A 123,214-nucleotide genomic window follows, 5' to 3' on the forward strand; every position below is an offset into this window, starting at 1 on the left:
ATAAATAAATGGGCACGCAAACAGCCGCTCCAGGTCAGGCCCGCAGTTACTTTGGCACATCAATCAGCCTAGAGTTGCTGGCTGCTTATCCCACTGCTTCTATCTGAGGCTTATCCCCACTGATCCAAGCAAGCGCACGCCCTGATCCATTTAGACAGCACTGCAACGGCGTAGTGTACATATAAACCGCCAAGCCTGTGTATGCTCGCCACAGCACAACCTCACCCGCCATCTCCTCCTTTGATTCAGCACTCCACTGAGGTCGCTAAGACGCCACTCATATCTCGGTAGCCCTCAACACCTACAGCCGGCATGTTGTCGACAGGCTTGGCCGACGGGAGTGGAGTCTCCACCCCCAGGTGGTTCAGCTGATCTGGGACCTGCTATGGCAGCAAAGCACAGACCTGTTCGCTTCCCAAGATAACTTCCATTGCCCGCCTGGTATTCCCCTCAGGTTGGAGGCAAGTCCCCTATGATAGTCGTGACTGGCACACAGCTGGCCCCCGGGCTGTGAAGCACGATTTTCCCCTGTGAGCCAGCTTTTCTGCTTATAAAAATATATTTCCATATTAAATAACGGTATTTGCTGTAAATTGTCTTTTCCATCTATGATCTAGGTGGTTACATGCTTGCTAAATAAAACTAATAACTTTATACGCATGTGTGTAAAGGCCTTAAAGCGCTTGAACCCGGTCAATTGCTGTTAGCAGCTATATTTATTATTATTATTATTCCTTCATAAAATGATCGGGCAGAGCAAACCGTAAGTCCTAGAGACTTGAAACTTGGTCAGATGGTAGTAGTGTCACTCGCTACTCAGAAACACAGACTTGGCCAAATCGGTCAACAGGAGGCGTAACAGCAATCAAAAATGCGTAACTGCTCATAACTACTAGTTCGTTTGCCGTAGACTAAAGTGCTTTATATTATTGGACTCCTTGGCTCAAACCAAACAAAACGTATATCCGATTTCATTTCCATCTATAAAAAGTTTCCGGCATCTTAAATTTTTCATAAAACCTACTTTTGTGAACTAGTCCTAGGTTTTTCATCTGATTGGGACCAAACTAGTGCCAAACAATTCTTTGGAGTCTCATTATCAAAAGGTACTGAAAAAAGTTTGAACTTTCGACTCGAGATGGCTGTGGCATGCAAAAACATGGGAACAGGGGCCAATTTTATTTAAATGGCTATAACTCTTGAAGGAAATGAGATATATTCACCAAACTTGGCATGTTTATGTAAAGGGCAATCTTTGGTCACCCAGAAATGTTGGTGCGGTTTCACCACATGGTGGCACTATAATACCAAACAAATTTAAATAAATGTTAGTTGAGAGATTTTATAAATATTGCAGTCAGAGTTATAGGCTATCAGGACGTGGTGGTTCTGTCCCGTCTTTCATCAGAACGCATTCTGTATTTTCAAATCAGCTGATCACAGCACCAGCTGGCCCTTTAAATCACATTTGAAAACCATCATTTTGTAGTACATAACAAAATAACCGCACCTGGCATCTGGTTATCTGTTGTATTTGGGGCAGGAACAGGGCATATCTGCACAGTTAAAGATTTTCCCGTAAAAAAACAGTAAAGAAGTGGCTGCAGGGTTGCCAGCAGTTTACTGTAAAATTAAGAGTGTGTTGTTGAAATAAACAGCTAAGTTCCCAGCATGCATTGCGGCATGAAGAAATTACTTAGATTTTTTACTATTTACTGGTTTATTTTGACGTTTTTTGTTGCATTCTAAGTTACTTGTATTTTAATGTTCTGCTTTTACTTTTTACGTAAAAGTGTGTTAATTGTAACCATTGTTGCATTTTGTATGCCGAGAGTTCATTTCTGTGTGTGTCTTGTCAAATTATGTCATGCTTTAAGTTAATCAAAAACATCAAAAACTAATTTTGCTTACATCATTTTGCTGAAATATCCTTTACTGTTTCTGGTTTTCTGCTTTTATATGTAATGCATTACTATTGTCACACATATTGCCATTTGCAAGGTAGAATTAGACATTCAGTATGACCTTTTTTATCATGTGTTCTTTTCGGTTTATTATAATTCTGTTAGCTTTCTTGTTTATTTTAGTTATTTTCAAAAGGAGACTTTTTTAAACATACTTCTATTTAAGGTGCAGTATGTAAGATACAGAAACTCTTGTTATTAATGACACATGTGGCCATAGGGACGCTGAGTGAGCATCGACCGAAACAATGACATAACGTTCAAAGAGGCTGAACGTGATTCACCGAGATCATGCCGACAGATGAGGTAGCATAATTACAATTACACATTTATGATTGTTTTACTACAAACTTTGAGACAAAACTAAAACTTCTGATCAGCTAATATAGCATACTGATACACACATATGGCTACATACTACCGAACTATACCATACAGTTTACTGTTGCACTGCACTGTTATGTTGCACTATTGTAAGTTTTGTACATCCTTTCAGGGAAGGTTTTGATCTCTAAAACCAAACAAAGGTTCTTCCTGGAATCAAATGCCCTGCCAATGTTCTATCTAGTTTTTGCTCAACCAAGATCAGGTTCCTGCTTAGATAAATATTTATTTATTTTTTTGGCTTACTCCGAGTTTGTGTAGGAGTCGGTGTTGAGCTGGGAGCCAGACATATTCTGGATTCCATCTCTAAGATACCGTTACCTAGTGTTGCAGTCAGTTGTCGCTGTTGAATATCAGAAGAGAAGCACTGAGGCATGGCTCTCAGGAGTGTGCATAAACGTCACATCCTTTGAATTTTCCCGGCAAATGTGACACGCATAAAAATCAGTCTACATGCTTTAATAGACAACCTAAGAGGTCCACGAAGGGTTAATTTTTAAGTTGCATACAAGCTGTTAACACAAAAAAATAAGTGTTTGATCAACCAAAAATAAAAAAAACCCTTCTGTTTTCACTACTCATTGTAACTGATAATAATAATTATGTAATACTGTATACCATGAAACCATGATATTTTCTGAGACAGCTATCGTACTGTGAAAATCGCATAATTTTTTTTTACAATTTGTAGCCCCTGTGCATTGACTCCCTGATTTTCTATTTGTTCCCTGAACAAATAGAGCCATATAAAATATTGTGACAGTGAGTTGGGTGAAATTAATTTTATGCCATGCTACCTGAATGGGTGACATATTTCTTGTTCATAAAACTATAATTTTGCATCAAGAGTGTTGATTTTAAGAATGCAGCCTCAAAATATGTTATCGTTACCAATTCTTGTTATCAAGAAGTAGAATTGTTAATGCATTATTAATGCAATTAATTTGTTAGCATAGGCCAATTCATTGAAGATTTACTGTATTTAATTGTTTGTTCAATTTGTCATTCATTATAATGGTGTAATGATCCATTAATCCTGATATCCTGTTATGCACGATCTGAAATAAACGTTTCTTTTATAAAGGGGCTAGTCCCCATGTTTCAGGGTCATTTAACTTAATGGGGCATATAACCCACTTACATTCTTTATTTTATTTACTTCATTATATATATTGGGGAGAAAACTTTGTCTCATAAATTAAAACGTAAACTACAGTTGGAAGTAGTTTTGAAAAAAAACTTTAGCTACATTTAAATTGAAATAGTTATGAAAACTTAATATTATTTAGATACACTTATATTGAATTAGTTATGAAATCTTCACATTATTTTGCTGAGGGCTTCAAGACATGCAGCAGCTGTAAAGCTGCTTTTATAAACACATATTTGATGTCACTTTATTTGATATGACAATTATTTGACAAATTCACAATCAGACGGTTATTAATAAAATCAACATTAGCTTAAATGCAAAAGTTATATTAAATAAATGCGCTGTTAGAATGTATATTTACAGTAGTTCTACAATCGTACAGCTTTTTAAGATTTCTTTATCAAAACCGTGCTAGAATTTTGCACAATAAATAACACTCCTTTGATGCAAATACAAAATTATGACAGCTGTTAGAGTAACTGCAGTTACACATAGAAAGTCCTATGATAACATATAAAACATATGGACTCATTTTAAACATGGGGGAATGTTTTTTCTCTTAGCTTCATGTCTTATCCTGGGTCAAAGGTATAAGTTCAACATGACCTGTCAGAGCAGCTCAGGGTTCTGTATGTCTTATCACTCCTCCTACGATACCACACTTCAAAGGGCACAAGCCTATGTAATACTTCGGATAACATAACAAAACATGTAGGTGTTGATTCCCAGGCTTGTGACTGAACTTTATTCATAAAAACTAAATTGATAAGAAAACCTCTGCTCAGTGAGTTTTACCTGCTGTTATGTAACATCGCCATGTAGGTACACCTGTCCTAACAGAGGATTCATAATGATTTCAGTTAATTATTAATAAATTGTGTTTGTCATAGTGGACTCCTTACTTGAAGTATGTCAACATTTTATTTTACATATGCATATATATATATATATATATATATATATATATATATATATATATATATATATATATATATATATATATATATATATATATAATTGTATAGTCATATATTATCATTTTACACAATGTAATAAGTGGGAGTATCTAAATGAACATTTGTTTTTTTTTACAGATTCACCTGTGCACCCTGACCGGCTGAGTCAGCTTGATGTTATGCCATGATAAAATTATCATAAAATTAGAAAACTTTTTAATTTAGACAACTAGTCTCAATAATCTGAAAAATAAAAATAGGCTTTAAGAAAATAAACAATTAAGCTACTTATGTTAATTAAAATGATGTTATAGTTAATAAGCTTCAGGAGTTGTTGATAACTGCATGCTGTTTTTAACTTGTTGCACTATATGGCAGCAATTTACACATGTTGGATGTAAAGCATTCACATAGTGAGAGTCCCCAGCCACTGGGGGTTGCGTCAGGAAGGGCATTGGTGTAAAACCTGTGCCAAGTCAAATATGCGGACCACGGATGATCCACTGTGGCAACCCCTAATGGGAGCAGACAAAAGAAGAGGGATGTACAGCAATCACATAGCAAATAGAAAAAATTGCAAAGCTATATAAAGCAAATGAACTCTTAAACAACCACCTTGACATTTTGTGGGGCAAGATTAACTGGTCTAAAATACTAATAAAGTGCTCATATTTGTTTAAGTTTAGGATATATTTTCAGTTCTTAAATGCTTAACAGAGAGTGAAAGAGTAGTGTTGCAGTCCAAAGTTGCAAAGCATCTGTTGTGCTGTATAAACTAAAAGTATTGAAAATAAATATAGATTTATTCACAAAAGCCAAATTTACAGAGCCTTCACCCAGACACTGTAGTTTACTTTCAAAAACTGCCCTTTGGAAGGGTAAACTTCTGTTTGTTTCACACTATGCAAACATGTCTTGTCTGATTCTTAGTCCTTGGGGCAGTAGAGTCATTTGCCTTTGTAGATTTAAACTGCATATTAAAGACTTATTTTACTGTTTTACATATGCAAATGTGCACTCATGGGTCATTTATAAGGGATGCATAGGCGTTATGGGTCATTTAGAAGAGTTGCATTACAAAATTGTGAAGCCTTGCTGGAGTTTAGTGAGGTATAGGTCAACAAGTGCATGAGATAGTGATGTACAAGGCATTATGTCTGAAAATTATATAGAAATTATTTATGTGTTTGAGTACTTTTAGAAAAGGGGTCAGGGACTTCAGAATATCTCCAAAGATTTGTAAACTGTTTAAAATTATATTTCATGACCGGTAATTTTTGACGTTCGCTTTTTTCTGAGCAAAATAAAGTTGACATAAAGAAAACCTGTGGTTTTTATTTAGGTCCATCATAAGACATAAAAATAAAGTGCCTTGGATTTGCATTCTTTCAGTCACTAAATATTTCATATACATGGAAAAGTAACCTACAATGTGCATTATGAGGCAACATCTGAATTAACTGTTTTTAATTCAAGAAAAAAGTATTTGCTGTGGACTGCACAGTGTTGCCTTGGTTCAGACTGTGACCTTGTCATCTGATAGTCCATGCAATCGCAACAGCCAAGATGTGAGCCCCGATTGGTCACCATCACTTCCGTAAAACTTTTGGCATCACCTCGCCACCTCGTGTCATTCTCCAACGCTCTATCGGTCGGACGCGCGCTCATTCATTTACAGAGGAGCTAGCAGCTGAGCATACGACTGCTGCTGGTGCTTCGGGAGAAGGTCCCTCGATCGATCAAGAGTTTTCCTGCTGTCCTGCGTTGTTTGTCGAAATCAGTAGATATGGTAAGCACCCACATGATTATTTGAACTAGATGTTTTATCTATGGAATTTTCTGAGTGCTAGAGAAAGTGAATACGGAGAATACCGTTGATTGATCGCCTCTTTATCTCAGTTCATTATATTTTGCGTTATGGTGATCGGATATTTAAATTGAAAAGTAAAGTAAATTGAAACATTACAAAACAGTTGATGGAGACAAGCACCACATTTATTGTGCATTTTAACAAATGTTATAAACTATTTATTAATTTTGGCTGAACTTAATTTAAAGGTTTCATTGCTAAAAAAAAATGTCAACGGTGATATATTGAACACATTTTCTTTCTTACATTTTCTTGATATGGTTTAGTTACAAATGCAAAAACAAGCTCTCTGCTAATCTGGTTGTTACCTGTGTTGGGTGTAATCTGATTACATAATATTTTCTTGGCAATTTTTTAAAATTATTATTATTGCATTGCAATTAAAATTATTTTAATCAGATTACAGTTATTGACTTTAAATAGTTACTTTTCAGTATATTACTTTTTTTTATTTTTTTATAATATTATTTATTTAGAATATTTAAAAAACATGAATTATGTTCACATGTGTGTCTGCACTGAAGAACATTTTTTATTTTTATTTAATTTAATTGTGGACATGGTTCCACACAATGAAAATGAGTTTCCTTAATATAAAATTAATATGTAGGCTCCACTCAAATGTTTTGTTTAGTGAAAACCTAAATTAATTGAGTTAACCTCACTTAAATCTGACCTGTCCAAAAATCTCCATAGAACCTTGCTAAGTGCTGTTAGCTGGCAACAATATACCTTGTCATACTGAACAAAAAGTAATGTATATTATGCTAAGTGTGGTGCATTTGAGGATTTACTGATCTCAGATCAGTTGTTATACTAATGATCTCTCAGTATTTGCTTCATGATTAAAGCATTACACTCTGATTTTGTTCTCCTATCCTCGAGCTAACCATTATTATCTCTTGTCTTTACAAAACCTCCAAAAAAACATAATGACAGAAACTCCTCTAAATCCCAATATATCAGAACATTAAACACTAATGAGTATTCTGCTTGTTTTTTTTTAGCATAGAAATACAATAACACATAATTAAAAAATGTACCCCCTCAAATCAGTCTCATGCAAAGCATGCTGGGATTGTTTTGTACCAACATGATGGATTGTGCACAATTAAATTAAGTTGAGACAAAATCATAAAGAATTGTGTTAGCTAATTTCGCAAGCAGTTAAAATCACATTGAGTGAACACCATCCATTAGATATCTGATTTGAGCGGTTCATAGTAATGTGATCAAATCACTTTTTGATGACTTTATTGAATTTCACTTGGACTTAATGCAGTATAATTATGTTCTCATCTCAAATATTTGTTATTGTTATTAATGTTATATAAAGTTATTATCAAACATTTGATTTTAAGTGTAGTTTAGTATTTTTTAAAAGAGCTGCTTTTCGCTTTTTCAGTGTGTTTCTGTGATTGCTGAATTGGATAATGAAAATGCAACAAGGAGGAACAATACATTATTCAGAATTATTTTGTGGGGAAAAAACAAAAAGTTCTGTGAAAATTGTTTTAGAAAGTAAGAAATTAGTAATGTGATTGCTTATAGAAAACAATCAGTAAATTAATATGATTAGAATTTTTAGAGAAGTAATAAGTAATGTGTAGTTGATTACTATTTAAGCATCACTTACTCAACACTGGTTGTTACATGGTTGTTACCTTAATTTGCTACATTATGTCTACTTGATCTGACCCTTAAAAATGAATTTTGTTGGTTTGAACGAATGTATTCTCTCTCTCTCTCTCTCTCTCTCTCTCTCTCTCTATATATATATATATATATATATATATATATATATATACTGTATAAACACATACACACACAGAGTATATATATACACTACCAGTCAAAACTTTTGAAACACATGACTGAAATGTTTCACGTGATCTTAAAAATCTTTTGATCTGAAGGCATATGCTTAAATGTTTAAAATGAGTTTTGTAGACAAAAATATATTTGTGCCACCACATAAATTTTTTTCATTATAAAACCATCCATCCATCCATCCATCCATCCATCCATCCATCCATCGTCAACCGCTTATCCTGTGTACAGGGTCGCGGGGGGCTGGAGCCTATCCCAGCTAACATTGGGCGAAAGGCGTGGGACACCCTGGACAGGTCGCCAGTTCATTATAAAACAAAATTTGTAAATTAAATTGATGACTTGGACCAAATAATAAAGAAAAGCAGCCAATAAGTGCCTAAATAGATGACAACCACTTCACTACTGTTTAAAAAGCATCACAGGGTGATTCCTCAAGAAGTTGGTTGAGAAAATGTCAAGAGTACATGTCTGCAAATTCTAGGCAAAGGGTAACTACTTTGAAGATGCTAAAATATAACAGTTACTCTAACAGCTGTTTTTATTTATTTAGGATTTTGTTTAATCACAACATAATTCCCATAGTTCCATTTATGTTATTCCATAGGTTTGATGACTTTACAATTATTCTAATTTGTGAAAAAAATATATAATAAAGAATGAGTAAGTGTTTCAAAACTTTTGACCAGTAGTGTAGAGACACTGAACATTATTAGGACCCCCATAGTGTTCCTAATAAAGTGCTTGGTGAATACCAAGCACTTTATTAGGAACACTATGGGGGTCCTAATAATGTGTCCGATGTGGTCTTCTGCTGTTGTAGCTTATCCGACTCAAGCTTCAATGCATTGTGCATTCTGAGATGCTATTCTGCTCACTATAATTGTACAAAGGGGTTATCTGAGTTACCATAGCCTTTTCTGTCAGCTCGAACCTGGCTCATCTAGCCATTCTCCCTTGTGCTCTACAAGGCATTCAAATATTTGTATTTGTAATATTATATTCAACATTCTCAGATAAAAAATGTTTCTTCTGCAGTATAGATGCTTAAAAAATGTACGTTGTTTTAAGAGTTTTAGATATTTATATTGGAAAACAAGCCAACACAAAAACAAATCAAAAACATATTTTGTTGCAGTGTATAATGGGGTGAAGACTACACCTCTCTCACCTTTCTGTTCACTTCAATCCATCTTTAACTCACACAAAAAAAAACTCTCTCATATTAATTGTATTAACAGGCGGCTGTGGCTCAGTTGGTAGAGCGGGTCGGCCAATAATCGCAGGGTTGGTGAATCCCGGCCCACATGAATCCACATGCTGAAGTGTCCTTGGGCAAGACACTGAACCCCAAGTTGCTCCCAATGGCAGGCTAGCACCTTGCATGGTAGCTCTGCTGCCATTGGTGTATGAATGAGTCACAGTGTAAAGCATTTTGAATACAGTTAAGGTTAAAAAGACTCTATATAAGTGCAGACCCGTTACCATTTAAAGCTGTGTTTTTAAATTTTTTTTCAGGATAAAAAATGCACAGTGACATATATTATGATTCAATAAGTCGCAAGCCAATATATTATAATCTAGCTGCAGCAAGCGTGCACGCTCAAGGGACAAGCATCCTCGCGACGGAGTGCAGCCGGATGCAGTTTCAGTCTCTCCCCCTCAGATCGGGACATTCACGCAACTCATAGGCCATGCTTGGCAATTAAGCTAAACAGTTCCAAAAAATTGCCCTTATTTAAGGCCTCTTCATTTCCCTGTGGCCACATAAAGCAATGCCTTGGTTTGCACAGAACATAACAATGTAAATGACCACTTTCACGCATTCACCACAAACGTGCGGCCATCCCGAAAGAGCTGGTTTAAAACAGTACCCTGGGTTTTACGGGTTGCTTTATATGTATCATATTTACAAATGGAAAGGGAATGAAATTTGCTGGCTTGGTGTCTGATGCATGACCTGCGGAGGTGTTTCCAGTCTGTGAATCCATCGCAGATGAACGCTTTTTCTGCGCATTGATCGGGAAAATGCCGACATGCTTTGCAAAACACAGCATTATTTGTTGAACTATATTCAAGCCATATGAATTCACTGTACCATTTTGGGGAAAAGCAACAATTCTTTCCGGCAAACTCAGTGTAAGGAAATGTGGTCATCACTGGTTGTGAAGGTGGTTCATCAATTGTCAAAGTCATTGGGTATTGTGCCGATCTGTGTGGAAGTCTCACCGCTACACTCCTGTGATGAAATAGGCTGTTGTGTTTCTGTGTTCTGAGAAACCTCAGGTGCCGCTTCACTCGCTGTCGCCTCATAGTAAGCTGAAGCAGACTCCGATGTAGATGGCACATTTTCTCCTTCTCGCTCATCTTTCCGTGCTTTTTTAAAAAACCGTAATAAATGTACTTTGCGCACCTGCCATTGTCACTGCATATTAATGAACTCTCACGCGAAGATGAAAGCGTACGTTGCACAACACATGACATAAACAAATCAAGTTTGAAAACAGCCGCATTTTACTGCGCAGCATTTTGATTGGTCAATTTATCAATCCTAACAAATCAACAATTTTTTTTTTTTTAGCAATCAGAAATCTGATGTAAATGAGGGGGCATAGGCCCACCCAGGTCCCCTCGTGGCTACGCCACTGCTAGGAGGAGTTCGAAAAAGTAGGTTAATTCAATTCTATTGATAAAATGGCAATTCTGTCAGGGGGTAGAACTCTTCAGCATGGCGCAGGGAATCAGAGGGAAAAAAATTTTTGGTCTTGTCCTTACGGTTCAAGATTTATGGCCCAAAATGTTTTGGTTTTGTTTTGTTCACAATAGCTCCACCTAGTCTCTGAAGGATGTGTGTCTGTATGCCTGAGTAGTGGGGGAGATTTGGAACCATCCTATCAAGTTTGGAATCTCTATGATGGTCTCTGATGCCCAGACACTTTTAGGGCAGAAAAAAATAATAATAAGAATAATAAGAAAATCAGAACAAATACAGTAGGGTTCCTGCACCTTCAGTGCTTGTACCCCTAAAAATCCTGACAATTACAATAGGGTTTCAGCGCTAAGTGCTTGAACCCTATTGGCTTGACTTGACTTGACTTGAACCCCTAAATATCAACTGAAATGTAAAAATACTAGAAAACACAAGCTATGTCTAACCCAGTGTGTTGTAATTGCCACTTTTACAAGAAATGTCCAATAGAGTGCATCCAAGCTCCATTGTTGAATGATTCCCAAAATAACACTTTGAGAAGATTTTTTGTGTCTTGTCTAGAAGGGATCCCACTTTCGTCCGTTATGAATATGAAGTATGTGTAACTATGTTCTTCAGTTATCTATATTTCTCATTTCATGTGTTAAACATCTCCAGTTCTTGAGTTGTAGTTTCTGTTTCATCTGATCTGTGTATGTTCCCTATCGAGAGGTCTCTCCTATTGCGTAAGTAGCTTACGCTATGGGAAAACTCCGTTTCTCGAGAAATATTGAAGTCTTTATGTAAAACGCATTGCAGCTGCACAGCAGACAGTGGTGAGCGAGGCAGCTCGGTCATTGGCTGTGCTGCGGCAACTGCTCGAACCAGTGACGGGGCGACTTAGAACGCGCGACCAATGGGGGCGCGTCCCGCATTCGCGCGCTCAGAGCCTGCTGAAATTAGCATATGAGGGCTATATAATGAACATCCCGTCATGCCAGTTCTTTTAGATTTAATCTCCTTCAGCGAAGACCTTCTCTTCGCTGGATCCTCCGGATTTTTGTCTTTCGCCGCCGTGGACAAGCTTACAGCGGGACTGCTGAGAGGACGCCGGCATCTTCAGCCGCCTTCGAAGCCTTCTGCTACGCCATCCGGCGCGCATCGCATATCCTTTACTGAACAAGTGTTCGCCCCCGCGACACTTTTAAGATTAAAAGAGTTATTTTCCAGGCGTTGTTTCAAATGCCTTCAGCCTGCGCCTCGTGCAGAGGCCCTCTTTCCGACGGAGATGGGCACACCATCTGCACTCACTGCCTGGGTCTGGACCACGCAGAAGCTGCACTCATTCAGGGCGGATCCTTGGGCCTCGCCGAGCTGCGCACTCGCTTTGCCGTTTTCACCGCAAGCGAGCCGGCTGCCCCCGTGCTTCCACCTCTGTTCAAGCCGCGCAAGAAAAAGCGCCGCTCACGGAGGCTGCCAGAGCACCCCGACTCCGGTGATGTCACGCCGGCTCAGTCCCCGCGGGCATCACTGCTACCAGATGTCTCCCCGCCGCCGGTCCATTTCGCGAGAGCGGACCTGCACCCCTCCAACAAAGCGGTGGGTCTCGTCTCGTTCGGCACATCAGGGGATGACGACGGAAAGGATGACAGCCTCTCTCTTGACGCTGCATCCGACGACTGGCCGGGCTCGTTCGACCCCGCGCCGTCGAGCGCGGGCACCAGCATGGACTCGGAGATCGTCCGTATCCTGTCTAAGGCCGTGGAAGACCTCGGGCTTGACTGGTCTTCTCCGGAAGAACCCGCCCGCAGCCGGCTGGATGAGTGGTTCCTGCAGGGGCGCCGGCAGGCCCCCCAACAGAGACCCTCTCCTTTCTTCCCTGAGGTACACGACGAGCTCACAAAGTCATGGAAAGCCCCGCACTCGGCTCGCCTAAAGCCTTCTTTCTCTTCTTCGCTCTCCTCAGTGGACGGCGCGAGAGAAAGAGGCTATGAGGCAACTCCGCCCCTAGAGGAGACTGTGGCCAACCATCTATGCCCACCCTCCACCGCTGGATGGAAGGCCAGAGCTTCTCACCCATCAAAGCCGTGCAGAACCACATCAGCTCTCACCAGTCGCGCATACGCCGCCGCCGGTCAAGCTGCGTCAGCGCTGCATTCGATGGCGGTTCTACAAGTGTTTCAGGCCAAATTTCTCCGCTCTATGGACGAGTCTGGACCTGAACCCGACGCTTTTAAGGACCTGCGCAGTGCTACGGACGTAGCTCTGCAAGCCACAAAGGCCACCGCCCAATCCATTGGCCGGGCCATGGCTAATTTGATCGTCCTTGAGCGCCATCTGTGGCTAACGCTAACGGAGATGAAGGATGCGGATAAGGCACCCTTCCTTGACGCACCTGTCACTTTGAGCGGCCTGTTCGGACCTACGGTGAGAGATTTCACGGAGCGCTTCACTGAGGGGCGGAAGGAGTCGCAAGCTATGCATCACTTCCTGCCTAAGCTCTCCAGCTCATCTCAAAAACCGCCCCAGCAGCAGCAGCGAGCCAGGGCAGAGCCGCCCGTCTCCCAGCCGAAGGGCAGACCTGAAAAGGACGCTCGACGCCGCTCGCGTTCCGCTGGCCGAAGAAAGCCGCAGGAGCAACGAGGCCCTCGACTCAGAATCACCCTGAACACAGAGCCTCGTAAGTCTTCCTAGCAGCAGGAAGAAAGAGAGGGAGTACGCGTCTCGCAAATGCTGGACCGCTCCCTCGCAAACATTTAAAACTTTACCCAGTCCCCTTACAGGCGGCTGGAAATGTCTATACAGCAGTCAATGGGCCAGTCATAAAACTCGCTCACCTGCAATCAAACGCCGTTTTCACGGCGACACACAGAAATCACTAAAAGAGTTATTTTCTGCCTGTGTCACTAAGGGTTCACATGTCCACACTAAAGTGCGCATTCCCACATATCAATACTGTCCAAACAGTGCCAAACACCTCCCCAGCTCAGGCTGGATGTCTCAAAAATGTAGATCGTGTGCCTATTGTCATGTATGCACCACTACACACAGGCACTCCCACAGTTTCCCACAGTTATAAACACTTCCCCAGTAAAAACAGGAAGTGCTATAAGTGTAGCGCGTTTGCCTGCCATATTGCACGCAGCCCTACACACAGCTACCCACACAGTTTCAAACAGCTATGCCGCAAACATCACAGATGCAATGCATGAGCTAAGAAACTCCCCGCTAAATGCTTGAAGCTTTATGAATGTGGCGCGCGTGCCCATAATGATGAATGCACCCCCACTTCAAAACACTGTTCATACAGTTTCAAGCACCTCTCCGACTCATGCTGTGAGCATTTCGGAAATAGCGCATGTGCCTGTACTCTCACACGCACCTCTGCACTCGGCACTCAATACGGCTGCTCAGCGCGCACCTGCGCCTCTGAGAGCCGTAGATTCTGTGTTAGCACAAAGCGATTTGCCGGCGGGGCCCATACGTCACTGCGACACGCCCCCAGCCGGCATTCAGCCCATATCTGTGCGAGCAGAAGCCTGGGAAAAAATCCCGACAGGCCGAAATGGGTTTTGAACATAATAAAACACGGATACTCACTTCAATTCGCTCGCAGACCACCCCGCTTTTCAGCGGTGGTCGAGACGAAAGTGAGGAAAGATGTGTCACATGTTCTACGCACCGAGGTGCTCAAACTGATAGAGAAGGGCGCTATAGAAACTGTTCCTCCCTCATTGAGGGAGGCGGGTTTTTACAGCCGCTATTTTCTCGTCCCGAAAAAGGACGGTGGCCTTCGCCCCATCCTGGATCTCAGACATCTGAACAAAGCGTTAATGATTCGCTCGTTCAGAATGTTAACAACCAAACATATCCTCACGCAAGTTCGTCCCGGGGATTGGTTTCTATCAGTGGATTTGAAAGATGCTTACTTTCACATCCCGATAGCGCCTCACCACAGGCCCTTTCTGAGATTCACTTTCGAGGGACAGTCATACCAGTACACAGTACTACCATTCGGCCTATCATTGGCCCCCCGTACATTCACGAAATGTATGGACGCGGCACTTTCCCCCCTGAGACAGCGGGGAGTGCGGATACTGAATTACCTCGACGATTGGCTAATCATAGCACAATCAGAGGTTCAGTTAATGACACACAGATCTTGGACTATCAGCCATTTACAATGCCTGGGTCTGAGAATACATTTTGCAAAGAGCGTGCTATCCCCCAGCCAGAATATTTCTTTTCTGGGAATAGTGCTAGACTCAGTGCAGATGACAGCGCGCCTCTCATCAGAGCGTGTGCTCTCTATTCGACGCCTTGCAACATCGTTCAGAACGGGCGCGCACGTCCCCGTCAAACGATTTCAGAGAATGCTCGGTCTCATGGCCTCGGCATCAGCTGTACTCCAGCTAGGATTGTTGCACATGCGTCCTCTCCAGCGCTGGCTCAAGAGCCGTGTCCCCACTCATGCGTGGCGCTCGGGCCACTTTTTGATCAGAGCAAATCACGGCTGTATAAAAGCCCTGATGCCCTGGAAAGCCATAAACTGGTATCAAACCGGCGTGAGTCTGGGCGTGAATACGCGGAGAAAAATTATCACGACAGATGCCTCCAAAATAGGATGGGGGGCCCTTTACGAGGGCAGGCCTGTTTCCGGCTTTTGGTCAAACCCGGAAAAGCGCCTACACATAAACTGTCTGGAAATGAAAGCGGTCGCCTTGGCTCTCAGAGCCCTGCTTCCGTACCTGCAAAACGAACACGTCCTGGTCCGAACGGACAACATGACGGTAGTTTCGCATATAAATCGCCAAGGTGGACTCAGGTCGAGCTCCCTGCACTCTATGGCCAGGGAGCTCATCCTATGGTCACAACACCACCTGCGCTCGCTAAGGGCAGCGCACGTGCCAGGCGTCCTGAACCAAGGAGCGGACATGCTATCCAGAGACAAAGTTCTCCCAGGAGAATGGTCTCTCCACCCTCTGACGGTTCAGTGGTTATGGCGAACCTTTGGCGAGGCAGAGGTCGACCTCTTCGCCTCCAAGGAAAACGCGCACTGCCCTCTCTTCTTCTCAAAAAGCACGGATGTGCTCGCCCAAGTTTGGCCGAGCCGCCCCTTGTATGCTTTTCCCCCGATCGCGATGCTGCCTCAGGTCATCAGTCGGATCAGGGAGGTGAAATGTGCAGTGCTCCTGGTTGCCCCACTCTGGAAAAACCAGACGTGGATTCCAGAGCTGGTACAGATGATGCAATCTGCCCCATGGCCGATTCCGCTGAGGCAAGACCTCCTAGGACAGGCCAGCGGGATGATTCTTCATCCCCGCCCCGATCTGTGGGCCCTCCATGCACGGCCCCTCAACGGGTTCCCAAGAACCTCCCCAGTGGAGTTCTGAAAACCATTACTGAGGCGCGAGCCCCCTCTACGAGGCGCTTGTATGCCCAAAAGTGGAAAGTGTTCAGTGACTGGTGTGATACCAAGAGCTTGAACCCCAAAACGTGCGAGATACCAAGTGTACTCGCCTTTTTGCAGGAGCTGCTGGAGGCGGGCCGCACACCCTCCATGCTCAAAGTCTATGTGGCTGCCATAGCGGCGTCACACAATCCTGATAAAAGGACATTCATTAGGAAAAAACGATCTGATCGTTCGTTTCCTAAGAGGCGCTAGAAGGATGAACCCTCCTCGCCCACCTTCGGTGCCGATCTGGGACCTGGCCACGGTCCTGGACGCACTCAAAGGTGCCCCGTTCGAACCTCTCTGAACCGTGCACCTCAAGCAGCTCTCGCTCAAAACCATGCTCTTGCTGGCACTCGCTTCAGTTAAAAGAGTGGGTGACCTGCACGCGCTGTCATCAAGCGCTGATTGCCTGGAATTTGGACCTAACGACTGCCTTAGGCCAAAGCACGGGTATATTCCTAAGGTGCTCTCTACACCCTTCAGAGCACAGGTAATATCTCTGGCAGCGCTATCGTCCTCAGCAGACGAAGGTGATGCAAATTTACTCTGCACGGTCAGGGCGCTCAGAGTATATTTGGAACGTTCTGCTCTGTTCAGACAGACGGAACAATTATTCGTATGCTTTGGCGGCCGAACTAAGGGTCTCGCTGTCTCAAAGCAATGAATATCGCGCTGGATAGTGGATGCTATAGCGCTAGCTTATGGAGCCAAGGGCCTTCAATGCCCCTTAGGCGTCAGAGCTCACTCTACGAGGAGCATGGCCTCCTCGTGGGCATGGTCGAGTGGGATACCCATTGAAGATATTTGTGCGGCGGCAGGCTGGGCCTCGCCTTCGACATTTATCAGGTTTTATAACCTACAGGTCCCCTCACTGCATTCCAACATTCTGTCAGTCTGACTGTGGAATGAACTGGAGTATGTATATGCTGGGCATCACCTCCTCCCTTATAAGGTCCGTCTCTGACCGACTTAGAGGGTTTATTTGCGTACCAGTACACAAAAGCTCAGTACATGAGATATGTGCTTGTGTTTGTACAAAGAGCGCCCCACCTTGAAGGCAAGGGCGCCCTGTCATACCCCACTATATAGCTCGCCGCTGGCCGGCTCGTGGAATATCACTTTGCTTTAAGGCTCAGGCACCTGCCTCTGGCTTTATAGAGCGAAGTCAGCACGCCCGTTTTACATGGTGTTCCCATAGCGTAAGCTACTTACGCAGTAGGAGAGACCTCTCGATAGTTCGCTTCAGTCGATTGAACCTAAAAGAACTGGCATGACGGGATGTTCATTATATAGCCCTCATATGCTAATTTCAGCAGGCTCTGAGCGCGCGAATGCGGGACGCGCCCCCATTGGTCGCGCATTCTAAGTCGCCCCGTCACTGGTTCGAGCAGTTGCCGCAGCACAGCCAATGACCGAGCTGCCTCGCTCATCACTGTCTGCTGTGCAGCTGCAATGCGTTTTACATAAAGACTTCAATATTTCTCGAGAAACGGAGTTTTCCCATAGCGTAAGCTACTTACGCAATAGTCGTTCCCTCCTCTCAGGGAACCGAGGTTACGTTAGTAACCGAGTCGTTTTCATTGCTGTCAAATGTCATTTAGTGTCAGCAGTTTTTTTTCTGCAGCTCGCGCTACTTTCCAGGAAACAGAAAAGTGAAATATGTCCCCATTGTGATTGCGTTCTCGGCCATATTGTTTGTGTTTATTTAGAGCATATATTTTGTCTTTATCTCTCTCTCTCTGTCAGGTGTGGGGTAACCAGGTGATCTGATTGGCAGGCAGTGTGTTTCTTTTCTATATAAACTGAGTTTTTCATGGCTGGATGGTACCATGGGTGTTCTTTTATTTTTATAAATTTTTCATTCTTCATTTTTTTCATCTATACAGTGTTGATATGGCAACAAGTAAACAAATTAAAAGTAGTCTTACCAGTGTGTGTTGAAACATTTAATGTGTGTGACAAATAACCAATGTGTGTGACAAATAACCCCTCGTTAGTTTGTGCCCCATGCTCCTCTAGGCTACGGATCTGAAAATGGCAATATATGCTGAACACTTGTATGCTGAAAGTAAGTGTTAATAAATATTTTTACTGATATAAATAATTCTATTTTTCTAGTTTTTTTGCAAGTAAACAGCCACAGTAGGCTATTCAGTTCTGAATAAATTTATTCATTTTAATTCTGCTTGAAGCTGGCGTGACTTGTGTTGATGGTGTTTGTGTAATTGCATTGTCCTATATATTAGCGAATATTCAAAATATTTATTTGAAATTTCAACGCAATGTTTGAAATCATGCTTGAATGCATTCGTTTTGACATAAAAATGACATGCATCGGCAAAAAAGTGAAAAACGTATGTGTCTCAACTCGAGAAGTTTAACTGTTTAAGTTCTTTTTAATTTGACATGGTGTCTAAAAACACAAACAAGCCATCAAAAGACGTCTATCTAGCACACGTTTACATTAAAATGATTTATAAAACAGTGCAGACGGACACATAAACATGCTCAATGTGAATGGCCACTCAGTGTAAGACTAGAACTCTCATGTCTATTCTTTATTATGTGTGACTGCACATCTTCGCCCTGTGTGCTGAAAATGAGACACAAAACCCACATTAATACAAAGAATTCCTAACATTCACTTAAAATTCCCATTAGTTGTGAAAATGGCAATATATGCTGAACAAAATGACACATCATATATGTAACATATTTTTTAAACTTTTGTGGAATTTCTACATAAATGCTCAAATATATTAAATCTGATTGTATATATTCGATTTCTCAGGGCCAGCAAAGCTTCTCTGTTGGCCTAACTAATATGCCTAATAAATTAATATTTTTTCATCCTTTCATTCTCAATCACCTGTTTGCAAATGTATTTTCAATCAATTTCCACTCAACGTATTCAAAAAACGTATCCAATTCCTCAATGCTTATAAGCAAAGTGTGACAACTGTTTCACAAATCGCATGCCTGAAGCCATGCTCGTTAGGCGAAGCAGCACATGAGGAGGCCCTAAAACTGATCCCTGTTGCACTCCATATTTTACTTTTGTTTTGTTTGACAATTCCTCATTTACATAGACAAAGTGGTAGCGGTCTGCTAAATAGGACCTATTTAGTTGCTAATGCAACTCCACAAATGCCAACATAATTCCCTAGCCTATTCAAGAGAATGTCGGGATCTATCATGTCAAATGCAGCACTAAGATCTAAAAGCACTAGAAGAGAAATGCAGCCGCGATCAGATGATAAGAGCAAATCGTTTTTTAACTCTGATAAGTGCAGTGTCTGTACTGTGATGAGGCCTAAATCCTGACTGAAATTCTTTGTATATACTATTTCTCTGTAGAAATGAACATATTTGGGAGGATACTACCTTTTCTAGTATTTTCGACATAAATTGAGATTTGAAATCGGTCTATAACTAGCCAGTTCTCCAGGATCAAGTTGTGGCTTCTTAATAAGCGGTTCGATAACTGCCATTTTAAAGTTTCTGTCCTGAGCATAGAAGAGGTTCTGAAATGACAGGATATACCTCTTTTAAGAGCTTAGTTGGTTTTGGATCTAACAAACATGTTGTGGCTTTTGATGTTTATGACCTCTTCATAACCTATGAAAGCAAAGGATTGAAGTTGCACGTGAGGAAGATTATTAGACAAAGTTTTCTGAGGTGCGATAACAGATGATTGCATAATTCCAAATTTATTTCTGATTATTAAAATTTTATTTAAAAAAAGTCATTACTCTTGTGCTGCGATGGAATATCTGGTTCAGTTGAGGCTTTATTCCTATCTAATTTAGCCACAGTACTGTATAAACACCTAGGATTGTTGTGGTTATTTTCTATGAATTTGCTAAAATATGCTGACCTGGCAGCTTTTAGTGCCTGTCTGTAGCTTCAGACACTAACCTTCCATGCACCACAAAATACTTCTAATTTTGTATACTTCCACATGCACTCCATTTTCCGAGCTGCTCTCTTGAGAGCATGAGTGTGATCATTGTATCTGACATAGTGTCTGACATAGTTTTTGCACCTCTTTAACCCTCTGGGTTCTGAGGGTGTTTCGGGCCCTGGAGAAGTTTTGACATGCCTAGACATTTGTGCTTTTTTCAGTTGCTTAAAACTTATAAACAATATTAATGGCTAAAGTCTGATAACACTGTATTCAGCACAAACTGGGCTACAATAATATGTGAGCAACATGTGTGTACATGTTTGAATTTTTGAGAAAATAACGTTTATGCATGGTTTTTGAAAAAACAAACATTTTAAGTAATTGAAGTAAGGCCATATAACACATACTAAACATTTGTCCAGAAGATTTTGAGAACTGGCTCTTTTAGCCTAGAGTTTTTGCTACATAATTATGTGGAAAAACATCCTGATTATTCATTCATAAAAAAACAATATAGTCATGTAACTTTTGTAAGACATTTTTAGTGTTAGAAAGGTCATATGTGAGGAGGCGTGAACAATAATGAATAATGATTTGATTCACACCTGAGGAGACAAAGACCCCTCCCCTGGGCCTATCACTGAGGAATGTGACCGAAAGAGAATTAATGTGAGGAGACTTAATGATCAAAATCAAGTTTTAATTTAAAAGAAGTAATCTGACTATACATTTTCTTTATGTAAAGACTTTACTTAATTTTAGACCTACACTACCATTTAATAGAAGTCTGCATTTATTTGATCCAAAATACAGTAATAACATTGATATTCTGAACTTAAAAAAACAGTTTTCTATTTGAATACATTGTAAAATGCAGCTTGTTATCAAAGCTGAATTTTCAGCATTATTACTGCAGTCTTCAGTGTCACATGATCCTTCAGAAAGCATTATAATATGCTGATTTTCTAATATGGGTATATTTACATCACATTTGACACATTTACACCTGAACACATATTTGCAAGCACAAGCTTTGTTGATGATAATGAGGTAGCGTAAACACTAGTTAAAATATATTCTAAACATTCATATTATTTTTATATTTTATATATATATATATATATATATATATATATATCTATCTATCTATCTATCTATACAGCATACAATTTAAAATCCTGCTTTAGCCGGAACAGCATTTAAATGTAACTAAAACATGCCTATTAGGACATATTTAAAATTTCAATACCCTGAATTCTGGCTGGCAAGTCTGGAAACAATCCCACTAGTAAAATATGTACATGTTTATATAAAATAGCATGTCAACTAATATGTAAGTAGAACAAAATGACTTAATAATCTGAAATTGTATCCTTGGCTGGATCAAGTCTCTCTTCAAAATGCATGTTCATCAGAGTCCCGCTCTTCTTCTGAGGAAAATGTTAACTCTTCATCACAATCCAGGAGTTTCCTCTCCTGTAAATCTTCCAAACGCGCAGAAAAGTGAATGAACTAGATGCTTTTTAAAGCACAGTTGGAGGCATTTACCATTTGCATTGATCGCCTCAGCACATTACCGTATGAATAGCACCCTCTGCCTGTGGGTGTGATCACATTAGGGATAATTAGCTGACCCAGGAGAAACTGTACATCCCTTTGTTTCATACAGATTACATTGCAGCAGAATATTTGTTTTAAATTTTAATAGTTTTATTGAAAAGTAGACATTTGAAGCTTTCATTAGACATACAGTCAGGTCCATAAATATTGGGACATCGACACAATTCTAATCTTTTTGGCTCTATACACCACCACAATGGATTTGAAATGAAACGAACAAGATGTGCTTTAACTGCAGACTTTCAGCTTTAATTTGAGGGTATTTACATCCAAATCAGGTGAACAGTGTGATTACAACAGTTTGTATATGTGTCTCCCACTTTTTAAGGGACCAAAAGTAATGGGACAGATTAACAATCATAAATCAAACTTTCACTTTTTAATACTTGGTTGCAAATCCTTTGCAGTCAATTACAGCCTGAAGTCTGGAATGCATCGACATCACCAGACGCTGGGTTTCATCCCTGGTGATGCTCTGCCAGGCCTCTACTGCAACTGTCTTCAGTTCCTGCTTGTTCTTGGGGCATTTTCCCTTCAGTTTTGTCTTCAGCAAGTGAAATGCATGCTCAATCGGATTCAGGTCAGGTGATTGACTTGGCCATTGCATAACATTCCACTTCTTTCCCTTAAAAAACTCTTTGGTTGCTTTCACAGTATGCTTCGGGTCATTGTCCATCTGTACTGTGAAGTGCCGTCCAATGAGTTCTGAAGCATTTGGCTGAATATGAGCAGATAATATTGCCCGAAACACTTCAGAATTCATCCTGCTGCTTTTGTCAGCAGTCACATCATCAATAAATACAAGAGAACCAGTTCCATTGGCAGCCATACATGCCCACGCCATGACACTACCACCACCATGCTTCACTGATGAGGTGGTATGCTTTGGATCATGAGCAGTTCCTTTCCTTCTCCATACTCTTCTCTTCCCATCACTCTGGTACAAGTTGATCTTTGTCTCATCTGTCCATAAGATGTTGTTCCAGAACTGTGAAGGCTTTTTTATATGTTGTTTGGCAAACTCTAATCTGGCCTTCCTGTTTTTGAGGCTCACCAATGGTTTACATCTTGTGGTGAACCCTCTGTATTCACTCTGGTTAAGTCTTCTCTTGATTGTTGACTTTAACACACATACACCTACCACCTGGAGAGTGTTCTTGATCTGGCCAACTGTTGTGAAGGGTGTTTTCTTCACCAGGGAAAGAATTCTTCGGTCATCCACCACAGTTGTTTTCCGTGGTCTTCCGGGTCTTTTGGTGTTGCTGAGCTCACCGGTGCGTTCTTTCTTTTTAAGAATGTTCCAAACAGTTGATTTGGCCACATCTAATGTTTTTGCTATCTCTCTGATGGGTTTGTTTTGATTTTTCAGCCTAATGATGGCTTGCTTCACTGATAGTGACAGCTCTTTGGATCTCATATTGAGAGTTGACAGCAACAGATTCCAAATGCAAATAGCACACTTGAAATGAACTCTGGACCTTTTATCTGCTCCTTGTAAATGTTATAATTAGGGAATAACACACACATGGCCATGGAACAGCTGAGCAGCCAATTGTCCCATTACTTTTGGTCCCTTAAAAATTGGGAGGCACATATACAAACTGTTGTAATTCCTACACCGTTCACCTGATTTGGATGTAAATACCCTCAAATTAAAGCTGAAAGTCAAAAGGCAGTTAAAGCACATCTTGTTCGTTTCATTTCAAATCCATTGTGGTGGTGTATAGAGCCAAAAATATTAGAATTGTGTTGATGTCCCAATATTTATGGACCTGACTGTATGTTTCATGTTTGTGTGATAAGTATTTGCGGAGGTTCAGTTCATTTTTGTGATGTTTAAGATATATGCTTGCAAAAACAGAGACTGCTGAAAGCTCACCCTTTTTATTTTCTTTATTTTACAAAAGCACAAGGTTTTGTTGTTATTGTGAGTGTACACAAATAAAAGTAGACCCTTTATAGTCTCTCATGATGTCTTACACTTATCTGTATGCCCCAAAATGACAGAGAATTTTAAGTTGTTTCCGCTGTAATGACAAAAAAAAAAACAGCAGAACGCGCCGGTGCGGCTGTCGATCCCAGAGGGTTAACATTATCTTTAGTGATCTCCAACTGGTGAAGCCGGACATCGTTAGTGCTGATATGGATAACAATTTTAGAAAATCTATGTTTAGCATTAGCCAGCACTTGTAAATTTGCAATTAACCCGAAATGCAATTAACAATATTGGCTTGAGTCTGTATTTCCACGTTCCTTACAATAGAATCGCCAATAACAAGGGCTCTTTCAACATGATTCCCAGTGGGTGCATCACTGAGTGAGAATCGATTGGAAACCCCAACAGGAATGGAAGAGTGGTGTCTCTTTGCTGAGCGAGTATGCTGCCGAGACACCACCCAAATGCCCTGCTGCAGGGGCTCTACAGCCAGAACCAAAGTGTGTGTGTTGCTCTCTGTACTGTCCGCATCCGAAACCGTAGCTACCGGCCTCTCTTTCTCACTGAACTCCACTTGCGTTCGGATGCATGTCTCTAACTCATTAACCTTCTCTGTGACCCTTACTAATTCCTTACATTTATCACATGGTTATCCCTCACTGCTGAAGGAGGAGGCTATTGTAAACATGTGACATGCAATGCAGGAAGAAATAACATGAGCGGATGCCATGACTTAACGTAAATTGTTTGTTGTTGTTTGTTGTTCCTGAGCAGTAAAGGTTTGAGATTGAAGTGAATCCCTCACCCAATTGTTTTTTGTTGTTGTTAGTTGATAAGCAGTGCTTTGAGATCGATACAATAATCTGTGTAACACAGAGAAAAAACGGGTGCATGCTGAAAAATGCACGCAGTTTAATCGCGATAAACATAGAACGTGGTTGGAGGTGGATTATGCGCGCAGTTGAATAGCAATAAGAGAATAATGCGAGGGAAAACCCGATGTGCACTTAAAAACGGCAGATGTTAAGGATTAAAGGCTGAAAACATATATATAAGCGATGCAAAAAAAAAACTAGCAGGCTACAAACACAGACTTTAGCCAAGCGCCAGCAGCAACAGGTAAAATACACGCAGATGAAAGAGTAGAAAAGAAGAAAACCTGAAATGTGGTAAAATGACAAAGGATATAACGATGAACGTATGATATAAGAATAAGCAATGCTAAGCAGCCTAAGCAGGCTAAAAACAAACACGTTTTGCAGCCGTCACTAACAGGAAGTCAAGTGATGTCAGATACCAGTCAATCACACTTCGTACTTCGTGCAGTACACTATCAGAGCAAAAGCTTCGTATTTAGCCCAATTAACAGAAATAATAATTCTGTGGAGGTAAGAAAAATATTTCAGAAAATAATCTGAAATCCATTTGTTTGTACTGCCACTACTGGGTGTCTATAAAGTATCTCAATCCAAACAATAAAAGTATTCTTGAACCCGTACATTTCCAAAATCTTAAAAAGATAATCCCATTCTACCATATCAAACGCCTTTTAGGCATCAAGTGAGATGGCAGCGACTGGAGTATGATCATTCGCCACTGACAACATGATATTTATTAAACGCTTAATGTTATCAGAAGAGCTATGGCCCGAATTAACCCCACCGGATCTATATGTATAAGAGATGTCATAACTTTACTTAATCGGTTATTACAATAATTTAACTCCTAGCTGGATCAAGGAAATTGGACGGTAACACTTACACTCACTTGGATATTTGTCCTTTAAGAATCACACTGATCCGGGCTTGCATTATGGTTGGCGGAAGTTTTCCATTCTTTAATGATTCCATATAAACTAATAGCAAACGTGGAGCCAATTCTGTAGAATAAGATCTAAAAAACTCAGCAGCAAAGCCATTTGGCCCCAGAGACTTGCCAGTAGGCAAGGCCTTAATTATCTCACCAAGTTCCTCCAAGATTTAGAAAGTTCTAATTATTCCACAAACTTTCTAATATCCTCATCAGTAGACGAAGACATGGAACTATAGAGATCAAGATATAATTCTTTAAAAGCATTATTAATATCAATGGCTGAGGTAAATATTTCACCACCAGCAGATTTAACTGAGGGAATGGTAGAAAAAGACTCTCTCTGTTTTATATATCTAGCAGCAGATTTCCTTTCTCGTCCCCCGACTCAAGTATGACTGTCTTGCCCTGAATAGCCAAAACTCCACCTTCTGCGACAAAATAGTATTATATCTGTATATCAATCAGGGCAATTCAATTTGGTGCTTCAGCTCTACCTCAGCTATTTTAATATTCCCTTCCAACTCCACAAGTTCTCATGCTTTGGATTTTTTGGTGAATGAGGCATACTGTATGATCTGGCCCCTAAGAACTGCCTTAAGTGGCCAGAACTGCCATTAGTATTCCACGTCGCTTGTGGAGAGAGACAATCCCCTCATATTAACATTTAAAGTTTTGACATGAGAAAAAATAGATTGTGTGTCAAAAACAACTGGCCAACTGGCGTCCATCCCTCTAAACTCAAACAGTCCATGCACGCCTATGAGAGCCCCCAGGACAACTTTGCCATCGGATTTGCTCAAGTCTGGGGTTTCTTTTCAAATGTTGTGAGACAAAGTTACACAACAACAGATAATCTATAAAACAAACTCCAGCCAATAGGCTAAATAAACACATAGAATGTGTAGATTCATCCACATAAATGTTATTCCACAAAATAAACTCCACCCTCTAGGCGTAACCAGTTTCCTCATACAATCAAACGAATGTTCAGTGAGTCGGTCCATTTGGCTACAATGTGAATACCACAAAAAATTACTTGACTTTATGAAGGACATCACTTGCTGGGGACATGTAAATATTTTACGGCCATCCTTAGCATCTATTCTACATTTTGCTGGGAACATCAGTGCAAAAGCGACCTTGATGTAAGAGTTTCTTGCACTCCTTGAATTAATCACATTTCTCTCTTGTCGAATTTGCAATGTCTGGGAACAAGAAAATGCTGTTCTTCCAAAAAAAGCCTTCCTTTACTCCTCGCACAACACAAGAACTTTATCAGATGATCTCAGAAATTTGGCCAGAATTGATCGGGGTCTGTCCCCCTCAGTGGATCACGAGCTGGAACTCTGTGAGCTCGCTCAATTTCCAGCTCATGGACTATTATGTCAAGCAGATTCGGAAAGAGCCCATCCAGGAATTTCACCATATCTTGACCCTCTTCAGTTTCAGGAATTTCGACGATTCGGACGTTATTCCACCGGTTACATTTCTCCATCTCCTCCAATTTCTCGTTTGGGTTTTTTTTAGCATAATCTGAATAAAGAAGCACAATTTATGACACCAGTATTGTCAGATTTTACTGCTGATTTGAAATATGTTCTTTGATCATAATCTTGACCAACCGTTTTTAAGATTTAAGTGTTCACCAATTCAAGTAGATTGGATCTGCACTGGCATGATTGGAAGTAGTCTCCTGGGAGTGTTCGAAAGATGGCTACAAGTGGAATGACTTGCTAGAAAGACTTTGGCTAGATCCGCACAAGTGAGTGCATCTTCAAAGTAAAAGCACTCATGTGTGCTATAAGTAAATGTCTTATTCACTATGTGCAATTGGTTTGATTTGCTATTTTTTGAGAAACTGCCATTGCTAACATGGACATGCCATCCATGGTTGCTGGACTACTGTGTGTATTGTTATTTCTTTCTTCCAAACATATTAACAATTTCTTTATGTGCAAATAAATTACTAAACTGTAATGCCTAAACAGAAATCAGAAGAAACTGCTATCTACCATTTAAAATACAGTATATTTTGTTTTGATTATTTTTTACAAAGTTACAATTTTGTGTGAAATTGAGTAAATATAGTGCTAAATAAGAGTATGTACATTTTTTTTAGCATTTTTATGTTTATGTTATTTACTGTATTAAATTGTGTGATTATATAGGCATTGAATCGGCCTATCTGCCACCCTGCTCTCTGCATATCAGTATCAGCCATTAAAAAACCCATATTGTTAGACCACTACTTAACTACTGCAGTAACTCCAGTTCTTAAAAAACCTAACTTCGATCCAGAAGATCTCTCAAATAACTTTAATTTCTAAACTCCTGGAAAGAGTTGTTGTCTCCCAGATACAATCTTTCCTCACTCATAATAATCTCTTTGATTTATTTAAATCTGGCTTTTGTTCATATCATAGTACTGAAACTGCCCTCTTTAGGGTTGTCCGTGTCCTACTATTCTCTGGCGAATCTGGCTTTCTCGCCATTTTTCTATTACTTGACCTAAGTTCTGCCTTTGACACTGTCTGTCACGACTTTCTTCTCTCATGCCCCTCTGATGTAGTTGTCAAGGGTGAAGCTCTCTCCTGGCTCGCCCTTACAGACTGGCTGTACTATATATCAATTCAGAATTACAAATCACCCACTGTGCCCCTCAAACAAGGGGTCCCACAGGGATCAGTTCTCGGTCCACTACTCTTTATTATATTTACATTGCCTCTTGGTCAGATTATTCGCTGGTACAGTTTCAGCTACCAGTGTTGTGCAGATGACATACAAATGTATACAGCTTGTAGACCTGCTACTGCTCTATAGGCTAGCCAGTTATCTGAAAGTGTAAAATAAATAAAATACCTCAAATTGAACATGGATAAAACATAGATCATCATTATTGGATCGCCAACACTCACAAAAAACACAACATATGATTTCAGCTGTGACATTTATGTCACGCTTAGTAAACCATCTAGACCTGTGACTTTATACTTAGACTTCCGAAGTTCATCACTTCCTGTTAGCTTTTTTAGCATCGCTTATCTACCTGTTTTCAGATTTAATCTTTAATATCTGCCATTTTTCAGCGCACATCAGGTTTTCCTCCACATTATTCTCATATCGCGATTCAACTGCATGCATTTTACAGTGCATAACCATTTTCTTCTCTGTGCTACATGGATTATTGCATCGATCTCAAACCCTCGCCTCTCAGGAACAACCAATAACAAAAAAAATTGCAGTACAGAGCATACACTCATATTATTGCTTCCTGCTGTAATGCTGGGAAGAAGTCAAGAGAGCTGGATCTAGGTGCAGCTAAGGATTTTAATAAAAATATACAAATACAAATAACTGGTAGACACAGGAACAAATAAAACATCCAAGATGGGAAACAAGAACATGAACAGGAGCAAACATTTACGAAGGGCACAGGTTAAACACGGGAGGTCAAACACATACAACAACTGACAACGAATGATCAAACAACAGGGCTTAAATACACAAAGGATAATGACTAAATGAAACACAGGTGAGGACAATAAAGGACAGCTGGCAGAGATGAGAGCAGGGAATTATGGGAAGTGTAGTCTGGGAACAGATGACGGGAGAAACACAGGCCAGACAACAGTGAATCGTGACACCTGCATTACATGCCACATGTTTACTATAGCTTCTTCCGTCAGCAGTGAGGGATTCACATGTGATAAATGTAAGGAATTAGTCATGTTAATGAGTTAGACACACATCCAAATACTAGTGGAGATCTGTGAGAAAGAGAAGCCTGTAGATTCGGTTTCGAAAACAGGTAGTACAGCAAACAACACACACACTTTGATTCCGGCTGAAGAGCCCCCGCAGCAGGGCATTTGGGTGAAATCTTGGCGGCATACTCGCTCAGCAAAGTGACACCACTCTCCCATTCCTATTAGGGTTTCCAATCGATTCTCTCCACTAAGTGATGCACTCACTGAGAATCATGTTGAGAGAACCTTGGTCATAGGTGATTCTATTGAAAGAAATGGGGAAATAGAGACTCCAGCCACCATCGCTAAATGCATTTCTGATGCCAAAGCATCTGACATCAGATCAAATGTACAAGTGCTAGCTAATGCCAAACGTAGATGTTCTAAAATTGTTATTCATGTTGGCATTAATGATGTCCGGCTTCGCCAGACAGAGATCACTAGAGATAATGTTAAAGAGGTTTGAGAACTTGAAAAAACTATGTCAGACACTGTAATATGCTCTGGCCCCTCCCTGCTCATCGTGGTGATGAGATTTATATTAGATTAGTGTCACTGAATGGCTGGATGAGTGGTGATCGGAGAATAGCTTAGGATTTAAAGACAATTGGAAGAGTTTTTGGGGTAGACCTGACCTGCTAAAGAGAGACAGACTCCATCCCTCCAGGGAGGGTGCCACTCTCCTCTCTAGTAATTTGGCTCATAATCTTAATAGTGATAGTATTTCACTAACTGCGGCCCAGGTCAGGAAGTAGACAAACTGGCTAATCAGAACGTCTGCTAGCTGCCTTGAGTTGTCACATGGGTCATATAAACTACAACACATAGAGACTGTATCACCTAGATATCACACAGAGACTGGGTCTGCTTCCTGAACTACCAAACAGAAACTCCTCACTAAATCATTTAGAAAAAAATGTGATTAAAGGAGACCTATTATGCCCCTTTTTACAAGATGTAATATAAGTCTCAGGTGTCCCCAGAATGTGTCTGTGAACTTTCAGCTCATAATACCCAATGGATCATTTATTAAATCATGTTATAAATGTCTCTTTTTGGGTGGAATAAAAAACACGCTGAGTTTGTGTGTCTCTTTAAATGCAAATGAGCTGCTGCTCCCCGCTCCCTTTCAGGAAGAGGGCTGTGTCTTTACAGCTTGTCTTCAGATATTACAGCAACAACAAATCAGAACTAATATGACTGACAGCGTAAATGCCGGAGTTCAGCCATATATGTATGAACCAGAGTCGGACAATGGTGAAGGAGAGACTCCGGCAGAAGTCACAACTTTGAGAATGAACCAGGATGTTTCTGAATGGTTAATTGAAACTACACAGCTGTTGTGAGTCAGTCTGGCCACAAACATCCCTCATGGTACTGATATGTTGTGCAGATTTGCAGGCCTTTGCAAGTAAACATTCCACTTTTAGTACTCTTATGTTCAAAGAAAATGTACATAGTTTTCAAAAAGACAATCACCTTACTGTATTGTGCATAATAAAGGTGCGGTTATGAATTATACAGACAGAGCTGTGGTGTCCATGAATACAATTAGAGACAATGGTAACTTTAGCTTTAGCTGGAACATGAACAGTTGTTACAGTTGGTACTGATCCATGCTTGAGAATCACATTTTTTGAAAATTCTGCTTTGTATTGTCACTCATTCACAAGCAGTCTGATGTAAAATGATTTGCACAAACATACACAAATTTGGTATGTTTTGGGGCACATTTCCTTCAAAAACAAAACCTGTCTACTGCGTCTTCATTACAATGCAGGAGTACATTATGACTCTTTATGTTCACTTTTACTGCCAACAACAAAACACCTATGATGCTTATGAAGCTGAGACATTCTTCTTCTCACTGCATCTGCTCCAGCGCAGAAAAAAATGACATACTGCGTGTAGATCACTCAGGGGAGGATCTATGTAATAGGGTGGAGTCCATCACCAGTCGTGGGTGACACTTTAGAGCAGAAACGGAAAACATTCATTTTGTCACACTGTTTTTGATTAATAGAAATATAAGAAAGAGGAGTGGGTGGACTTTTAACATTGTAGGGTGGTTGTATACACACACTGCCGACTCACATTTATGTACAAACACCATGTAAAAGTGAATTTTGCATAATAGGTCCCATTTAAGGTCAAACTTGAAAAAAACAAAAATGTTTAAGATAAACATCATATAAAGATTGGGCTACTAAACATTAGATCTCTTTCAGCCAAAGCACTACTTGTAAATTAAATTATTACAGATCATATTTTGGATGGTTTGACTGAAACCTGGCTTAAATCGGATGAACATATTAGTTTAAATGAATCTACTCCCCCAGATTATTGTTATAAAAATTTGCCTCATTTGAAAGGACAAGGAGGAGGTGTTCCTACAATTTACAGTGACGTTTTTGGTGTTACTCAGAGGACAGGATATAAGTTTAAGTCATTTGAACTAATAATACTTAATGTAAAACCGTCAGATATAAATAAGAAATCTGTCGCCTTTTGCCCATGCTACAGTATATAGATCACCCGGGCCTTATTCTGATTTCCTTAGTGAATTTGCAAATGTTCTATCAGATCTAGTAGTTACTGTAGATAGAGTTTTAATTGTTGGTGACTTCAACATTCACATAGATAATGAAAATGACACATTTTGATTAGACAAATTTAGAAGTATTTCACAGTGTATTAAAGGATAGTGCCTGTAGCTACAGACAGGCACTAAAAGCTGCCAAGTCAGCAAACTTATAGAAAATAACCACAACAATTCTAAGTGTTTATTCAGTACTGTGGCTAAATTGGTTTGGAATAAAGCCTCAACTGAACCAGATATTCCATCGCAGCACAGTAGTAATTAATTTCTTTACAGATAAAATTGAAATAATCAGAAATTAAATTGGAATGAGGGGATGTAGGGGCCTCTCAAAATGTAAAATGTGTGAGATGTGTCCTGAGCAGGAGTCAGAGCACTTGGAATGTCAACAAGAAATTAGAAATTCATCAAAAGAACTTGATAAGCATGTTGATATTATTCCTGATCTATCGATTCAAAATGAAAGAACCAATCAAATCTAATTTAAATGTTTTGTGTAGATCAGGTGTTCTCAATCTACTTAGGTCTCTGAACTCCAAACAAAAAAATTTTTTTTAACAAACCAAAATGGCCAACTTCCTTCCTTGCTAATACAAGCCAATGGGAACTATGTCGGTCATGGTGAGAACAATGTCCCCACCAAAACTTGTGAATGTCAGACAAACTCTATGACAACCACAGCAATAAACTCATTCAAATGTTAGGGGGCGCTATGAAGTCCACTGGCCACACCAAAGACAAATGACAAAATAATGATCAAATCTTGCCAAACTTTGAAGGATGTGCCAAGTTTCAAATGTTTTGAAACATGAAATATGCATTTATGAAGTAGGGGGTGGTGTGGAACCGATGAGGCACGTCTATGCTGAATTGCAATATCAAATAAAAAGATGTCCTAAGATATATGATTGTGTAGACATATTCAGCCATCGTAAGCCCCTCAAAACACCATGGGAAAATGTGAAAATCCCACATTCCATCAAACATGGCTGACTTCCTGTTGGGCGGAGTCAAATACAATCAAGTAAACTACACTCACCTAAAGGATTATTAGGAACACATGTTCAATTTCTCATTAATGCAATTATCTAATCAACCAATCACATGGCAGTTGCTTCAATGCATTTAGGGGTGTGGTCCTGGTCAAGACAATCTCCTGAACTCCAAACTGAATGTCAGAATGGGAAAGAAAGGTGATTTAAGCAATTTTGAGCGTGGCATGGTTGTTGGTGCCAGACGGGTCGGTCTGAGTATTTCACAATCTGCTCAGTTACTGGGATTTTCACGCACAACCATTTCTAGGGTTTACAAAGAATGGTGTGAAAAGGGAAAAACATCCAGTATGCGGCAGTCCTGTGGGCTGAAAATGCCTTGTTGATGCTAGAGGTCAGAGGAGAATGGGCCGACTGGTTCAAGCTGATAGAAGAGCAACTTTGCCTGAAATAACCACTCGTTACAACCGAGGTATGCAGCAAAGCATTTGTGAAGCCACAACACGCACAACCTTGAGGCGGATGGGCTACAACAGCAGAAGACCCCACCGGGTACCACTCATCTCCACTACAAATAGGAAAAAGAGGCTACAATTTGCAAGAGCTCACCAAAATTGGACAGTTGAAGACTGGAAAAATGTTGCCTGGTCTGATGAGTCTCGATTTCTGTTGAGACATTCAGATGGTAGAGTCAGAATTTGGTGTATACAGAATGACAACATGGATCCATCATGCCTTGTTACCACTGTGCAGGCTGGTGGTGGTGGTGTAATGGTGTGGGGGATGTTTTTTGGCACACTTTAGCCCCCTTAGTGCCAATTGGGCATCGTTTAAATGCCACGGCCTACCTGAGCATTGTTTCTGACCATGTCCATCCCTTTATGGCCACCATGTACCCATCCTCTGATGGCTACTTCCAGCAGGATAATGCACCATGTCACAAAGCTTGAATTATTTCAAATTGGTTTCTTGAACATGACAATGAGTTCACTGTACTAAAATGGCCCCCACAGTCACCAGATCTCAACCCAATAGAGCATCTTTGGGATGTGGTGGATCGGGAGCTTCGTGCCCTGGATGTGCATCCCACAAATCTCCATCAACTGCAAGATGCTATCCTATCAATATGGGCCAACATTTCTAAAGAATGCTTTCAGCACCTTGTTGAATCAATGCACGTAGAATTAAGGCAGTTCTAAAGGCGAAAGGGGGTCAAACACAGTATTAGTATGGTGTTCCTAATAATCCTTTAGGTGAGTGTATATACAACATGATGAGAGCAGTAACCATACCAAATCTTGTGCACATCTGAGCAACCTCATCCCAAACATTGCCTGCATTTGGAGGCAGTGTAGACCTACACCCAAGCCTAAACACTACATAACATTTTGATTTTATGCATGTCTGATGTGTGTGCCAAATTTGTTGAGTTTTATGCATGATGAATGCCATATAAATTCCTTATGGTTATGTGTTCAAAATAAAAATAATAATATTAATTGTGAAAAAAAATCCAAAAACAATAGGGCTTTAGCACCTCCGGTCCTTGGGCCCTAATTATGCAATCATCTGTCACAGTACCTCAGAAAAGAGTGTCTCATAATTGTCAAATTGTCAAAAGTCATGAAGAGCTAACAAAACTTATCGAAACATCAAAAGCCACAACATGTATGTTAGATCCAATACCAGCTAAGCTAGTAAAAAACGTATTTCCTGTAATCTCAGAACCTCTTCTAATATTATTAACTCCTTAATACATGAACATGTCACACTTTAAAATGTTTAAATTGCTGTTATCAAACTGCTTATTAAGAAGCCACAACATGGTCCCTTTATATCACTCTCCTCAATGCTTACTGCAATTAGAAACAGGTGTTAGACATAAGGTTCAGGTGTGTGCACCCTTAACGCTTTCTCTCCAGACAAACGCTCAACCATGCCCCAGCCGCCACGTATCCCCACTGCCGACTCATGCCAGGGAGTCATCCGGTCTGTCTACCACTTCCTTCCATTCTAGAAAAGATGCCTGCACCTGCCATCTGCGCTGCTGGTCTATGCACCACCTCAAACTTAATAGGCACAAATAATTAGAATAAGTCAGAATAATTAGGCACAAACCTTCTATAAAAGCCAGCCAGCCCCAGGAACTGTCTCGCCTCCTATTTGGTCTTGGGTTGGGCATGTCTCAATTGCTGCAGTTTTGTCAATTTGGGGACGCACCTGCCTGTGGCCCAAGTGGAACCCCAGATACCATACCTCCACCCATCCAATTACACACTTCTTGGGGTTTGCTGTAAGTCCCGCCCATCGCAGTGACCTCAGAACCACCCTCAGATGATGCATGTGCTGCTGCCAATCATTAATGTATATAATGTCATCCAGACATCGGCGTAAGCCAAGTACGGTCTGATGATTCTGTCCATGATGCTCTGAAACGTAGCCGGGGCCCCGAACAAACCAAATGGAAGCTTCACAAATTGGTGTAAGCCAAACAGTGTGGAGAAGGCAGTTTTTTCATGGGATATTGCCATTAAGGGGATCTGCAAATAACCCTTTGTCAAATCCAGTATTGAATAAAAGCGAGCGGTTTCCAACCAATCAAGCAACTCATCAATACGAGGTATTGGTTATGTGTCAAATTTAGACACCACGGGGGCCTGATAGCTCATGGAGTATTGACTACCACCCCTGGAGTCACGAATTCGAATCCAGGGTGTACTGAGTGACTCCAGCCAGGTCTCCTAAGCAACCAAATTGGCCCAGTTGATAGGGAGGATAGAGTCACATGGGGTAAACTCCTCTTGGCCATGATAAGAGATTCTTGCTCTCAATGGGGTGCGTAGTAAATTTTGCGTGGATCGCAGAATGTAGCATTAGCCTTCACATGTTGTGAGTCTCCGTGGTGTCATCACCGAGCCACGTGATAAGATCCGTGGATTGACTGTCTCAGAAGCAGAGGCAACTGAGGCTAGTCCTCAGCCACCTGGATTGAGGTGAGGAACCACACCATCACAAGGACCTACTAAGTAGTGGGAATTGTGAAGTCCAAAGGGGGAGAAAAAAAACACATATATAATCCACACAGGACTGCACAGACCCTGTGTTCCCCTCCGGTCTGAGCGCCACCCTTTCCGGAACTACCAGAGCCAACGTCACAAGGACCACCTCCCTCCATAATTTTGGGAGATTGAGATGTGCACCATTTCTATCGGTTTGTTTCACGTCTTAATCGAGATCCCCCACTCGTCGTGTGACCTCAAAAGGCCCTTGCCACTTGGCGAGTAATTTGGAGAGCAATGTGGGAATTGCTACAGATTGCGTGTGTTGTTCCAGCCCGCCCCGCCCTCCTCCGCGCTACAGTGTTATATTTGTACCAATTTTTCTTTTGAAAATCAAATTTACAATGATTGAAAAACCGCATTCTTCCACCTAAGAAATATTGCTAAGTTACAACACATGCTCTCTGTTGCTGATGCCGAAAAACTAATTGTCCAGCAAGTTCAATAAATAAACTTCAATTGGTTCAAAATGCAGCAGCCAGAGTGCTGACTAGAACCAAGAAATATGATCATATTAACTCCCTTTTATAGTTGTTATATTTCTACCTGTTAAATTTCGTATTCATTTAAAAATTCTGTTAACTAGATAAGAAGCTTTGAATGGTGTAGCTCCACAGTACTTAAGTGACCTTCTGACATGCTATATTCCATCACATTCATTAAGATCACAAAATTCAGGCCTATTAATAGTTCCTAGAATATCCAAATCTACAAAAGGAGGTAGATCCTTTTCCTATTTAGCTTCTAAACTATGGAAAAAGTCTCCCAAACACTGTTCAGGAGTCTAGACTAAAGACTCATCTATTTGGAGTGGTATATACCTAATTTATTCTTCACCACACAATTAGGCTGCCTTAGTTAGGTCTGCCGGGACCTGAAACATTGGACATGATCTATAACTCTGCAGAAAATGTTATGGCATCTACGCTAATATTATTCTACTTGTTTCCCTGTCTCAACCTCGAAACTCCTATCCCAAGGTCACCCGGATCCAGCTCCATTCCTGCTTGGTATCAGGCTCCACTGCTATGTGTCTCTGAGTGATGATGACTAAATGTATTACGATGAACTGATGCCAACTCCAACCATAAAACATGGCATACTTCATATGCCATTGCCTGAACCTTGGATTTAGGAAAGACCTCACAAAAATGACTGGCCAGTTGAACTGTGAAGCACCTCACAGATCTCGGCCTGCATCACCTTGGTCTAATGATGGACTACACTCTTAAAATGGAATACATAGTCTATCAATAAATTGCCAACAAAAGCCTTCATCAGCCAACTAACAAAGGACAATTGCATCTATGTGAACTTCTGCAGTTAATACAGGATGAACTTCAAAGACATTAGTCATTTATCTTACAGTTCTTACAAAATCTTTGTTTAAACTTTGGCCCTTAACACTATCTTAGTTTAATCATTTTAAACCATGACTTGCACTGCACATAAATAAGTAATATTGGCATTATATTCATTCTGTTAACTCGAGGGGAACTGGCCCACCACAGTGAGTCTGGTTTCTCCCAAGGTTATTTTTCTCCATTAACCAACATCCTATGGAGTTTTGTGTTCCTTGCTACAGTCACCTTCGGATTGCTCACTGGGTTTCTAAATACAATTATTATTTAATTACTTATTTGTATACACACTTCATAATCTTATTTAAACAAACTACACAATGATGACTCTTAAGACTTTATAGATATTATGGTTTCATTTTCTGTTAATGCATGATTTTCTGTAAAGCTGCTTTGAAACAGGGTTTCAATTTCCAAAACCCATTCATTAGCCCTAAAAATGCTGAAACCTTGGTTTATGCATTTATATCCTCATGTTTTGATTACTGTAATGCCCTCTTCATTGACTTACATGCTTACTCCATCGCTTGGCTGCAATATATAAATCTCTGCTATAATCCTTACAAATACCAAGCGTTCAGCTCACATTACACCAATCCTGTTTGAAGTTCATTGGCTACCTGTTTCATGTCAAATTAAATTTAAAATAATCCTACTTTTATTTAAAATCACTCCATGGTCTGGTACCCCACTAGCTCTGTGAACTACTTCTCCTTTATACACCAGCTCGCTCTCTTCAGTCTTCTGGATTATTACTCCTATCTGTCCCCAAATCTCGATTCTCTTCTATGGGTAGCATGTCAATCAGTCAAGCGGTACCCAAAATGTGGAACTTACTCCCAATGAGTCTTTGCTCATTACTTCCATCACAGTGTTCAGATTGCAACTTAAAATATATTTGTTTTCTTAGTATCATCTGTCTTAATAACTACAATGGTCTATGTTTCTCTATGAATGTATAATGTCTAAGTGTTATTGTATCATGTCTCTGTTATGTCATTAAGGCCCTATTGTTCTAAGGATTATTATTATTAGAACCCAAGCACTGAAAGGGGGGGGGCTCTGTAGCACCCCCATTTTCACCTACAGTCAACAAAATTGGTGCAGGGGGCTCTGTAGTACAAAAGCCCTACATGTATCTGTGTATGCAGCGGCAAATGCTGTTGACTAACAAAGGTTTACTAAAGTAATCCCAAACCCATGTTCATGAAATTTATTACAGATGAAAGATGTTTTTTGAGAGAGTGATGTCAGAGGGATCAGAGATCACAGTCATTCAGAAGTGATTTGCGTCTTGCCCTTTACGCACAGAGATTTTACCAGATTCCTTGAATCTTTTAACTATTGTGCACTGTAGAGGGTGAAATGTTTGAAATCCTTCCAATTTGTCTTTGGGGAACATTGTTATCAAAGTGCTGGATTATTTGTTGAAGCATCTGTTGGCAAATTGACAAATCTTGAGTGATCCTTGCTGCTGAAGGACTAGGCTGCTTTTGGAGTCTCCTTATATACTATGACATGATTGCCCCACCTGTTTAACATCTCCTGTTTCACATTGCCTTGTTATTTTAACTCATCAGATTGTTATTAGTCTTAAATTGCCCCTGTCTCAACTTTTAAATTGCTTACATTTTTTTTAAATAATGTCAAATGCCAAATGCATGTGTCCACCTTGCATTGTTTTCCGAAAGCCACAGGGTGGAAATGGACCCATGGTGCTTGGGCCCATCATCACTGCTTGCAGCAGCTATATTTATTATTCTTCTTTTAACCGTTTGAAAAATTTTCATAAACCTTTCCCTCCAATTAAGAAAAACAATGTGTTTAATAGGGGCTGTAGCCCCTGCAACATGGGGGCATTTTACCCCAAATTATATCTATTAATTTATTGGACAGTTGTTGAAAAATGTATGATAGAAATACCTTGACCAAAATTGAAAATTACAAATAAGTATTTTGTTTCAAAATAAATGTGATAATTTCCAGAACATAAATTAAACACATGTCTGGGTTGGTTCTGAAGCAGCTGAAAGAGGACTTGGATACCAGGCAAATACAAGTTCTGCTGTTACCAATGTACATTGTATCATCACCTGATGCTGCCGCTAAAGATGTTTGAGATCACTGTAGTGGCAGTGGTAAGGATGCACACCAAGGCCGATGGTTACAGGTTATCAGGAAGTGACTGGGCTTGCCGCGTTGTGTTTCAGACATAGAATTGTTTGGAAGAAATGCCTTACAAATGCCATTAAAGTCCATAACCCTGGGTTACAAGCAGAAGACCAGGCTGTTCTTAGAACTAAGGGAATCAACGGACCAGTCAGTGAGGGCTTGTCATGCCCAGGTACGAACAGGCAATGCCTGGAAGGCAGGGGAGTCTGTAATCAGGGTGGTTTCAAGACCCAAGCAACAAGAAATGGTTGGAAGAGCTATATCAGGAAGAGCAGGTCTTGGATAGGGGTTGGCTCTCAAACTGTGGTCAGCAGCCTATAAGAACAGCGATGGTATTGACAGAAGTAACTAAAATAGAAGAGGAAGGGTATATGATTTCAGCAGTTAGCCTGCAGCAGCTCTGGACAGTATGGGAAGGTACATCAATAGAATTTAGGATGGGCTGACCTGTGGAAGATAACTCAGGCCAGGCTAATTTTCTAATTAAACCACCTATGGTACTTTTCCAAGCCCTGGAAATTTGCCTCAGTGGTATGGAAAAGAAGAGAGTTATCCCTGCTGCAAGGCACCAAGAGCAAATCTGCAGCATACGTTGACTTGGTGGCACAAGGACAGTACAGGTGGTGGCATGATCAGGTTCTGTGAAAGCTGTCATAGATCCTTGAGATGTTTAGAATAAGACCAACAAAGTCCATCATGCTCCTCAGAGGAGGTACATTAGGTTTGTTAAAAAAGGGAGGCACGGAGAGTGGATAGGTCAGTCCTGACACATGAAAGTGATTGGTTAATGGTGGTCAACATTTGCCAGCAGCTAAAATTTCCTTTTGAGATCAGCCTTCCCTCCTTGAGGCCGGCATGGTGTTATGGTCTGCATCAGCTAGGAAAGTCAAAATTATTTAACTTACTGTCCCATGGGAAGAGGGACTGGAGGCAGCCTATGAGAGGAAGAAGCTTAAATATGCTGATCTGTCTGCCGAGTGTAGGGAATGGAGTGAGGGCTGTCACTTAACCTGTGGAGGTTGGGTGCCGAGGGTTTATGGAAACATCAGTGCAGCACCCGTTGAAACACTGGTATCTTTGGATCAGCTTTGAAGAAATCTCTGAAATAAATGGTAGAGGAAGTAGTAAAAGGGAGCTTCTGGCTATGGTTAAGAAGGAAGGATAAAAAGTAGGGATGCACCGAAATTAAAATTCTGGGCCGAAACTGAAACCGAAAATCCAGGATGCACCTGGCCGAAAACCGAAACCGAAATTTACTTTTTTTTATTTTTTATTATTACCTATTTAAGAATTTAAATTGAAAATGAATTTAATGAAACTGAATTGAAAAACTACAAACCAATAAAATAAATCACACTTTTATTGAAAGTAACACACCAGTATTGGACAAAAAATATTTTAAAACATTATTAAATATTATTCTTCATTCAGTTCTGTAAAAATCAAATTTTACAGATTTTATTAACAATTATCCAAATAATGTAAAGTTTTAGAAAACTATTATATGCAAAACAACAGTCAAGTAATGAACTTAGCTAGCATCTTTCAAAAAGTTTAAATATGCAACAGTAATTTTAATTAAAACAACAGGCAGAACACAGAATGGCAGAGGGCCTCTATTCCACTGATCTATATATATAACTATAATATATAATTATATATATAGATCAGTGCTCTATTCTGTTTATGTAAACGTATGTACACTTTTAAGTGAAAATTATTGTGCAAAACAGCAGTAATTGAACTAAATCCAACCTCAACTGTAAACGACTGATGTATCCTCAAGTGAAGAACAAGTGTAATGTAATTGCTATACACATCAAATTGTACCGTTTCTATTTAAGTACAGTGAAAGGTTTCTCTTCAAGAACAAAAGTTGCTAAACTTTCTGACAGTCTCTCACTCTCTGTGCTGGTGCTTGGGCAGATAAATACCTGTGCGCAATCCGCGCAAGCAAAGGAAAGCGGTCTTTGTTTATGCGACCGTAGTCAAGGGGATTGTCGCTTCTGGCGTAGTTCAGCTAGATACGCCTCAAGTTGTGTTGTAGCTGCGCTAGTTGTGGCACTGCTGTGGATCGGGGCACTTTCCTGTAGAATCTCTTGCTGTACTCTGTATATATGTATCTTGAAAGTTCTGCTGAACAAACACTGCAGATCGCAAATTTGATGTCCTTATCAGAAACTTTGAAGAATTTCCACACCGCTGACATGATCGGCCTTTGTTTGGTAGCACCGTGATAAGGGCTAGATCGATCCAGAGTGAAATCAGAGCACTGAGGGGCGGGGAGAGGAGGTATATATTTTCGGTCTTTTTTCTGTTTCGGCCGAATTGGGTAAAATTGCGATTTGTGGTGAGGTAAAATGTAGAAAAGGAAAGGGGTGGGAAGGAATTATTTCTGCTGAACCACTCTGCCCTTATCCGGAGGTTTCTGGAAAGGGATTGAGTGGGGTAGCGAAACCAGGCCAAGCTAGGCATTTGAGGAGTGGCTGACAGTCTCATGGCTCACCTTTTTTGAATTTGTTGTCTTTAAGCCATTTTGCTACAGCTTTGGAGGTATGTTTGTGATCATTTTCCATTTGGAAGACCTATTTGCAAACTTTAACTTCAAGGCTGAAGTCTTGAGATGTTGCTTCAATATATCCACAAAATTTTCCTTCCTTATGATGCCATCCATTTTGTGAAGTGCACCAGTCCCTTCTGCAGCAAAGCACCCCCACCACATGATGCTGTTACCCCCATACTTCACAGTTGGGATGGTGTTCTTTGGCTTGCAAGCCTCACCCTTTTTCCTCCAAACATAACAATGGTCATCATGGCAAAACAGTTACATTTTTGTTTAATTAGACCAGAGGATATTTCTCCAAAAACTAAGATCTTTGTCCCCATATGCACTTGTGAACTGTAGTCTGGCTTTTTGATTTGCATTTTTTGCTCCAAACTACATTATCTCTAGGAGACAGAATGGGTCTCCTTCCTGAGCAGTATGATGGCTGCATGGTCCAATGGTGTTTATACTTGCGTACTATTGTTTATACAGATGAATGTGGTACCTTCAGGCATTTGAAAATTGCTCTCAAGGATGAACCAGACTTGTGGAGATCCTCAATTTGTTTCTGAGGTCTTGGCTGATTTATTTTAATTGTACAATGATGTCAAGCAAAGAGGCTCTGAGTTTGAAGGTAGGCCTTAAAATATATCCACAGGTACACTTTTAATTCAGTACACCTACTTTCAGACACTAATTGTCTAAAGGCTTGACATTGACAATTTTCCAGGCTGCTTAAAGGCACAGTTAAACATCTGACCCACTGGAATTGTCAATTAAAAGTGAAACAGTCTGTCTGTAAACTATTGTTGGAAAATTACTCGTGCCATTCACAATTTAGATGTCCTAAACAACTTGCCAAAAATATAGTTTTCCAATATGTGAAGTGGTTAAAAAATTTGTTTTAATGACTTCAACCTAAGTGTATCTAAACTTCTGACTAATATATATATATATATATATATATATATATATATATATATATATATATATAAACTCTGCAAAAAGAAATGTCCTCTCACTTTTAACTGCTTTTTTCAGCAAATTAAAATGTGTAAATATTTGTATGAACATAAAAATATTCAACAAATAAGACATAAACTGAACAAGATTCACAGATATGTGACTAACAGAAATGGAATAATGTGTCCCTGAACAAAGGGGGGTGGGTCAAAATTAGCAAAAGTAACAGTCAGTATTTGGTGTGGACACCAGCTGCATTAAGTACTGCAGTGCATCTCCTCCTAATGGACTGACCAGATTTGCCAGTTCTTGCTGTGAGATGTTACCCCACTCTTCCACCAAGGCACTTGCAAGTTCCCAGACATTTCTGGGGATAATGGCCCTAGCCCTCACCCAACAGGTCCCAGACGTACTCAATGGGATTGAGATCCGGGCTCTTCGCTGACCATGGTAGAACACTGACTTTCCTGTCTTGCTGGAAATCAAGCACAGAACAAGCAGTATGGCTGGTGGCAGTGTCATGCTGGAGGATCACGTCAGGATGAGCCTGCAGGAAGGGTACCACATGAGGGAGGAGGATGTCTTCCGTGTAATGCACAGCTTTGAGATTGCTTGTATTGACAACAAGCCAAGTCCAATGATGCTGTGACAAACCGCCCCAGACCATGACAGACTACCTCCAAATCAATCCCACTCCAGAGTACAGGCCTCTGTGTAACGCTCATTCCTTCAACAATAAACACGAGCCTGACCATCACCCCTGGCGAGACAAAACCACGACTCATCAGTGAAGAGCACTTTTTGCCAGTCCTGTCTGGTACAGCAAAGGTGGGTTTGTGCCATAGGTGATGTTGTTGCCAGTGTTGTCTGGTTAGGACCTGCCTTACAACAGGCCTACAAGCCCTCAGTCCAGCTTATCTCAGCCTATTGCAGACAGTCTGAGTACTGATGGAGGGATTGTGTGTTCCTGGTGTTACTCGGCCAGTTGTTGTTGCCATCCTGTACCTGTCCCACAGGTGTGATATTAAGATGAACCAATCCAGTGCAGGTGTTGTTACACGTGGTCTGCCACTGCGATGATGATCAGCTGTCCTTCCTGTCTCCCTGCAGTGCTGTCTTAGGCGTCTTACAGTATGTGCGTTGCAATTTATTGCCCTGGCCTCATCTGCAGTCCTCGATATTGTCCTCAATATAGTCTGATATTGTGAACACTTTTAAAGAACAGTTTCTATTTTAATATATTGTAAAATGCTATTTGTGTTCAAAGATGAATCTTTAACATCATTACTTCAGTCTTCAGTGTCACATGATCCTTCAGAAATCATTATAATATGATGATTTTCTATTTATTTTTCTCTATTTTTTATTTTTCTCTTAAAAACCCACTGGCAACTGACAATCAACCAACAGCCTGAATGTCAATACACCACAATACAACCTACTTTATATTTTAATATACTTTTTTTATTGTATACTGTGCATTCTATATTGTATGTAAGTGTATTATATATTGTGTGTATTGTATACTGAACATTACATTGTATTATTTGTAACTATTTGTAACTATTATTTTAACACAATAGTGTTGTGTGTGATTATAGGTATATTAGATATGTAAATTGTGATGTGTAAATGTGATGTTTATTGTATATTGGTATATGTCTCATCACTGTCATGACTGTTATGTTGCTCGGAGCTGCAACCAAGACTTTTACCCACTGTTGCACTTGTGTATATGATTGAGTGGCAATAAAGTGATTAGATTTTTTATTTGAATTGTGAAATTTCGCTGGGTTTCGAAGAAATATAAAGTTGGGTATCGTCTGCATAATAGTTTCCACGATTCCTGATATCTCCTAGGGGAAGCATATATAAGGAGGAAAGAGGCCCTGAAACTGATCCCTGTGGTACACCATACTTTAATTTGATATGACAATTCCTCGTTTATACAGACAAATTGGTAGCGGTCTGATAAATAGGACCTAAACCATGCTAATACCTGTCCACAAATACCAACATAATTCTCAAGCCTGTCCAAGAGAATGTTATAATCTATGGTGTCGAAGGCCGCACTATGATCTAAAAGCACTAGAAGAGAAATGCAGCCATGATCAGATGATAAGAGCAAGCAATTTGTAACTCTGATAAGTGCAGTCTCTGTACTGTGATGTACTTTTCTAGTATTTTCTATATAAATGGGGGATTTGAGATAAGTCTATAATCAGCCAACTCTCAAAGATCAAGCTGTGGCTTCATATTAAGTGGTGTGATAACTGCCAGCTTATTGTTTCTTGGGACATGCCCTAAGGATAGAGAGGTTGTGAGATTACTGGAAACACCTCTTTTAAGATCTTAGTTGGTAATTGGATCTAACTAAATACATGTGGTTGCTTTTGCAAACTTTGTAGATTAAAATTTTATCAGTAGATAAATTCATGAAGGCATTACTATTGTGCTGCAATGGGGTATCTGGTTCAGTCGAGGCTTAATTCCCAACCAATATAGCTAATATACAGTACTGAATATATATATATTTGGACTTGGCTATACCAACAATGTAGCAATACGATATGCATCACAATACAGAGGCCATGATACAATCCATATGTCAATACTGGATCCACCCAGCTCCAGTCTAGCTGGACACCAGCTACCTGACCATGGCCTAGTTCAGCAAGTTACTTTTTCCTACCCAAGGATGATTCTTCTATTGAAGAATATTAATAATATTATGGTTATATACCCATATTATCTGTGTGGAGGCTACAAGGCTGTGTTTGGGTGAGATGGCCATCAGCTTTGTTTTTAAATAATGGGCTCAAAAACCCTTCCACTGGAGCTGGGAAGCATCCTCCACTGGACCTATGCTGAGATAACCGGGACACTTGTGGAGGTGCTGCTTGGGAGATTGTCATACACCGATGGTCTCCTCTCCCAACCCTTACTCAACCTCACCCAAACCTCTACAGGGACTGAATTAGAGAAGAATAAGAAGATTTTCCACAGCCCCCATTCCAGAGGTTCCTATTTTGGTGGTCCCTGAGGTTACCGGTACAAAGGCTCCTGCTTCAGTAATCCCAAAGTTTCCTAGTCTTTAACAAACAACATAATTGTTTTAGCTTGGGTTGTCTCTTATGGTCTTTTTGGTGGTCCGCCCATCAAGACGCAAGAGGAAGAGGTGGTTCCTGGTTACCTCTCATGAGACGGTGCCCAAGTCCAATTCATAATTTTTCTTGAAGCAAGCATACTTTGTATTCTGATTTTGTGCGTATGTTGCATGGGGCACATAGATGTTAGGGCACAGAGTTCAGTGGGGAATGAAAGGTAATTTTGACCCATAGCAGACACAAAAAATAATAATTTTGTTATTCTTGTGTTTCAGGACCACTTTGAAACCATCGACAGGCTGTTGAACTCAATAGTGGATAGCCTGTTTGGAGAAAGAGGTTTGAACATTTTACCCTTTTTCTATGTTTAATTGTCAATTGTTCAATTATGAATAGTATGATACCATGTAAGTGTAACCTTTTGTGTTTTTATTTATTGAAAAATACACAATCTGCTCTCAACATTTTGAGACACAGTGTGAATCAGGCTCCATGATTAAAAGGGAAGAAATTTTTAATATTTGTTACAACTTGGAACCTACCAAATAAATCTATTTTAAACATGAATTTGCTAATTCTTATTAGTAAAGTTTACACATAATTAGGTATTTCTTCACCTTCAGGCACTTTCATTTTTAGAAAGTAAAGTTTTGTTAAAACATTTTTCACACCCTCACTAAATAACAAATTGTATACTGATAATGTCATTGTCAAACAATCATTGGACAATCATTGTAATTAAAAAGAAAGTAATGAAAATTTCCACCACAGTGTAATTTCTAGCAGATCACAAATTCTGTGATGTGTTTAATAGAATTCTGTTCTGGAAATTATTCTGATGGAAATTACGTTTTTTGACAAAAGTTTTTGAAATAAAATTGTATGTATCCTAAATACACAATATACTAATATTTTCACTTTTTTGTTTAATTTGGCATAACTACATCTTGATTCGAAAGGATGTCCAATAGGTTTGAGTGATATACCGGTAGACATGATAAACCGATAGAAATTTGGCAACTGGAATACATTTTGGATTATTGTCTGTATCGTGGTTACGCAAAACCCCCAATGCATGACAAGAAATGTGACCCTCATTTTATTCACATAACACGTATATGATACACTTTCTGTTGGAGAAATGGAGGAGGAAGGCAGAGCAGCTTTATGTGAGACTGAGAGAATTGAAGAAACAGGGTTTTCAGATTGGGCTCCACAGACACTTGCGCTACTCAACCCGGTTTCTTTCTATCATGACACAAACTTCAAAACTTACGTGACCCATTTAAATTCTACAGATTTTTTTGTTTTTTACCTTAAAGTTCTATGGGGGAAATCAAACATCTCAAATGGCAAGAGAGCCTGACATTCTAACCAACATTAATGAGGAAAACAGCTAACACAATGTGTCATGTGCAAACAATTATGTGTAATGTGCCAACAATTATGTGTCATAACCCTTAATAAAATTCAGTTTGAATGAGGTTAGATATTAGAAAACAAACCAGCTTTACTTTCAGGTATTCAAATATTGTCTACAGAGATGATTTAAACTTAAGAGCCTAATTAAGTGTTTTATAATAATAATGCTAGTCAACAACAGCAGAGTAAAATGTGATATTTAGCATTGTGGTACAGTTAATTACCTCTTATTGAATACCACCAATTGTTTATTTAAAATTTTTTACCCTGACTACAGTGTTTCCACTAGGATTTTTGCATGTCTACAAGCCCACAACACGGGACCTGTATTAACGTGTGTTGGTAGAAGAACAGATTAAAACTATTTCAAACCTCACCTGCTTTGGTAGCACCCGTGCAAATACCAATATTACATATTATGTGCTTTGGAATGCACATTTGACAGTACAGCATTGATTTTGAGGTAGCGATGCAGATTAAAACTTTGATATTAACAACAGTAACGTCTATGGACATTTTTTTAAATATATTTTTATATGCCTAAATTGAAATATTCTGACAGTGTGAATAAGTGTCTCCTTTACAGATTCCTTTCATAAGGCTCTTACTGATTAATCTACAGTCATCTCTTGGAATTTCTGAAGACAAACAAAACAACTGACATTATCCAAAAATCAGAGAGCGTTACACAAGAACCCCTGTTCCCTGATAAAAGCGGAACGAGATGCTGCGCTGATTTATTGCTTTGGGAACAACTTTAGGTGTAACCAGCTGTGTCACAGGTGCATCGTCAGGTATTTTGTCTGAAGATCAGTCCTGGGGCATCCCAGTGCGGCAATGAAGCACAGCATCTCCCTGTCCTCCCCACAGCCTTGGCGGTTTGACGACTGGTACCTCGGTGCCCAGCGCTGCTCACAGCCATGCCACCCCCCGGTACCATTCTTCCTGGAAGTGCATGACGAGCTGACGTGGTCGTGTAGGGCACCTTTCACTGCCCGTAACCGATCCCCTCACTCGTCCGCTCTCACTACCCTGGATGGCGGAGCTGCCCGCGGGCACATGGAAGTCCCCCAGGTGGATAGGGCGGTTGCGATCCATCTGTGCACAGAGAACGCCGCCACCTGGTGGGACCGCCCAGTACTCCCCTCTAGAGCCTGTATCACTGACCTCCAAAGCCTACTGCGCCACCGGGCAGGCCGCCTCCGCCCTGCATGCCATGGCTCTCCTGCAGGTCCATCAAGCCAAGGCACTTAAAGATCTGCACCTGGGTAGTCCCGATCCTGATGTGCTGCAGGAACTGCGCTCTGCCACCGACCTTGCTCTCAGAGCCACGAAAGTCACAGCGCTGGCACTCGGGCCACCCTCGTGGTCCAGGAGCACCACCTTTGGCTGAACATGGTCCAGATGCACGACGTTGACAAAGCTACATTTCTCAATGCCCCCGTCTCCCAGCTTTGCCTCTTCGGCGACACCGTAGATGACTTCGCCCAGTATGAGGTACCAAGACCACTCCATCCACCGGTGGAGGGCTGGGAGGAGAATCCTTGTTTTCCTTATTTTCATTTGCCGCACCCTCTCCGGGTTGCGGTATCTACACATTCAATAAAAGAGTGATTTCCCCACTCCCTGGGTCATCCAGCCGGTGTGCACAGTTCTCACGGTACCCCGGCCTTAGAACCCTCACCTCCGGCCCCGTGAATACTCAGCCCCGGCAGGCCAGTGCTGACGAGTACTGAAGACGCCTCCTTAGGACCTATTCCTCAGTCTCTAACCCGCCCCCTACCGGGTGCGCGGAGCAAGGTTAGTGCTTTGAGTCTTTTCTCAGCACCCAAGCCTCGAGACGCTCTTTTGCTTCCCAACGCATTATTACCTACTCCCCCCCGCTGCGAAGCCCTGCCCGGTACATCAAAAACGATCGTCCTTTTAGTGCTTCTCGCACGGAGTTTGGCTGCGTGGCTCTCACTTCCCAATCTGGCTCGGCTGGCTCCCGCCTCGTTTCAGTGGTATTCGTTCCACTCTTGTGCACGGCCAACAAGTCAGTGCCTTACGAGCAGAGATCTCCACCCTGCTCCTCCCTCCAGCCGAGATGCAGAAGGGTTTCTACAGCCCTTACTTCATTGTACCCACGAAAAGCATCGGTTGCGACCAATCTTGGATCTGAGAGTTCTCAACCGGGCTTTGCACAGACTCCCGTTCAAAATCCTCACGCAGATTCAGATTCTTACCTGCGTTCGACAGCTAGATTGGTTCGTGGTGGTAGACCTGAAGGATGCGTACTTCCATGTCTCCATTCTGCCATGACACCGACCCTTCTTAAGGTTCGCGTTTGACGGCCAGGCGTATCAGTACAAGGTCCTCCCCTTTGGCCTGTCCCTGTCCCCTCGCATCTTCAAGAAGGTCGCAGAGGCCGGCTTGCCCCCCTAAGGGAAGTAGGCATCCGCATACTCAACTACCTCGATGACTGGCTCATCCTGGCCCACTCTCGAGAGTTACTATGCACCCACAGGAACCAGATTCTCAGGCACCTCAGCCGTCTAGGGCTTCAGGTCAACTGGGAAAAGAGCAAGCTCGACCCGGTTCAGAGCATCTCTTTTCTCGGCATGGAGTTTGCACTCCGTCTCAATGACAGCACGGCTCACCAACGAGCATGCTCAGTCAGTGCTCAGGTGCCTCGCTCACTTCTAGCCTGGCACAGCGGTTCCCCTAAAACAATTCCAGAGGCTCCTGGGGCATATGGCATCCTCAGCCGTGGTCGTGCCTCTTGGGTTGATGCATATGAGACCGCTACAGCACTGGCAACAGACTCGAGTCCCGAGATGGGCATGGCGCCACGGCACACACCATGTGACAATCACCCCTTCCTGCTGTCAGACTTTCAACTCTTGGACAGAGTCCCCATGCAGCAGGTGTCCAGATGTGTCATGGTAACCACAGTCGTCTCTTGACAGGGTTGGGGTGCAACGGGTGCGCTGCCGCAGGCTGCTGGAAAGGACCCCGGCAGTGTTGACACATCAATTGCCTAGAGTTGATGGCTGTAATTCTTGCCCTACGGAAGTTTCTCCCACAAATCTGAGGCAAGCATGCCTTGGTTCCTTCAGACAGCACCGCGGTAGCGTACATAAATCGCCAGGGCGGCGTGCGCTCTCGTCAAATGTCACAACTCGCCTGTCATCTCCTCCTTTGGAGCCAGCTGCGACTCAAGTCCCTGCTTGCCACTCACATCCCTGGCAACCGCAACACGACAGGTTTAGCCCAGCGGAGAGTGGAGGCTCCATCCCCAGGTGGTCCAGCTCATATGGGACCGATTTGTCAAGGCACAGATAGATCTCTTTGCCTCCCAATACAACTCCCACTGCCCGCTCTGGTACTCCCTGACAGGAGCCCCTTTCGGGACAGACGCACTGGAACACAGCTGGCCCCGTGGGCTGCGCAAGTACGCATTTCCCCCAGTGAGCCTTCTTGCAATGGTGCTGTGCAAGATCAGGGAGGATGATCTCACACTCCTCGCGACTGCCCCTCCCTGGAAAATTCCCCTGAGGAAGGACCTTCTATCTCAGGGACAGGGCACCCTCTGGCATCTGCACCCAGACCTCTGGAACCTCCACGTCTGGCCCCTGGACGAGATGCAGAAGATCTAATGTGTCTACCACCTGCTGTCATAGACATGATCAACCAAGCCAGAGCTCCCTCCACCAGGCAACTCTATGCTCTAAAGTGACGCTTGTTCATGAATTGGTGTTCTTCCTGAGCCGAAGACCCGCAGAGATGCGCAGTTTGATCAGTGCTTCTATTCCTGCAGGAGAAGCTGGAGTTGAGGCTGTCCCCCTCCACCTTGAAGGTGTATGTAGCTGCTATCGCAGCCCACCACGACGCAGTAGATGGCAAGTCCCTTGGTAAGCACGACTTGATTATCAGGTTCCTGAAAGGCGCCCGGAGACTGAATCCTCCCCGGCCTAGCCTGTTCCCCTTTTGGGATCTCATCAGAGACCCCCTTCGAGCCACTTGATTCAGTCAATTCAAGGCCCTCTCCTTGAAGACGGCCCTCCTTCGCGTTAGCCTCCATCAAGAGGGTTGGAGACCTGCAAGCGTTCTCTGTCAGCGACACCTGCCTGGAGTTCGGTCCGGCGCTTTCTCGCATTATCCTGAGACCCCGACCGGGCTACGTGCCCAAGGTTCCTATGACCCCTATCAGGGACCAGGTCGTGTACCTGCAAGCACTGCCTCGGGAGGAGGCAAACCCAGCCCTTTCATTGCTGTGTCCAGTGCGTGCTGTGCGTACCTATTTGGACCGCACGCAGAGCTTTAGATGTTCTGAGCAGCTCTTTGTCTGCTTTGGCGGATGGCGGAAAGGGAACGCTGTCTCCAAACAGAGGTTAGCCCACTGGGTCATTGATGCTATTGCCTTACCCTATCACACCCAGGCCATGCCCGCCCCCTTGCGGGTTCGCGCACACTCTACTAGAAGTGTAGCGTCCTCGTGGGCACTGAGCCATGGCACCTCCCTAGCAGACATCTGCAGAGCAGTGGGCTGGGCAACACCCAATACCTTTGCCAGGTTTTACAATCTGAGGGTTGAGTCAGTCTTGTCCTGTGTTTTGTCAGGTCCGAGCCGGTAGAACTCGTATCGCGGCACAACCAACCGGGAGTTCCACTTGCACCTTGCGCCCTTCACCAAGTTGATCCAGTGCATCTTCTGTCCCAGGTCAGCCACTGTGCATCGCTGCCTGGATGTTTCTCATCCCTAGCCCTTTGGCCTGCGAATTCAGTGGAGGAATTCGCGGCCAGACCCACTATGAGTCTCAATGCTCTGTACTGGGGTAGGGCTCCACGGGCATAGTTCCCTCTTCAGGCTAACTCCCCATGATGTATTTTCTGCGGTACGGTCCCCCTTGTCAGTGGACCCACGTTTCCCCCAGGCAGTCCCGCTGCCCTGGCCGCCGTGCTTGTATAGTCCCCCCTCATTAGGCTGGACCTACCACCGTGCCATATCCCACGTCTGGCTTCACAACCGTCGTGGTGTATTTGCCACACAGTACCTCCCCCTAAAACTGGCCAGAGCGTGGCCTTCGCAGGGTCTTTCCCTCCTGAGAGAATAGGAAATTTGCTACTAGCTATTTGCTACCTTGCCTCCGGCCTCGCCTACAGCCCCGGCACGCCAGCGCTGATGAGTTCTGAAGACGCCCCCTTAGGCCTCTTCCTCAGTCTCTAAATCTGCCCCCTGCCGGGTGCCAGGAGCAGGGTAAGGGCTTCGAGTCTTTTCTCAGCACCCTAGACTTGGGACATCCTAAAAGATCCCGACATGCTATCTCCTGCTCCCCCCTGGGAAAGACCGCCTTCCCCGACTTAAGACTTTACGTCCTATGTAAGAGACATAGTGAGAGCTAGGCATGTAACACCTTTTTTCCCCCTCTGGGGTGTGGGAAACCTAAGGTTTGTATGCAAAAAAAAAGAAAAAAGAAAGAGTTGGGGGTATTGGGGAGGGCTACATGCAGCCGGCACAGGCGCCTCTAGCACACAATAGCTTGCTGTGCACCTGTTTCGACAGTCACATAACACGGTCGGTGCGTGGCGCTTCTTTATGGACCCCTTGTGTCACTTCATTCGACACAACATCAAGTGAGTGATAGAAGGGGAACGTCGTGGTTACTGTCGTAACCTCCATTCCCCGAGGGAGGGAATGAGACATTGTGTCCCTCCTGCCACAGCACTAGACCTAGCACTGTAAATGGTCGTTCTTCATTTTCGGATCCTCAGTGCAAAATCCTGACTGGCATTCGCTGCCTCGCTTCCCTTTATACCCGTATGTCCGGGACGGGGCATGCAAATTCTGTCTGCCGACTTGAAATTGGCCTTTTCTCAGGTTCAGAGATACGGTTCGGCATCCAAGGAAGACCCCTTGTGTCACTTCATTGGACACACAGTCTCGTTCCCTCCCTCGGGGAACGGAGGTTACGACAGTAACCATGACGTTCAGTGAAATGTTGTAATCCCCTGCCATACTACGTTTCATAAATGAGCTTGTGGGCCACTTGAAATGAAGCGAGTTTTACACCTGTGTGTTATGCGTTGACGTCACTGTGAGTATGTGCATGTATTTGTGTGTGCGTGTGTGTGTGTGTGTGTGTGTGTGTGGGTGTAGGTGGGTGGTGTCTCCTGTGCAGTGTACAAAGCGCACAGCTGACTGGGGCTGGCAAGCATAATGTTGCATCAAGAATATTAAATGAACCATGTGAAATCCCAACAGTGGCGCACATAAGTCAACATTGGTGCAGCACCGTTGCAAAATTCATATAGGGGAAAAACTGGACTATATTTGTCAAGTTTCAAATAAAGAGAAATTTATATAAGAGGAAGTCATTTTTATTTATAAAGTATTTCATTCAATGACTGATAAACATTATTGAACTGATGCAGAGATGTCTGATGGGAGATGGCGCTTGCCAGTAAATTTGCATAATTGGGTTACTGTCAGGGTAACATGCTGACTTCCCATGTTATCCAGTTGTTTTAGTACATTGCATTTAGCTTTGATGCAGATGTATGATTGTTATCCTAAAAGCTGTCAAAAATAACATAAAATAAATTTATTTAAAATGTAACATTCTTTCCAAAGTATTGATGACTCATCTTGCACTCATTTTGTCAAAATAATGCTATCTAGAAAGATAATGTCCCTCCCCCTAACACCACCTGCTTCTGACTAGCAATTGCAAGTAGCAAATCATGGTGCATGGCTATGATGTAAACTAAATGCTATTGGCTATTTAAGAATAAAGGAAAAGCTGTACCCAACTAAATCAGACATACTGTGTCAACACAGGAATGAAAACTGCCCACATCAATCCATTTTATGGGGTCTTTACTTCCTGCTACTGTACATGATAGATCTACACTACTTTGTACAAATTTGTTTGTCACAATGCAGGAACATTTAAAATGAACTAGTTGACAAAGACAAAAATTGTTTTTGTATGTAAGCAAATTCAATCTGAACCAGGTCAGAGTATTTAATCTACTTAGCCATATAAGTAATATATACTCTCAGAGGCCCATCAGCTATTCTTTGAGGAACCCACAAAGTGTTATGTATTTCCATATACTGAAGTTTGTTCCTGCGTTCCATTACACATCTCAAAAATTGAGAAGATTGTAAACTAAATGTAAAGCTGCTGTTTATGCAGAGTTGTGATAGCAACGTATATAGGTTCATTAACTTTAAAAAGGGAGGTGCAAATGATTTCCATTATCTTGTGTCTTGGGTCAGTGTATATTTTTGCTTTATTGAAACACGAAAAACTTAAAAGACATTTCTAATTTCAAACTGCACTTTAAATGGAAAGAGAAAAGAAATTGAAATAAAGAAGTGATTAAAAAGTCTTATATATAACCACCTCTCCAAACCCAAACATTTACCGTCTCCATTGCGATCACGCAAGCATCCGTCAATGACACCAGATGAAAAATTACTAATAGGCAGCAATTAAGAACTAAAGACAATTGGGGCCTGAGTAGCTAAGCAATAATTGATGCCGACTACCACCCCTGAAGTCACGAGTTCGAATCCAGCATGTGCTGAGTGACTCCAGCCAGGTCCCCTAAGCAACCAAATTGGCCCGGTTGCTAGGAAGAGTAGAGTCACATGGGGTAATCTTCTTGTTGTCGCAATAATGTGTGGTTCTCGCTCTCGGTGTGGCGCATGGTGATGCCGCTTGTGTGTGGATGCCGCTGAGAATAACAAAGCCAGGAGCCATCGGTTCCTGACCCCTGTGGTAGAAGATTAGACAGAATCCAACATGACAGTTTGCATGACATGCCCCCGTCCTCAAAAAGCCTGAACAAAACCATGTCCAGGACAATTAAAGACAATAATTACCCAGACTACAATAAATGTGGGTTGACAGGTAATCACACTTCTGCTGTTGTTTATGCAATTACAAAATGTAGTCAAATGTATATACCACGGATAAAAGTCTGTTAGTGGTTAAGATGATTATACTGTTTCCCTGTTTCTGTCTGTTTGTCCTGCTATGGTGATAGGTTCCGATGTTTACTTACCGCGATACTTCAGTTACGTGCAATCACGTGATGATGAATCCATGAATGTGGAAGTAAATGGGGTCATAAAAGAAGCCGATAAAGTGGCGTGAAGGGAAGAGGTGTTTGACATTCACTAGTGGGATTTACTATAAATCGTTCTAGGGATTACTCATTTGGCGCTTGGATAATGGAGGATAGAGAACTATTTGTCTCTTTGAGGAGTCTTCATACAAGTTGGATTACTTACCAAGGAGTAACTTTCCAATGCAGCGCTGGTTGGATTTTGTACTCCCAAAATTTGAAATGTGTTTGACGTAAATTGTAAAATATTTGTCAATTTCATGCTTTAAAAAGATCTCCAACAAATATATATATATATCTCACAGGCTACAATACTACTGGAATATAATGAAGTATTTACGACATATGTTGCTTTTTAAAAAAATATTTTCCCCCAGAATACACATCTATTTTGCCCCATATAGCAGAAACTAAGCGGTCAAACACTAAGAGTCAAACATTGACCATAGAGTGATTTTTTTTCTATGCTTCATGATGTTCATTTGAATGATCTCAATATTTATTCTTAAATCCCAAGACCGATCTTTCACTTTATGAAGCAACCCTCTACTATTTGAGTAAATTGGGTTCTGGCTGGTAAATTTCCTGATTTCACTCACCAGTGTTTGAGTAGTATGGTGGCGAAGAAGTTCAGCAGCAAGATCCTTGCACTGCGTGTTGAGAGAAAAAGTTTGGTTTGACTCATTCCATGTAATGTCCTAATACTAGATCCACACAATCCATTTGTCATTAATGAACACCTCTTTTAATTTTCTGTTATTTACAGTCAGTTATTGATCAAAACCAACAAAAATTAAACATTAACAATCACACATAGCACAGATGCAGTAAAGAAGCTGTGCAACTCCACTCTCGTTAATATGTGCTCAACCAAAACATTTTGTGAGAAGCTCGCAATTCTGCCACTAAGAGACAGTACCTTGAACTCTATGAACACAGTCATCACCAGGTTCCAGGAAGCGCAGAGTCAGGAGGAAGCCTTCGAGCAATTCCTTCCTCGCCGCACTCAGGGGGAGGGGCCGCCTGCCACCCCGCCACGGTCCTTCTAGAAGGGAGGGTCAAAAACAGAGCATGGCGAATCGTGCTCCCCCTCATAAAGACTGGGGACCGGCTTGTCGCCCTCAGCAGCCCTCAAAGCAAGACCTCAGGACCTTTATCTCCAGGAAGAGAAAGTCCTGATGGTTTAGCGCCCAGCCTTGTGTGGGTAGCCCCCCTTGGAACGGGGCGCATGAAACATCCACCTGTACCTTCCCGATACCCCACAAAACCTCTCCATTCCAGCCGCCTCTGGTGTTTCGGGAGTTAGCAGTTTCCAGCGAAATGTTGGTTCCACAACCATGAAACCGGACCAAGCATGACTACTGTGGAAAGAACTGCAAAATCTCTTCATAAAAGGGGCCATAGAACATGTTCCCCTTCCAGAGAGAGAGTCAGGTTACTACAGCATATACTTCCAGTTTCCCAAGAAGGATGGGGGGTTGCATCCGATTTTAAGGACTTAAAGGCTTGAATCGCTCAGTCAAGGCATTCAAGTTCGCGATTGGTTGGTCAAGATCGATCTCATGGATGCTTACTTTCATATAGAAATTCTGCCACAACACAGGAAGTTCCTGAGGTTCGCTTTCGGGGGCGAAGATTTCCGATATCGTGTTCTTCCATTCAGCCTAGCCTTATCACCCCGCACATTCACGAAGTGCATGGATGCAGCACTGGCTCCTTTGCGACTCCGGAGCATCCGCATTCTGAATTATATAGATGACTGGCTGATACTAGCACAGTCACAAGAACTGGCATTACAGCACAGGGATATCGTCTTAGCTCATCTGGTTTCTCTGGGTTTGAGACTCAACGTCAAGAAAAGAATTCTCTCTCCCACTCAGAAAACTATCTGGGGATCGTATGGAATTCGATCATGATGCGATCACAATTGTCTCCCGCTCGAATCGAGAACATTCAGAACACCCTGAGCAAACTCAGGCTAGGCCAAGGTTGCACTGTTTGTCAGGATCAACGAATACTAGGTCTCATGGCATCTGCATCCTCGGTGATCCCTTTGTGCCTTTAGCACATGAGACCATTTCAGATGTGGCTCAAAGCAAGAGGATTTCATCCAAGGGCCAGTCCCCTAAGGCAGATAAGGGTTACGTGCTACGTACCCTTTCTATGTGGTTAAGACCCTGGTTCCTCACCTTGGGTCCCACTCTAGGTGCATCTTGCCGTTCAAGCTGCTAACGACAGACGCCTCCCTGACGGGCTGGGGAGCGGTCTTAAGTGGTCGTCCAGCTCAAGGGGAATGGGAAGGTTGTCAGCTTGATTGGCACATCAACTGTCTCAAGTTGATGACTATATTTTGGCCCTGAATACTTTCTCCAGTATCTGAGAGGCTGCCATGTCCTGGTGTGGGTGGACAACACAGCAGTAGTCCACCCACAAGGAGGTAGTAAACCATCAAGTAGTAAACCATCAAGGAGGTCTACGCTCATGCCAGCTGAACAGACTGGCACGGCAGATTCTCCTTTGGGCCCAGGGCAAGCTCCTGTCAATCAGAGCAGTTTATATCCCTGGATGCCTGAATGTGGGAGCAGATTTACTGTCCAGACAGAAAATACAGACTGGGAATGGAAACTCCACCCTGAGGTATTGAAACAAATCAGTTTGAGATTTTACATAGCAGAAGTGGACCTCTTCGCCTTCCAACAGACAGTGCAATGTCCCCTCTACTTCTCTCTACTTCTCTTTGAGTCACCCAGCCCACGCTATGGCGCATACATGGCCCAGAATGCGCCTGTATGCGTTTCCTCTGGTTTCTCTGCTCCCGGGAGTCCTGGCCAGAGTTCGCCAGCAAGGATCCTGCCTCTTACTGATAGTGCCGCTTTGGCCGAACAGGGTATGGTTCTCGGAGATAATGTCTCTCCTCGATGGCTCACCTTGGGTGATTCCGGACAGGAGGGACCTTCTGACTCAGGCGCAGGGGACGATACTTCATCCCCGGCCCGAACTGTGGAACCTTCATGTTTGGCACCTGAAGGGAACCAACTGAGGGACACCGGGCTTTCACCTGGAGTCATCGAGACCATTCTGAGCACTAGGGCTCCCTCTACTAGAAGAGGTTGTGCCAATAAATTGTGTATCTTTTAAAGATGGTGCACTGCACATAATGCAGATCAAGTTAACTGCCAGATTGCTTCAGTTCTGGACTTTCTGTAGGAAAAATTATCAGCAGACAAATGCCTGCCACTCTCAGGGTTTATGTGGCCACTGACGGCTTGCCACCCATGATTGATGGGATGCCATTGGGGAAACTTGCTCGCTTCGTTCGTGGAGCCATGCAATTGAGAATCCCTGCTTGGACCAGGATCCCTTCATGGGACTTAGCAATAGTCCTTGAGGGTCTGGTTGAGACCTCCTTTGAACCTCTAGAGTCAGTGTCTGATAAAACGGTCAGAAATCTAGGGGTAACCATTGATGATGAGCTAAATTTCACAGACCACATCTCAAAGACTGCAAGATCATGTAGATTTACACTCTACAATATCAGGAAGATAAGACCCTTCCTCTCTGTACATGCCATACAACTGTTCGTTCAGTCACTTGTCATAACTAGACTGGACTACTGTAACGCTCTCATTGCAGGCCTTCCTGCATGTGCTATTAGACCTCTCCAAATGATCCAGAATGCAGGAGCATGTCTGGTCTTTAATGAACCTAAGAGAGCACATGTTACACCACTCTTTGTCTCTCTCCACTGGCTGCCAGTTCATGCACGTACTAAATTCAAGGCCCTGATGCTGGCATACAAAACAGTCACTGGGTCTGCTCCAGCATACCTAAAAAGATTTATGCAGAGCTACGTTCCCACCAGAAGCCTGCGGTCGGCTAAGCAACGTTGCCTTGTCATACCAAAACAAAGCGGCACCAAAACACTTTCCCGGACTTTCAGTTTCATCATACCACGGTGGTGGAATGACCTTCCCAACTCAATCCGGGAAGCTAACTCACTCTCTATCTTCAAAAAACGGCTAAAAACACATCTTTTCCAAAAGCACTTAACCGGTCACTAAAAAAAATAAAAAAAATAAAAAATAATTTACATTTCTTGTTGCACTTAAATCTGTTTTGTATACTATTCTGATGATAGTGAAACTTTGTTTGTATGGCACTTTTCGTACCATTGTCTCCTTAAGATGATTCGCTTATGTTTTCCTCTTTTGTAAGTCGCTTTGTGTAAAAGCGTCTGCCAAATGAATAAATCTAAATGTAAATGTTATGGCGATTACTTCTCTAAAAAGAATTGGGGATTTGCAGGCTCTTGTCTGTCTTGCCATCCTGCTTAGATTTTGCCCCAGGAATGGCTAAATCAGTATTGCACCCTCATCCTGACTACCTGCCTATGGTTCCTTTCTCGGCCGTACATCCGGTCACTCTTGAAGCCTTCTGTTCCCTGCCGTTTACAACGCCGGATCAGGAGAGACTTCACGGACTGTGTCCAGTCTGTTCCCTTCAGGCTTACATCCACCGCACTAGCCAGTGGCGTAAGTCAGGGCAATTATTTGTTTTTCATGGGGGCCATAACAAGGGGGCGGCCGCCACCAAGCAAACAATGTCACATTGGGTGAGGGATGCTATTGCCTTGTCTACGAGGTGCATGGTCAAGCTTCGCCAGTAGGTATCATGGCTCACTCTACCAGGGGGGTCACCTCCTCTAAAGCTTTGGCTAGAGGTGTCCCTGTGCAGCATGTTTGTAATGCGGCAGGCTTGTCCTCTCCGCACACATTCATAAGACTTTATAGTTTGGATGTTCATGCCACTCCGGGCTCTTATGTCCTTGAGTCAACATCACAAAGTCATGTCTGAGACCTCTTGCACTCTTATGAGCACAACTACACAACCGTAAGGGGTCCAGACATCCGCAGTGTTGAGGCGTGGGTATTCTCTTTCCCAAAGTGCTAAATCAGCACAGCATCAAAGTGTAGCTTTTGATAGGGAATGTCTCTGGTTACTTAACTGTAACCCCTGTTCCCTGAAAAAGCAGAACGAGATGCTGCGCTTCATTGCCGCACTGAAGATGCCCCAGGACTACTCTTCAGACAAAATACCTGATGATGCACCTGTGGCGCATCTATTTATAGCCCCTGGTACCGGCGCATCCTGATGATGTCACCGACAGAGGCTATAAATTCTAGTCAATTTAATTGACGTGTTGCACACATGTTCACAGCTGGTCACTCCTAAAGATGTTCCCAAAGCGCTAAATCAGCACAGAATCTCGTTCCTCTTTTTCAGGGAACAGGTGTTACAGTTAAGTAACCCGAGACGTCATAGCAGAACAGACCGAGGAGAAATGCTGATTAAATGCTTGAGCCATTAAGAGTGGATCATGCAGTATAACATTGTTAACTCTTATCTGATTAGGTGAAGTTTTATCAGATACATTAATTATAGTTTTGGATTTTTAAAGTCATAAGTAAGAGATTCTTTATAATAATTGGATTTGGTATTTCTAGTCATGGTTTTGCTCATATTTCTCAACTGTCTGTACCTTTCCCAGTCAGCAGGATCCTTTGACTTAGCCCATTCATTATCTCTCTGCCTGAAAAAATAAACGTATAAGCTCAGAAGTTATCCAGGGAAGATGCCTTCCCTTGACTTTGGTAGTTTTGAAGGGAGTATGTTTATCTATAACTTCAGTTTATTCAGAATATAAAAAGTCCCAAGCATCATGGACATTTGAAATTAAATCATTAATAAATTGATCTATATTCATTTTCTTATATTGCCTGATTCTAATGAATTTGGGTGGCAGTATGGGAAGTTTAATTTTCCAAAAATGTACTGTGCAAAAATACAAATGCATGATCACTAAGGCAGTCAGACATAACCCCTGCTTTTAAAAATCTATTTGGGTGTGAAACAAGTATCCAGTAAAGCAGAGATTGACATGCAGGTGTAACACGAGTGGGCTCACTAATTAACTGCGTTAGATTCAGATTTCCAAACATGTTTTTCTTTACTAGAAGATTTAGCAATCAAATTCTTATTAAAGCACCTAATATAATAAATTCATTTCTGCTAGTAATAGAATTTATAGTAGAGATCATACAATTAAAGGATTCAGCAGGTGCAAAAGGAGTTCTATAAATGTTTCCAATAGTTATGTACTTATTCTCATGCAGAGTTACCTTTACAAAAATACATTCAAAATGTAAAGGCATGACATCAGGGATAATGAACTCCGAAACCAAATTAGAAGACACATATTTGGCTACACCACCGCCCCTAGTACCTCTGTCGACTGTACAAAACATAGTTTGCCAGTTTAATTTCATTGTTAGATATTCTGTTGGTGAGCCAAGTTTCTGATAAGGTAAAAACATTAGGTTTGTACCGTTCAACCCATACTCGAAATAAATACATTTTTAGTAGAGGGCTTCTAATATTCAAATTAATTATTTTCAGTCCTTTAACACCTTCCAGTTTGACGCTTAAGGTTTAAAAGGATACAGTCACTGACCAAACATAGCAAAGCAAAGCAGATCCATAGAAATAATTGTAAGGCACAAATATACTAAATACACAATAATATACAGCCAAACACGCAGACAGGATGAACAGACAAAACATATAACTAACACACACACACACACACACACACACACACACACACACACACACAAAAGGAACCCAAGAACAGCCCACTGACCCTTGACTACTTCCACTCTGAGCTTTGTCTGTTTCAGTGAAGAGAAATATATGTAGCTAAAAAAATATATAAAAAAATAAATAAGAGAAAGAGAAAAAAAAAGATATATATTTCCTTATAGTATAGAAGAGATTAAAATAAGAATAATTGAAACAGTTTAGAATAAAATAAAATACAGTACAAACAGTCGGACACACAGTGGCACTGTGCTCAATCAGTAAATGCACAGCTAAACAGATGTGTTTTGAGTCTGGATTTGAATGTGACTACTGTAGGAGCACATCTGATCTCTTCTGGAAGCTGGTTCCAGCTGCGGCTGGCATAATAGCTAAAAGCAGACTCTCCTTGCTTAGAGTTAACCCTTGGTATTTCTAATGATGTGATCATAATGATCTGAGTGATCTGTTGGGTTTATATTCAGTGAGCATATCTGCAATATATTGAGGTCCTAGCCCCTTGAGTGATTTATATACCAGGAATAATATTTTAAAATCAATCCTAAATGTAACTGGGAGCCAGTGTAAAGGCCTGAAGACTGGTGTGATATGTTCATATTTTCTGGTTCTGCTCAGAATCCTGGCAGCATAGAAAACAGCCAATGTGACTTTTTTACAACACTAGACTTCTGCTTTACGGCAGCTGTATATAAACATAAACAAACCTGTTCACTGCAAACCATACCAGTCAACCTGATAGACTAATCCCAACAGTAGCAGCCAAAATGACAGAAAAGGAGTAATTTCACCAGTTAATTTCTAAAGTCACCAAGTATATCTCTACAAAGTGTCATCATGGTTTATAAAGGAAAGTCTTTAAAAACTTTGTGACAAATAGTTTGCTAAAATTAACCGGTAGCTTCGGAAGGGACTTATGCTGGAGAGTTCATGGAGGAATTCATAGAAAACATGAAGACAGCCTCAGCAACTTTGTGGTCACTGAATAGTTGCTCATTGCCATCAACGAACACACTCAGTGTGCAAGGATAACAGAGGGAGTACTTTAGTTTAAGTTCCTGAAGTCTCCGTTTGACTGTGTCGAAGGACCGGCGTCTATTTATCAAGTCAGCGCTGTAATCCGGGAATATGAAGATGCGATTCCTGTTGTAAATCAGCTCTTTTTTCTCACGAGCAAGTTGAAGCATCTTTACCTTATCCTGAAAATATAATGGCTTTATCAGGATAGGCCTCGGACCGGATCTGTCGTATCGTCAGACAGTAGGGGTACGATGAGCCCTCACAATAACCGGTGGCATGGGGAAGTTGTCTTGCCCCAGAAGCTGTGTAATCAAATGGGCCATAAACCCAGGCATGTCACGGCGTTCTGCGTATTCAGGTACTCTAACAAATTGCAGGCCTACTCCAGTTCTCCAGGTCCTCAGCTTTATCCATTAGGTAAGAGTAATTTTTTTACAGTTGTTTTACCCGAGTGGCGAGATCATTCAAGTTGTCCTCATTTGCTCCGATACGCTGTTCTAATTGTGAAACATGTTCTCCCAATGTAGATAAAGCCCTCAATACCATTCAAAGTGCAAAGAATGGGATACACTTTACTATCAAAAGTAAGTCTTCATATCAGTTTTAATCTGTTGGATGGCATCAGATAAGATTTTCATCTGGTCTTGATCCATTGTTTGGCAACTTGGCTTGGAAGTTAGCAAAAATAGGAAATGATCTGTCCTTTTACTATGTGTTCAGTTTTCAAGAGCATAGACTCATGTTATCACATTATTAATTTGGCCCCTCTCTGCACACTGTGGACCCTCTGTGGCCCCCTCCTTTAAACATTTCTAGATCCGTCCCTGGTCACAAGGTTATTACCAGGGAGAAATAAGAGCAATTCCAAGACAGTCTCAGTTTCAAAGCATTTATGTATTCATTAAAATACATCTAATAACAAGGGCTGAAATAATTAGACGACGTTATTGACAACGTCGACAATAAAACAAATTCGACAAAAATGTTCATAGTCGAATAGTCCTTTGATCTCATTTAACGTAACATGAGATCACATTAAACTGTAATGATGATGAGAGAGCAGCACTGCAGCTCGTGCAAGATTGAGGAGAGGAAGAATTACACAGCTCACAGTCCAGATCCACTCTAAACTTTCTAAACAGCTTCAGGTGATGTAGGTCCCAAAGTATGAGGGAATTATAAAAAAATAAATAAAAGTAAATTCAGAAGTACTCTCATTGTGGAATAAGTGGAGTCGGAGCTCTTAAAAGAAACACCCTAGTGTTACTTAAATGCAGTTATATTTAATGCGTTATAGCTTTATTAATGTTCAAATAATACGGAAGCAGGTCATGTAATTAACTACAAACTCCAAAACTGACAGTTCTCTGTGCGGTCAGTGCCTCTTCTATGAGTTGCATGAATGTCCCAATCTAAGGGGAGACATTGAAACTGCACCCAGCTGAGGCTCACTCAGGTGCGGGGATGCTCATCCCTCGAGCGTGCATGCTTAACGCAGCTAGATTATAACGCAGTGGCTCGTGACTCATTGAATCTTAATATATGTCACTGTGTATTTCTTATCGTGATGAAAATCGGCAATAAGTAGCTTTATTAATAAGAGAGAGTTTTTGTATGTGTGTGTGTGTGAGTGTGTGAGTTAATGATGGATTGAAGTGAACAGAAAGGTGACAGAGGTTAGTCTTCGCCCCATTATACACTGTAACATTATACGTTTATGATTAGTTTTGGCTTGTTTTCCCATCAAAATATCTAAAACTAATTTAAAACAATGTACATTTACTTTAGGAGAAGAGAAAATTGTTATCTGAGAATGTTGAATATAATATTAAAAATACAAATACCCCTGTAATACAAACTTTTAAATCGGGACACAAGCAGGAAAATCAGTTAAGAGCTAAAGATTAATCATCGCAATAATCGCTGAATAGTCGAATAATCGTTCTAATAATCGTTAGATTAATCGATTATCAAAACAGTTGTTAATTGCAGCCATACTAATAACATTCTTAGTAATGTATTTTGAAATTTAAAGTAAAACATAAAATCAAATATTTTATATAATTGTTTATTTTCACAATTTAGTTGAATAGTTGAAGAACTGAATAATGAGTGACTTCTGTGACTTTTCCTTGTCACTTCAATATTTTGACTCGAAATATTTACTGTGTCCACAGATCCCCCATTAACAAATAGACATAAAAACTTTAATATAAATAGAATAATAGAATGTCACAGATCATTATTTTCCAATGAACAGCACATTAATATTTAGACACTAACGAATTACAGTATATAACAAGGAATATGCATGTGTATAACTTAAAAGAATATTAAAGTGAACTTACAGCAACAAGGACACACACACACACACACACACTCACACACACATCTAAAACAAATGGTATGAGCTGTCTCGTTGCAACAAAAGAACACTCTGGATGGGAGAAAACTTGTTTGGGTATGTTCGTGGCTCTGCCCACTTATGATGTCACTGACTAATAAAAATTACAGATTCAACTGGGTTTTATACAGCCACTGAGCCACCCCCAAATTTGTATTGCAAATTAGAAATATGAAAATCCCTGTTATCCTAAGTTATGTATGTTTGTTTATTTCAGCTTCAAAGGCTATTTCATGGCAAAAACAAGCAGTAATCAAACCAAATCTATAAATATAACACATTTCATAGTAATGTATAATACATGGACCTAAGAAGGCTAATCAGTGCTATAGAAATTATAATTTTATTGAAGATTCTTTAGCTGTACTTGTGATAACAATTCTATAAGCTTTTCTGGGCACACTTTACAAAACAAGTAATTCAAGGTATTTTCTAACAACAAATTGTGTCTTATGACATTAAAAATAGGACAAACCAAAATAATATGTATTACAGTCAAAGTGATGTTACAATATTGTCATTTTGGTGTTTTTTTACCCTTCAATAAATACACATGGGTTAGTCTGTTGTGACCTACTCAACACCTTGTGTACACTACTTGATCGTGTCAAGATTTGAAAGGGCAAATATATCTATTTCCAACCACAGTGTTTGGGAAACTTGTGTAACCTTGCCCACAGCCAGTGGTAATTGAGAGTCCAGAACAATAACTACCTGCCCCAATGATAAGTCTGGTGTAGACTGTTGCAATTTTGGACAGACCTGTAGACTTGGCAAGTAGTTGTGGATGAATTGCTTCCAGAATTGGTCTGCGATGGCCTGGCTGTGTTGCCAATTTCTTTCCCCCCAGCAACTCTTGTGAAATAGACAGCTTGAGGGATGGAGGCATTCATGTGATTGGGTCCATGTCCGATACTTCTGAGGATACATAACCAAGTGGTTTAGAATTGAGTATCCCCTCCTCTTCTAGAATTGTAGACAGTACTTCCTCAGACACAACTTGTTCTTTAAGGACCACCTGAAAAGATGAGTCATGTGACGCCATGCGAGGATCAGAAGTGTGAACGGCTGCTCTGCGCACTTTGCTAGTTTTAACACTTTTAATGATATAAACTGGTAAGGCTCTGTTTCATAACTGTTCTAGGATGAAATATGTCAAAGAATTACAAATCCTCAGGCTCAGGAGACATTAAAAGACACTTACATGATCAAGCTGATACCCCTGAATGGGCCGCGAGCCAGGGAGTTGATTTGGTCAGAGAAATGCAGGAAATGTGGCGAGAGTTGCCGGCCAATTTTGCTGACTTGGAGAATCTGGCTGTGATACGTTGATCGATCAGTGCCATGTAGGCGAAGTTCTCTGAGGTGGATACAAGAGTGGGGGATGTCGAGAAATGGATTGATTATCTGGAGTCATCGGAGAGGGAATTATCTGCTAATCTGCTAGCAACCACACCGGTGTTGTTCACTGGTCTACACTGGTGCCAAAACCTGAGAAAAGGAAGATGACTGGCCGCCATGGACACTTCACTGCAGATCAGCATCCAGGACACTCACCACCAAGCCCTCCTCACCCAGGAGTGGCATTTTCATGAAGTCCTCCAAGCGCAGCTCGAGGATCAGCAGGCCTTGCAGAGCTGGTTATCTTCAGGTGGATCCTCCACTGCGTTGAAGCCACAGCTGCTGCTTTCAAAGTTGGGCCCCCAGGACGAGCCGGAGGTGTTCGTGAGTTTCTTTGAGCTGTCTGGCCACGGACCCAGTTTGCAGTGCAGCAACTACCTGCTGAGGACCACCTGGACTACATGAAGCTGAAGACTGTCCTGCAACGGGTCAGCGCACCCCAGAACAACACCACCAATGGTCCTGCTCCCTCACCCTTTGCGTGATCTCAGGAAATGGGGAGTGGTTCCACCCAAACCAGTGCCCCGCATCTGTGGGCTGCACTGTGTGTCAGTCACCTCCTCTACCCCTCTCCGTCGCCCTTCCCAGGTTGATGTATCCATTGCCACAAGTGCAGCCCGTGAAGCCTGGGCTGGTCTGACTGTCCTTGATCGAGCTGGGATGTACCGTATACCAGTAAATATTATTAATGGTGGACTCTGTCTCTATAATAGGCGTGCCCAGCTACAGGAATTTGCACTGGGAGACAAAGTACTTGCATTACTCCCCACATCCATCTAGAAATCATTCGCCAAGTGGCAAGGGCCCTTTGAGTTTACATGGCGAGTCTGGGATCTCGATTATGAGGTTAAACAAATAGATAGAGGCGGAGCACGTAAAATTTACCACCTCAACCTTAAATTATGGAGAGATGCAGTCCCTGTGTCCATGGCGATGGTAGTTCTGTAGAGGGCATCGCTCGGGCCGGAGGTGAAGTTCAAAGCCTATCCATTCACCCCGGTCCCTTGTGGAGACCACCTATCACTGTCCTAACTCACAAGGGTGCCCAAATTGCAAAAGGAATTTGCAGATGTGTTCTCTCCTCTTCCCAATCATACGAACCTCATACACCATATCCAGACCCCACCGGGAGTGGTAGTGCGTAGTCGGCCGTACCGCTTGCCCAAACATATGAAAAAAGTGATTTGGACAAATTAGAGGCAATGCTTGAGTTTGGGTTAATAGAAGAATCACACAGCAATTGGGCCAGCCCGGATGTTCTTGTACCTAAGAGTGATGTCCGGTTCTGATCACCCGATTACCGGAAAGTCAATGTGGTGTCTAAATTTGATGCATACCCAATGCCCCAAACTGCTCAATCTGTTGGGTGCGGCTCAATTTTATTCAACACTGGATTTAAAGGGGTATTGACAGATCCCCTTAACTCTATTATCCAGAGAAAAAATTAATTTTCCACACCGTTCAGATTACACCAATTCATCACTCTTCCGTACGGTTTGTTCGGGGCTCCCGACATGTTCCAATGCCTCAAGGATAAGATTCTCCGGCCACATGCTGCATATGCCGCTGCCTATTTAGATGATATCATCATATACATTAACGACTGGCAGAGGCATAAGCAGCATCTAAGAGCTGTCCTGAGGTCGCTGAGGCAGGTGGGTCTCAAGGAAAACCTGAAAAAGTGCACAATTGGTGGAATTATGGTATCTGTGCTTCCACTTGGGTCATGGGCAGGCATGTCCCAGACCAAAAAGGAGAAGAGAAAGTTTATGGGTACAAAGGGCTTAAAAAGGAAAAAGATCCAAGCAAGTTTGTTGCTTTCTCTGATGTCACCAGCCCCTTGACTGATTTCACTAAAAAGGGGTTGCCAGATCCGGTCCAGTGGATGGAGGCATGCCAACAGGCTTTCACGAGAGTGAAATCTGCACTCTGTGGCAGGCTGCTTCTACATGCTCCTAACTTATCTCTCACCTTCATTTTGCAGATGGATGCATCAGAGAAGGGGTTGTAGGCCATGGTCTCACAGGAGGTGGAGGGGTGGAACAGCCCGTGCTGTACATTAGACACAAGCTCTATTTGAGGAAAACTAAGTACAGCACGATTATCGCCATCAAGTGGGCAGTCCTAACCCTCCGCTATTACCTGCTGGGATGGCCCTTCAAACTCTGCTCGGATCACGGCTGCTTCAGTGGTACCTGGCACTTCAGCACTTCAAATTTAAAGTGGTCCACAGGCTGGGGCTGCAGATGGTTGTGGCTGATATCCTCTCCAGGAATGGGGGGGGGGGGGGGTGTAGCGGTTGGCAGGCCGGATGGGGCCCAGGCGTGGGGGTATGCGGAGCAGGACATGGTCGTGTGTCTGTCACTGGGGAGAGAGGAAGTGGTTAGGGCCATCACCTGGTGATTGTTGATATAAACGCCTGTGTCTCATTTCAGTGAGTACGGAGACAGGCTTTAAAAGGCCGCCAGAGCGACAGATCGAGAGAGAGAGAGTTAGTGCCACAAACATTATGAAGCCACGTTGAAAAGCTGTATGGTTGTTATATTTAAATTGCTTGAATTATTTAACGGATGCTGTGTGTGTAAAGTGAATATCTGACTGAAAAGAAATGTTTTAGTTAAATGTAAAATAAAAAAATCACACTTACTTGGACTGCAACCCGACTCCCGTTTCCTTCCTTCTTGAACCCCTCTACAGTGATACTCCTGTTGCAGCGAACGATCACTGATCATTCACTTGACTGTTTGAGGAAGCTGAGCGTTGCTTTTGTGCTGGTTCTGCCTAGCGGCTGGCATTTATTTTGCAGTGTGGCACATCTTCAGAACAATTTTGTGGATGAATCTACATGGTCTTTGAGATTTTTCTGCCTATTGGCTGGAATTTGTTTTATAGATGATCTTTTGCTGTGTAATTCTGTTTAACAAAATTTGTATAGAAACACTGGACTTGAGCAATCTGATGGCAAAGTTGTTGTGGGGGTCTTCGTAGGCGTCCATGGACTGTTTGAGTTAATGCGCACGTTTTTCTTTTTTATGTTATATTTGGTCCAAGGGATGTTCAGGTTTTAATGGCTGCACCAATGTTGGAATATGGTCTTTATAATCTTGTTTTTGACACACAATCTATTTTTTTTTATATGTCAAAATGTCAAATGTTAATATGAGTGGATTGTCTCTCTCCACATGGAATGTGAATGGGTTGGGGCACTCCATGAAAAGAAGGAAGGTTATTTCTTATGCATAAGAAATTTGATATAATTTCAGGAAACGCAACTTTCTCCGCAGGAAGCAGAAAAAATTGGAAAGATATGGGGTGGGCATTTATTTTATAGTGCTGGCTCGAGTAAGAGCAGGGGAATCATTACACTGATAAGTAAACATCTACAATTCTCAAACGGAGTAAAGATAAATTAGGAAGAGTCATTATTGTTTTAGCTGGAATTCAGTGGCAAAGTCTTATTTTGGCTAATATTTATGATCTTATGTGGATGATCAGGGCTTTTTTATAGATCTTGAAGGGATGTTGTAAGCCACTGGCACCCCATGATATAATATTGGGAGGAGACTTTAATGTTTTGATGGACTCAGTCCTTGATCAAAGTGAAGCAAAAGTGTGCAATCCCCCTAAAGCAACATTGATGCTTCACAGGATGTGTAAAAATCTTGGTCTTACAGATTTTTTTTAGACTTTTGAACCCATCTGGTAGGGACTATACATTTTTTTCCTGTCTTATTTTTCCCTAAAAAAAAATGTCTTTCCTCTGTATATATCCAAGTATACATCTGTTGCTGATTGCTCAATTAGAAATATTTTATTCTCAGATCATGCCCTGGTATGTCTAGAGGTGTGCCACTGAAAGAATGGAAAGCTTCTGACCAACCATGACAAAAGGCAGAATCAGTCTGATTCTTAAAAAGGAAAAAGATCCAAGCAAGTGTAAGAGTTACTGTCCAATTTCCCTGATCCAGCTAGACTTTAAAATGTTGGCAATAATTTTGGCGAAGTAAAGTTATGAAATCTCTTATACATATAGATCAGGTGCATTTTATTCGGGGCCATAGCTCTTTTCAGCCAGGCGCCTTTCAGTGGCCCCAACAGGTCATTCAATTTTATTAGAGTTAATTCTGACCGTTAATAAAACAAATTTTGAGCGATGTGGGCAGGTGGGCTTCATTACATTTATCTATGATTGGGAAGGTTAATGTTATTAAAATTAATTGTATTCCAACAATCATCTACCTGCTACTATGTGTCCCTATAGATGTCCCCCTCTCTTATTTCAAGCAATTTAATAGCATAGCAAAGTCCTTCATGTGGAATGGTAAACATCCCAGATTACATTTCAGTAAATTGCATTGGTTGACTGACAAAGATGGGCTAGGCCTACCCAAGATTTTGTTTTATTATTATGCATTCAGTCTCAGACATTTGGCTCATTTGTCGCTTCCAGTTGAGAGAGCCCCTCCCTGGTTTTGTATTGAACAGGAAGTTCTTGTCCCTATTTTGCCATAGCAAAGCCTTTCTATCAAAATAATCAGAGAAGTTAAGTTACACCCCGCTATCTCGCATTTGCTCTTGTTATGCACAAAAGTGTTTAATTTGGACATTTATTTAAATGTACCCTCAAGCATATGGCTGAACCCATAACTATGTATTAATAAGAACCCTTTCTGCTGGACAGAGTGGAATCAGAGGGAGGTGAATATGCTTGGTGACCTATATGAGAGTGGAGTGTTGAGATCTTTTGAAAATATGGTTCAACATTTTGGGATTCCCAGATCTCAGTTCTTTAGGTATTTACAGCTGCGCAACCTGCTCTGTACTATTTTTGGGAGTAGCATACACACCCCTAAAACAACAGATACTCTAGGAGTGGTGATTTCTGCTTTTGGAAAAGGTCATGAGGCATCAGTGTATTAATCCCTGCTAATTCAGAGTCTTGGGAACGGAGCTTCAACTTTCAAGAGATTATGGGAGACAGATTCAAACTTGGTATTGGAGGAGGAACTGTTGGGCTAGGATAAAAAAAAATGTCAAGTTTACATCTAGAGATGAGCATCTTATTCAATTTAAGATTTTACATAGATTCTATTGGACCCCGTCTAGATTGTATAGGCTTGGTCTGAAAGACGAACCCACCTGCTGGCGATGCCAATCAGAAGATGGGGACACAACCCATGTTTTTTGGTGGTGTGTTAATAATATCATTAATATCATAAAACCTGATAGAATTTGGGGCCTCATAGACAACTATTACAAAATACTGCACAATGTCATTGACGCTAAAGGGGCAGTATTTACAACTAAGTGTATGCAGACTTTTGAACATGGGTCATTTAAATATTTTCTTTGTTGCCATGTTTTTTTTTATAATTGTGTCATTCTGTTATAACCTACAGTTGAATATGAATCCCATAAGAAATAAAAGAAATGTGTTTTGCCTGCTCACTCATGTTTCTTTAAAAATGGTAGGGTGTTTTGGGCCCTGGAGAAGTTTTGACATGCCTTGATATTTGTCCTTTTTTCAGTTGCTTAAAAACACATTAATGGCTAAAGTCTGATAACACTGTGTTCAGCACAAACTGGGCTACAATAATATGTGAACAACATGTACACACATGTTTGTATTTTTGAGAAAATAAAGTTTATGCATGGTTTTTTACAAAGCAACATTTTTAAGTCATTGAAATAAGGCCATATAACACATACTAAACATTTGTCCACAAGCTTTTTCAGAACTGGATCTTGTAGCCTAGAGTTTTTGCTACAAAATGATGTGAAAATCATCCAGATCACTCATTCATACAAAACAATATAGTAATTGAACTTTTGTAAGACACTTTTAGTGTTAGAAAGAGAATGAATGTGAGGAGACTTAATGACCAAAATCAAGTTTTAAGTTAAAAGAAGTAATCTGACTATACATTTTCTTTACATAAAGACTCTGCTTCATTTTAGACCTACACTACCATTTAAAAAAATTATCTTCTGCTCACCAAGACTGCATTTATTTGATCCAAAATACAGTAAAAACATTGATATTGTAAACAGTTTTCTATTTAAAATATATTGTAAAATGTAATTTCTGATCAAAGCTGAATTTTCAGCATCATTACTGCAGTCTTCAGTGTCACATGATACTTCAGATATTGTTATAATATGCTGATTTTCTAATATGGGCATATTTAAAGTGCATTTTACTCATTTACACCTGATCACATATTTGCAAGCACAAGCTTTGTTGATGACAATGAGGCAGCATAAACACTAGTTAAAATATAATGTAAACATTCATATTATTTTTTACATCATATTACATATCATATTTATATCATACAGCATACAATTGAAATACCTGCTTTAGCCAAAATAGCATTAAATGTAACTAAAACTTGCTTATTAGAACATATTTCAAATTTCAATACTCTGAATCCTGGCTGGAAACCGTCCCGCTAGTAAAATATGTACATGTTTATATAAAATAGCATGTCAACTAATTAAAACGAAATTACTTACTCGTCCGAAATTGTATCCTCGGCTGGATCAAGTCTCTCTTAAAAATACAAACGTTCATCGGAGTCCCGCTCTTCTTCTGAGGAAAATGTTAACTCTTCGTCACTATCCAGGATTTTTCTCAATTGTGTATCGTGTTGTCTTTCAAACATGCAGAAAAGTGAATGAACTTTGTTTTTACGGCACAGTTGGGGTGTGTACCATTTGCATTGATCGCCTCAGCACATTACCGTATGAATAGCGCCCTCTACCTGTGGGTGTGATCACATTAGAGATAATTAGATGAGCCAGGAGAAACTGTACATTGCTTTGTTTCATACAGATTACATTGCAAAAGAATATTTGTTTTAAATTTGAATTGTTTTATTTAAAAGTTGACATTTTAATCTTTTTTAGACATATGTTTGTGTGATTAAGTATTCGCAGAGTTTCAGTTCATTTTTGTGACGTGTTTCAGATATATGCTCACAAACACAGAGACTGCTTACAGCTGACCCTTTTTATTTTCTTTATTTTACAAATGCACAAGGTTTTGTTGTTATTGTGAGTGTACACAAATAAAAGTAGACCCTTTATAGTCACTAATTATGTCTTACACTTATCTATATGCCGCAAAATGATCAAAATCACTTGTTTAAATGACTGGCATCCTGCTCTGACCCACATCATCAGCAAATTATTTGAGAGGCTAATCAGCGATTACATCTGCTCTGTGCTGTCCACCTCTTTGGACCCATTGCAGTTTGCCTATTGCAACAACCGCTCCACTGATGATGCCATTGCATCTACAATACGCACTGCTCTCTCCCATCTGGAAAAAAGGAACACATATGTGAGAATGCTGTTTGTAGACTACAGCTCAGCATTCAACACCATAGTGCCCTCCAAGCTTAATGTGAAACTCCGGGCTCTGGGCTGTGCAGCTTGATCCTGGACTTCCTGTCAGGCAGATGTCAGGTGGTTAGAATGGGCAGCAGCATCTCCTCATCACTGACCCACAACACTGGAGCCCCGCAGGGCTGTGTTCTCAGCCCACTCCTGGATTCCCTATACACACGTCTGTGTGGCAACACATAGCTCCAATGCCATCATTAAGTTTGCTGACGATACGATGGTGGTAGGTCTGATCACTGACAATGATGAAACAGCATTCTACAGAGAGGAGTTGCACACTCTGACACTCTGGTGTCAGGAGCACAACCTCTCCCTCAATGTCAGTAAGACCAAGGAGCCTGTAGTGGACTTAAGGAGGAAAGACAGAGAACACAGCTCCATCACCATTAATGATGTCAGCAGCTTCAAGTTCCTCGGTGTCTACATCATTTAATATTCCCTTCCAACTCCACGAGTTCTAGTGCTTTGGATTTTTTGGTTAATGAGGCATACTGTATGATCCAACCCCTAAGAACTGCCTTAAGTGTCTCCCAAGCCAGGCCCACAGAGGATACTGAGGACCAATTTCAGCCTTTAACATTTGATGGAATTCCAGATTTTGCAAAAGGGATATATTAAAGTGGCAACAATATGATTTATTTTTCTCTGTATGTGGCAACATCTCTAAACTCACCAGGGTGTGATCTGAGACTAAAATGTTTCCAATTGAGCAATCAACAACAGATGAAATGAGGCACTCAGATATATAAAATTATAAATCTTATATCTAGAATAAATCTTATGGACTGTTGGAAAAAAATGTATAGTCCCTACCAGATGGGTTCAAAAGTCTCCAAATATCTGTAAGACCAAGATTTTTACACTTGTGAAGTGTCAATATTGCTCTAGGGGGCTCCCTTACTTTTGTTTCACTATGATCAAGGACTGAGTCCATCAAAAGATTAAAGTCTCCTCCCAATATTATATCATGAGGGGTGCCAGTGACTTGCAACATCCCTTGAAGATCCATAAAAAAACCCTGATCATTAGCGTTAGGTGCATAGATATTAGCCAAAATCAACCTGTGCCCCTGAATATCAGCTAAAACAATAATGACTCTTCCTAATTTATCTTTAATCTGTTTGAGACATTTGAATTGTAGATGTATACTGCCTGGTATACAATGTATTGACACCCCTCCTCTTACTTGTGCCAGCACTAAAGAAAACATGTCCACTCCATATCTTTCCAAAACGTTCAGCTTCTTGCGAAGAAAGATGTATTTCTTGAAGAAACACTATATCATATTTCTTTCGTTTAAGAAAAGTAATAACCTTCCTTCTTTTTATGGGTTGCCCCAACCCATACACATTAAGCGTGGAGAGAGACAATCCACTCATATTAACATTTCACATATTAGAAAAAATTTATTGTGTGTCAAAAACAAAATTATAAAGACCACATTCCAACATCAAACCCTGAACTTCCTCCAGTACCAAACAAACAAAGAAAATAAAAATGTGTGCTTTAACCTATAACATTAACATGACAGCGCTAACTGGCATCCATTCCTCTAAACTCCATATATGCCTACGAGAGCCCCCGTGACAACTTTGCCGTCGGATTGCTCAAGTCCAGTGTTTCCATACAGATTTTGTGAGAAAGAATTACAAAACAGAAGTAAATATATAAAACAAACTCCAGCCAATAGGCAGGATAAACACAAAGAACGTGTAGATTCTCAGACAGTCAAACAAATGTTCAGTGAGCCAGCTGTTACATAAGTGCAGCAGATAATCTAATCTTTCCAATGTCCTGCAAAAAATACTCCACAAAACAAACTCCATCCAATAGGTGGGATAAACAAAGAACGTGCAGATTCATCAACAAACTGTCACAAAGGAGTGTTATTCCACACAAAAATAAACTCCAGCCACTAGCTGGATCCAGCACAAAAAGAAAAAAAAGGTGCCCAGTTTCCTCAAACAGTCAAGTGAATGTTCAGTGAGTCAGGTCCACTCGGCTGCAAAGCGAGTGCCACACAATGACTTACTCATTTCATTGACTTATTGAAGGACAATGCTTGTTGGGGACAAGTAAATACTTTGCGGCCCTTCGGCAAAATCGGCTAAGTAAGCAATAACCCTCATCAGCATTGCCATCATGCTCAATAGCTTGAGCACGTACAGTCAGTCCATAAATATTGGGACATTGACACAATTCTAATCTTTTTGGCTCTATACAACACCACAATGGATTTGAAATGAAAGGGTATTTACATCCAAATCAGGTGAACGGTGTAGGAATTACAACAGTTTGTATATGTGCCTCCCACTTTTTAAGAGAGAGGAGAGAGAGACAGGTTCGCCATTACATCCCTCTCCCGTTTGCCACTGTCCCTTCTCATTAAATTTTCTTGCCTCCCCTCGCTGGAACGCGAGGCCGGTGTGGCTAGGTGCAAGTAATTTGACACTTATCTTCCTGGCCTCGTTCTGCCCAGACACCGCTTGGCCCTGCTCACCACACTGGTTTACACCACCAAACACAGCCAACCCTTCCCATGAGAAATCGTAAAAATTGTATGAGATGGTGAAATCATCAAAATCTTATAAGTTGTTCTTACAAAAATGTACAACCTTTACAAGATTATAAAAGGTAAATAACTTTTTGTGTTGCTAGCTTGTTGCCCTGCAGTCATGGATGAAATTAACTTTTTGACTGTAGCTATTAGTTTCCAAGGTCACTAGCCATTAAAAAATGTTCAGCTAAGCTAACTGGAGACTATATCTGCATTCATTTGTTTGGACCTTTTATCTGAACGAGAATTATATTACTTTAACACGACACAATTACATGTAAATTACTATAAAAACAGCTGAATCTTAACTCAGAAAGAAGTTCACTACCCTTTACTCTATGTAATGCATGTGTGTGTTTGATGTCAGATACGCGCGTGAGAGGATGGCTGCTACTGGATTCTTACACACCAACCTTCTTCCTCACCCTTGTCTACATCCTTATAGTCTACCTGGGACCAAAGTACATGAGAAACAGACCAGCATATTCACTCAAAAACGTCTTACTGCTCTACAACTTCTCTGTCACCATGTTGTCATTCTATATGCTGGTTGAGGTAAGAGAGGAAACATTATCATCTATGTTTGTGTCTCCTCAGTAGCAACACAAGTGCTGTTGATGTGTTGATGCCCAATGTTCTTAAAGCAGTTTGTACCTGATGTATGTTGTGTGTGTCTGATAGCTGATCTCATCAGTGTGGTCAGCAGGTTATCGTCTACAGTGTCAGGGATTACATGAAGCGGGTGATGCAGATATCAGGGTAAGATGCATATAAAATGCAAGTAAATTGCATTTACTATACCATCATTCTTTTCTACTGCTCAGACAGTTCTTGTTGAGAAAACTAGAGTGAGACAATTAGGCTTTTCATGGAATATCATACAGTACTACTATACTACTTGTGCGCAGTAAACTGTATGTACTTTATGTGCAGTATGCTAATTGTCTGTGTGCTTGAAATACACAGACTGTCTACGATCATTTGCCAAGTGCAGTACACTGTGTGGAATATTTTTGAATTTAGATTTTCATTTAGTCATGTTTATTCATTTAGCCACAGGTACTTTTATCCAAATTGACTTACAAATAAGAATAATTAAGAGATTAATCAAAAGGAAAAAATGCAAATAGCGCTACCATACCTTCTGTGTCCAGTATGATCCAGAAATAAACTGGAAGTAATATAGCCTAAGCTTATTTGGAGGTTTATAATATCTGGAGTTCTCCATCCATTTGCATTTCCATACATCTCAATAGTGCACAACAGAGTTAATAGAGTTAACAGTTAATCAATAGTACAGTATATGCTTCTGTGAAAGCAATCAGTCTGCATTATTCCAAATTGCTAAGGTGTTGGGGTGGGGGGAGAGATCATGTCAAACAAAGACTTCGTTCACGCAGTCAGTGTTTGGGATTGACAACTGTTTTAACTGCAATGCTGTTTGTATGAATGAACTAGCGGAGTCACAACTGTAGGGGATGGTTGTAACATTTTTTACATTTCTGTCTGTGTCTTGGAGTTCTTTTAAGCCAGTTAATTAAAAATGTGATACAAACAAGTTACAAGCTGGTTCTGGTTCTGGATAGGAGTTCCGCGGTTGAGACAGGGTTACAAATAGAATAATATTATCATAGATGCCATTAAATTTATTGCAGAGTTATATATCATGATCAATGTTTCAAGTTTCTGGTTCCGGCAGACCTAACTAAAGCAGCCTAATTGACGGTTGAAGGATAAAGTAGGTGAATGCCTGGATAAATTGATGAGTCTTTAGTCTAGACTTAAACTAAGTGAATGTGTCTGCATCTCAAACATTTACATTTATGCATTTGGCAGACGCTTTTATCCAAAGCAACTTACAGTGCACTTATTACAGGGACAATCCCCCCAGAGCAACCTGGAGTTAAGTGCCTTTTTCAAGGGCCCAACAGTGGCATCTTGGTGGTGTTGGGGCTTGAACCCCCGACCTTCTGGTCAATAACCCTGAGCCTCAACCACTGAGCCACCACCTCCCAGTTTAGGAGACAAATATGTAAAGTATATACCTCCTTTTGTGGATTTTGATATTCTAGAATTTTGTGATCATAATGAACATGATGGAAAGAGATAGAAGGTCACTTAAATACTGCGGAGCTAGACCATTCAAAGCTTTGTACTTAGTTAACAGAATTTTATAATTAATACGAAATTTAGCAGGTAGCCAATGTAACAACATTCTTCTGTGTGAATGAAGCCGTATTAAGCACTCAAAACAGGTCTGACAGCCGTATTCTGCTGCTGTGTGAACGCAGCAAATGAGCTCTGCAGCAACCGCCCACAACTGAGTCGATCTCCCTACACTCTCAAACGTATTTGTAGATATCTGAATTCTTGTCAGTTAAATTTAAATCTATTGTTTCTATACTTATCAACAACTTAATCTGTAGTTTCATTAGATTATGTCATTCACAGTGCATCATGGGATTGTATTTAATTCCCTTATTAAAGATGTTAAAGTGATAGTTTACCCAAAAATGGAAATTCTCTCATCATAGACTCACACTCATGCCATCCCAGATGTTTATGACTTACTTTCTTCTGCAGAACACAAATTAAGATTCTTAGAAGAATATTTCAGCTCTGTAAAAGGTCCTCACAAAGCAAGTGAATGGTAAACACCCAGATAGCAATAAGTCGGCGGTCCGCCGGCGGCGCGCCGGCGGCAGTAGAAGCGGCAGAATGGCGAGATCGCAAACACGTTCGACGGCGGTCCGCCGGCGGCAGCCGCTTTTAAAAGCGGCAGCCGCCTTCCTACCGCCTTCGTTCCGCGGACGGCCCGCTGGCCAGCCGCCCGCCCGCCGTTATATCGAAGGCGGACCGCGGAGGCAAACCGCTTTTTCGAGCGATCTGCCGCCGCTTATTGTATATATATATATTTATTTATAGCATGCAGTTTATCAAGAATAATGATTGATCAAAGCAGACATATTTCCATTTGCCGCTTTTATTCCACATTTCAAATTACAGTAACTGTCATTGAAACAATATGTCAGATCACTGAAATATAAATAACAGAAAAATACAAACATATATACACCCAAAGAAAATGCAGGTTTCCAATTAAATTTTGGTAAAAACAAGCAAAAAAAAAACACTTTTGTAAAAAACACTATTGTAACACTTACAACAATTGTAAATAATATAAAGAGGTCAGCTCTGGGATGAAAAGAATTACCAGTAAACATAAGCAATGAGGATATTTGGTACCAAATAAAGTGCAGGATATCAAATAAATTGAGGTATAACATCATATTTACAAGTCATTTCTAACAATAGGATAAGTGGTAATAATTTAGAGTAAAGCTCTGGAGTATAATATGCCATTATAACTGCAATGCTGACCTGTGGCACAAGGATTTACAAGCTATATTTAACAATAGAATAACAGTTAAGCACACTGATGGAATGAAAGTAGAATTTTTGGTACTAGTGAAAGTGCAATATCAAAAGGTATGAAATAGTATAACCAAGCTATTTTTAATAGAATAACAGTTAAGCACACTGATGGAATGAAAGTAGAATTAACTGGTACTAGTTAAAAGTGCAATATCAAATATCAGAGGTATGAAATAGGATTTACAAACTATAATAGAATCGTTAAGCACTGACGGAATGAAATAAGCCAATACTAAAGTCACGGTAAGTAGAATATTTGCTACCAGATAATGTGCAAATATCAAGTATTAGATGTATAATCTAGGATTTATAAGCTATATTTAAAAATAGAATAGTTAAGCACTGTAACAATGAAATAAGCAGCAAATTGTATATTAAATAATTGAGATCTTTGGTATCAAAGAATGTGCAGGATAATGTAAAGTTTTACATTCAACTTAAACATGACAATAAGTGGGAACAAATGCAATTAACAGCAGAAAATCTGGCTGTTGAGAACACAGTCAATCACAATGTCTGGAGTGGTTGGGGTCTGGTTTTCCTCGACCTCCACAATGAGGCAGTGCAAATTGGCACATCTTCAGTGATTCCTCGTGTGCCTGTATAAAAGACAAACCATCCCATATTCATCCAAGGAGCTGCCCTGAAGGCAGGGTCATGAGAGGAAAAAAAAAAAAAAACATCCCATATTCATCCAAGGAGCTGCCCTGAAGGCAGGGTCACGAGATGGGGAAAAATAAAAAATAAAAATAAAAAAAAAACAGCAATTTCTAGTGAAGAGTGTGGATTGAGTGAGTTTAGTCTGACACTTTTAGCAGGGGTGTCGGTAGTCAGCCTAGGTTTGAGGGGTCGGCTGTGGGTCCCTCTCAGCTGTGCGGCGCCTTTTTCCACCTTCACGGTCAGCTGCTCCTTTCAGGTAACGCGTAGCGTTAACCTGGATCGCCTCATCAGTGGCATCCTGGGTTGCCGAAGTTCTTCCGGATGGCTCCTGTAGAAAATAAAGATCTGTCATTCCATTTGATTGGCATAAGGTCATACACATCTACTTAAATATAAAAAAAATATCCAACTTACTTTGAACAATGGTCTTCAGGAACATGTCTCTAAAACATGCTTTTTCCCCTGCACCAGTCCAGGTTGTGTTAATGGAAAGGCGATTAGAGAAGATACTCTCAAGCATTCAGCCACACAGTTGTCTTGAGGTCCCTCCCACACTTGATTGCCAAAAACCGAAGCTGAAAAAAAAAAAAAAAAGGGTTACAAATTACATTTCTCTGAAGCTTCTCATAAATTTAAAATGTGACCGGCTGTGGATTCAGACTGTAGAATATGCAGTGTACAATCTTAATTTTAGATAACCCTATGGCGTTATAAACGAAATCAGCACACTTACAAATCGTTGCTGGAGCTCTTTATCCTGCCTCAGACTGCTGTCAAGCAACGCTAAATCGTCCTGGGTGTCTAGTGGGAGTAACAGATCCCCTGGCAGGGATAACCCTCCAACGGACACACCGGCACTAAAATGTTGCAGCATAGTGTCCATTTTGATGTCCATGCTTCGCACAACATCGCCAAACTCTCCAAGACGCCGCAGAATTAGGGTCTGATCTGCACCTACAGGGGTCCCCAGAATAAAAAGAATAAAGTAGTCAGTCCTGGTCCTTCAACTACTAAACTATGACATTTATATCTAGGTCTACTAGATGTACAGGTTCATAAGTTGTACCTGATTGCCCAGTGCTGAGCAAACGTCTTTAACATTGTCCCAACTTGCTTCACCTGCTCCTGAAGTGATCCGCTGTCATCCGAAGCTACAAAATGAAAGGCATATGGTAATTTTGGACCTACATCACACACAAAAAAGTTAACTTTAAGAAAGAGTGCATGTTCTCACCTGCTGGTGCATTGCTTTCCCTCAGGGCTTGGTTCTCATCCCTCAGGGCTTGGTTCTCATTCTGGAGTCTCTGGAAATCTACGTTTAAAAAAATACAACAACTAAAGGCACTTTTTTCAATACTGTTAAAACACTGGACACTAAGACATAGGCCTGGAAAATACCTTCATAGCAGAAAACTTCATGCTGTACACGAGGTGCCAGGGGAGTCCAAGGGCCAATACCTGAGCTGATGACTTTGTCCTATTGAAAATCATTGACATTTAAAAATGTGTGTGGAGTTATTGGATACATGTAATGAATTGGACTTAAATGTAACACTTAGTTTAAGCATAGCGTATTACATACCTCCAGCGTTTTCACCCATATGCTGCCAGGGTAAATGTGCTGCTGGGGGTGTAAAGCTTAGTACTTGACGAGCTGGGGAGCAAACATAACAGCTTTAATTTCACTACAGAGTATTGCATATTCTGTAATGAAACAATAATTGAACTGTGCAAAGCAAATGGAATGTACAACACACCTCGACACCTTTCATCCACAAACTGCTGCGGTGAGTAACCCGTCAAGTGTCCTAATGAAAAACAGATGATGATTAAAGGATTCCTCTTCTTAAATAGAAGCAATAGTTTCCAAGACAAAAAAACATCACAAATTACATTACTTACTTGTACTCAAACTCTTGGCTCTGTGAAGTGGAGTCTGGATTACTGGGGAGAAACCTGGTTCTGAGAAAGAGGAAACTGACATTTTAAAATCTAACAAAGTGTATAGTTTATTGGCAGGATCACAAATCAAACTTCACAGCACTACATTTTACATACCAGCTCTGAAATCTACAGATGGCTCAACATTTTCCTGGTTTTCTGGAATCGATGCAACCTCTGGAGCATCGGGCAGCACTGAAACCTTGTTACTGGGAACAAGGTTTTCAAAGCTCAAAAGAGGTTGCTGAAACGACAGCACTGCTGGTGCATCTGGAAGACAAGACTCCTCTTCATCAGAAGAGGCCTGGGGTCTGTACTTGGAAGTTAAGCTTCTCTTTCAGCTTTCCCTTCTTGTCATCATCCGTCGTTTCAACGCTGGAACCTGTTTGGAAGCGCACCAAATATCTCATTGCCTCTTGCCAAGATTCTAGAGCAGGGAATAATGAATGAAAGTCAGTTATCCACCATAAACAGACAAAGAAATTACACAGATGAAATGCAGGAATATCAAATGCACAAGTCAGACCCATTTACCTGCTCCCTTCATAAACTTAAAATGATGTTTCTCCCAGGTGCTGTGTGGAGGCGTACAGCGGATGGCTAAATTGTTTCCCTTGTCTTTTTTGCGGAGGTCAAATGGGGCCAATAGCACATGTCATTGCTGAGCCACACTTGCGGAACCACTGCAAATGGCAGATCATCCTCGTTGATAAATTGAACAATGGCAAACAGCATCTAAAATAGAAGAAAGATAGCATAAAGTATACATTTTGATTAATTTTCAGAAGAAAAAAAAACAATAACATTCAAAATGCTCACCCCTTCAAAAAAAACAAAAAAAAAAACAAGTGTCATTTTTACAAGTGGATCAACGGAAAACCAGCCTTTCCATCCGGGCAAGGAAGAAGATAATATTTCTTCTGAACATTTGCTATATGGGAAAAGCGGAGTGTATCTGATAGGCCAGATAAATGAAAAATGCCCAGCTTGGAAGATTCCACAGGGTAAGTAAATAAATCGACCATGTTCGGAACCTCTTGTAGATGACCAAAGTGTTGTCCATTTCATCAACGACTACATTCTCTATAACAACTATGTCCTTATTTTCCAACAGGACACAGTTGTTTCCCTCTGAACGCTTCACAACAAAGTCTTGAAAGTAATACTCCTCATACTGCTTTTTCACAGAAAGACCATTGAGGAGTGGTCCATGGTTGTGCTCCCTCAAGGGCCTTGTTTTGGAGATGTTTGTTCTTCTGTGCTGACTTCTCTCCGACAATCGGTGAACAACCTGCTCCAGTGGTTGTGTAGGTTTTGCTAACAGTTTCTTCAGGCGTCCAAGGAAGTTTTCAAATGGGAAGCATGAGATGTTATCAAGAACACCATACTTTTTTGCATCTTGCCAGAGGTGCACCAATCCATGCATGTTGTATGTCACATGTTCCTTTCCATAAAGCTTGCTGCAGTGATCAACAAAGAGAACCAATATTCCGTGTGCATAGTCTGCGAGGTCAGCACACAGGGATACATTCAGTAGGATGGTGATGCCAACTGAAAGCAGCATGAAGTTGTTGTACACTTGAGTTGGTACAAGGCCTTTTAAGCTGACTGGTCCAGTGTACAAGAGGAACTGCCTGAATTCTGTAGCTTTCCAACGATCAACATCTTCCATGGATCGTTGCTTCCTGTTGAACTTCGCACGGAACATGAGGTGTGAAGGTCAGGAGTACTCTGGAGAGCTCTTTTACCATGCTGGGCGAAAATCTTGTCAGCCGCCGTCCCTTTAGCCAAAGATGCAACAACTTTCTTGTCACTCCAAGGCATACCAGATGCATATAATCCAGTGGGAACTGGGTGACCAAACCAACAGACAACAATGCCAGTGGCGTTTCTCCACACTGATGACTGTCATCAGAAAGTTCATCACGGACTGCATTGTCTAATCTCAGAGTAGCATCTGTTTGTGGAAAGGTCATCCTGTTCTCGTAGTGGACCCCTTTTGAACACACTTGTCACACCCATAATATCCACTGTGACCTTTGACATTTCTAACAAGTGCACGAGCAGGGGCGTCACAGATGAACGTTGATATTTTGAAAGGAAGTGATCTCCCTTCAAACAGAACTCCTTCCGTTTCAAGTCAGCTGTGCCTCTCCTACAAAAGGATTCAAAAAGTGAAGGCTGCTTGGCTTCTTCTTCCCATAATAGAGACCAATGACAAGCGGAAGTTTGTTTTGCTGGACATTACCCACGTATTGCTCAATTAAACCAAGAACTGGCCAGAACTGGGCATTTGAGCTTTGAAAAGTGGAAGTCCATCAACATTAACTTGCATTGAAACTGACGTCAACTTCTGCAATTCGGAGACACTAACAACTGCGATAGTATCCCACTTTCAATTCCAGAGTGATGGTATACACCACCTGAGAGTTCGGTTGTTTTAACACAAGTCACTGTTTTCAGAAGGGTTCTTGGGTCTTTAGGAAGGGTTGGATGATCCTTGGACAAAATGGTTAAAAGCTTACCAAGTGCCACATGGGGGATCATGTTGTCAATAGCCCACCCTGCCAATTGTGTCCTTAGGCAATCCCCTTCCTCTTCACTATCTTCCGTGCTTGAGGAAAACATTTCAGAAGGTCCATATACCTCATCATCAGTTATTTCCTGTGCTTCAGGGATTACAGTTTGTCCATGGCTTATTGTAGCCATTCCATGTTGATGTTCATTAACAGGAGGATTTACTTGGTCAAAGTCGGGAATAACAGCAAGTAGAGCATTGTTTGCAGCTTCAATTTCCTGTTTGTCCCTCTCAACTCCTTTCAATATTCTTCTCCTTTTGGCCCAGTAACTAGACATTGTGACTAATGATGCATTTACCTTTAAAGCAAAAAGAATTGTCCAACAGTAGGTCTCTTGGGTGAAGATGACAGGTTATGCTCTGGTCAACGTATCTGCAAGAAAATGTTAACAAAACCACATTGTTAACGTTTTAGGAATATAGCTATGCAGTGGGGAGAAAACTGAACAGCCATATATGGAACAGTGAAAATGTTAAACATACAACTTATTCATTCAGTGTAGTGTTTCAAGTGAACACAGCATTGTCCTCAAACATAAAAAGTACAACAGTTCAGAGAAATAGAACTCATCATAATCCCCTTAAATCCTAGAAGTACAGAAGCAACACAGCACGTGTTAGCTAACACTTTCTAGCCACTGTATCTACGTTATGAACTGAACTAGCAGCATACTTGTTCGGACAAACATCATTATAATTTACACAATCTATATACCTCATTGTTTTGTTAAAAAAAGCACAAGCTATACTTAATCTTTGGCTAACTACTGTATGTAGCAAATAACATTGTAATGTTACTAGTAATATCGCTTAACCTCAGTGTGTACTGTAAGGAAAGCAACACAGCACGTGTTAGCTAACACTTTCTAGCCACTCTAGCTACATTGTGAACTGAACTAGCAGCCTAATTCTTCGGACAAACATCATTATAATTTACACAATCTATATACCTCATTGTTTTGTTAAAAAAACACAAGCGATACTTAATCTTTCTAGATGTAAAGCTTTGGCTAACTACTGTATGTTGAAATGTTATTTGCTACATGTAATGTTACTAGCAACATTGCTTAACCTCAGTGTGTACTGTAGGAAAGCAACACCGCACGTGTTAGCCAACACTTTCTAACCACTATAGCTACATTGTGAACTGAACTAGCAGCATTCTTGTTCGACAAATATAATCATTTACACAACCTATATACACATCATGGTTTTGTTAGAAAAAAAACACACAAGTTATACTTAGTCTTTCTAGATGTAAAGCTTTGGCTAACTACTGTATGTAGTTAATAACATTTCTACATGTAATGTTACTAGCAACATTGCTTAACCTCAGTGTGTACTGTAAGGAGGGCAAAACAGCACGTGTTAGCTAACACTTTCTAGCCACTCTAGCTACTGGACTAGCAGCATACTGCAAGAACAATGGTGACTAACTTAGATATTTTAAAAACAATGTAAACATAATATTGCGTTACACAAAAAGGAAACATGTACTTACTTAAACGATGGTAGTCGATGACTTTGCTAACTGTAGGCTGTTGAAACTAGTACTGAGTCTGACTGTAACTCGTGATTGAATGGCAAACTGAACCGAATGTGCTCTAGTCATATTGTTACGGGAGGGGCCTGCCTCGGTGGGTCCAGTGCGTCATCGAGCCACCGTTTTAGCCCCGCCCAAAAGAATCCTGAACACAGCACTGGTGCAAAACTGTTTAACGGTTTAACTACACAATTCAGTACTTCACAGTCCACAGTGTAATGTGTTTTAGCAATAAATTTTTACCATGTATAGTGTGTTTGGATTATTTAATTTTTATTGCCTTTACAGGGACTTTCACACTTTCTTAAACATTAGTACAGGTCGTAATTGCAAATGAATCCCTTACCTGTAAAAGGTAAAATAACAAAAAAAAAAATCGAGGTTGGAAAAAATTACAGACAAACGAAATTTCGGCGCAACTGTGAAACCAGGGAGAAAGCTTTTTCATTGAGTTTATCCTTCACGTCAAAACGGGGACAGATGTCTTTCACTGTTCACTGATAGTCAGGCATTGGTGAAAAGTCTAACTTCATCAATTTATTCTGCTAAATTTTTCATACCCTGTATTAAATATCTATTTTTAAACCTAATCAGAATCAGAAAGATATTTATTGCCAAGTAAGTTTTACAAAAGGAATTATTCTTGGTTTATTGGTGCATGTCTCAATGTGCATCAATCAAAGAAATATAAACAATTTTCACCTAAGTGCATAAATAATTCAATATATTTTACATATATTACTGTATAATCGCTTCAGAGTTTCAAAGTAATTTAAATGTCATTTCCTAAACCTTACCTTATCATGGAATCAAGAGTCAAGAATCTGTTATAAACCCTAATGGCTTTGGAGCAAAAATAATAATAGCCAAATGGCTGGTCGATTTTGAGAGTCAAGCTGTGACTGTATTTCAAAGCGGCTTGCCGCCGCCGCGTCGATTGCCGCCGGCCGACGTCGATTGCCGCCGGCCGACGCGGTCGAATTGCCGCCGGCCGGCCGCGGTCGAATTGCCGCGAGGCAACCGCCAGAGAAATGACGCGGGCGGCCCGCCGTCTGACCGCCGGTGGCATCTCGCAAGAAATGGGCGTGACGAATTCGGCGGCAAACGCTGGATCACCGCCAGTGGGACGCACCTATAGCCGACAGCTTGGGGACAGCGGCAAAAAGAAGCCGTGCGGACATTTTTTGCTATCTGGGCAGATCTCAGAGGGTCCAAAAATACATAAAGGCAGCATAAAAGTAATCCACAAGACTCCAGTGGTTAACTCCATGTCTTCAATCGAAATAATAGATCTATATATAAGTCCTTTTTAACAACCAGTAGGTGGCTGATTTTGAAAGTGAAGGTTACTTCCACATCAGAATAAGGAAGTGAAAGTGTAGATTTACAGTAAAAAACAAAACAAAAACTGGGTTCTGGGCTTTGGAAACTAAATATTGATTAGTTTCTCAGCCACACCTATCATATCAATTCAGAATGTATGGATTTAACCACTGAAGTCTTACAGATTACTTTTATGCTGGCTTTATGTCCTTTTTGGACCTTTTTAATTTACCATTTACTTGCAATGTGAGGACCAACAGAGCTGAAAGTATAATAATATAAAATCATTTGTGTTCTACAGAAGAAAGAAAGTCACATCTGGGATGGCATGAGGGTAAGTAAATAATGAGAGAATTTTCATTTTAGGTTGAAATATCCCTTTAAATACAGTCTTCTTGTCCAATTTTCAAATACGTTTTTGTTTTAACCCTCTGGGGTCTGAGGGTGTTTTGGGCCCTGGAGAAGTTTTGACATGCCTTGACATTTGTGCTTTTTTCAGTTGATTAAAAACATATTAATGGCTAAAGTCTGATAACACTGTATTCAGCAAAAACTAATATAATGTTTATGCTTGGTTTTTGAAAAAACTTAATTTTTAAGTCACTGAAATAAGGTCATATAACACATACTAAACATTTGTCCACAAGACTTTTGAGAACTGGATCTTGTAGCCTAGAGTTTTTGCTACAAAGTGATGTGAAAACCATCCTGATCACTCATTCATACAAAACAATATAGTAATTTAACTTTTGTAAGACATTGATAGGTAATATGCGAGGAGGCGTGAACTATCATGAATATTTATGTGATTCACACCTGAGGACACAAAGACCCCTCCTCTGGGCACATCAATGAGGAATGTGACAGAAAGAGAATGAATGTGAGGAGACTTAATGATCCAAATCAAGTTTTAAGTTAAAAGAAGTAATCTGACTATACATTTTCTTCACATAAAGACTTTACTTAATTTTAGACCTACACTACCATTAAAAGAAGTCTCTTCTGCTCACCACGACTGCATTTATTTGATCCAAAATACAGTAAAAACATTGTGTGAACTCATTTTACAATTTAAAAGACAGTTTTAACAGTTTTCTATTTGAATATATTGTAAAATGCAATTTGTGATCAAAGCTGAATTTTCAGCATCATTACTGTAGTCTTCAGTGTCACATGATCCTTCAGAAATCATTATAAGATGCTGATTTTCTAATATGTGCATATTTAAAGTGCATTTTACTCATTTACACCTGAACACATATTTGCAAGCACAAGCTTTGTTGATGATAACGAGGCAGCGTAAACCCGTTAAAATATAATCTAAACATTCATATAATTTTTCATATACAATTAAATATCATATTTATATCATACAGCATACAATGTAAATGCCTGCTTTATCAGAAACAGCATTTCAAAGTAACTAAAACTTGCCTATTAGGACATATTTCAAATGTCAGTACTTTGAATCCTGTCTGGAAACAGTCCCACTAGTAAAATATGTACGTTTATATAAAATAGCATGTCAGCTAATGAAAACTAAATTACTTACTCATCTGAAATTGTATCCTCTACTGGGTCATCACATTAGCGTATGAATGGCGCACTCTGCTGGTGGGTGTGATCACATTACATATAATGAAGCTGAGCCAGGAAAACCGTACATCGCTTTGTTTCATACAGATTACATTGCAGGAGAATATTTGTTTTAAATTTGAATTGTTTTATTTAAAAGTAGACATTTGAAGCTTTCTTTAGACATATGTTTCATGTTTGTGCAATAAGTATTCGCAGAGTTTAAGTAAATGTTTTTGACGTGTTTCTGAAATATGCTTTTATTATCCTTTTTATTTTCTTTATTTTACAAAAGCATAAGATTTTGTTGTTATTGTGAGTGTACACAAATAAAAGTAGATCCTTTATAGTCTCTAATGATGTCTTACACTTATCTGTATACCCAAAAATGATGGAGTATTTTAAGTTGTTTCTGCTGTAATGACGAAAATATCCAGCAGGATGCGCCGGCACGTCCGTCGACCCCAGAGGGTTAAATACAATTTTGAAATGTTGTGATTCTCCTCGTAGAATGTTGGTTTGGTTCATGGCTTACAACTCTTTGATGAAGTATATTATGAAATCATTATGGAAGAAATAAATGGGATAAACACCTCTGCAGCTAAAAAAGCTGAAAAAGTGGGAGGGTACTGTTACTGTCACAATTTTTTAGCTGTATTTCCTGAGTCATAAATGCCATATGACTAAGAACCCTGACACTGCAGGAAAATGACATGCTGACAATGCTGACAAAGAACACACACAGTCCCAAATCCTTCACTAGTGTCTACTCTGAGCACTGACGTTAAAAACAGCAAACGGAAAAAAACGGAATAAGTACATTTCACGCTTTTAAGAGTCCTCAAAATATTGCCAATGGTGAAACATCTACTGTAATAAAGCAATTATTTGTGTTCCCTATCAAAAGCTACACTTTGATGCTGCACTGATTTAGCGCTTTGGGAACGTCTTTAGGAGTGGTCCGTCCCTATCGCTCGCTCTGTCCTTGCGATCTTGAAGTGCGCTCCGGTGCCTCTTCGGTTCATGAGGGGGATGCTGAATCTCTTGAGTCTGCGGACTTCGAACTACCCACCTCTGAGCATTCCTCACATGATAATAAAGCGGCTGAGGAATTACTCGAGGTGGTTACTCGGGCGGTGGCCAGACTACAATTAGACTGGCCATGCGAACAAGAGACCCCCAAACGCTCCAAGCTGGAGGGCAGATTTCTGTCTGGTGGCCAAGGGAAGGGAACGCTAAATCAGTCCCTTCCTTTTTTTGATAACCTCCATGACGAGCTTTCTCATTCATGGTGGAAACCTTATACTTCCCATGTCTTCGTGCCTTTGACGTCGACATTGCTGAGGCACAGGGGTATTCTATGATGCCACAGGTAGAAGAGACACTTGCGAGTTATCTCTCGCCTGGCTCGGCATCATCTCTAAAGAGACCTACTCTCCCCACAAAGCCTGTGCCTTAGCATGGAGAGACACTTATGGCTGAACCTTTCGGGCATCAGAGACAAGGAAAAATTGTTCCTACTTGATGCCCCGATTTCACCTTCTGGCTTGTTCGGTGACTCTATGAACACAGTCATCACCCGCCCCAGTTCTTCTAGAAGGGAGGCTCAAAAACAGAGCATGGCGAATCATGCTCCCCCTCGTAGAGACTGGCTCATCGCCATCAGCAGCCCCCAAAGCAAGACCTCAGGACCGTTATCTCCAGGAAGAGAAAGTCCTGATGGTCTTGTCCCCAGCCATGTGGGGGTAGCACCATTCTCCATTCCCGCCGCCTCTGGTGTTTTGGGAGTTAGCCTGCCGTAGTCCAGGACACGGAACACTCAACATCCCCTCTACAGGAAGTGTCAAAATTGATACCCATCTCAGAGAACCTGGCAGCGTGGAAGCTACTGCTGGGTGTTTCTATGTGGGTCCTAAGAACAATAGGGAAAGGTTACAGAATTCAATTTACAATGCCGGATCAGGAAAGACTTCATGGACTGTGTCCAGTCCGTGCCCTTCAGGCTTACGTCCACTGCACTAGCCAGTGACGTAAGTCAGGGCAACTATTAGTTTGTCATGGGGCGGCCGCCACCATGCAAACAATGTCGCATTGGGTGAGGAATGCCCTGGCCTACAAGCTTCGCCAGTAGGTAACAGGGCTCAATCTACCAGAGGGGTCGCCTCCTCTAAAGCTTTGGCTAGATGTGTCTGCATGTTTGTAATGCGGCAGGCTGGTCCTCTCCGCACACATTCATAAGATTTTATAGTTTGGATGTTCATGCCACTCCGGGCTCTTATGTCCTTGAGTCAAAATCACAAGCTCATCTCTGAGACCTCTCACGCGCTTGTGAGCACAACTAAACAACCGTAAGGGGTCCAGACATCTGCGGTGCGGCGGCGTGGGTATTCTCGTTCCGAAAGCGATAAATCAGCGCAGCATCAAAGTGTTACATTTGATAGGGAACGTCTCGGGCTACTTAAAGTCAAGTCAATTTTATTTGTATAGCGCCTTTCACAACACACATCGTTTCAAAGCAGCTTTACAGAAGATAAGGCATTAACAGATGATAAAACTAGATTATAAAACTAATTAGATCAAATATGATAGTTTATCGTGTTTAAAAATAATTACTTAAATAATAATTGTATTAATAACCCCAGTGAGCAAGCTGAAAGTGACTGTGGCAAGGAACACAAAACTCCATAAAATGTTGATTAATGGAGGAAAAATAACCTTGGGAGAAACCAGACTCAGTGTGGGTGCCAGTTCCCCTCTGGTTAACATCATGAATAAAATGTAAATATTACTTATGTATAGTTAAAGTAATGGTTTAAAATTATCAATCTAAGTAAGTGTTAAGGGTCAGTGTTTAAACATCAATTTTGTTTGAACTGTAAGATTAATGACCAATGTCTTTGAAGTCCATCTTGGATTAACTGCAGAATTTCACATAGGTGCAATTGTCCTTGTTAATTGGCTGATGAAGGTTTTTGTTGGAAATTGTTAGTCTATGCATTGCATTTCAAGATCGTAGTCCAACACGAAGCATGAATGGTGCTGGATCCAGCCGGTTCTGGTGACCTCAGGATAGGAGTCCCGAGGTTTAGACAGGGAAACAAATGAAATAATATAAGCATAGATGCCATTCAATTTATTGCAGAGATATAAATCATGATCAATGTTTCTGGTTCCGGCAGACTAAACTAAAGTAGCCTAATTGTGGGTTGGAGGATAAATTAGGTGTATGCCTGGCTAAATAGATGAGTCTTTAGACTAGACTTAAACTGAGTGAGTGTGTCTGAGTCCCGAACAGTGTTAGGGAGACTATTCCATAGTTTAGGAGCAAAATATGATAAGGATCTTCCTCCTTTTGTGGATTTTGATATTCTAGGATCTATTAACAGGCCAGAATTTTGTGATCGTAATGAACGTGATGGAATATAGCGTGGTAGAAGGTCACTTAATTACTGCGGAAGTACAGCTTTTAGTGCCTGTCTGTATCTACAGACACTTTCCTTCCATGCACCACGAAATACGTCTAATTTTGTATTTTTCCACATGCGCTCCATTTTCCAAGGTGCTCTCTTGAGAGCATGAGTGTGATCATTGTACCATGGTGCAGGGTTTATTTCTTAAATTTTCTTTAATCGAAGTGAGGCGACAATATCAAGAGTGCTAGAGAAGAGTGCATTTATATTTTTTGTTATTTCATCAAGTTGTTCTGGGCTTTGGGGTTTATTGAGTGTTTGAGATAGATCTGGAAGATTATTAGTGAAGCTATCTTAAGTGGTCGAAAGAATAATTCTACCTGAATGATAGCATGGTGTAGATTTATTTACATTAGCTGATCGCAACATACAAGAGACGAAGTAATGATCCGAGATGTCATCGCTCTGCGGCAGAATTCCTATATTATCAACATCAATTCCATATTACAGAATTAAATCTAGCGTATGATTATGGCAATGATGTGGTCCTGTTACATTTTGTCTGACTCCAAGAGAGTTGAGAATATCGATAAATGCTAATCCCAATGTATTTTCATTATCTATGTGAATGTTGAAGTCACTAACAATTACAGCTCTATCTACAGTAACTACAAGATCTGATAAAAAATTAGCAAATTCACCAAGAAAATCAGAATAAGGCCCGGGTGATCTATACATTGTAGCAAGGACAAAAGACAACAGAGAGTTTTTATTTATATCTGACGGTGTCACATTAGGCAAGGCAAGGCAAGGCAAGGCAAGTTTATTTATATAGCACATTTCATACACAATGGTAATTCAAAGTGCTTTACATAGAAGAGATTAAAATAAGAATAAAAAAATAAGAATAATTGAAACAGTTTAGAATAAAATAAAATACAGTACAAACAGTCGGACACACAGTGGCACAGTGCTCATTCAGTAAATGCACAGCTAAACAGATGTGTTTTGAGTCTGGATTTGAATGTGACTACTGTAGGAGCACATCTGATCTCTTCTGGAAGCTGGTTCCAGCTGCGGCTGGCATATTAGCTAAAAGCAGACTCTCCTTGCTTAGAGTGAACCCTTGGTATTTCTAATGATGTGATCCTAATGATCTGAGTGATTTGTTGGGTTTATATTCAGTGAGCATATCTGCAATATATTGTGGTCCTAGCCCATTGAGTGATTTACATACCAGTAATAATACTTTAAAATCAATCTTAAATGTAACTGGGAGCCAGTGTAAAGACCTGAGGACTGGTGTGATATGTTCATATTTTCTGGTTCTGCTCAGAATCCTGGCAGCAGCATTCTGAATGAGCTGCAACTGTCTTATGGTCTTTTTGGGAAGGCCAATGAGGAGTCCATTACAATAATCCACCCTGCTGGTGATGAAAGCATGCACAAGTTTCTCTAGGTCTTGACTGGAAACAAAGCATCTAATTCTTGCAATATTTTTCAGATGATAGTATGCTGATTTAGTTATTGCTTTGACATGACTACTGAAACTAAGGTCTGACTCTAGAGACACACCAAGATTCCTGACTTGATTTTTAGTTATTTGACCCCTAGCGTCAAGGTATGCATTCACCTTGAGAACTTCATCTTTGTTTCCAAAGACAATGACTTCAGTTTTGTCTTTGTTTAACTGAAGAAAGTTTTGGCACATCCAACTGTTTAATTCATCAATGCATTGGCACAGGGAGTCAATGGGGCTGTAATTGTTAGGTGATAGGGCTAAGTAGATCTGTGTGTCTTCTGCATAGCTGTGGTAAGCAATTTGGTTCTTTCTCATTATTTGGCTCATTGGGAGCATATACAGGTTGAACAGGAGTGGCACAAGAATTGAGCCTTGAGGGACTCCGCATGTCATGGACGTCCACTCAGACTTATGGTATCCTATACTCACATAATAACCTCTCCCTTCTAATATGACCTGAACCATTTTAGGACCATCCCAGAAAGCCCCACCCAGTTTTCCAGCCTGTCAAGAAGTATGTTGTGATCAACAGTGTCAAATGCTGCACTGAGGTCAAGTAGTACCAGTACTGATAATTTGCCTGTATCAGTATTTAAGCGAATATCGTTTATTATCTTTATGAGCGCTGTCTCTGTGCTGTGATGCGATCGGAAACCAGATTGAAAATTGTCAAAGTATCCATTTGAGTTCAAGAATTTGTTCAGCTGATTGAAGACAACTTTTTCAATGATCTTGCCTATGAAAGGAAGATTTGAGATCGGTCTATAGTTGCTTAATATGGTCTTATCCAGATTGCTTTTTTTCAAGAGGGGCTTGACAACTGCAGTTTTCAGGGAGTTTGGAAAACTCCCAGAGAGATGTGAGGAGTTTATCACTTCTAGGAGATCTGCTTCTAAACAGTTGAACACACTTTTGAAAAAAGATGTGGGAAGTGCATCAAGGGCGCAGGTTGATGTTTTAAGGTGCTGTACGGTTTCTTCCAAAATTTTGCCATCAATTTCTTTGAAATCAGACATAGTAACTACTTTCTCAGGTTGTGGTTTGATTTGTCTGACCCCAGCACAACTCAAGGATGTGCTGATCACCTTTCTGATATTATTGATTTTTTCAGAGAAGAAATAAGCAAACTCACTGCACTTGCTGTCTGAGAGCATTTCACTGGGAATCTGGCTTGGGGGGTTTGTCAGTCTCTCTACAGTCGCAAAAAGAGTGCGTGTGTTGTTTAAGTTGCTGTTTATAATATTCGAGAAGAAAGTCTGTCTAGCTTTGCCTAGTTCCATATTAAAAGCATGGATGCTGTCTTTGTAGATGGACTACAAGTTTTGTCTTCCGCCACATTAAACATTATTAGTTCAAAAGACTTACATTTATATCCTGTCCTCTGAGTAACACCAAAAACTTCACTGTAAATTGTAGCAACACCTCCTCCTCGACCCTTCAGACGTGACTCATGTTTATAACAATAACCTGGGGGAGTAGATTCATTTAAACTAATATATTCATCCGGTTTAAGCCAGGTTTCAGTCAAACAGAGTGCATCCAATCTATGATCTGTAATCATTTAATTAACAATTAGTGCTTTTGTAGAAAGAGATCAAATGTTTAGTAGCCCTATTTTTATATGATGTGTATTTTCTATTTGTTTGTTTTGTTCAAGTTTGACCTTAATCATATTTTTTCTAAATGATTTAGTGAGGGTATTGTGTTTGGTAGTTCGGGGAACAGACACAGTCTCTAAGAGATATCTAGGTGATACAGTCTCTATGTGTTGTAGTTTATGTGACCTGTGTGACGTCTCAAGGCAGCTAGCAGACGTTCGGATTAACCAGTTTGTCTGCTTCCTGACCTGGGCCCCAGTTAGTCAAATACTATCATGAAGACTATGAGCCAAATTACTAGAGAGGAGAGCGGCACCTTCCCTGGAGGGATGGTAACTGGCTAAAAATGTAAAGTTGTCAGCATGCTGGTTGTGTACTTCCGGGCTGTATGCGCAGAATAGGAATGTTAAAGGAATAGGAATATTAAACCTCCTTGGGTTTGACTACAAAATGTTTAGGTTTTTTAATTTTTTTATTTTTTTTTTAAACTGGAGTAACAATGTGAAATCACCATTTATATTTTTCTTAGATCATAACTGGATGCCACTCACTAAATTAAACATGCACTGTAAAGAGGTTATGTAACAATATCACAATGTACTGTTTGAAATATTTATCACTGAATGCATACTGTTTCACATACTATTTTATTAAAAATAATAGTCAGTTTATGGTGTATACAGCACACCTAGCATGCTATTCTAAATATAGCTAAAGTAGTAGGTACAGAATGTGAGCATTTCAAGGGCTGCTTCCTTGCCTGAATATCTGACAAGCTATAATTATGAATGAAAACAAAAATAAATGAGCATGTGTAAAATCATCAGTATGACACATTCCTTGGCTGTGATCAGTGCTGTTTGTTAGTGCACAATGACTTGGTGTTATCACTAAATTCATACCACAACTTAAAAGTAACCACAATTAAACATGAAACAGTAGTTTATGATCACATGATATACATGAAACTGCTGTGGGCATTAAGTGTCTGTGATATTATAACTAATTTGACATAAAATTTGTACAATTGACAAGTTTGTATATTGATAGGTAGCAAAAGTCCTGTGGTGGTACTATTTCTCCAAGCTGATTGAATTCCTGGACACTATCTTCATTGTGCTGAGGAAGAAAAACAGCCAGATCAGTTTCCTGCATGTGTATCATCATGCCTCTATGTTCAACATCTGGTGGTGTGTGCTCAACTGGATACCCTGTGGACAGAGTAAGTTCATCTATTCTAAGCACTTACAGCAGGGGAAAGGCCATTAACATTATTGCCGTAAGGAATTGTGTTTCACAGCAGAAGGTCAGTTTTAAGATGATGTTTACTGCCAGTGCAGTAATGTTACATCATAAAATGACTACTACAAATACTAATAGTATAGATGACATTACATTTAGTAGTACAGATTTACATTACAGGGTTTAAAATTAACATGTGGCGACTTCAGTTCACTTGCAATTTGAAGGGTGATGATTAATAATTACGTTCAATAACTAGGCAAGCCATCTCTATCAGACAGACAAAACTGGTGGATGCAACCTGAAAATAAAGATTTATCTAAGCCAAATCTGTGCAGATGCAGCGCAAATGCTTGATTTGCACAGCATCTGAACAGATTTGTCTTAAATGTACATGACCATCACAAGGCAATACAATTTAAAATCACAGATTTTAAAAGTGCTGAAATTTGACCCATATATAAAATATATACTTTTCCTGTCAAAATGCATTTAGTTTCTTCTTGGGAAAGAAAGCACAATAATGTTTAATGAAAGAATATGAATATTACTAATCAGAGTCAAATGCAATGACAGATTTTATTGACGGTTTACTTGGTGAGGAACTGTTGCTCTTGATCTAAATCAACACCCTAATAACCACCTAGCTGTGAAGCCTAGTAGCAGCAAGTGAAGATTGTGCATCAACACTCAACTGCTTTTCCTTCAATTAACTTTGGAAGGTGAATATTTATTATTGCATTTTTATGATAACAGTTTGTGGAAAGTGGTTTCAACTGAATATTTACATCTTAAAAATACAACAATGTTAAATTGCTGCTGCAGCAAAAAAAAAAATGCAAGCAGTGTTAATGCAATGTGTTTATTTTTCAATCGGTGCAATTCAGCATTTTTTTTGTCATTTAGATACTTCCCTATCATCCACTTTGCTACAGCGATCATGAAGCCACATTCACATGATTCACGTCAGTGTTCAACGCTCTGCTTAAAAGAATAGTTAACCCAAAAATGAAAATTCTTTCATAATTTACTCACCTACAAGCCATCCCAGATCTCTGTTTGTGTTCTGCTGAATAAAGACAGTCCTACTCACCCTACCTCACACAGAGATTGTGAAAGAATTTTCAGCTCTGTTGGTCCATAACATGCAAGAGAATGGGTGCCAAAATTTTTAAAGCACCAAAAAGCACATATAGCCATCATAAAAGTAATCCATACAACTGTAGTGAATTAATGTATGTCTTCTGAAGCAAAACGGTAGGTGTGTAAGAAATAGATCAACATATAAAACCTTTATTTTTTATTAAAATTTTGCTTCCGGCCAGCTGTGATATGAACAGTCATGAGAGTGGAGTTCAAGCTGCCTCTCACGTTATGCAAGCATGTTGGCATGTTGATATTGTCGGATCCCTCGGCTGGTCTGAAATCGGCAGGGGAAAAAAGTTCACTGCACACCCTCAACATTTTGAGTGACTCAGTGGGTGTATTGAGTCAGCGAGCAGCCATAGCTTCAGTCGCTCAGGATCTTTGATAGGGAATCTGTGAAAGGTTAGTTTTTCCTCTTGCGATGATACCCAAGGATGTAATCTAATGTTTTTCTGTTGTTTGAGGTATCCAGAAGAAGGACACACAAGCCCCATTTTGTAAAAGAGATAAAAATACAAATCTATAGCTAAACCAATTCAGCTTGTGTATAACATTCCTCCTCCTCTATTGTAAAAAACACTGTACTTCTGTTTTTTCGTATTTCACAAGTCAGTTCTCACGTGAACTTGCCAACACGTTTACATTATGCGAAAGGCAGCTTGAACTCCACCCTCATGACTGTGTGCACCACAGCTTGCCGGACGCTAACATTTAAAAAAATGGATTGTATGTGAATAAATATGAATATATTTTTTGCACACACCTAGCATTTAGCTTCAGAAGACATTTATTAATCCACTGGACTCATATGGATTACTTTTCTGGTGGCAATATGTGCTTTTTTGGAGGTTAAAAATGTTGGCACCCTTTCACTTGCACTTTATGGACCAACAGAGCTGAAATATTCTTCCAAAAATCTTTGTTTGTGTTCTGCTGAAGAAAGAAAGTCTTGCACGTCTGGGATGGCATGAGAGTGAGTAAATTATTAGAGAATGTTTATTTATGGTTTAATGTTTAGTTTATGTTTAAACTATTCCTTTATCATCATTGGTTCTTTAAAGTTTGATCTTCACATGAGGAGTTCGGAATGGCATACTACCCATACTATTATTGCTTCTGCAATATTTATGTGTTTGTGGTGTATACATCAGTGTAATTTCCCCTGACAAATCGCAAAGGTAAACAACCAGCATTTAGAACTCACAAACAGCTGAACAAAATGTCAGAAACTAATGTAAAACATAAAATAAATGAACACATTAAACATTTCAAATTAATTGCATGCGTTAATGTGTTTATTTAATTAGCTCTATTGTAAATCTTTACTGTGACCTTTTTCATCTACTAACCTAAACAAAATTAGACATTTTTATTAAGCATAATTTAGTAAAAATATTGTATGGCTGGTTTTAAAAGCCAAATTGGCTGGTAAGATTTTAATTTCAAACCCCGATTAAATACCATTAAATGGTAAAACCTTTTTCAAATGTTGAACTAGAGCTGTTTTTTTATATACATTTTGCAGTTTTGTATCTGGAATGATATTTACACAAATTGTAAAGACAATGTGATGTGTTTGCTTGAAATCACATACATGCATTATGCTAAATGGACACATACAGAGATGGTACAAAAGTCTGAGAGCACTTGTGAAAATTCTTCTATTTTGTGTTCTGCTCTACTTTAATACTGCCATTATAAGTGATATTATCTTCATAATAATTTGAGTGAGTAAAAAATAAATAAAAACATAAGGCAGATGCTATTTGCAACCTGGTGCAAATATTGATATATGCTATTTACACCCCAGTGCAAATAGTGGCAGATACTAATTGCACCCTGGTTTATTCAGACTCCATCAACTCCTACCCCTAAACCTAACCTTAAACTTACCTTAGAAAAAGTAAAGTACAGTAACCATGGTTTTACCATGGTATTTTGTTGTATACGTACAGTAAACACAAAATTAATTATAGTTATTAACATATTACTGTACTAACACAATTGTTAATTGCATTAAAACTATGGTTTCATCCAAAAAACATGGTTACTACCGTATTAGTAATACAGTGATGCAATCACACAAGCGATCCCAAGCCACGGGAATGAGTGTGATCGACACACTCTGCCTCTGGATCAAACCCTTCTCTGCACTCCTCAACATTCACCGTGACCTAATCGCTGTGATGAAATCAACATTTAATATTTTTTAATACTACTTAATATAATAGATAAAAATAAATATAGGAGTGGAAACAGGAAATCGGATGGGAAAAAGAGTGGGACAAAAGGTGGATTCTAATTGTTGTCACCAGAACAACAGTACACAATCGCACACTGTATTTATAGCCCACGCTACTGCAGCAACACCTATTCTAGTCTGTAGTATATTCTTGTGGTTTCACCAAACTATTGGGGTTTAAATAGCCGTGCCGTGTGGCAGATGCTATTTACACCAAAAAATAGATATGAATTTCAGAGTTTCTTATATATCTCCTTTTGCTTACATGAACAAAACCTGATGATCATGTTATCCAGCATGATCTGAGAATGTTCCAAAAAGCGTCTCATGTGCTTCATTGCAAGCAAGGAAATCTGACCTTTAGTTCTAGTTAATTGCTTTGAGTTAACATGCTCAATGTCACAAATATGCATTACACTGGATTAGTGACATAGAAATATTGAAAATGTAATTCTTTTTAATTTTATGACATAATTATGTTTAGATTCAGGTTTAAATAAAGCCAAAAAAGCAGGTTTTCAGTGTCTTTTGAAAACTACTGTATAAATATTGATGTAAGCAGTTGGCATGATAGTTTAAGTGACATGAAGCAACTTGTGTGTCCAGGTTTCTTTGGGCCAATGCTAAACAGTTTCATCCACATCCTCATGTATTCTTACTACGGTCTGTCTACCATCCCATCCATGCACAAATATCTGTGGTGGAAACGCTACCTCACACAGGCTCAGCTGGTCAGTGCACAAACTCTCTATACAACTACACTACACGGTTACATTTACATCTTTACAAAACATCTCGGTTACTTTCGTAACCTCCGTTCCCTGATGAAGGGAACGAGATGTTGTGTCGATGAAGTGACACTAGGGGTCGATATTGAGAGACCAAAACTCCTTCAGATCTGAGAAAAGGCCAATGAGAATTGGGAAGTTGAATTTGCATGCCACTCCCCCAACATACGGGAATAAAAGGGAGGCCAGACACAATGTCTCGTTCCCTCCATCAGGGAACGGACTTAACACTCACTCGGTTGTGTTGATGAAGTGACACTAGGGGTCCTATCTGGATAATGCCTCAATGACTGAACTGGTCATGTGAACTGCTGATGCAGGTGTAGGAAAGCTACTATGAGCGTAGGAACAGATGCACTCGGGCTGCACGGAGCCTCCCCAGATGCCCCAAGATGTCGTGTGCTTCCTCAACTGGGGGGGGGTTGGTAGACTTACCAAATGCGGGAGCTTTTGAAACGTCTGTGCATAGAAAAATAGCCGTTCTTTTCCGTTCCTATTCTTTCAGGGGTAAAAGCTCCTGCGGAGGCCACACCCTGCCCTGAAGAGTACATCATATGGGCCTAGTAGCCGGACATGGGAGGGTGCATTGGTAAGTCCCACCCTTCATAGGGGGGGAGATTCTATAAAACAGTGACCGGGGCAGAGAGAGCTCTGCCATGGGAGACATGGTTCTACCACAAGGAAGGGGGAGACCATACCATGGAAGAGGGCATGTAACACAAGTACTGGGTCTCCGCCCCAGAATTCGTGAGTCAGAGGGCTAGGAGGAAGATCATCCAGGGTTCACAAGTCATGAACACGCATTGGGAGAGAAGAGCACGCAGCTTCACCTTCTTGGAGGGGAAAGACACTATAAATAAGCAGTACACCCGGCCAGCTGTCCGTGTAACGAAACTTGGTTGCACCTGAAAGAACACTAGACGAGACCAGCTCAACCCGGAGATTGTAAAACTTTGCAAAGGTATTGGGTGTTGCCCAGCCCGCTGCCCTACATATGTCTGCTAGAGAGGTGCCGTTGGCCAGTGCCCACAAGGATGCCACAATCCTTGTGGAGTGTGATCGAACCCACAAGGGGTGGGGACTGACTGGAACTGGTAGGACAACGCTATGGCATCCACGATCCAGTGGCAAGCCTCTGTTTGGAGACAGCTTTCCCTTTCCGCTGTCCACCAAAGCAGACAAAGAGCTGCTCAGAGCGTCTAAAGCTCTGCGTGCAATCCACATAGGTTCGCAAAACGCGCACCAGATACAGCAACGATAAGGCTGGTTCTGCCTCCTCTGGGGGCAGCGCTTGTAGGCTCACCACTTGATCCCTAAAAGGGGTTGTGGGAACCTTGAGAGGACCACGAAGAGGTCCCATGAGGGAAAGAGGCACGGTCTAGGAGGGTTCAGCCTCCTGGTGCCTCTCAGGAAACTGATTACCAGGTTGTGCTTACCGAGGGACTTGCCTTGAACCACGTTGTGGTGTGCTGCTATGGCAGCAACGTAGACCTTGAGTGGAGAGGGACAGCTGCCCATCCAACTTCTCATGCAGGAAGGCAAGCACTGACTCGACTGCGCAGCTCTGGGGGTCTTCAACACCACTTAGCAAAGCTACGCCACTTCAGGGAGTAGAGCTGCCTTGTAGAAGGGGCTCTGGCCTGAGTGATCATGTTAAACATAGTGGGCAATAGACCAGTTAGGTCCGCTGCATCCCATACAGGGACCAGACATGGAGATTCCAAATGTCTGGGCATGGGTGCCAGAGGGTGCCCCGTCCCTGAGAAAGAAGGTCCTTCCTCAGGGGAACTCGGTAGGGAGGAGCTATCGCGAGGAGTGTGAAGTCTGAGAATCATGTCTGAGTGGGCCAGTACGGAGTTACGAGGGTGACCTGCTCCTCGTCCTCCCTGACCTTGTACAGAACCTGTGCAAGTAGGCTCACTGGGAGAATGCATATTTGCACAGCCCTCGGGGCCAGCTGTGTGCCAGCATGTCTGTGCCGAGGGGAGCTGCCATCAAGACATACCAGAGCGGGCAGTGGGAGGATTTTTGGGAGGTAAACAGGTCTACCTGTGCCCTCCCGAATCGACTCCAAATCAGCTGGACCTCCTGAGGGTGGAGTCTCCCTATTTTCTGAGCATTACCTGCCATGACAGAGCATCTGCTTTGACGTTGAGGTCGCCTAGAATGTGAGTGATGTGCAGTGACCTGAGCCACCACTGACTCCAGAGGAGGAGGTGGCGGGCGAGTTGTGACATGAAACGGGAGCGTAAACCGCCTTGGCGGTTTATGTAGGCCATCGTTGAGGTGTTGTCCGTCTGGACCAAAACATGCTTGCCCTGAATCAATGGCCGTAGCCTCCGCGGGGCAAGCAGTACCGCTAGCAACTCGAGGCAGTCGGCTGAAAAGGGCTGAAAAGGCGGCAGGCCGCGAGCATTAGAGCCACACGGTGTGAGCCTAGCCAGTGTTGTAGCGGTCTCATGCATCAACCCAAGCATCGTGACCATCGCTGAGGTTGCCATATGCCCCAGGAGCCTCTGAAAGTACTTCAGTGGGACCGACATTTGCCATCTGGATAAGTTCATGCAGTTCAGCACCGACTGTACGTGCTCGTTCGTGACACCGAGTCTAAGGAGATAAGAGATGCTCTGAACCGGGGAGAGCTTGCTCTTTTCCCAGTTGACCCAAAGCCCTAAACGGCTCATGGCATAACCCTCGGCCGACCCACTGTCAAGGGTAGTTAGGGCGGACGAGCCGAAGGATCGGGTCCGGGCAGCAAAAAGTGCCCTCCACGACCACGCCAGCTCATCATGCACCTCCGGGTTCCACTCAAGCCCGTCACTTGCGGTGGCCCAGGAAAGCATGGCAGTTAGTTCAGCATCCGCCTTCAGACCGGCGGCAGGCAAGGCGGCAGTCCTGTCGAGTCTTCAGCATCCGACACCGCTAGGACACCCTCCAATGCAGTGATCGACATCTCATTCCGGTCTCGGGCCCCGGGAGACACATTAGGCTGGCACTGAAGTGAGCTGCCTGTCTCATCCCAGAGATGGACGGAGGCCAGCATGTGCGCTGCGGAGTGGGCGGCCCATGGTTAATTACCCGGCAGAACCGTACCCAGTGAAGCCAGTGAAACGTCTCCAGCGTCAGCCACATCGGCACCGTTCCTGTAGGTAGGAGGGCCAAGAAGGGGGACGGCTGAAGAGGCGCTCCCTCGGAAGGACAGCTACGCTTGTAAAGTGGCCATGGTCATGTTCTCGCAGTGAACACTTCCTCAACATGACACAGGCCCAGACATGTGAGGCAGTGTTTGTGACTGTCATAGGTGGCGAGGTAACGACTACATCCAGGAACTGCACAGAGATGGAATGGCTTCTTTAAAAAGATGTTCCACGTCACTGTGCACACTTTTTTAGAGAAAATAAACTCTCTCAGATGTGCTGTTGAAGCGCCCAGGGGTGTAGTATACAGAGTCCAGAGTGGAGAGAGACCGCTGGAAAGTGCCGTAGATCCAACAGCAACGCTCTGTGAGGGAAGGTGAATGAGTGAGCTGTCCTCCCTTTTATACCCATATGTCGGGGGTGTGGCATGCAAATTCAACTTGCCAATTGTTATTGGCCTTTTGTTTTGGGCTCTCAAGATCGACCTCTAGTGTCACTTCGACACCACGTCGAGTGAGTGACAGAAGGGGAACATTACAGTCCTCATTGTACCTTACCATTCTTCTACTTTTTTCTGTTCTATTGTATGTTACTGTATTGTGCTGTATTGCTATATCGCTGTATTGCTGTATTTTGGTATTCAGTTCTGTTCAGTTCGCTTCTGTTGTATTCTTTTATTGTCATTATGTTCTGCTATGTTCTATTTCATTCTGTTATATTATTTTCTATGATGTTATATTCTATTTTGTTCAAGTTAGTTAGATTCCACATTTTAGTTGGATTTTATGATCTACTGTCTCAAAAGATGATTGTGTAAATGTTTTCTTCTTTGTCACTCAGGTTCAGTTTGTATTGACTATAACACACACAGTAAGTGCATGGGTCATTCCTTGTGGTTTCCCAATGGGCTGTCTGAAATTTCAGACCTTCTACATGGTCACACTCGTCCTCCTATTCGTCAACTTCTACATGCAGGTGAGTAATGCACACTGTTATTTTACACCTACTTGATAAGAATTTTAATTGTGTCTTCTTTATATATACAAGCATTTGTATTATTCTATAAAGGGTTAACTATCTAAAAAGTGTAATTCTTTTAGAGAAAAATAAAAAGGAGATCTTTCTGGGCCATGTATGCGCCATCGCATCCAGACCCAGGGGGGCTGGGTGACTCGGAGTGACGTAGAGGGGACATTGTGCTGTCTCTAGAGAGGCGAAGAGGTCCACTTCTGCCCTGTAAAATCTCACCCAGATTTATTGTACTACCTCGGGGTGGAGTTTCCACTCCTTCTGTCTGGACAGTATATCTGCTCCCACATTCAGGTGTCCAGGGATATAAATCGCCCTGAGTGACAGGAACTTGCCCTGGGCCCAAAGGAAAATCCGACGTGCCAGCAGATTCAGCTGGCGAGAACGTAAACCTCTTGATGATTTATGTAGGAGACTGCTGCTTTGTTGTCCACCCGCACAAGGACATGGCAGCCTCCCAGATGTCGGAGGAAGTATTTCAGGGCCAGAAATACCACCAGCAGCTCGAGGCAGTTGATGTACCAACCGAGCTGGTACCCTCCCATTCCCCTTGGGCTGGACGACCACTCAAGACCGCAACCCAGCCCGTCAGAGAGGCGTCTGTCTATATATATATATATATATATATATATATATATATATATATATATCAGAAAGAGAGAAAGGGGAAAAGGTTCATTGCACACTGCCTAACCAAATTCTAAATCCTAGCAGAGGAAAGACATTTTTTGACAGGCTTGTGAGACACACACAGAGAATGTCTCTGAAGTAAAGGATCTGACGACACACTGGTGGCGCGTCCATTTATAGCCCGGTCACAGGTGCATCGAATGATTACACCAACCGAGGCTATAAATTCCGGTCAATGTTCACTGACGTGTTACACACATATTTCAGCTGGTCACAAACACGTAGGATTGTTCCCAAAGCGCTTTTCTCAGCGCAGCATCCTAGTGAAGCTTTTTGTAAAGGGAACATACTGTATTTTTGTACTTAACCTGTCACCAAGACAAATTCCTTGTATGTGTAAGCGTACTTGGCAATAAAGCTGATTCTGATTCTGAAAATGGCTGATAGTGATATCTTAAAATGTCCTAGAGACACGAGAGTTGTTTCACTTGGGGAGCAATCAGTCTTCAAGTATCATCATATAAACTATTTTGCATCTCCCTAGCAAACATTTAGAGAACCCTAGCTACCAAACCCCATTGACTTCCATTCAAAATCACTTAGATAAGTATCTCTGCACCAGAACATCATAGAAATTTCCTGTTTAGCTTGTTTGGCTCAGTCTAGAAAGGAGCCTTTTGAATATCACCCTGGTAACTGCCAAGCAGTGATGAGCTCACCGTAGCAACCAAGTATCAAAACATATCTCTACACCAGAACATCACAGAGACTTCCGGTTTCTTTCATTTGACTTAGGGTAGCAAGGAACCTTTTGAGAATCACCTTGGTAACTGCCTAGCAACCAGATGCAAAAGACTAGCCTAGCAACGTAACATGTTAAAACATTCTAGGAATGTCTAGCTAAGTGTTACGACATGCTAGCAACATTCAAAAACATGCTAACAATGTCTAGCTAAGCATTCTATATATTAATAAACTTTCAGACTAGGCTTTTTCAAGCTAACCTAAAGTTTGTCCTGACAAACTTTACCTCTCTAGTTATTATTATGTCTTATTATTATTCTGGCTAGGAGTCTATGGAAGCCCATAGGTCTGAATGGTAAAATATTTTTAGATCACGGCTTGTGGAAGGTCTGATCAGTCCTCTAATGCCCCCAACAGTTAAAAATTGCACATATGTTTGTACCATCATTTTTTTTTTTTTTAGCATCATTTAGAATTTTTTTCAGACCAAGACTTACAAAACAATAAACAATGAAGCCATCAAACAGCAAGTGAGCCTATATCTTGGTAGAACTTTGGCAAATTGAAACAAAACGTTGTGGGTATCATTGTCACCATGCCCTGAGAGTGTTTCAGAAATTTGGTAACAGTGCCACAAAAAGTATAAATATCGTAGAAATAGGCAAATCCCTGAGACAAACATGCCACAGTTTTCACATGCAAATAAGCTTACTTTCAAATTTTTCATTATTACAACAGGTTTGCCATAGACTTTTTGCCATTGGCAGCCAGTGGCAAATTATCCATTGTTGACAAAGTTTTGTATTAGGTTCACCTCTACTGGTGAAAATCTTCAAACTTGTGCCAATAATGCTGCACATTTGCCACATATAACTGCCACTTTGTTACAAATCAACCATTTTTGCAATGGTTGAAATTAAACTTGCAATGTGTCATTGGGGCCATGACCTGATAGTTCCTGTGAAATTTCAGGACTGAACTACCTACTGGTCAAAAATTTGTGTTATTGGTTAGATCTGTTCATGATTTTAAAAGTGCTCTGTCTATAATTATGGTTCTCCCATCTTCTTGCTCTTTTGTTTATGCTTAGTGTGATATGTATGCTACCATTTCGGCTTGGCTTCGTAATGTCTGCTTGCGGTTATAATGTTATTTTAAATGTCCAGTCTTGGGGAATAGTTAACTCAAAGCTTTCAGTAGTGTGACAGTAGTTCAGCTTTGCAGCATGCTTTTAATCTTATCAATCGTTAATAAATAAATGACATTTCTTTGCAGACATACAGAAAAAGGAGACTGGAGGTTGATGGAATGACTAAGATTGGAGATCTTAAGAACAATCATTCAAATGGCCATACATCCTCACTCAATGGGAACTCCAAACACAAGCAGCAGTAATAAGATGACTATGCTCTTTTCAATACAATTATGTTGAACACTAGAGTAATAGCAGGGATAATCATCTGTAATTAAACTGTAATTTAAAAAAAATAGAATAGTACTTTTTAACTGTTTTGTATTTTGTTTTACATATGTTCCTCTGAAGTCTCGACACGTAGTTGTGTAAATGCTTGACTGTAATTTTATGCAGAGGCAGTTAATTATGTCACAAACATTTGACACGTTAAACTGTTATTTGAAGCAACTGACTCTAGAATACTCTTTTATACATTTGTCTCTCATGAAGATAAACAGCAGTAAATTACTTTCTATCACTATATTCAGTTATTCAACAAAAGATGCCTTAAGAGTTCAATCCTTTATACTGACACATTCTACCACACTGTAGTTTTTCAGCATTTCTGGTAGTTTCACTAATATCACACTATTCCATGTCTTCATTTTTGCAAATCAAAATTCATGGAAAATGCTGCAATAAATATGTTTTTGGATTCTGAATTTTTCTGAATCACATTTAAAGCTAGGCGCTTCATGCAAGTCCTTATTTTGGGGCACTTAAAACAGTGTTAAAGGTGCAATTCTACATATTCATTTGAATGTTTCTGTGGACATTTTAATTGACTGGTACATACAGTATGAAAACTGCTGATAAATGAATGTCTATAACAGCACTAAATAAAGCACTTGAAATATTAGATGAAACCTGTGGATATGTGATGTTTTATTTGAGCAGGTCTGCAGCTAAAATGCTTGAGTAAAATTGACATATTCAGATGTTTTAATTACAAGGTCCAGATACTTCAGACAAAGAAAAATATAGGATGAAAGGACATACCAGTTCTGATCTCTTATGTTGGGTCTGTTGTGCTGGTCTCTGATTGGTTACCCATGGATGAGTGCTCTGCAGAAAACTGGGATGTCACAATATCTGCGGGCTAGATACATTTAGACATCTGAATTCAATAGACTTACACTGCATCTGAATATGCACACCTCTCTACTATATAGTATGCCAAAAATGGTATGCCAATTGAGTTGGGTGTCCCAAGAAAAACCTGGACCAGGGTCAGAAATTAAGAGTGTCTTGGGCAAAAAATGCCATTTACATTAATTCTTCTGTTTTTATTTGTAACAGTTCTTAAGACTTATATAACCAGGACTAAAATAATTTTGGAATTTAGAGGAGTTGATTTAATTCTTAGGACAATAGGTAATTCTCAATTTTAAAATTTGTATTAATTAAATTGAAGTATTTGACAAACTGGTTAGAGAAAAAAAATATTCCTCATAAAAAGTAAAAAAAAACAATGCCCCATAAAATCAAATACAGGGAAAGAATATTGTCACTTAATTTAAAAGTACATTTTTGACACTGACTCTGATCACCTACTACATCCAGATACATTTTAAACTCTGCATCCACTGGACACTTGACTATCCCAAAATTCCACGGGAGCTGCGAATACGTGACATTCAAGATGCAGAATAAAAACTGTAAGTGCTATATACACCAAGAAAGGAATAGTTCACACAAAAATTTTTATTATCTTTGGCGATAATAATAATTCCAATTCCAGAGCTCTGTATCTGAATTGTACTAGGAAGAACTCTAAATGGAAAGCTCTGGATTTTTACAGGTAACGTATAATTTTAAATGACAGAGCTCTAAAATTTAATATTTACTAGTAAGAATTCCAATTAGAGAGCTCTGTAATTATAATTGGAATTCTTCGAAGTAAAAATACTATTATAGAGCTAATTTATTTGAGTTCCTACTAGTTAAAATGCAGTTTCAGAGCTTTGTAATTCAATTATAGAATTCTGCAATTACTTACTAATAAGAATTCCAATTACAGAGCTCTGCACCTACATACTTACTAGTAAAAATATAATTGCAGAGCTCTTTAATTCAATTACTTACAAATATTATCTTTAATGTGAATTTGTTTTACTAACTTCAGTTGTAGAGCTCTGTAATTGAAAAAACTATATTAGCTCTCTAATTGGAATTTGAATTATTACTAGGATTTATTAACAAAGCTCTACAAATGAATTTTTGCTAGTAAAAAAAATCACATTAAAGATAATTGTAAGTAATTGAATTAAAGAACTCTTCAATTACATTCTTACTAGTAAGGGTTTAAAGAATGTTTTCCATGCTTGTTCAATCACCATAAACAATTAATGAAATTGCACCTGTGGAATGGTCGTTAAGACACTAATAGATTTGTTCCTCATCCTCCCTGATCTTGCAAAGCACCAGTGCAAGAAGGCTCACTGGGGTTGCCCTCGATTTATGTACGCTACCATCACAGTGCTGTCTGAACGCATCAAGACGTGCTTTCCCCGAATCAGTGGGAGAAGCCTCCGCAGGGCAAGGAATACAGCCAGCAACTCTAGGCAGTTGATGTGCCAACGCAGCCGGGGCCCTATCCAGGAGCCAGCGGCTCAGTGCCCATTGCACACAGCACCCCAACCCCATTGAGAGACGTCTGTGGTGACCACGAGACGTCTGGACACCTGCTGTAGGGGTAATCCAGCCCGCAGAAAACAGAGGTCTGTCCAAGGGTTGAAAGTCTGATGGCAGGAAGGGGTGATTAACACACGGTATGCGCCATGGCACCATGCCCATCTCAGGACTCGAATCTGAAGCCAGTGATGAAGCTGTCTCATATACATCAGCCCGAGTGGAGCGACCGCGGCCGAGGATGACATATGCCCCAGGAGCCTCTCACAAACTGCATGTGCTCGTTTGTGAGGCGAGCTGTCATTGAGACTGAGTCTAACTCCATGCCAAGAAAAGAGAGACCGTGTATTGATACGCCTGGCTGTCGAACGTGAACCGTAGGAAGGGTGATGTGGAAGTACGCGTCCTTCAGATCTACCGCCGCAAACCAATCTTGATGCTGAACGCAGGTCAGACTCTGTTGCTGCTTGAGCATTTTGAACGGGAGTTTGTGTAAAGCCGTTTGAGAACTTGCAAATCCAAGATTGGCCGCAACCCACCGCCTTTTTTGGGTACGATGAAGTAAGGTCTGTAGAAACCCTTCTTCATCTCGGCTGGAGGGACAGGCTCTATCGCATCCTTGAGTAGCAGATGTTTTTGCTGCCGGGTGGGACTTCGCAGTGGGGGGGAGCAGGTTAGAGACTGAGGAAGAGGTCTTGGAGAGGCGTCTTCGGAACTCGTCAGCCGGCCTGCCGGGGATGAGCATTCACGGGTACGGAGGCGAGGTGACTGCATTTGGGGAAACCGGGACTATAGGATTTTGGAGCCGGGGTGCCATGAGAACAGTACGCACCGGCTGGATGACCCATGGAGTGAGGAAATTGCTCTTCTATTGAGAATGTGGTTACCGCAGCCCGAAGGGTGTGTGGCAAAGGAAAATAAGGATTTTCCTCCCGGCCCTCCAGTGGAGTGATCCTGAAACCAGCTTCGGAGCGAACATCTGATTGCCCGGGTCTTTGTGATGAGCGGGGTGATTAGGCTAGGCCGATTTGAAGAACCCGATATTGGAAAGCTTCACCCCCGAAAGCGAACCTCAGGAACTTCCTGTGTTGTGGCAGAATTTCTATATGAAAATATGCAAAATTAGCCTCTAGAACTTGAACGCCTGATTGAGCGATTCAAGCCTCGAAGGTCTAAAATCGGACGCAACCTCCCATCCTTCTTGGCAACCAGGAAGTATCTGCTGTAGTAACCTGACACTCTATCTGGAAGGGGAACATGTTCTATGGCCCCTTTGACCAAGAGATTTTGCAGTTTTTTCCACAGTAGACATGCTTGTTCTGGTTTCACAGTATTGGGAACCACGCTGTTGAAACGTGGAGGATGGCGAATTAATTGAGTTCTGTAGCCTTTTCCTACTGTTCTCAGGACCCACATAGAAACACCCGGCAGTAGCTTCCACACTGCCAGGTACTCTGAGATGGGTATCAATATTGACACTTCCTGTTGAGGGAAAGTCGAGTGTTCCACGTCCTGGACTACGGCAGGAAGTAACGGAACACCAGAGGTGGCGGGAATGGGGAAATCTCGTGGGGAAATCGGGAAGGTGCAGGTGACCCGTCCCAAGGGGGGGGCTACCCCCACAAGGCTAGGCGCAAGACCGTCAGGACTTTCTCTTCCAGGAGATAACAGTCCTGAGGTCTTGCTTTGGGGGCTGCTTAGGGCGACGAGCCAGTCCCCAGTTTCTACGAGGTGGACCGCGATTCGCCACAATCTGTTTTTGAGCCTCCCATCTAGAAGGACCGAGATGGGGTTGGGTTGCCGGCTGCCCCTCCCGCTGAGTGCGGCGAGGAAGGAAAAGGCTTCCTCATGACTTTTTGCCTCCTGGAACCTGGTAATGACCATGTTCACAGAGTCACCAAACAAGCCAGAAGGTGAAATCGTTGCATCAAGAAAGAATAATTTTTCCTTGTCTCTGATGCCCGACAGGTTCAGCCATAAGTGCCTCTCTGTGCTGACCAAAGCAGCCATAGACACAAGCCGTCTGTTTGGTCGCCCGGAGAGACAGATCCGTGGCTCGACGAAGCTCTGAAAATGCCTCCTTGTCGACCATACTGTCCGCACTCAGGTCCTTCAACAGGTCAGCCTGGTATGTCTGCAACACTGCCATAGTGTGCAGGGCAGCACCAGCCTGACCTGCTGCCTGATAAGCTTTCCCCACAAGCATAGAGGTGGTCCTGCATGGCTTTGTGGGGAGAGTAGGTCTCTTTAGAGATGATGCCGAGCCAGGCGAGAGATAACCCACAAGTGTCTCTTTTACCCCCGTGCCTCATCACCCACGATAGTAGAATATGTCAACGTTGAAGGTACGAAGACATGGGAAGTATAAGGTGTTATCCATGAACGAGAAAGCTTGTCATGGCGGTAATCAAATAAAGTAAGGGACTGATATAGCGTTCCCTTCCTTTGGCCACCAGACAGAAATCTGTCTTCCAACTTGGAGCGTTTGGGAGTCTCTTGTTCTCGTGGCCAGTCTAGCTGTAGTCTGGCCACCGCCCGAGTTACCACCTCGAGCAATTCCTCAGCTGCTTTATTATCGTGCAAGGAATGCTCAGAGGTGGGTAGCTCAAAGTCCGCAGACTCAAGAGATTTGGTGTCCCCCTCATGAACCGAAGAGGCGCCAGAGCGTGCTTCAAGATCACGAGAAGGACCAGCTGGATCTGGGGAGAGTGAGCGAGCGATGGGGAAAGAACCCGTCTTTCACTCCTCGGCCAGATCCATACGAGAGCCCCACGATGGAAGAGTGGGCTCTGACTCCTGGAAGTAAGCAAGACGAGTGCAAAGCATTTTGACTGAAAGCAGATTGCAACGCAAGAGCAGCATGCTGTTCCCCCAAACAAACAAAACAAAACTGGTGTGTGTCCATTTCAGCCATAGAGTGTAAACACAGAAACATACAAAGCTTGCTTCGTGTGGAGGATTATGTAGTGAGGACACGGGAGGCAGGTTGCTCCAAACAAAGGTAACACTTATTGTAGAATAATCATTTTTTAGATGGTATAATAATCATTCTTAGATATCAAAATACTTATATGAGTTTCTAGGCCTTTGTGTGAGCCAGGAGAGAGCATATGAGGTTACTAAAAGTGTTGATGCTGCAGAGAACACAAAGAATGGTATACAACCTTGAAATACAGGATGTACTTCTTTAATCAGTTATTATATGAATGGTGTCTTGTATTCTTGCAGCTGGTGTTTTGCTGTTTCTGTTAATTAGTAGTATTCTGACATATATCTTTGGTGTATTTCCTTTATGCTGACACGTATCTCTAAAATATATGGTGTGTCTCATTAAAATACAGGATGCACTTCTTACTGAAAACACTTTTAATAAGTTAGATATCTCTTATATGATATGTTTCTGGCATGGTGTTTTACCCTGATGAGTTAAATATCTTTGGAGCTTGTATTTTCTTTCATTAATCAAATGATACTGTGTATGAACAAACAAGGCAGCCTCATTATGAGGGTACACTGAAATGTAGGGCAAAGGTAAAAGGTATGTGATGGGGACATGGCTGTTTGTATCATACACAGGTGTTTCTAAAATTGATGCACTTTTACCATGAACTATGACTTATGTCAAAAATAAGTGGAGTTACCAGTTGATGTATGTTTTTTAAAAAATAATTAGATGGGGGATTTTCCACCAATATTTAATTAGTGAGGAAAATAGAACATATTGGTGGCGAAGGAAAGAGACAAGAGTAATTATTCTATTGGTCAGAGATAATGGGCAAGAAGATAACAAAAAGGTATATAACTGAGAACTCAGGAGGATAGAGTCAGAACAATCAGCTGACTGGTCTCTTGTTTGTTGGTGATCAATAAACTACAACTTTGGCATCTGGAACTCAAGACTCTGAAAGTTTTCTTCAACTTAGAGAAACTCTTCGCAATATTCCACGACACACTCTTTAATTAGCCACTCAGCAATTTTAATGTTTTACAACTTAATTCAGCTCTTTACAACTTCTGAATTTAACTCTGCTTCACAACAGGGCTCTCTCAGTCTCTGGCTCTCTCCCCGTCTGAAGGTTCTGTGGCTGTTTATATGCCGCTCTCCCCATGCTCACTGAAATTAGAGACAGGTGTTAGACATAGTTTAGCTCAGGTGCAAGCGCCCTTTCCGCTTTCACTCCCTGGACGGGCACTTGACCACGCCCCCGCTGCCACACTTTGTTTATCAGTCTTTTTTTTTTAAAGAGAAAGCTTTCTGTGCACTGCCCAACAAATTCTAACTCCTAACAGAGGAAAATATTAAGTTTTTGACAGGGTTGAGAAGCACAACACACACAGAATGGTCTGAAGACAAAATACCTGACGATGCAGGTCCTTAAAGTGCTTGAAATTAGCTTTTCGAAATGTAAGGTCTGGAAAATGTGGAATGTCAGCTTGTTTTGTGGAAAAGTGCTTAAAAGTGCTTGAAATTAAAAATGGAATGTGAATACGATTTGTACAAATTATAAAAAAGTAATAATGTTTATAATGATATTTGTAATACTCCACGCAGACAGGACACAAACCGCCTTGATTTAAAGGGGTGTGTGACTGACAGTACAGCTGCCTTCTAGCTTGAATTAGTGGAGTCCCCCTCCCCCACACTTTTACAACTAAACTGCGTGGATGATTTTATAAAATGTTGTCACATTTTCACACTCAATTGGCTAATTTGAACCTTAGTGATGGTCATGGTTTAGATCAGGGGTTCTCAACCTTTTGCAAGCTGGGTCCCCCCAAAGCTGGTTCATTGCAGTTGGGGCCCCAGTGCCCCCCGCCCCGCCCCATGCTTTATTGTTGTTGTTGTTATTATTATTATTATTATTATTATTATTGGCAGTAGCACCAGACTTCTAATGTGAGCTTGCAGGCATTATTATTATTATTATGAGTAGTAGTAGGCCTATCATCATTACTAGGCTATTGCTATATAATTATATGAGGTTACATGCTTTATTGTTGTTGTTATTATTATTATTATTATTATTATTATTATCATCATCAGTAGGCCTATTATCATTACTAGGCTATTGCTATATAATTATATGAGGTTACATGCTTTATTGTTGTTATTATTATTATTATTATTATTATTATCATTATCAGTAGGCCTATTATCATTACTAGGCTATTGCTATAATTGGGAATTGGCACCAGACCTCTGATATTAATTCATGCTTTATTATTGTTATTATTACTAGGCCTAATAGTAGGCATCATCTGCATTTTTTACAGAAGCTTGCTGGTAGGTGATGTTAATGTGAGTCCTGAGCCTGCTTTGCCTTGCAAAGATCCTCAATTCTTGGCTCAATGTTTGATAAACATAGCCTCAAATCATCCTCGATTTGTGCACGATTGCGGTATTTCGTTTTGAGTGCAGTCATTTTTGAGAATCCTGCCTCACACAAATATGTCGACGCGAAAGGAAGGAGAATCTTCAAGGCGACGTCACAGAGTTCAGAGTATTCCTGCATCAATGCTGCCCAGAATGACGAAAGAGGGCAGGAGTTAAAGAGTTCCTTCAGTCTACTGTCACACTTCAGCTCAATAAGCTGTTCCTGCATATCAATTGATAGCTCGTTTGCTGTGCACACAAACGGATCTCGAACCCACGCATAAGAGCGATAATCCTCTTTAAAGTACGACGCAAATTGTTTTCTCATTGCTGACAGGTGCTCAGACACTGATTGAAATAGGGAGGAGAAATCGTGTGACGTGCCTGCATCAGTGATAAAGTCTGCAAGGCTGTCGCAGTTCCCTCGACTGATGCGGCCATGCCAGAGGTCTAGTTTTTGTGTGAAGGCGTGCACTTTGTCTGCAAGGAGCAAAATATGAGTTTCGCGGCCTTACAAAGACAGGTTGAGGACATTCAAGTGGTCAAATATATCGACCAAATAGGACAGAGACGCAAGCCACATGACAAGTGTCATCCAGATGGTTCGCCAGATCTGATTTGATTTCTGTCAAAAACCACTTCACCTCCTCTCGCAGCTCATACAACCGCTGTAACACCCGCCCCCTGGAGAGCCAGCGAACTTCAGTGTGCAGAAGCAGCTGTTCGTGCCCTGACCCCATCTCCTGGCAGAGGACCCCAAACAAGCGAGAGTTTAGCGGCCGTGATTTGATGAGATTTATTATTTTCACGGTTTCGTTCAGTATGGAGTCAAAGAGAACCGGCATTTTTTTAGCAGCTAGTGCTTCGCGATGGACCATGCAATGTGTCCATTTCACAAGTGGAGCTACTTGCTGAACGCGAGCAGCTAGGCCACGCTCACGCCCCGTCATTGCCTGTGCACCATCCGTGCATAGGCCAATGCATCGGTCCCAAGCCAAACCATTTTCACGGATAAAAATATCAAGGACATTGAAAATGGCTTCTCCTGTAGTGTGCGACTGAAGAGGCCAGCAAAACAGGACATCCTCCTCAATCGCCTTGTCCCGCAGATACCTGACATAGGTGAGGAGGTGTGCCTGCCCAGCATTATCAGTGGATTCGTCCAGCTGTAGCGCATAGTAAGGACTCTTTTTTACGAACTCTATCAGTTGCTCCCTGATATCATTGGACATGTCTACAATTCTCCTAGCGACTGTGTCATTGGACAGTGGTACTGCACCGAGTTTGGCTGCTGCACAATCATTATTCTGCACATGTCTTGCGCTGCTGGCAAAATGAGAGTCTCGGCGATTGTATGCGGTTTACGCAGTTTACCGATCCTTTTGGCCACTACATACGATGCCTCCAAACACTGTTTAGACATAGTGCTGTGCACTTAAATGGTTGCCTGTTGCTGATGGAGGCCATCAAGCTTTTTTTTTAAATATTCAGCTGGTTTATTTTTAATGCCAGCATGCTTTGTTTCGAGGTGCCTTTTTAATTTGCAGGGCTTTATACTGTCGTTTGCCAGCACCTCGGCACACACGACACACTGAGGTCTCAGATCAGCCATGACTGTAAACCCAAATTGCAGGTATGCTTCATCGTACCTTCGAAGCTTTTTTGCAGCTGGTGGTGCGTCGGTTGGCTTGTTGGTCCTCACAAGAAATTTCTCCATTTTGATGTGTTTTCAATACAGTTTAGGCAATATGTAACTGTGTGTGTGGTGTATGTTGAGAGACGTATCAGGGGCTAATCAGTCGGGACTTAGGCACAATCTTTAATTAAACGAACAAAATAATTATTTTGCAGACAATTCAGATTTTTTTTAAAATACTTAACGATTGTAGTCCTCGTCAGTGTGTGTGTGTGTGTGTGTGTGTCTTAGTTGTGTGGGTAGTTTTAGCTAAGTGTAGCTACTGCCTAGCAAAAAATACTGGCTAGGGCTTAGATTTGATCTAATCTTAAAAAAAATTTTTTGTGGGTTTAGTCTTTAAAAAGAATGTTGGGGTTTTGTAGTAAAGGCCTATATAAATCGAGATTGAAAAGACTAACGAGAGCTGGCACAAGCGAACTTGGCAAGAGACTAGACTAGAGTGAATGGAAAGCTATGTCGTGAGTCAATTTAAATGCAGTGATTTATTTTTGTGTGAGAGTGAGAGAACATTTACATTTATACCCCGCTCTGTAAGCCAGGGCGGGAACGGCGGCGGACATGCGCATGCGCGATTCATTTGCAGCCTGGACGCGGAGGGGTGTGTGTCTCCTCTCTGCTCTGACTGCTGCGCGAGGCTACTGAGAGACTGACCGCCTGTGAGTGCTTTTGGACGGGAGAGGGGCTCACGGCAGCACCCGCTGTTCGTTGAGCACAGTAGGCCTAACTGCAGAGTGATTCGTGCTTTCGAGTCTCCAAACACCACAAAAGTCTCAAAAACACTAGTAAAAGTCGCTGGATTTGTCGCTTGTGAAAAACAAAACTTGGAGATATTGCTGTTACAACAATGTATTGTTATTTATTTAGCATAGCGCATCTCACAGCAATACTCAATCGTGTTTTGAATGATTCAGTGTTGTGAACGAATCGGTTGAGTCAAAGATTCAATGACCCATTCACAAACATGAATCGGCCATTTGAACAAATCGTTTGAATGAACGACTCAATGACTCGCTTAATGAAACCGCTTATGCTTATAACCTGCATTTGCGCTCACTATCGACAAACCAATCAAATTTGTTCAAAACTTTTTTTTTTAAATCAGTCCAAACATATTTTAATTTTTATTCAGGAGTTATGTATATACAAAACTATAACTTTTTATGACAGTAGTTTAGTGTTAAAAAAAAATGTGCAAAATTTTTTTTTTTCCAGTTTTTTTTCCCTTCCATCATAGCGTACTCGCGCCCCCCCGGGAGAGTGTCCGGGGGGCGCGCCCCACCGGTTGAGAACCACTGGTTTAGATAAATATAATTCCTGGTCAGTGTAAATTCAATTTTCATAGCTGGACATTGACACTTTATTATGGTTGGCTCTTGCCAGACACAAGCAATGTACATAGAGCTCATTGTAATTATGCAAAATGGACTTCGGGCTGTCGAGTATGGGGAAGGGCACTGAAGAGCCACATGAATGGGTCAAAACCTTTGGCAGCAGTTTCTCAAGTTTGCGAGAGAACAGGTAAGAATACGGAGCAATTAAGTTAATACTGTGGGTGCAGTAGTAGTGTAACGTGTCTATATTCTTAAAGTTGTGCAGCTTTTTCAACAAGAAGTGGAGTACTGTTAGTGTCAAATTACTACATTACATTTAAGTGATATTAATTCACTTAAATGTGAAGAGTAGTAAAAGTGAGAGTAACTGCTTATAACTCCTAGACTGTTTGTTGTAGACTCAAAAGCTTTATACCGTTGGAATCCTTCACTCAAACCAAACAAAACATATATCTCTGATTTCATTTCCATCTATAAAATTTTTAAAAAAACCTACTTTGGCGAAGTACTCCTAGGAATTTCATCCTATCGGGACCAAACAAGTGCCAAACGTAACTGTGGGTGCAGTAGTGGTTTGACACATCTATACTCTTAAAGTTGTAAAGTACTCTTAAAGAGCCCCTGCAGCGTTTATCGATATTCTCAACTCTCTTGGAGTTAGACAAAATGTAACAGGACCAACTCATCGCCATAATCAAACGCTAGATTTAATTCTGTCATATGGTGTTGATGTTGATAAAATAGAAATTCTGCAGCAGAGCGATGACATCTCGGATCATTACCTTGTCTCTTGTATGCTGGAATCAGCTAATGTTACTCAATCTACACCACATTACTGTTCAGGTAGAATTATTTTTCGACCACTAAAGATAGCTTAACTAATAATCTTCCAGATCTATCTCATACAATCAATAAACCCCAAAGCCCAGAAGAACTTGATGAAATAACAAAAAATATAAATGCAGTCTTCTCTAGCACTCTTGATATTATAGCCCCACTTCTATTAAAGAAAATTAAAGAAATAAGCCCTGCACCATGGTACAATGATAACAATCATGCTCTCAAAATGGAGTGCATGTGGAAAAATACAAGATTAGAAGTATTTCGTGGTGCATGGAAGGATAGTGTCTGTAGCTACAGACAGGCACTAAAAGCTGCCAGGTCAGCATATTTTAGTAAACTCATAGAAAATAACCACAACTATCCTAGGTGTTTATTCAGTACTGTGGCTAAATTGGTTAGGAATAAAGCCTCAATAGAACCAGATAATATGTCGCAGCGCAAGAGTAATGACTTCATGAATTTCTTTACAGATAATCAGAAATAAAATTAGTATTATGCAATCATCTTTCATAGCACCTCAAAAAACATTGTCTAATAATTTTCCTCACGTGCAACTTCAATCCTTCTCTGTCATAGGTCATGAAGAGTTAACAAAAATTATCGAAACATCAAAAGAAACAACATGTTTATTAGATCCAGTACCAACTAAGCTCATAAAAGAGGCTACTGTAATTTCAGAACCTCTTCTTAATATTATTAATTCGCTATGTTTAGGATATGTCCCAAGAAACTTTAAAATGGCAGTTATCAAACTGTTTATTAAGAAGCCACAACTTGATCTTAGAGAACTGGCTAATTATAGACCGATTTCAAATCTCCTGTTTATGTTGAAAATACTAGAAAACGCAGTATCCTCCCAAATATGTTCATTTCTACAGAGAAATAGTATATACGAAGAATTTCAGTCAGGATTTAGGCCTCATCACAGTACAGAGACTGCACTTATCAGAGTTACAATGACTTGCTCTTATCATGTGAACGCTGCTGCATTTCTCTTCTAGTGCTTTTAGATCTTAGTGGTGCATTCGACACGATAGATCACGACATTCTCTTGAATAGGCTCGAGAATTATTTTGGCATTTGTGGAGTTGCATTAGCATGGTTTAGGTCCTATTAACCAGACCGCTACCACTTTTTCTATGTAAATGAGGAATAGTCAAACCAAACAAAAGTAAAATATGGAGTGCCACAGGGATCAGTTTTAGGGCCTGTGCTTTTCTCCATGTATATGCTTCCCCTGGGAGATATTATCAGGAATCGTGGAATAAGTTTCCACTGCTGTGCCGACAATACACAACTTTATATTTCTTCAAAACCTGATGAGATTTCACAATTCTCCAAATTAGTGTATCAATGAAATAAATGATTGGATGGCCAGAAATTTCCTTCTATTCAATTCTGACAAAACAGAGCTACTAATTATCAGGACAAAAAAACTCTTAAAATAAGCCATTAAAATATAATTTGTCTCTCGATGGATGTACTGTTACATCATCTTAAACAGCGAAGAACTTAGGTGTTATATTTGATACCAAATTACCAGGGTTTGTAGAACAGCATTCTTCCATCTAAGAAATATTGCTAAATTACAGCACATGTTCTCTGTTGCTGATGCCGAAAAACAAATTCATGCATTCATGACCTCAAGACTAGATTATTGTAATGCATTACTGGGAGGATGTCCAGCAAGATCAATAAATAAACTTCATTTGGTTCAAAATTCAGCAGCAAGAGTGCTAACGAGAACCAAGAAATATGATCATATTAGCCCCATTTTATCATCGTTACATTGGCTAGCTGTTAAATTCGTATTCATTTTAAAATTCTGTTAACTACGTACAAAGCTTTGAATGGTCTATCTCCGCAGTACTTAAGTGACCTTCTCTCATGCTATATTCCATCACGTTCATTGCAGTCGCAAAATTCTGGCCTGTTAATAGATCCTAGAATATCAAAATCCACAAAAGGAGGTAGATCCTTTTTATATTTGGCTCCTTAACTATGGAATAGTAAACAGTTTGAGATGCAGAAACACTCCCTCAGTTTAAGTATAAACTAAAGACTCATCTATTTAGCCAGGCATACACCTAATTTATCCTCCAACCCACAATTAGATTGCTTTAATTTAGTCTGAGGCTGTGTACCAAGCTTTATGAAATTCGGGCATAACGTGGCTCGATAACTAGGTCATTTATGTTTTCAACAATAATCTCGAGTTGAATAATCTCAAATTTCCTTGCACCAAGACCTACAAAATGTATATCTTTGTTTTATGGCATTTTATAAAATCTTTCCGCTATTGTTATTTTCTAAAAACGTTTTCGAACTCTTCCAAATTTTCAAAACAATTGGTGTGTCTCCATTGAACCCTCCTGAAAAAAAATATATCAAATAATTATGATTTGTCAAAGCGTTTCAAAGATATAAGCCAACGAACTGGTCAGGCGTCATCCATATTG

General features: G+C 41.1%; 1 protein-coding gene and 2 long non-coding RNA genes across 3 annotated transcripts; 1 reads left to right on the top strand and 2 right to left on the bottom strand.

Annotated features, from left to right (window-relative positions):
* Nucleotides 1-6,100: 6,100 nt before the first annotated feature.
* Nucleotides 6,101-109,729, top strand: LOC127634742 (elongation of very long chain fatty acids protein 2-like). Its single transcript, XM_052114421.1, has 8 exons — nt 6,101-6,246; nt 46,396-46,459; nt 77,471-77,658; nt 77,785-77,862; nt 97,739-97,910; nt 101,925-102,049; nt 106,084-106,218; nt 108,922-109,729. The coding sequence occupies exons 1-8, from the start codon at nt 6,244-6,246 to the stop codon at nt 109,039-109,041; spliced, it is 885 nt and encodes a 294-aa protein (XP_051970381.1). The 5' UTR covers nt 6,101-6,243; the 3' UTR covers nt 109,042-109,729.
* Nucleotides 81,721-87,474, bottom strand: LOC127634743 (uncharacterized). Its single transcript, XR_007969398.1, has 3 exons — nt 87,219-87,474; nt 81,932-82,116; nt 81,721-81,773 (listed from the first exon to the last, which is right to left on the bottom strand). It is a non-coding gene; the product is annotated as an uncharacterized LOC127634743 (long non-coding RNA).
* Nucleotides 82,780-83,472, bottom strand: LOC127634744 (uncharacterized). Its single transcript, XR_007969399.1, has 3 exons — nt 83,101-83,472; nt 82,956-83,006; nt 82,780-82,852 (listed from the first exon to the last, which is right to left on the bottom strand). It is a non-coding gene; the product is annotated as an uncharacterized LOC127634744 (long non-coding RNA).
* Nucleotides 109,730-123,214: the final 13,485 nt, after the last annotated feature.

Source organism: Xyrauchen texanus, chromosome 42 (genome assembly GCF_025860055.1).
Source record: "Xyrauchen texanus isolate HMW12.3.18 chromosome 42, RBS_HiC_50CHRs, whole genome shotgun sequence".
NCBI lineage: Eukaryota > Metazoa > Chordata > Actinopteri > Cypriniformes > Catostomidae > Xyrauchen > Xyrauchen texanus.

Excerpts from the sequence above, each read along its gene's own strand:
- LOC127634742 (XM_052114421.1), top strand. Across the intron at positions 46,460-77,470 it reads TAGCCTGTTTGGAGAAAGAG|ATACGCGCGTGAGAGGATGG; the intron begins GTTTGAACATTT and ends GTTTGATGTCAG. Across the intron at positions 77,863-97,738 it reads CGGGTGATGCAGATATCAGG|GTAGCAAAAGTCCTGTGGTG; the intron begins GTAAGATGCATA and ends GTATATTGATAG.